Source organism: Lepisma saccharinum, chromosome 12, assembly GCF_977018435.1.
Source record: "Lepisma saccharinum chromosome 12, izLepSacc3.1, whole genome shotgun sequence".
NCBI classification, from domain to species: Eukaryota; Metazoa; Arthropoda; class Insecta; order Zygentoma; family Lepismatidae; genus Lepisma; species Lepisma saccharinum.
The window spans coordinates 9,547,996-9,692,174 of NC_139240.1; the positions used below are offsets into that span (position 1 = coordinate 9,547,996).

Below are 144,179 nucleotides of genomic sequence, written 5' to 3' on the forward strand. Positions count from 1 at the left end.
ACCCACCAATCAGAATCATCCACACAAATTCACCCCCACCCATTTTATGACGTCATCGCGAACAACAATAACCCTTGCTTGCCCACACAACTACATCATCAATTGATGTTTGATCGATCTTTTCCAATCAATTGATTTATCGGACTCAACGCGGTACCATAACTACTCCCTCTCTTTTCTCTATACAAAAAGAGAGAGAGAGGGTCATGTAACTTGCTTGGCTAAGGGGAATTTCCTGAGAATTCTTTCCATTCTAAACATTCCTGTGTGTGTGTGTGTGTAGAAATTGAAATTGATTTAAAATTTCTGGGTGCGTCGGCACTTAAGGCCATTTTGCACCCTTCTATGTATACGGGGAAATATCCATTATCTAAAATTCTAACTGAGAACTTAAAAAAAGGGGTGTAAAGAGCCCCTTGGGAAAAACTAAAAGTGCAAGGTTGTAAAAAGACCTGCACGAGACAAACACAACACATTAAAAAGTCAGAACAAACTAAAGACCTCCTTACAGACGGTGGAAGAGTCCAGCTCTTCGCAAAAAACTAAAAACACGTGATAAAATACTGCTGTCATCACCCAAGAGGGAACACAAACAGCCAGAAAGGTTAGAAGTCTGCCGGAGGTAAGCAAGATCGACACATTCAACGAGAATGTGTCGGATGCTTAAAATAACATTAGAAGCACGACACAACGGAGGGTCCAGCCCTTGCAGTAGGTGACCATGCGTTAGACGGCTGTGTCCTAGACGCATGCGGGTAAGAATAACTTCTTCTCGCCGAGAGGGACGGGACGAGGAACGCCAAGCACCTATGGTGGACTTGAACAGCGTGAAGCTTGTTCCCCGTTTCCGCATCCAACTCGGCCTGCCAAGTGTCAAGAAGGCAAAAACGGAACACATTTTGCAGGTCGCTAGCTGGCAAAAGATGGACGAGAGCGTCGCCATCAGCATCAGCAGACTTGGCGGCAGCATCAGCTGCTTCGTCCCTTCTGGATGCCCACGTGGCTATGGACCCAACAGAAGTGTACATCCGCGCTGGCAGATAAGGACACAAGCCGTCTGAATATGCTTTGCGCTACTGGATGTCGGGAAAACGGCGAATCCAGAGACTGCAACACGCTGGTCGAATCGCATCACACAAGGACTTTCTTCAGCTCATTCACGTATGCAAAGTCCAGTGCCTTTAGAATGGCGTACAACTCTGCCGTAAAGATGGAACAGGCAGGATGTAGCGAGTAACTGGAACTTTGAGAGTATAGGACGAAGGCGCAACCAACTGATTCGACTGTCTTGGACCCATCCGTGTAAAACACATTAAAATTGGGGTGCTTCGCACGAAGTTCTAAAAACCGTTGCTGGTATACAACCATTGGTGTTTCTGCCTTTGGAAGGGCAATCAGAGAGAAATCGATACAAGGTGCAGGAAACTCCCAGGTCGGGAGAGGCGGAATGAGTGGAGAGACGCCAGGAAGATCACTGTCAACACAAAGTGCTGACAGGATCTCGTCTGAATGAACACCAAATGGTCTAGTGACACTAGGGTGGAGCCGATACCCTGCCAGCCTACTCTCGTCTGAGATGGTGTGAAATGAAGGATGCTATGGCAAACAGAGTCACACTAAGTACGCTGCCCTGCGGGTCATCGTTCTCTTGTTCGTGAAGATCTGAAAAGGAGTTCCCAACACGTACTCGGAAAAAACGGTCAGATAAAAAGTTTTGAATGAAGTACGCCATATGGCCACGGACGTCCCAAGAATGGAGTTGCTTTATGATTCCAAAGCGCCACGTTGTGTCATATGATTTTTGGAGGTCAAAGAAAACTGCAAATAAATGTTCCTTGTTGAGGAATGCGTCCTGAATGTGTGTTTCCAGCTGAACCAGATGGTCCAGTGTGGAACGGTTGGAGCGAAAACCACATTGAAAATTACTTATCAAAGAGTTTTCCTCCAGAAACCAGGTGAGACGCTTGTTGATCATGCGTTCCATCAACTTGCACACACAGCTAGTTAAGTCAATAGGCCTATAACTCGAGGCTACGGTGCGTTGTTTACCTGGTTTCAGGATGGGAATGATAATTGCTTCTTTCAAGGAGGTAGGGAAAGAGTCCTCCAACCAAAGCCTGTTGAATACCGCCAAAAGCAAATTTGACTAGAATTTGAATTTAAAATTTTGGGAGCGTCAGCACTTAGGCTATTTTGCTCCCGTCACTGTATACGGGGGCCAGCCCCTTACCATTACAAATAACAACTCTATCGTTGCATAACTAAAAAATTTAAAATGTTCTGACTTCTGTTAAAAGCTGAGGCTGTAAAGGGGCACTCAGCACACATAAGGACAAAAGAACAGGACAATACAAACAAAATTATACTGGCCATGGGGCCAGTCGCCAGAGCCTCGTTAGTCTTAAGTCCAGGGTGCACTAACGTGGAAGTGAGGTTGACATTGCCAAAAGCAAATAATAATAGAAATCCGAAAGCAAGAATAGTTTATCTCACAGCCAGAGACCTGCACAAGACCCGGAAAAAAAACAATCTGCGAGGAGGCGCGCCTAAAATAATATGCAACACGCACGTCAAGCCCAGGTGTTCGCCATCGCGCAAGCGATCTTCACTTCACAGTTGTGCACAGGCATCGATGCCTGCCAGGTTTTTCTAATACCCGGGTCTAAAAAACACTCGATGTAGTTCTTGCAGGTAGACGCGAGCACTCTCGTCAGTGTTGCCAATGGCCATTATATTTCACTACGCATGAAAATATTTGAATTTCTGCTAGGCGCAGGTCAGGTTATATAACCATTGGCGTAGCAAGGGGTGGGTGAAGTGAGCAACCACCCTGGGCCTCGCGCATATAGGGGCCTCGCGTCCCATAAGGTTGATACGATAAACTTAATAAATGGAAGTGAGAAAGATAGAAAAGGCTAATTTTTGTGGGCAATAAAATTAAACCTTTTTTATCTGACTTTATCTAGTTTAACGTTATAATTTGAATGAATACGTCAAATCGGATGCGGGCGGGAGCTCTAAGCCTAAGAGGCCCCGAAAAAAGTCAAATAATTCTCATTTCTCATGTGAAACATTAACGCAAAAATTGCTTGGACATTTTTATCCATTTATTATTTTCTTGAATATAAAGCGCGTTGTCTTGGATTTCCTTCTGTCTCCTGACCTTCCATAGCCTACTCGATTTAAATATGTTAATGATAAAGCCCCTCAAAATGCCACGGAGCAAAGTATGGGGCATTTAAATGCTTGTGGTGTTTTAAACTGAAGAATGGTATGGATAATATTAGCAGTTCTTCCTTCCTTCCTACAACGTCAGATGCAGCGATTGCCCTTTGTAACGGCACGAAGATTATTTATCTTCCGAATTTCCTGATCAAGTTCTACGTTTCAAGAATGTGATTGCAAAAATTTTTAAAATTGACTCATGAGAGACAATTATTTTTTTACAGTTAAAAAAAAGTAATGGATTTCGCTTTAGTTATTTGAAAAAAGTGAAATTTTAAAAATTGGATGTCATAGGGGAAATTATCTAAATCTTAGAATTTTTATACAATAAAATTGAAATTTCAACTCTTGCGTAAAGCAAATTTTCAGTTTTTTACACTTGGAAAAACAGCTAAGATCATGATCTTCAGTTAAATTACACTAAGAGAGCTCACTATGAAATTGTTAGATTTTGGGGAGGTGATCGCTCGTGCCCCGTTTCTAACTACTATCATGCTCCGCTCCGGATCGAAGCATACATTTCAAAATATCTAACCACTCTGATCTGGAGCAGAGTGCTTAAGTATCACGCGTCGCTCCGGATTCTGGATTATCTATCTCCGAACTGAGATTAACAAAGAACTTATTTTTAATTGAAGGAAGACGGTACAAACTATTCATTATATATACCGCGTGATTCAGAATTCCTATTACACACTTTTAGGGGTTGTAGAGGGGACTTATTACATCAAGTTTTGATAAGGAACCCATGTCCGGAAACGTATCGCTTTGGTAGTACACGGATGAAAAATGTTGAGAATGGAAGAGTAAAGAAGTGGGATGGGGATTGGAATTGAACATTGAACAAACGTTTTAAAAGGTTGGGAATGAAATAGTATCCAAAAATGTTCCAGGGCGTATTAGATTTTTGGAAATATCTCAGATTATATTCTTCACTGTACTGTTGCTTTTTCTTTCCATTGGATTCACAGATCTGCAATAAAGCAATTAAACACAACACAAAACAAACATTTGGTTAGAAGAAAACTGAATAGTAAACTGATTCTTGACGACAAGTTTGAAAAGATTAAAGGGGTCCCTGGTTCGATACTCGATGATATTCGACTAAGGACATCTTATATTCCCCTCATATGCCTTTATCGTACCTTGACAAGAAAAACCGTTGGAACAACCTGGAGAATTTAGTGGTGATTAAGGAAAACAATTCGAAGTAAAAAATGGGCATGTGTTGGATTTGATCAGAGAACAAACTTTTTCACAAGATTGAACATGAATTATTATTTGAATTTGAATATAAAATTTTGGGTGCGTCAGCACTTAGGCTATTTGGCACCCGTCACTTTATACGGGGTCCAGCCCCTTACCATGAGTAAAAGAACATAACTGTCGTGTCGTAACTAAAATAATAAAATGTTCTGACTGGTTAAAAGCTGAGGCTGTTAAAAGGCACTCAGCACATATAAGAACAAAACACAGGACAACACAGAATTATACTGGCCAATGGGGCCAGTCGCCAGAGCCTCGTTAGTCTGAAGTCCAGGGTGTACTACGCGGAAGTGAGGTTGACTATTGGGTGCACTACGTGGAAGAAGCACCCCTTACACCCCATAAATTATTATCAAAAAATATTCCAGGGCAAATTATTTTTTGGAAATTGAACAGTTTCTACATGTCATGTGATATATTATTACAAATGGGATGATGGGTAATTTAAAAATGTGTCAAGTCGGATTTGTTATCACTTAAGTAAAAAGTGGTGCAAAATAGAGTATTGACATGCTATACTGGGAAAGAAATGGCAAAATGTGACGTGTAGAACCGTTTATATTACAAACTGAGCAAGCACGAAATATTTTTACAAAATTATTTCTATTCTGGTTATTTTACGTTCCTGGTCTATTGCGTGGATTAATCATAGAGACAATGACGTGGAATGATGGAGTAATTAAATGATGGAGGCAAAAAACACGATATCTATGACTCCATGTTATCGCATTTTTTTATAGATTTAGCTACTGTATACTTTACGTAACATTGTGAAAAAGTACTAACAGAAACTTTCAAAGCAGAATTTAAGAAATTGTTCCAGAACCTCAAGATTAGCCCATGTACGCAATTGGATCTCTCCTACTTTACTCCGACGCTGTACTTCTTGCTTATGGGCGAGGGGAGCCGTTCGTGGCTGTTCCCAGGGTTGCCGCTTGAAAGTACGGAAAGGAGGAGATTTACAGCTTGGTAAATAGGTGAGGACAGGGAAAGGAGAGTGGGTTCTATACCTTGATACCTATGTTATAAACCAAGGTGTATGTACTAATTAGTTATGACTCAGAAAGAGAATATATGAATGAAAAGAAAATAAGCAGTAAGTTAAGATGTTCAAAATGTAATAAGTATTTACTAAATTAGTCCTTAGACTAAGAGTTAAGTCTTCTAAATTTATTTGACTGTGTAATCTAATATATATTAGATACACTTTAATAAAGAAAATATTATAATATAATAATATGATAGATTATGTAAAATACAAGATATAAATATATACAAGAAAATAACAGTGTACAGATAAATAGATAATATATATGCATTACAGGTCCTTGGACCTAAAGCTTCCCGAAAACAAGGGAATTACCCAAGGAAGGACTTTCCCGAAGTATGGGAAGTTCCAGTCTTGTAGTCATCCTGGCTTCTGGTGGCTTCTTGGCTTCTGGTAACTTCCTTCTAACCTGGGTGGCACACAGGGAGCCCTAAGGCACCATTGGCATTGGAGCTCTTGATGGATCATTCGGCTGTGGATTCAATCTGGCTTCTTAGTGTAACCTTAACTCTTGAGGGTTTCATAATTTCTTCTTCATTTTCAATCTACTCCCTACTCTTCAAGGCAGTGGAAGATGTTTGGAAGTCGGACTTCTTGAATAGATGATATGATAAAATTCCTTATCCTTTCACCTTCGGCTTCCCTGAGGGAATTTCCAAGGGAAGAATAGTTCCCAACAAGGGAGTTCTAAGTTCTTAAGTTGTCTTTGTCCATGACATTCATTCAAACTTCTTCCGTTCTAATACAGCACTTGAATCCCTCGAAGTTTTATCCGGTTTAATCTTCAAAAGGGTCTAGAGCCAAGTTGGCAATTCCACACTCACACGAGCCTCAATCTAAGAGCACTTTGCATACAGTTCTTCCAATTCAGACTTATCACTTAAGATCACTTAGTTCCGTTATTGTCTCGGGGTCATATAGTCCGGCACCCACCGATTTCACTTTGATCTACTTGACGTAATATAAAATTTCCGTCTGTTTATGCAAGAGGGACCTTCATAAAATCTAGTCTAACACTGTTCAGGGGATTCTGTCCTGAGTGATCTCCTTGTCATTGATCTTGTATTGATTGTTCTCACATATGTAGGAACAGACGAAACTTCATTTTGTTCCGACGAGGATCTGACACTATAATAAAGTTCTTCCATATATGAAATTTCAGCAGATAGTTTATTTAGAATATTAAACTTAATTTGGCTGTCAAAAATTGTCTCCTTATTGAACTGGCTTAGGTTACGTCTAAGTTCACTCACATATCTTGAGGCGTGTTCCTTACAATTTAACACCTTATGTTCGGGTGTGTCCAATTCGCCACAGTTATCACAGGTGTCGCTATTTCTCAGGTTGAATCTCCTGAGATACATTTTAAAGGGCCCATGCCCTGTTATAAAGTGTGTGAGACCTTTGGATGGTTTAAAGTATACCCACTTGTTCCTCTTACCAATGGTCGTTATGAAATTCCTAGTACGTATTGAAGCATCTTGACTCCATTCGTGCTCCCACTTATTTGCGAAGAAGGCTTTAACCTCTTGTTTCCTCATAATATTAATATGATGGTTCGCAAGGAAGTTCTGTCCCGTTCCTTTGGTAATCCAATACTTGGTAGCCGCCTGCTGTACCTCAATGTCCAGGGGAAGGACCCCAGCAGTCGCAATAAGTGAGAGAGTAGGAGTGGTTTTAAAACCTCCCAAGATCCGAAGAAGGACGTTGCGCTGCGCTGATCTAAGTTTGGACTTCACCCGTTCTTCAAAAGCTATATTAGCCCAGGTGCTGGCAGCGTATGTTATAATTGAGAGAAAAATCGCTTTATAATAAATCAATGCGATATCAAAAGGAACCTTGAAGACTGTATTCCCCATGCTCAACGTTCGATGTAACTCCGTCTTTGCTTTTTCTATAACATAGTCAACGTGCGATCTAAATCTTAAACCGGAGTCAATATATACTCCTAGGTATTTAAGGGACTTAACATTCCGAATTGGTCTACCATTAAGTTTTACACTAGGAGATCTCATAAGCTTCCCCTTTAGTAATACTGAGAGAGTTTTATGAGTTGCAATGGTAAGTTTTGCCTTGCAACACCAAGCATCTAACTGTGTTAAAAGATTCATAGCCTTTAGTTCCAGTTCTCTTCTATTGTTGGCGCCTACCATGATCATCAGATCATCTGCGTAAGCAATTGCTCCAATGGACAAGGGATTCTCATTCAGTTCTTCCAGCAGCGGTTCTATGGTGATGTTCCATAACTTGGAGCCTAATACGGAGCCCTGGGGACATCCTTTATTGACTTCACGATGGACACTCTGATCCTGCCAAACGTAGTTGACCCCTCTGTTATTTAGATAATCACTGATCACGTTATAAAGAGCTGTTGGGAGATCAAGTTCCCTCAATGTAGCGAGTGTAAAGGGCCACCATACGTTGTCAAAAGCTCCTTTTATATCAGCAGCTATTCCAAGTACGTACTTGTACGTGGATTTATGGACTGTTCTCTTAACATGGTTAATAGCATCCTCCGTTGACAGTCCTCTGCTAAATCCATATTGCCTTTGTGGTGTGCCTCTGAGGAGCTCTCTTTCCTCTATCCTTTTAAGCAGTAGTTTTTCTAGGATCTTCCCAAAAGTGTCCAGCAGGCATATTGGTCTATAAGATTTGACGTCAGTTCGATCTTTATTTTTATTCTTCAGTATTAGGGTTAGATTGGCTTCTTTCCAGCATTCTGGAAAGACACCCTTTATTAAACATAGGTTGTAGATCTGTTGAAGATGATACGATATCTCATTCTTAGAAATCTTAACCAATTCATTCGGGACTGCATCCGGCCCAGACGCTTTCTTCGGCTTTAATTTATCTATAACAGAAGCCACCTCCTCAAACGTAAAGGGTAACAAAAGAGTCTTTGATGTATATATGTGATTTCTTCTTCTGCTTCTTATTTCAGCTTGTATATCATTATCATCTTGGGGATAATCCAATGGAAGAAGATGTTCCATGAGGTAACTCACCGTTTCCTCCCAATCTTTAGTATACTCACCATTTTCTTTCTTAATTGTTGTGAGTATTATTGATTGCTTTAACTTGCCAGTCACCATCCTATAAGGAAAACTCCACGGATCTCGAGCCAATTCTCTTTTAACAAAGTTCGCCCAGGATTTCTGCTTATGTTGTTTTAGCAAGTTATTATACCTCCACTTCGAGTACCTATATTTTCTAGGAAAAACTGCTTATCTCGGAATGTCTTCGCCTGTTGATATGATTTCCTTAGTTTTCTGGTTGTTTGTCTCCTTTTTAACAAGTAATCAGGCCACATGTTAGTGTTTTTGCGATTTCCAATCTTAATTTTTGCTACTTCCATTTTTAAGATGGAATCCATTACTTTATAGAGTTCTTTGATTCCTTCTTCCAAGTTCGTTAATTCCTTCCGGGGCAATTCTGAACTTATGTGTCTTCTTATATTTGCCCAGTCTGTCTTCATCCAGTTTACTCTATGGTATTGTGTGTACCGCTTTTTACGACCTTTATTTTGTATTGTTATTCTAATGAGATTATGATCGCTTACAGTCTCATTATCAAAAATCTTCCAGTCTATATTATTTACTGCTCCTTTTCGATTTGTTATACTCATATCAATATTAGATTCTGCACCCTGTCTATTCTTAAACGTAGGTATGTTTGATTCTCTGTTTAATATTATTAAGTCTTTTAATGCGATACTGTCCTCCATTAGTCGACCCTTATCATCAGTTGTCTTACTGTGCCATAATTTTGATTTGGCATTACTGTCAATTGCTATGAGTATCTGATTTGTTGAGTAGCAATCAATTATTTGTTCCATGACGTTAAGGAACGGGATAATTGGATCTTTGTATTGACAGTATATACTGAGGAAAATCCAAACCGAACTCCCAGTGTCTATTTCAGCCACTTGGCAATGTGTTGACGACAGGTTTTTATTCCAATGCACTCTGTAATTATTATTAAGTACAATTATCGCTGCTTGCGGTTCATTTCCATGAATTAAGATTTTAGCTGTCGTTGGGAATCCAACTATTGCACCTTTGACCTGATAAGGTTCTTGAATGAGTATAAGATCGGTATTTGTAGGTTCACTAATATGTCTAAGTTCTTCGGTAGCCATCCGAGACCTGCCAGCATTTAACTGTAAAATGTTTATGGCTTCACTGTTGTTCCTATAAGATACATTTTGATTGCTAGCCATAGTTAATTTTACTGATTGTCCTTTCCCACAAATCATGAAACGTTGGACAGGCCTCTTGATTACAGTTACGCCTTCTATACTTGCAAGGTATACATCTCTTGAAGTTCTTATGTTCCTTACATTCTTCGGTTCTGTGGCTTTCTCCACATCTTTCACATGCTGGTTCCCTCTCGCAGTGCTTATTAACATGACCAAGGTCATGGCAGTTATAGCACCGCGGGATTGAAATAAAATCCTTGGTATTGTGTATCGAGAATGGAAGATAGATCTGCTGTTTGTTCTTAAACATGTTTCTAAAAGTCGGAGTTGTCTCAAGCACAATATGGCTAGCAACGCCATCCCTCCTACCAGTCCTAAAAGCAAACTTGACATTTTGTTTGAATTCCTCCAGCGAAGTTGATGTTTCAAAGTTGAGAGTATGAATGTTTTCGATTACTTCTTCATCCTGGTAGGACCTTGGCACATCATAAATGATGACCCGAGGATTTATTTTCTTAATAGGTTCTGATGTGATGCCTCTTGACACCAGTTGATTATGTGTTTTCAGTTTTGTAGCTTCTTCCTCGGTTGCCACATCTAGTATTAGAGTATTCCTATTCGATCTTACATTTCCAATCCGTATCTTTTCTTTAGCTGGATCGATATACTTGGTAAAGATTTCTTGTCTCTCTTTTGGAGATTTATCTTCAGATCTTAGGAAAAGTGTTGCTCTTTGCGTCTTTTTGTTTGAGCTGGAATGTTCTTTGGAGTATGAGTACTCTGGACAATATCTGTATACAAGGGCTGGTTATTTATACCACTTGTGCTTTGTTTTGTTAGTGCTTCTCTAGTAGTTCTTATCTCTCCCTGTAAGAACTTTTTGTCCTCTTTTATTTCCTTGTTCACAGCATTCAAGGTTTCAATCTCCACACTGCTGTCCTCATAAATGGCCTCTAGTTTGGACAAAATAGTTGTAAACAAGGTCTTGCTAGATATTGTCAGCATTTCTCTTGCAATACATAGTTGGAGTTCATTTATCATAAATCTAAAGGTGTTAAGTTGATAAGCAGAATCATGAGTGATTGGAATCTCTCGCTCTCTCTCTATCTCGTCTCCTAACACACCGGTTCTAAACGTTTGGTTAAGTTCGGTTCCGATTTCCTCATTCACCTCTCCCTGGTTCCTCTTCTTAGATTCAGGCCCATCAAGGCTCATCCTTCTCTTATTGGAATCCTGTTGATTCATCTTGACGATTACACAAAGACAGGTTATACAATATCAAACATACATTTAAGACTCTAAAAATATTGATTGAGCACATTTTAGCGACACACTTTAAAACCTCTCGGGAGAACACAAAATTCAACGAGGACAACACTTTAAAACTCCCGAGGGCGGTTACCCACCCCCTGGGGCGCCAAGCCCAGGTCCGCCCGGCCTCTGCTGCTCACCGTTGCTCTACCACAAGCAGGTGGATCCACTGATTGGCGGCAAGGATGCTTTAAATACGTAGATATTGGTTCACACCAATCAGTGGGGGCCGGTCACGGGGGTCGGGATACAAGATCCTTTAGCTACTATATACTTTACGTAAAGTTGTGAAAAAGTACTAACAGAAACTTTCAAAGCAGATTTTAAGTAATTGTTCCAGAACCTCAAGATTAGCCCATGTACGGAAAGGAGAGAACTTATTCCATTATGTGTTCTCTGTGTTGGTAATATTCTGCAAGCGATTGAACAATATGGATAATCGAGATTGGATTCAAATGACTCTACCCTCCTTGAGAAAAAAATCCAGCGGGCGTCCTTGTGGTTAATATCCTATATATACACCAGACAGGAAAAAACAACAATATGGTTGTTTCTAGGATATTAAAGTCGTGTTTGCGCATTGTAGTTAACAAAATAAATGCCAAAGAAAGGAGAACTTACTTCATATTCTTGCAAAAAAGGCAACTGTGTCATGGATTAATTCACAATGGAACATAATGCGATGTGTTTGTAAACACTGAAGAGTTCCGAAACAACAGAATAACATTGGCTCTTATTTAAATTGAATACTTGATTTATTAGATCAATATTCTACGCGGCGACACTTGGATAGGTGATTCATGATACAAAATTTTCCCAGGCCGAACCATCCCATGGAGAGGAAGGTTCATGAGGCTTCCGTGTCATGACCGTGAGCGGAGGGATGGGTTGTTCATGATACGGTTGGAAACTTTGCGGTTCCAATTGCAGGAGCTCCGCGGTCCGAGTGGAAGGCCATAGATTCATGGCATTTCCGAAACCCAAGGCACACGTGTGTGTATTTGAGTTAGCTTTTTCTGTCTGGCTTGAGAGCGGTGAACATATCAATTTTGGTGAGGCAAAATTAGATATATTGAGGTTTTTAACTAACGTAGTCTTGGAATGACAGGTGAGGGTAGAGTGTGGTATCAGAGCTATCAGTATGTGGCGGAGCGTAATCTGTTACTGGGATAAGATTTGGATTCACGCGACTAGTTGACGGAGGGAGGGTGGGTTATTTTATTTGCATATTTTGCAGATGCAATTACAAAATTTTCCCAGGCCGAACCACCCCCTGGGGAGGGAGGTTCATAAGGCTTCCGTGTCATGACGGTGAGCGGAGGGGTGGGTTGATCATGATACGGTTGGAAACTTTGCGCTTGCAATTGCAGAACTTCCACGGTCCGAATGGAAAGCCATAGATTCATGGCATTTCCGAAACCCAAGGCACACGTGTGTGTATTTGGGTTAGCTTTTTCTGTCTGGCTTGAGAGCGGTGAACATGTCAATTTTACCGAGGCAAAATTAGATATATTGAGGTTTTTAACTAACGTTGTCTTGGAATGACAGGTGAGGGTAGAGGGTGGTATCCGAGGTTTTATTATGTGGAGGAGCGTTATCTGTTACTAGGGTGTAAGGGGTGCTCCTTACGCGTAGTGCACCCAATAGTCAACCTCACTTCCACGTAGTACACCCTGGACTGCAGACTAACGAGGCTCTGGCGACTGACCCCATGATCAGTACAATGTTGTTTGTCTCTTCCTGTGTTTTGTCTTTATTTGTGCTGAGTGCTCTTTTACAGCCTCAGCTTTTAACGAAAGTCAGAAAATTTAAATATTTTATGATTTTATTTATGCAACGTTAGAGTTGTTATGTGTAACGATAAGGGGCTGGACCTCGTATAATGTGACGCTTGCAAAATAGTCTTAGTGCTAACGCACCCAAAATTTTAAATTCAAATTGAAATTCAAAGTTATCTGTTACTGGGATAAGATTTGGATTCACGCGACCAGTTCACGGAGGGAGGGTGGGTTATTTTATTTGCATATTTTGCAGATGCAATCACAAAATTTTCCCAGGCCGAACCACCCCCTGGGGAGGGAGGTTCATAAGGCTTCCGTGTCATGACGGTGAGCGGAGGGGTGGGTTGATCATGATACGGTTGGAAACTTTGCGCTTGCAATTGCAGAACTTCCACGGTCCGAATGGAAAACTATAGATTCATGGCATTTCCGAAACCCAAGGCACACGTGTGTGTATTTGAGTTAGCTTTTTCTGTCTGGCTTGAGAGCGGTGAACATATCAATTTTGGTGAGGCAAAATTAGATATATTGAGGTTTTTAACTAACGTTGTCTTGGAATGACAGGTGAGGGTAGAGTGTGGTATCAGAGCTATCAGTATGTGGCGGAGCGTAATCTGTTACTGGGATAAGATTTAGATTCACGCGACTAGTTGACGGAGGGAGGGTGGGTTATTTTATTTGCATATTTTGCAAATGCAATCACAAAATTTTCCCAGGCCGAACCATCCCATGGAGAGGAAGGTTCATGAGGCTTCCGTGTCATGACCGTGAGCGGAGGGATGGGTTGTTCATGATACGGTTGGAAACTTTGCGGTTCCAATTGCAGGAGCTCCGCGGTCCGAGTGGAAGGCCATAGATTCATGGCATTTCCGAAACCCAAGGCACACGTGTGTGTATTTGAGTTAGCTTTTTCTGTCTGGCTTGAGAGCGGTGAACATATCAATTTTGGTGAGGCAAAATTAGATATATTGAGGTTTTTAACTAACGATGTCTTGGAACGACAGGTGAGGATAGAGTGTGGTATCAGAGCGATCAGTATGTGGCGGAGCTTTATCTGTTACAGGGATCAGATTTGTTGACGCGACATGTTCACGGAGCGAGGGCGGTACTACAGCTGAGGCTGTAAAGGAGCACTCAGCACAAATAAGGACAAAACACAGGACAACACAAACAAAATTATACTGGCCATGGGGCCAGTCGCCAGAGCCTCGTTAGTCTGCAGTCCAGGGTGTACCACGTGGAAGTGAGGTTGACTATTGGGTGCACTACTTGGAAGGAGCACCCCTTACACCCCATGAAAGAAGAAGAAACCCTTCCTAATAGAGAAGAAGCAGCTTAATTATTCGCATATGATAAGAACAAAACTCATGGATATTCAACCCTGTATTTCTCTGTACCGTGTTAAGTTTCAAAACATAGACTCGCCTTTAAACGTAACCTTTGGCTATAAACGCTTTCTTATTCGTATTCTCGAACCAAGAACCCATTAACCCTGAGATTAAGATTTATGTAGCCGTGGAATATTGAATTTGAGTTTAAAATTGTGGGTGCGTCAGCACTAAGGCTATTTTGCACCCGTCACATTATACGGGGTCCAGCACCTTATCGTTACACATAACAACTCTATCGTTGCAGAACTAAAATCATAAAATATTCTTCTGACTTTCGTTAAAAGCTGAGGCTGTAAAGGATCACTCAGCACACACAAAGACAAAAGAACAGGACAACACAAACAGAATTATACTGGCCATAGGGCCAGTAGCCAGAGCCTCGTTAGTCTTCAGTCCAGGGTGTACTAACTTAGAAGTGAATTTGAATTTGAATTTAAAATTTTGGGAGCGTCAGCACTTAGGCTAATTTGCTCCCGTCACATTATACGGGGTCCTGCCCCTTACCATTACAAATTACAACTTAAACGTTGCATAACTAAAAATTTTAAAACCTTAAAATGTTCTGACTTCTGTTAAAAGCTGAGGCTGTAAACGCGCACTCAGCACACACAAGGACATAAAACAGGACAACACACACAAAATTATACTGGCCATAGCGCCAGTCGCCAGAGCCTCCTTAGTCTCTTGTCCAGGGTGCACTACGTGGAAGTGAGGTTGACATTTGGGTGTACTACGTGGAAGCAGCACCCCTTACACCCCGTAGCCTTGGAATAAATTGTAAAGTAAAGTACGTACCCTAAGGGGGGCGTGATATTCTCAATGTGCAAGTTACTTTTGTAAGGGCCCACGAGACCAAGAAAAAAACATAATTACAGAACTTACTTCAAGCAGGATTCTCTCTGCCATTGAAGAAGTTCAGACACATTGTATTTTAAGAAATAGAAGGAGTTTATTGAAGAACGTGGATAGCAACAGGGTATAGCAGTTCAACAGTGTCGTCGCAAAATTTGTGGCCGGGAAAAAGAGTGAATTATTCTCTAAACGGAGGATACAGAGGTTGAAGTCATGCTGCGCTGTGGTGTCGTTCAATACCAAGACGCCTCTGTATGAACTCCACAAAACTATGTACAGGAAGAGTCCTGGAACTTACACCAAACTGGTGGAACTGAGAAGCACTTCAAAAAAATCTTGGAAGCCGAAGAGTGCATCGGTGTCGGATTCTGGCAAACATTACCGGACTCATGCTCAAAAGCCACCTATCCCTGCCAATGAATATGTTAGTCAAGTATGACTTTCTATCCAAACTTCCGTCATCAGACAAGGACCGAGAGAAACTGGTACATTGTTGAAAAGAAACTGTGGTCAGCGGAAAGAAGTGCGGAGAAAACTGCTGACAGCATCTAATTATGGTAAAGTTTGCAGACGTAAGCCATATATTTCAAGGCAATTATTGGTTGCTTCTCTGTTGTACGAAGATTTTGACACAGATTCCATTGTATGGGGAAGATAGCCCGAACAATCTGCTATTAGTTCTCTAGAAAGACTGATGAACGTTAAAGTGTGGACCCATGCGGTCTCTGTAGATGCGAAGTATTCTTTCCTAGGAGGTAGACCGGATGGGACTATAGGTAATGAAGGGATAGTAGAAGTAAAATGCCCTTCTTCTGGAGCTCAAATTACTCCAGATGAACTCATCCTACAAAGGAAATTCACATTTTGGAAATCAGTCGGCAGTAATCTCGTAATTAATACAAATCACGTATATAATTACCAAGTGCAAGGACAACTTCGCGTTTCACAAATACAATATTGTTTGTTTGGACTATGGACACCCCTGGGAAAAAAGTAAGGTAGAACGTGACGACACATTCTGGATAGAACATATGGAGCACGAGTTGATTACGTTCTACATTGACTGTATGCTACCAGAACTTGTGGACCCACGAAGGAAACGGTCCATGCCTATTAGAGATAAAATCACACACCGAAGCAAGAAACGGCAGTGACACTGGGTCGGAAAACAGAAAATCACAAGTAAGACGCAAGTTATTGTAAACGTTGATGAGATAGATACTTTATTTACTTTTTTGAAAGAAATAATTGTTAAACTGATCCATATTCTTTTGTAATTTGCTATGGTAAATGGTAATGACTGCATTGTAATAATCCATTACATGTAAAGCTTAGTGTTTGTTTGATAAAGTGGTAGTTCTTGTAGTGTGTTGCTAATTCTAATGTATTCACAATTCTATGTAGAAATTTGTTTTCTTGTGTGTTCATATTTACTATTCCCTCCCGATAATTGTTATATTTATAGGATTAAATTTTTAGGTGTTTGTATTAGTTGTCTCTGCACAGGGTAATTAGTCATCGTTTGCTAGCAAAGCAATGAACGTTTCCAGTTACTTTTTTTAGTTCAGGTAAAAAAGTTTGTCTAGTAATTAATAGTAATTCATTTAACTTACTACATATGATATTTATATGCATTCTCACACAAAATATGTAATTACTGTCTCTCTTATATATATATATATATATATATATATATATATATATATATATATATATATATATATATTATACATAAAAACTGTGTACATATTTTTTATAATTTGTAATTGTGTGTGTGCGTGCTTCAAACTAATTTCTTTAAGAACCATAATATTTCTTACACTGTCTAAGGATAATTGGCAAGTATATAGTAGAAACAAACTTAGATATGAACAAAATATCTATTAATTGTATTATGTTTTACACACTCAGTAATAAGAAAAAAGTTATGAACATCACAAAATAATAGTTTTTACAGAGCAAGATTCGACATAATGCTTTCTTCGACATGGTGCACTCTCCAAATACACTGTATAACTATGATTATATTCCTAATCTGGGGTGATCCTTCCACGTACTGCATCCAATAGTCAACCTCACTTCCTCGTAGTACACCCTGGACTGAGTAGGGTAAATGCTTCGTTTTGGGCCACCCCCGAAATTTTGGTTTACTTTTATTGTGTACACCTATACAGTAATATACTCAAAATCGAACTTTGACTGTTACAAAAGTGATACAATACAAGCGCAAAAAAAAAGTCAAAGCTCAAATTCCAATTTTCATAGTGCAAAATTGCTAATTTTCGAAAATCCCTCTATAACTTTTGCTAAAATTTTATTTTTCAATAATTAAAGCGAATGCTAAGTTACTTCCGGTCTACTTGACAGATACCTGTAGGTTACTGCGGTGTCTTCTGATTGGCTTACTGTTTCAGATGCGGTTTGAGCTTAGGCTACTTAAAGGGTTTTCGTATTACAAATCAGTTAATATTGTGAGAATAGTTGAAGAGTATACAGGTGTTGTTCCAGTGCTCCTTAGTAGTCAGAGAAGGGGGTACGAGTAAATACCCTCCTCTCCCCAAAATCTAACAATTTCATAGTGAGCTCTCTTAGTGTAATTTAACTGATTTTAGCGGTTTTTACAAGTAAATTTTGACGATTGTGCGTTTTGAATTTTTCCCCGAGAAAATTTATATATAAAACTTTTATTTAAATAACATCTTGCAAAAATGACAACTTGTATAACCGACTTGCCACTTGAACTGCTGTACAAGATTTTTGAGTATAGTACAGGTGAGGATGTTGCGAGGCTTGTTGAGTTAAGCAAAATAGTGCCTGAATTTTATCCACCGTGCAAGATGATTTTTATGGATAATATACGCAAAATAAGTGGTATGAAAAACTTACAGAATCCCGAGTCTCTTTTTCGGGCTGCAGGCAAAAAGTTAGCTGATAGGATAGACGAGCTTCATGAGGGGAGGGAAGGAAGGAGACGATATACGGATGATTGGTATAAGTCAAATGCTGAAACAGACAGAATTATCATACAACTTATTGCTTTGACTGAGACACGAACTTTTTTTCAAACCTGACATGATATATAAATAAAATACTGTTACTAACAAGGAGATAAATGGATTAGTTTTCGCAGGTGACCAAATCTTATGAAACATCGATAAAAGATATGCTTAATAATATAAACAAATTAAAATTATATTAAAGAGGAAATAAAATAAAAAGTAGACTTAATTCAGAAAATGCATGTTATTTCTCTCAAAGAAATTAAAAGTTAAAATATATAAAATAATAATTCTGCTTGTAGTATTATATGGATGTGAAATTTGGTCGAATATAAATTGAAAGTATTTGAAAATAAGTTTGTTAGGAAAATATTTGGATTTGAAAAGGATGAGAAGACAGGTTAGTGGAGAAGGTTACATAATTTAGAACTACATAATTTATATTTATATCCAGATATTATTAGAACAATTAAATAAAGAAGTCTTAGGTGGACAGGATATGTGCTACAAAGCCTGAATGGGAGAGAAAAGAGGAGTTTACAGAATTTTTGTTGGGAGACCTGATGGTAAGAGGCCTAGAAGAAGATAGATCTAAAGGAAATTGTTAGGGATGGTTAAGAATATATAAATGGATAGATGGAAGGCCTGTGTTGCTGGAGCTACGAATTTTTGGGTTTAAGAAGGCTAGAGAGTTAATTAGTTAGTTATGAAATCACATGTAACTATAAAAAAATACAATCCCTGGCATAGAATGAATTTTTTAAAAATGAAATTTATTTCTACATAATAAACCTTAACCTATAGCATTATACATTTTTTTATTCTGTAGTATTTAAATGAAATAGACTTAAATAAGAATTGGGAAGCATGTACATAGTAGAATAGAATCAACAGGTATAAACCAAGAAAAAAATAAGCAATGGTTCGCATAACCTAATAGAAATAGATTTACGTGGTTAAAAAACAGCACGTTTAGAAGTAACAAAAAAGAGATTACTTGAAAAGTAAAATTAATGCAATTGAAATAAAAGTATCAGAGGTGCAAATAAATTTATAAAGGGGTGGCAAACTAAAATAAACTTGATGAAAAATGGCTGACTATTTTAAATAGATGGAAGAATTGCTTTAATGATTTTTTAAATGTTCATGTAGGAGATAAATCAGAAATAAATGAAGCAGAACTTATAGTCCCAGAAACTAACTTGATTGAATTTAAACATGCTAAAAAGATAAATTATTGGAATTTGGAATACCTAAGAATCTTGTTAATATGTCTGACAAATGTACAATTTATGAAAGGTTATAAAACAAAGTTGCATCATATTTATTGCTTTTTAATTTTGCTTTAGAATATGATGTTAGGAAGGTAAAAAACTAACGAAGTAATGTGACTTAACTGTTTAGCATATGCAGATGATGTAAATATAATTAAGAATAATGCTAAAATATTTTTTAAAAGCAAGTAAGAAAGTTAGTAAAGAGAAAAGTACAGGTCGAAACTAACTTGTTTAATCTAGTTTTTAAATTTAAGTAATACTTTCAAATGAAAATGATATTAAAGAAGAAATGAAAAAAGAAAGCTTAATGCATGTTATTTTTCTCTGTTTTCTTGTTTAATATCTAAGAAACGAAAAGTTGAAGTATATAAAATAGTAATTTTGCCTGTGGATGCGAAAACTTGATTTCTTGAAGATAAATTTAGGTGTATTTGAAAATAAGATTCTTAGGAAAATATTTAGCCTAAAAGGGATGAAGAAACAAGTGAATGGTGAAGGTTACATTATTTAGAAGTACATAATTTATGTTAGTTTCCAAGTATTATTAGATTGATGATTAAATCACGAATACTTAGGTGGGCACGAATGAGAAAAGAATAAAGGAGAGTTTACAGGAAACTTGTTGGGGGAAACCTGATAGTAAGAGACCACAATGAAGATAGAGGCGGACCTAAAAAGAAATCGGTAAAGATGGAATGGAATATATAAATCTTGCTCAGGATAAGGACAAATGGAAAACTGCAGCTATGAACTTTCGGATTCAAGAAGGCTAGAGAGTTAGTTAATTGATATTCAATGTAATATAATTTAACATATTTCAGAAACCAAAAGGCAGCAACATGGTATTCATATTGACAAGGGAATTCCTACAAAACTTTTTTTTCCTCGTAAGTTTACCAATAGTACTTACTTACTAATTGTGAAGATGAGGATGACAATACGTTCCATTGTTCCTATATAAACGTTGATACGAGTTTGTTTAATGAATTCTTTTCTTTGGCACATGTTTATTAAGCATATCGTAAAAGGTTTGATAAAACTTATCAACTGCATTATTTGAGTGTTTACATCGAAGCAATTCTTCCCAACTACCATCAGCAAGATCCTGATACAACTTAAAAAAATTAGCTTGCTTAAAGTTAAAACCCATAGCTGAATACAATTTATTTCGAGAGCACTTAAAATTAAAAGGTAAATTAAATATAAGAGGAGGGTGGTGTCCGTCAACTGGTAGGAGCGGAAACGTACTTTTTAAAACATTAATACGGTCTTTAACATTGGTTAACACTAGATCCAAAGTTTTAATGTTTTTATTTTTTATGTCATTGATACTACTTAAATCCAATAAAATCATTAAGTGGATTTGCGATATTTCCACACCGCGTAAGATCAATACGTGAATCCAATATTGTTGGGATATTAAAATCTCCAATAATAAGTAAGTAGGTCACAAATATGCCTTTGACAGCAACCCTGATTGTTTGAACTCTAAGAAAACCGCACCAAAACCTCAAAAACTCACTTTCTCTCCAAGTTCCGCGCCTCATTTATTGCGCTGACGATGTTTCACGGCGCAGAAAAGCAGTGATGAGTAAATGCACTTTCTCATCCTTGAAGGATGAATGCGCCTTATCGTAATTTTTTCCAAGTCTCGGCCAATGTTTATATATCGTGACCTTTGTAAACCTCTCGGGAACAATGTGCCGCACACACACATATGCGCGCGTGCCTGTATTGTGACGCAAGCAAACAAACAAAATAATAATTGGTTTTTTTTAGGATTCCTGGCCCCTATAACCTCGCCAGGGTGCGTGGTGCCCAACCAAAAAAGTAAAGGTTCTAACGGCTGCGGTTATAGATAACCACACCTCTATAGAGTTTCACGTGTTTGTTTGTTTTTTTTCTATCAAATTTCCATGAAACTCTACAGAGGACCTCCGTAATGCATGCAACGTGTACTAACGACTCTAGTGTTATTTGATGTTGTAATTTTGGATATAGAGTTTTATTGTGAGATAGATAAAAAATTATGTTTATTAATAATATTTTCTTGATGAAGATGGAGAATATGTGTGTTACAAATAAAGTTGCATGCTTTTTTTTCTAGTGTGTGTATGTGTATGTGTTTTTGATGTTCGACAGCATCTGAAACGATAAAAAAAATAATTTTATTGTTACTTTTCTCATGTAAAAACAACAAAATTTTGTGCAAATTCTGATTGTCTCGTGCTATAGTGCAAAAACTGATGAAAAAAAGACATTGTAACTGATAACTGATGAAATGACATTGTAACTGATCTGAACTAGTGAAATTCGTATTGTGCCATTGTAACTGATTGTGCTAGTACAAATTCCTATTGTAACTGATTGTGCAAGAAAAGATGTTAAACCTGTTAAAACTGCTCTGTTACCCTCTCGTTCTTCACGTCGTGGACGAAGGACTTCTCTGCGACCAGGATGACGCTGCATAGAGTATCCTCGGGCAACGGACTGTTGAACTCGCAGACGACCTTGATGTTGGTGCGATCGTTGACCACCACCTGCTTCCTCTTCGTCGTGTTGATGACGGTCATGGGTCTGTGGGTTTTGAATTCGCTGGGCGTGTAGTACATGTCCACGTTTCCCTCGGTCACGCGCCTGTAAGCCGTGTAAGCTTCGTAAAGTTTGAGATACTCATCTTTGGTCATTTCGAGGTTGTAATTCTCGCGCGGGAACACTTCGTTCCTACCATTCTTCAGATAAACGTTCTTGATCTTGCAGTCGTCGAACTTGCTGGAATCTTTTTCCTGATTCTTGTCGCGCCCGATCTGAAAAAGTACAATGACGAAATCTGGCATGTCGAACTGTATGTTGTTGAACTGCGTCGTCACGTCGAATTCCATGTGACTTCCCGACGCTATCCTCAGCACGCACTGGTAACCGTGAAAGTCAATGGGCACCTGCGGACTTTTCAAGATCTCGGCTTTGAACTTGAGGGCGTAGTTCGTTTCGTATTCCACCACCGGCATTCTCAACTGCATGCTCCGGATGACGCACTTGGCTGCTTCGGGTAATGTGTTGGGCAGCGGCGTGGTGCCGTCCGGACCCAAAGTAGCGTATCGCATCAGTGTGTCGTTATCGTTGGCCGCTCTTCGAAATGTGATCCTCAGTCCTCCCTTCCACATGATCTCCTTGTAGTCCGAGAAGAATCCCGGAAGCAGACGCATGGGAAAGAGCACCGTGTGACTTCTCGTCGATATTTTGGTCCCCGCTTCGAATCCTCCCGCTTGATAGTATGCTGCGTCCGTTTTGGATAATTTCAATGTTCCCACTGCCGTCGACGTGATGCCTGGATAATCGATTCTGTCGATGACGGTGTTGTGTTTCCTCACTTCCACCTGCGAGAACAGATGAGGCACGAAGTTGTCCACGAGTATCAAATTTGCTGCTGCTGGGGGAAACGCGTCTCCGCTTTCTTTCTTCACCACGTCGAATTGAAGGTAGAGGTCCGCTCTGTGAGGATGAACGAACCCGTCGCCTACGTCCACGTCGTATTCGATTTCCCTGTTCGCTTCGTTCAAATTTGCGAACATAGGTTCTATTCATACTTTTTCTCACGTATAGGCGTACGTGATGAATCCGCAAACAAATTTTTCCCAAGACTTACCGTTTCCGAGATAACCCCACTTCCGGTCGCCATTTTCGATTTCCGAACATAGGTTCTATTCATACTTTTACTCACGTATAGGTGTACGTGTTGAATCCCCAAACAGATTTTTCCCAAGTCTTACCGTTTCCAAGATAACCCTACTTCCGGTCGCCATTTTCGATTTCCGAACATAGGTTCTATTCATACTTTTACTCACGTATAGGTGTACGTGATGAATCCCCAAACAGATTTTTCCTAAGTCTTACCGTTTCCGAGATAACCCCACTTCCGGTCGCCATTTTCGATTTCCGAACATAGGTTCTATTCATACTTTTTCTCACGTATAGGCGTACATGATGAATCACCAAACAGATTTTTCCTAAGTCATGAATTGGAGGGTTCTATGACAACCTATATTAATTTTCGTAAGAGAACAGAAAACACCAAAGAAAAAAAAACAATACTGTGGTCACTACAACAAATAGTCTTCTTCAACCCGTATCCAACAACCCAAAAATCATCATCCTAACTAGAACCATGTAACTATCTACCATCTTGTTAGATGTTTTGTGAACTAAGTGGTGCTTTGTTTGTGTAAAAAAAAATACAATGCTTTTTGCACTTGGTTATCATCACCTAACATGTTATTAATTGTTTTTTAAAATTAATTACAACTGAAAACTAATAATTAATATTACCTAAAGTTACTAATTAATATTATACAAGTAATTGATATAATTTTTTTGTTCTTGTTGCTAGTGTTGGGTAATTATAGTTGTTGCAAAATATTAGCTCTCGCGTATGACAGTTTCTGAGTTTTGTTGGGTGTATATATAGACGAATCGAAATTTTACTTATGTTAAATTGTATGTTAGGGTACATGGTAGAAGAAATCATTGTATATTAGAGCGCTCTTTTAATGATTTGCCTATAACTGCATACAGGCAGCCGTAAATTTAGCATAAAATATCCTGATCCTGTTTCTTCTAGCATGTGCGACGTTTGTTGTGGTGGGATCATTGGGGGAAATGTGATTCTCCCAGTATGTCATCTGACTTACTAGCATATGCGATACGAAGAACAGGTGTGTATGTGGCTTACTAGGATTAGACTCATGGTAATGAGGTCCTAGTAGCTGAAACGTTGTCGGGGTATTTTGCATTTTTTTTTTTTTTTGTTAAGCATAGCAGTGTGTTTTCGCCTATTTTAATATCAGGCAACAATGTTAGAAAATGGCCCCAAGAATACAATTTAAAATCACTAATGTGATATGAACCTTTTTTTTACTTGTGTGTATTTGAATATGAAAGTGAGGTACTTTAAATAATTGAGGGGAACAATCACAAATAAGCTTGCAACGGTATTGGGAGGTGTCACGAGTTCAAATTTTAGACGATTTCTGTTAATCTGCTAAGGCGATATCAGTACGAAAATTTGTAAAAAAGAAGAGGCAATTTTAGCTAATGGCAACGATGAGGATGAATAATGATAATTATGATGAAATTGATGTGTGGCACTTAGGAAACAAAACTTCAAAGTGTATTGCACCAACAGCTACCCCCTCCCCAAATACAAGGCAGTTAACAGAGGTGTATTTTTGTTGGTTTACGAGTCTTGTTTACTTGGAAACTAACATAAATTATATACTTCTAAATTATGTAACCTTCCCCATTCACTTGTTTCTTCATCCCCTTTTAAAATATTTTCCTAAGAATCTTATTTTCAAATACTCTCTGGGGTGTAAGGGGCGGCCTTCTTCTAAGGCGCCCAAAAGTCAACCTCACTTCCACGTAGTGCACCCTGGACTAAAGACTAACGAGGCTCTGGCGACTGGCATTATGACCAGTATAATTTTGTGTGTGTTGTCCTGTTTTTTGTCCTTGTGTGTGCTGAGTGTCCGTTTACAGCCTCAGCTTTTAACAGAAGTCAGAACATTTTAAGATTTTTAGTGATACAACGTTAGAGTTGTTATTTCTAATGATAAGGGGCTGGCCCCCATATAATGTGACGGGAGCAAAATAGCCTAAGTGCTGACGCTCCCAAAATTTTAAATTCAAATTCAAATTCAAATTTCAAATACTCTCAATGTCAATGCAAGGGATCAAGTTTTCGCATCCACAGGCAAAATTACTGTTTTGTATATTTTAACTTTTAGTTTCTTAGATATTAAACGAGAAGACAAAACTTTATGAAGAAAAAAGTAACATGCATTTCCTAAATTAAGCCTACTTAAGAGACCTGTAGGAAGACCAAGACGAAGATGGAAGGACAACGTTGAGATGGATCTAAAGAAAATCGGTAGGGATGGAAAAGATTATATAGAACTTGCTCAAGATAGGGACAAATAGAAGGCCTGTGTTGCTGAACCTTCGGGTTTAAGAAGGCTAGGGAGTTAGTTACTTAGTTAGTTAGTTAGTGTGTCTCACTGCTACACGGAAAATCCTACAGGAGTTTTATTTTTTATTTTTGGAAGCTTCTAACATTTTAAGATATATCCTACCATATTCTACATATTCAACGAATTCATTTGATTACAATGCAACAACGTTTTATTATTACATCATATGTTTCAATATTTTCATAGTCATCCAAACATTTGACAAAACAATTTTTTAGTTACGAAGATAGGAAGAGAAAAAAGTAGTTGAATAATTTCGAGAAGTATTTCTTAATAGGGGACAGTGTTTTAATTTTTTTTTATTTCTTTCTTTCGTGTAACCACTATGTTATCGATAGGAACAAGGCAACACCAACATTACCACTATGCTATTATATTGAAGGGGATTTTCCATTATCAATTGTGTTCACACACAAAACTTAGTACCTGTCTGCATCCATACCTAGATCAAAAGATTCGAACTTATTTAATTATTTACGCTTGTGCTTGTATTTTGCTCTCTTCGGGTTTAAAAAGCCTAGAGAGTTAGTTAGTTGATTGTTTCCCACTGCACTATTTCAATTTTTGAATAATCACATGTTAGTTATGAATGCATTGTTGACATCCTGTCTGATCATATATGTGTTCGGGTTGAGGCTCCGTATCTACCTGCAACATTTCTTTTCTTCTTTTTTCTTGTTATCTGCTTTCTATATTGAACATTAGAAACAACACATTCCCATTAACAATATTTCATATTATGCAAAACATTTAAGTCTATACACCATCAGGGTGTGGCATTGCAACAACGTTACCACTACGTCATCCGACAAAAAGCCAGAATCGGTATTGTTATATTTTATTGCTCAGGTCATTTCATTTTTTAATATGTATAGCTATAGTGAACATACTAACTTAAGCCCTCAGACTCGTAAACCAACAAAAATACACCTCTGTTAACTGCCTTGTATTTGGGGAGGGGGTAGCTGTTGGTGCAATACACTTTGAAGTTTTGTTTCCTAAGTGCCACACATCAATTTCATCATAATTATCATTATTCATCCTCATAGTTGCCATTAGCTAAAATTGCCTCTTCTTTTTTACAAATTTTCGTACTGATATCGCCTTAGCAGATTAACAGAAATCGTCTAAAATTTGAACTCGTGACACCTCCCAATACCGTTGCAAGCTTATTTGTGATTGTTCCCCTCAATTATTTAAAGTACCTCACTTTCATATTCAAATACACACAAGTAAAAAAAAGGTTCATATCACATTAGTGATTTTAAATTGTATTCTTGGGGCCATTTTCTAACATTGTTGCCTGATATTAAAATAGGCGAAAACACACTGCTATGCTTAACAAAAAAAAAATGCAAAATAGCCCGACAACGTTTCAGCTACTAGGACCTCATTACCATGAGTCTAATCCTAGTAAGCCACATACACACCTGTTCTTCGTATCGCATATGCTAGTAAGTCAGATGACATACTGGGAGAATCACATTTCCCCCAATGATCCCACCACAACAAACGTCGCACATGCTAGAAGAAACAGGATCAGGATATTTTATGCTAAATTTACGGCTGCCTGTATGCAGTTATAGGCAAATCATTAAAAGAGCGTTCTAATATACAATGATTTCTCCTACCATGTACCCTAACATACAATTTAACATAACAAGTAAAATTTCGATTCGTCTATATATACACCCAACAAAACTCAGAAACTGTCATACGCGAGAGCTAATATTTTGCAACAACTATAATTACCCAACACTAGCAACAAGACCAAAAACATTATATCAATTACTTGTATAATATTAATTAGTAACTTTAGGTAATATTAATTATTAGTTTTCAGTTGTAATTAATTTTAAGAAACAATTAATAACATGTTAGGTGATGATAACCAAGTGCAAAAAGCATTGTATTTTTTTTTACACGAACAAAGCACCACTTAGTTCACAAAACATCTAACAAGATGGTAGATAGTTACATGGTTCTAGTTAGGATGATGATTTTTGGGTTGTTGGATACGGGTTGAAGAAGACTATTTGTTGTAGTGACCACAGTATTGTTTTTTTTCTTTGGTGTTTTCTGTTCTCTTACGAGAATTAATATAGGTCGTCATAGAACCCTCCAATTCATGACTTAGAAAAAATCTGTTTGGTGATTCATCATGTAAGCCTATACGTGAGATAAAGTATGAATAGAACCTATGTTCGGAAATCGAAAATGGCGACCGGAAGTGGGGTTATCTTGGAAACGGTAAGACTTGGGAAAAATCTGTTTGCGGATTCATCATGTACGCCTATACGTGAGAAAAAGTATGAATAGAACCTATGCTCGGAAATCCAAAATGGCGACCGGAAGTGGGATTATCTTGTAAACGGTAAGACTTAGGAAAAATCTGTTTGCGGATTCATCATGTACACCTACACGTAAGTAAAATATGAATAAAACCTTTGTGCGGAAATCCAAAATGGCGACCGGAAGTGGGGTTATCTTGGAAACGGTAAGACTTAGGAAAAATCTGTTTGCTGATTCATCACGTACACCTATACGTAAGTAAAATATGAATAAAACCTATGTTCGGAAATCGAAAATGGTGACCGCAAGTGGGATTATCTTGGAAACGGTAAGACTTGGGAAAAATCTGTTTACGGATTCATCATGTACACCTATACGTGAGTAAAAGTATGAATAGAACCTATGCTCGGAAATTTGAACGAAGCGAACAGGGAGATCCAATACGACGTGGACGTAGGCGACGGGTTCGTTCATCCTCACAGAGCGGACCATTACCTTCAATTCGACGTGGTAAAGAAAGAAAGCGGAGACGCGTTCCCCGCAACAGCAAATTTGATACTCGTGGACAACTTCGTGCCTCACCTGTTCTCGCAGGTGGAGGTGAGGAAACACGGTACCGTCATCGACAGAATAGATTATCCAGGCATCACGTCGACGGCAGTAGGAACTTTGAAATTATCCAAAACGGACGCAGCATACTATCAGGCGAGAGGATTCGAAGCGGGGACCAAAATATCGACGAGAAGTCACACGGTGCTCTTTCCCATGCGTCTGCTGCCCGGTTTCTTCTCGGACTACAAGGAGATCATGTGGAAGGGAGGACTGAGGATCACATTTCGAAGAGCGGCCAACGACAACGACGCACTGATGCGATACGCTAGTTTGGGTCCGGACGGCACCATGCCACTGCCCAACACTTTACCCGAAGGATCCAAATGCGTCATCCGGATCATGGAGTTGAGAATGCCGGTGGTGGAATACGAGACGAATTACGCCCTCAAGTACAAAGCGGAGATCTTGAAAAGTCCACAGGTGCCCATTCACTTTCACGGTTACCAGTGCGTGCAGAAGATAGCGTCGGGAATTCACATGGAATTCGACGTGACGACTCAGTTCAACAACATACAGTTCGACATGCCAGATTTCGTCGTAGTGCTCTTTCAGACCGGACGCGATAACAATCAGGAAAAAGATTCCAGCAAATTCGGCGACTGCAAGATCAAGAACGCTTATCTCAAGAACGGTAGGAACGAAGTGTTCCCGCGCGAAAATTACAACCTCGACATGACCAAAGATGATTACCTCAAACTTTACGAAGCTTACACGGCTTACAAGCGCGTGACCGAGGGAAACGTGGACATGTACTACACGCCCAGCGAATTCAAAACCCACAGACCCATGTCCGTCATCAACACGACGAAGAGGAAGCAGGTGGTGGTCAACGATCGCACCAACATCAAGGTCGTCTGCGAGTTCAACAGTCCGTTGCCCGAGGATACTCTATGCAGCGTCATCCTGGTCGCAGAGAAGTCCTTCGTCCACGACGTGAAGAACGAGAGGGTCACAGAGCAGTTTTAACAGGTTTAACATCTTTTCTTGCACAATCAGTTACAATAAGAATTTGTACTAACACAATCAGTTACAATGACACAATACGAATTTCACTAGTTCAGATCAGTTACAATGTCAATTTCATCAGGTATCAGTTACAATGTCTTTTTTTCATCAGTTTTTGCACTATAGCACGAGACAATCAGAATTTGCACAAAATTTTTGTTGTTTTTACACGAGAAAATTAACAATAAAATTCTTTTTTTTATCGTTTCAGATGCTGTCAAACATAAAAAAAAACACATACACACACTAGAAAAAAAAGCATGCAACTTTATTTGTAACACACACATATTCTCCATCTTCATCAAGAAAATATTATTAATAAACATAATTTTTTATCTATCTCACAATAAAACTCTATATCCAAAATTACAACATCAAATAACACTAGAGTCGTTAGTACACGTTGCATGCATTACGGAGGTCCTCTGTAGAGTTTCATGGAAGTTTGAGAGAAAAAAAGAAAAAACACATGAAACTCTATAGAGGTGTGGTTATCTATAACCGCAGCCGTTATAACCTTTACTTTTATGGTTGGGCACCACGCACCCTGGCGAGGTTATAGGGGCCAGGAATCATAAAAAAAAAACAATTATTATTTTGTTTTTTGCTTGCGTCACAATACAGGCACGCGCGCATATGTGTGTGTGTGGCACATTGTTCCCGAGAGGTTTACAAAGGTCACGATATATAAACATTGGCCGAGACTTGGAAAAAAATTACGATAAGGCGCATTCATCCTTCAAGGATGAGAAAGTGCATTTACTCATCACTGCTTTTCTGCGCAGTGAAACATCGTCAGCGCAATAAATGAGGCGCGGAACTTGGAGAGAAAGTGACTTTTTGAGGTTTTGGTGCGGTTTTCTTAGAGGTCGAAAAATCAGGGTTGCTGTCAAAGGCATATTTGTTTGAGGTGGTGTTTTAAGTCCACTTTATGCACAGTAAGGCTAATCGGGACTGGACCTACAGTTTAAAGTGGGATCCGAACCACTTGTGCCTCCACCGGGTATCGAACCCGGGACCCCTTGATTACAAGGCAATGACGCTACCACTGCGCCATGGGGGAGGCCCTGAAAAGGCATATTTGTGACCTACTTAAGTATATTATTATTATTATAAGAGATATGCACCTCTTCTAACAAAGAAAATATAGGTTCAAATATTTATCCAATTTAGTGTCAGGAGGAATATACAATGATATAAATAGATAACTTTTGACGTAACCACTTATAAGCAAAAATACAATTTCTATAGAATCAACTGACACCTCAATACATTTTACGCAAATAGTTTCCCTGACGGCGACCAACACACCTCCCACTATACTTTTTGTTCGATCTTGTCTAAATATCTGATACCTATTGTCTAATAGTTCTGAATTTTGAACATCACTTGTCAGCCAAGATTCCGTAAGAACAATGATTGTTTGTTTGAGTTGCTGTTTTAAGTCCACTTTATGCACAGTAAGGCTAATCTGGACTGGACCTACAGTTTAAAGTAGGATCCGAACCACTTGTACCTCCACCGGGTATCGAACAAGGGACCCCTTGATTACAAGGCAATGAGGCTACCACTGCGCCATGGGGAAGGCTGTAAGAACAATAGCATCATAATCAGTGCAACTCAGTTAATTTGGTATTCATGCCCCTTACATTTTGATAATAGCATAATAAGTTATTGTTCTCCATTGGCGGCATTGCTAATTAGGGCATGCACATCATCCAAATTGTTTAAAATGTATACCTGGGGCTCATTAGGGGTCTTTCTAAGCTTATTTCAGGTCAATCCAAACATAAGCAAAGTTCTTATCTCTCTTTACTTTCCTGGCTTCATTAAATATTTGTTTACGACGTTTTGTTAAAATTTGGTTAATATAAATCAAACTACCAGTACTATAACCCAAAACACAATTTCGTAATGTATTTTTAGTTTTCTTTTTTCGCAGCAAATTATCCCTACTTACGCGTTTAACTTTGAATTTGAATTTAAAATTTTGGGAGCGTCAGCACTTAGGCTATTTTGCTCCCGTCACATTATATGGGGGCCAGCCCCTTATCATTACAAAGAACAACTCTAACGTTGCATAACTAAAATTGTTAAAATGTTCTGACTTCTGATAAAAGTTGACGCTGTAAATGGGCACTCAGCACACACAAGGACAAAAACAGGACAACACAAACCCCCTCCATGTAGGACTGCCTTGACGGGGCGAGGGGGCTTAGTAGAGAGGTCAATTTCATCTCATCATTTCACACATTCTTCATATCCATATCTCACGTTTTTTCACCATTCCATCACGTCATTCATCTCCATATCTTTGACCTCCCTCTAAGAAACTTATGTAGGGAGGTCATTTTCATCTCATCATTTCACTCATTCTTCACATCCATATGTCACGTTTTCACCATTCCATCACGTCATTCATCTCCATATCTTTGACCTCCCTATAACTAAGGGTCCTGCTAGAGGAGACAACCTCGATAAAAAAAACCTATCCCAAGGTGTGAGTTGCACGTGCCGATGGGACAGTGTTGGCTGCAGGGGTAGGTGCAGTCGCGAACGTGGCCTCGGGGATTTCGGTTTGGTCCTCGAGTAGCCTCCATTTTTGGGGGTAGGCCTTCCTCGGCATAGAGGGCATGTCGAGGCGACAATTTATGGACCCTCCACCATAAAATAATTTTGTATATGGGTACAAAAAACAACTCAAACGGGGGAAACCCCCAAAAAGAGCGCGGCCTTCGAGCCCGCTCCAAGTAGTGGAAAAGACAAGTAACGTGCCACGTTACCTTGTTGTCAGTATTGTTGAGATGACCGATAGTAACGATGTTTCTGCAACAACAAAGAAACACGGAGCTGCTACATTGAAGGACTTGTCACCATTTCTGATCAAGAAACAGCTAGACTACGCCGCTGGTTCCGATGTTCCAGAAATAAAGAAGCTGAGAAACGGGAGTCTACTTATCCAGACCAGCATAGATCGCCAGACAAACAACCTTTTAAAGTTACGATCTTTGGGCCATTTCACTGTTAATGTTGAACCCCATCGTCAACTTAACAGTAGTAAAGGTGTGATTCGCCACTGGGATCTGCTAAATGCTGAGGAGGAATAGATCCTTGAAGCACTCTCAGACCAACATGTCACCGCAGTGCAGCGAATAAAGACGCGAAAATCCGGAGAACTTGTGCCAACTGCTTCTATTATATTAACGTCCCAAACGACCACTCTCCCAGATATTGTACGGGCTGGATATTTGAGACTAAAAGTCCGACCATACATCCCTAACCCGATGCGATGTTTCAAATGCCAGCACTTTGGGCACACTCAGCCTTCCTGCAAGGCCACTACCGCCCTTTGTGGTAAGTGTAGTCTGCCTGATCATGGGACCGAACCTTGTTCTTCAGGTCCCAAATGCATTAATTGCCAAGGCGAGCACCCAGTCTGGCATCGTGACTGCCCCTCTTTCCAACAAGAGAAGAAAATCAGAGAGTTGGTCGTCACAGAGAAAATCTCTGCTGGCGAAGCAAAACAACGTCTCCGGGAAAGTATACGCACCACTTTACCTGTGCCATTCGCTACAGTTGCTGCAGCTGCTCTTACCCGCCGCAGTGTGGGTGTACAAACCAGCGACGTGTCAACTCAAACACCAACGATTCCCGTAATAGCCCGCCCTGCTTCGAGGAAACCAGCAACCACTCATCGCTCCACAGAGAGGAAGTTCAAGCAGGTGCATACAAGGGAATATTTTCTGAAGTCTACTAGCTCTCCAGTCAAGGTGGCAGCCACCACCCTGAAACTTAAGGCGCAGCTGAAGGCTGCCCGGCGGGCGCTCAAAGCACCCGCCCCCACTCCCCCTTCTTCATCCCCTTCGCCCTCAGTGTCCTTACCCGAGGACATGATACAGGACGAAGCCGCGGATGAAGAATTTATCAAGGTGACAGGGCCTAGAAATAAAGTACGCCTTAAAAGGTAACAAAAATACCTCCAGCTATGGATTATTGTCTCCAATGGAACCTTAACGGTTTCCGTACACATCTCGAGGAACTGCAAATTCTAATATCTGAATTTGACCCTGCCATCATATGTCTCCAAGAGACACATTTTCGTCCAAATGAATCAGTGATTCTAAACGGCTACACGCTTTACCGCACCGACAAGCTTCCTGAGGGTCGTCGTGCACACGGTGGTGTTGCAATGGGTGTTCGAGATAACATCCACTCAACACCAATCTTTCTCACCACCCCCCTCCAAGCTGTCGCCGTGCGGGTCCATCTACCACAGCCAATATCCGTTTGCAATGTCTACATCACAAGGGAGGAGCGATTCTCTCTTGCGGACCTCCTTTCTATATTCGAGCAACTTCCGTCTCCTGTAGTTCTTTTGGGCGATTTTAATTCCTACCATCGTTTGTGGGGCTCCGTTCGTACAGAGCCCCGGGGTCAAATTATAGATCAATTCCGTGAGGCGTCAGGTTTAACGTTGCTGAATGATGGGACTCCCACATATTTCAGTCCTTCCTCAGGCACACACTCTGCGTTGGACTTGTCCTTCTGCAGTCCCAGCCTTGCTCCTACCACATCTTGGAGCGTTCACCCTGATCTCTGTGGGAGTGATCACTTCCCACTGCTTCTAACTTTCGAACATCTTCAGCACTCACGTGAACAACACCCTCACTGGCATCTCAGTCGGGCCGACTGGGGTGCCTTCGAGCGTGCAGTGGACATTGAAGTCGATCTAGCGTCGACTTTGCCAGCCATCGACGCCTTAGATATATTTGTGTCAAGAGTGCATGATGCTGCACGCACCTCCATTCCACATCCCAGTGGAAATGCGAGGCGACGCCCAGTCCCCTGGGGGACTACGGAGATCAGTGTAGCCATAAGGACCGCAATCACGCCCTAGATCGATTCAATAGGAACCACACTGTCGCAAACCTCGAGCAGTTCCGCATTAAGCGTTCTGTGCCCGTCGGCGCATTCGATCCAGTAAGAAGGCGTGCAGGGTCCAATACGTGTCTTCTCTACCGAAGCAGGCTTCGTCGAAAACAGTTTGAACCTAAGTACGTCGCATGCAGGGAAGGTGCATCTACTCCTCTGAGTGCTCCGGAGCACGATGGGACGTTGTACACCGATTCCGGAGACATAGCTAATATCTTGGCCACGCAGTTTTCTGATGCGTCTAGCTCGGAAAATTATGAACCACGTTTCCGTCGTGAGAAGGACCGTCAGGAACGACGACCTCTAGTTTTTCGAAGTCATAACACCGAGCCATACAACTCTCCATTCACTGAATGGGGAGTTCGATCAGGCGCTTCGAGATTCTAAGAATACAGCTCCTGGAGTGGACAAGATCCACTATGAGATGCTTCGTCATCTACCCATTGGAGCAAAACATTTCCTTCTGGCGGTATTCAACAGGCTTTGGTTGGAGGACTCTTTCCCTACCTCCTGGAAAGAAGCTATTATCGTTCCCATCCTGAAACCAGGTAAACAACGCACCACAGCCTCGAGTTACAGGCCTATTGCCTTAACTAGCTGTGTGTGCAAGTTGATGGAACGCATGATCAATAAGCGTCTCACCTGGTTTTTGGAGGGAAACTCATTGATAAGTAATTTTCAATGTGGCTTTTGCTCCAACCGTTCCACACTGGACCATCTGGAAACACATATTCAGGACGCATTCCTCAACAAGTTGCAGTTTTCTTGGACCTCCAAAAGGCATATGACACAACGCGGCGGTTTGGTATGATAAGGCAGCTCCATTCTTGGGGCGTCCGATTAAGATTAACAAGCATTTAGTGAAAAGTGTGTTAATGTTATTCTTGAATGTTTTACATATTAGGTATCTCGCAACCTAAGATGAGAAAGAAAAGTACTGTGGTCTAAATTATCTCCCTAGACCAACAGTCTAGTAAAAAGAAAACACCCAAGTAACCTCCAAAAGGGTACGGTTGTTTAATGAGGTAACTACACATACAAAATAATTAGCAGATGAAGAAAATATCATCTTCTTGGAAGCTCTGGTCACGAAAGTTCTTCACCACATATGCATGTGTTCCACCTGTTTTGCAAACTTTTTAACAAAAAAAATTCTTGTTTTTAGAACATTTCCAAAAGCAACATTTTCAACAAGAATACCATCGGTACAACGTAAGACAGAAATGCGAGAGTCACCAAAGTTTTTTATACATAAGTAAGGACCTTCATATAAGAAACAATATTTTCGTATTGAAGTATCGTCAATATCTCTGTCTATTTCTAATAAAAACAAGTTTCCCAGGTAAAATCGATACCTTATCTTCTTATTTACTATTATATTTATACAATTTTTTTCATCTCAGCATGGCTTTTAATCTGAGCCATTAGCAGTTTGTCATTAAAAGACTGATGTGTACCATCATTATACATAACATTTCCTATTTGTAGATAAGGTTCTTTATTCAATCTTAATTCTATAGGAGCAAAACTTGTTTGTGAGCAAATTGTATTGTTTAACCAATGCAAAGCCAGGGTTATCAAATATCAATGCACAATACTCTCATTAAGCGGTTGAGTTCCGCGGATAGCGTTCCACCATATTGGATGAAGGATGATAAAGTGGAGTAAACAAAAGTTTGACACTATATTCTTTCATTTTAGTATTAAAAAGACATGAACGACACTGAGGTCCATTATCAGAAATTATCTTTTCTGGAATGCCTAGACATACAAAATATATGAGGGTAATTCGTAAAGTAACGGCCGTTGTGGCGTGGCGCTAGTAGTAGTGGGGAGAGCGCAACCGTTCTTACATCACACAATCTGTGATTCAGTAAGCTTCCAGCTGTGGCAGTGAGAGCATCGTAGTGCCGCGCCTGTGCTGGTTATAACGTCACAAAATGTATACTGCCATCGAAAATCACGCCAAATACGAGGTACGCGAAGTGATAAGATTTTTACGGCAACACGGAAGGGGAGGAGTTTTTGAACAGAATAATGACTGGCGACGAGACTTGGGTGGCGTATGTGAACGTTGAGACAAAACAGCAGTCAATCGCATGGGGTCATAGCGTTCTCCAAACAAGCCGAGGAAAGCCCCTCAAACTTCTCAGTGAGGAAGGTTATGGTCACCGTGTTTTGGGATGCTAAGGGAATCTTGCTTGTCGAATTCATGGAACGTGGTACGACAATCTTCTGAAGTTTACTGTAACACTTTGCAGAAACTGACAAGAGCCATCCAGAACAAACGTCGCGGTCAGCTTACATCTAGGGTTGTGTTCGTGCATGACAACGCTCGCCCTCACACTGCTCGGCGAACACAAGACCTCTTGCGCCAATTCAAATGGGACTTTTTGATCATCCCCCGTTCATCCTGGACTTGCCTTCTTCTGATTTTCATCTGTTCACTTCACATGAAGAAGTGGCTTGGGACACAGCACTTCGCTGACGATGAGGATCTTCAAAATGTTGTGACAGGTTGGTTGAATTTCCAGGCGCCGAGTCTTATGCAGAAGGTGGTAAGTTGGTGAAACTATGACAAATGCTTGAATTTACATGGCGACTATGTTGAAAAATAGACGACAGCTGTACCTTTCAGATGTAAAGTAGAAATTTGTTGTATCTATGCTGTTTTTTATATTTACAGCCAAACTGTGGTTACTTTCCGAATGACCCTCGTACATGGCACAATTTATTTGAATTTGAATTTAAAATTTTAGGTGCGTCAGCACTAAGGCTAATTGTCACCCGTCACATTATACGGGGTCCAGTCCCTTATCGTTACAAATAACAATTCTAACGTTGCAGAACTAAAATCATAAAATATTCTGACTTTCGTTAAAAGCTGAGGCTGTAAAGGGGCACTCAGCACCCATAAGGACAAAATAACATGACAATAAAAAACAAAATTATACTGGCCATGGGGCCAATCGCCAGAGCCTCGTTAGTCTTCAGTCCAGGGTGTACTAACGTGGAAGTAAGGTTGACATTTGGGTGTACTACGTGGAAGGTCACCCCTTACACCCCGGCACAATTTATTTACTACTGTAACAGCATTGCTGTTTGTCACAGGCTATGCTACCAAACACCTGGAAGCTGCAACCAAAATAGTAAATAAGAAGCATTCTCGTTTAGGACTCATAATAAATGGACCTTGTAAATCAATACACAATATTTTTTAAGGCTTGTCGGTCAGGAGTACTTTGGCTAAATGTTTAAACGGGTGTCTGTTTGGTTTAGTTTGAGCGCATATATATGACAGTCTGCTACATATTCTTGTACATCTTTCTTCATACCTTTCCATTGAAAGTATCGATAAATTTGAAAAAGTGTACGACTATCACCAAAGTGTCCCGATAAGTCATGGAATTTATTCAAAATAGAACCTATTAATTAAATTTGAACACAAATCATAATTTTTTGAATGTTGTGAAAGTCTCTAATACATAGAATATTGTCACTCAGTAGATAATGTTTGTTCCAAGTACTATTTATTTAATTTGATTTGAATTTAACATTTTGGGTGCGTCAGCACTTAGGCTATTTTGCACCCGTCACATTATACGGGGGCCAGCCCCTTATCATTACAAATAACAACTCTAACGTTGCATAACTAAAAAACTTAAAATTTTCTGACTTCTGTTAAAAGCTGAGGCTGTAAACGGGCACTCAGCACACACAAGAACAAAAAACACACACAAAATTATACTGGCCATAATGCCAGTCGCCAGAGCCTCCTTAGTCTTCAGTCCAGGGTGTACTACGTGGAAGTGAGGTTGACTTTTGGGCGCCTACGTGGAAGGTAGCTCTTACACCCCTCCTTAAATTTCCTTAAACTCCAATGAATTAACATGATACAAAGGGTCTTCTTGTAATGGAAATTATCTACAACACTCACACATTACAAGTTTTTAAAGTCATGTCTACATCATTACAAATATGAAGTTAATTTTAACTACTTACCATCATCATACCATTGCGCACATGGGTACGATACATGATCAAGCATGACTTAACAATAGTAACGAACCCGTCTCGTCACAATTTGTACGGGTCGCACCTCTATTTTTGTGACTTTTCTGATAAAAATATGTAATAAGAAATGTATCAATTTAAAAAACAGGTTACATTTCTAATCTGGTACACTTCCTTTCGCTAGGGTCACTAGCAGGGAGTTTGACTCCGTCTGCAGACGAGAGAAGTAGGGCTCTGCCTAAGGGCAAGAGAAGTTCACTCCTCCTAACAGGAGAGGGAAAAAGGTAGAGAGAAATTTACTCCACTTCAGTGTGAGAGGACCCACTCCGCTTTCGGGCGAGAGATATTTAGGTAACCAGATCTTTTTCTTTAATAAAACCCCGTCATCTCGACGTTGGGATGATAAAAGCGAAACCCCGTCTCCTCGATGTTCAGTAATTCTTTCCGTAGAATCTATTCCTTCGTTTTTGCCTGGTACTCCTACGTTTATAAACACTTTGTGATTGATTTATAACAAAAGTACTAGGTATCATATACGAAGTTGTATGTTTACCTGTTCCCTATTCTTTAAAAGTCTATATAGTTCAACTACAAAAGGTTGTCACTATATAGAAAGATCAAAGCAAAGTTTCTGAGCGCCTACACAGTGGTGCGCGATGCAAGTGTTTGGGGGTACAGAACGAGGGCCCGATACGGGTGGGGCCCGAGTGTTGCAAGTTTTTGGAGCCCATCGTGGAGCCCGAAGGTGAAACCGAGTTATTTGGCAACATGACCGAGCAAGTTTCAAGTTAATTAACGCTCTCCCCTATAGTGTAAAACCAGTATTAACACCAAGTTTTTAGCTCTAACAAAAAAAAAAAGAGAAAGAGGGAAGATATCCAAGGAGGAACTTAGAAGTTTGGTACAAATTCGGGAAATAAATATTAAGTTGACTATTTTTCAGAAGACGAACTATTGCTATATGTGTTACCAACTCCATTTAGAAAGAGTAACTTATAGAACATGAACAGAACTTCTAAAAGTAAATGTTATTGAACGAAGACAGCTGATGCTGCCGTCAAGTCTGCTGATGCGGACGGCGATGTTCTCGTCCACCTTTTGCCAGCTAGCGACCTGCAGAACATGTTCCGCTGTCGCCTTCTTGAGACTTGGCAGGCCGAGTGGGATACGGAAACGGGGAACAAGCTTCACGCTATTAAGCCCACCACAGATGCTTGGCGTTCCTCGTCCCGTCCCTCTCGGCGAGAAGAAGTCATTCTTTCCCTCATGCGTCTAGGACACAGCCGTCTCACGCATGGTCACCTACTGCAAGGGCTGGACACTCCGTTGTGTCGTGCTTGTAATGTTATTTTAAGCATCCGACACATTCTCGTTGAATGTGTCGATCTTGCTTACCTCCGGCAGACTTTTAACCTTTCCGGCTGTTTGTCATCCCTCTTGGGTGATGACAGCAGTATTTTATCACATGTTTTTAGTTTTTTTTGCGAAGAGCTGGACTCTTCCACCGTCTGTAAGGAGGTTTTTAGTTTGTTCAAACTTTTTAATGTGTTGTGTTTGTCTCGTGCAGGTCTTTTTACAACCTTGCACTTTACTTGCTCTTTACACCCCTTTTTTAAGCTCTCAGTCAGAATTTTAGATAAGGGATATTTTCCCGTAAACATAGAAGGGTGCGAAATGGCCTTAAGTGCCGACGCACCCAAAAATTTTAACTCAATCAATCAACTATTGAACGAAGATCCCGAAGAAAGGCTTGTGGGACAGCGAAGGTACCTGCAAACCTGTGCGAGTTAGTATGAACTAATCAGCTCCTAGCACATCTAGCCCTGTGATTGAAGGAAGGAAACCCAAAGCAATTGTGGTTCCGAGAAAGTTACATATATGCTCGTTGAGGCTGTAGCCTCCGTTGCAGTACTCTTGGAGCAAGATAACGAAATCGACGAACAGAAATCTGAAGTTTTGAGTGATCATCTAGTGCCCTGATTCGACCCTGGATCGAACGAGTTCGACGCTTAGAAGCGGAAAAGCGAAAGTTGGAATCTAAAATGCGGGACCTAACACATGCTGAGTATGTATGGACTACCCCAGAACCTGTTCCAAGGAAGGTCAGTATGGAGGACGATCTGCAGGTCAATCAACCCATGGTGTATACCCGGAGGGAAGTCGCTGCTCTTCCAGATCCACTGGAAGCTCACAACTCAGAACTCTTGGCTGAAGTAAATTGGAATGGTGATGAATTATTATTGGCTCAGCAGTTGAAAATGATTTTGGGAGACATCCCAATGCCATATATGAAGACAATCTCTGTCCTGCGAATGTGTCACATTCGAGAGCTCGCTCTCATTTGGATTACTTTTATCATCGAACGCTCATTTTGACTCTCATTCGACGCTCATTTTGGAACATGAGTCTCTGATTGCACTTTACTTTACAACACATTACAACTACAGAACTACGACGACGGAACACGAAGTTACGGCTCCCTAGCATGCAGCGAGTCGCGCGGGATCGATCGGATTTGTGAGCCAAGGGTCGCAGGATAGAACCTTGGCATCAGTCACCATTCGGTCTGCAAGAACCATCTGGACAAGAACATCACTCACCTACCAGGTATGAACAAGAGTGAATAACCTTTAAATTCAACTTTCCATATCTCTTCCCTCTTAATCGGAGCAGGTTCAGCTAACAGATACAATTAAGCTCTACCTAAAATGTATAATTGAAACATCCCTGTGACCTCAGATCCCAGGTAAGACGGGATTACAACAATATATATATATATATATATATATATATATATATATATATATATGTATGTGTGTGTGTGTGTGTGTGTGTGTGTGTGTGTGTGTGTGTGTAACTATAAGTTGGATGTATAAACCTACTGTAAAAGGGTCTAAGATCAGTTCTTGCTTAAGTTTGTGGTGAAATAAACCTTTATATGCTAAGTTAATTTTGAGTTGTCAATGTATAAGGGTAGTTCAAGGTTGACCGGGACTTTTATTTCTGCAGAGGAAATAGGTAGCAGAAGAAACACCCAACTATATCAGTTTTTCAAAGTATTCTCCGTGCGCACCGAGGCACCGTTGCCATTGTTCTGGCAGCTCCTGAATTCCTTTTGGCGTAGAAAGAACTTGGTTGTTCTCGTAGCCACTGGCCCCCCTCCATGTAGGACTGCCTTGACGGGGCGAGGGGGCTTAGTAGGGAGGCCAATTTCATCTCATCATTTCACACATTTTTCACATCCATATCTCACGTTTTCACCATTCCATCACGTCATTCATCTCCATATCTTTGACCTCCCTCTAAGAAACTAAGGTAGGGAGGTCATTTTCATCTCATCATTTCACTCATTCTTCACATCCATATCTCACGTTTTCACCATTCCATCACGTCATTCATCTCCATATCTTTGACCTCCCTATAACTAAGGGTCCTGCTAGAGGAGACCCCTATCCCAAGGTGTGAGTTGCACGTGCCGATGGGACAGTTGGCTGCAGGGGTAGGTGCAATTGGTGATGCAAACAAGTCGATAAGGGTCGAGCCCCTTGTTGGGCGCCAAATATGACAGATATTGTCATATGGCTGGTTTATCTTACTGTATATAGACACATGTAAGATGATTAAAGGTAATTTGAACATGTCCATGTACATGGCAAGCAAGTAATTGAGAGATTACACGAAAGATGGAGTATAATTGCTGTTAAAAATAATCACTGCTCACGTTATCACGTTAATATGAAAAAATTAATGTTGGAAGGCCCCAATCAAAATTTTAGGAATTAAACTATAAATTCTCGAGTTACGTAACGTGTAGATATCGATCTCATGATAAAATACATTTTGATTCATATTTAAGCTTCCTGGTAGCACTTTTTGACTTTAGGTTATAATATCCTTTATATTAATAATAATTACCGCGAAAAGTTTGATGTCGCCTTTTGCACAGAGACATTTCGGGCTGACAGCGATTTTACGGGGTCTTGCAATTTGTACACTTAACCTTAAAAATTAATTTATACAGCATGATATTCTCCATTATTTCGCATAAATAAAATAAATATGAGTATTTAAGTCTTTATTACAATAAGATCATTGATACATACATATATATATTAGTACTCAATATTGTGTTCAGAAAAATTCGTGTTGTTACGCGGAAAAGCGTGATGTAGAAAAAGAGTTGTTGGGACTTGGGGAGGAAAAGTGTAGAACAAAAGGAAGAAGAAAGGATGGTGGAATTTTGACAGGTTCGATGCAGGACCGAGAGGAAAATAATTCTCAAAGATTGACTTTCACAGGATACGTGGACGACGTTGGAGTAATGTATTACTATTTTGAACAATAGGAGATCATCTGATGGAATGGGCATTTAGTGAAAATGAAATCCAACGTTTATAACGATCCATGAAAAAATGTAGGGTGAGTGGATGCTTCACGTGATCCCACCGCTTCAGGAGGTAAGTCGTTGTAGTTATATATCTTTCATGAGCTCATGTTTTAGTACTTATTGGGTAGATCTGCCTAAAATACGTTTGTGGACAAAGCATGCTAGCGTGTGATTCGAAGTGGTGAAATATAGATCGCGAAACGATCATTCTGAATCTCGTGGCTTGCAGCAAATGGCGGGCGATGCCATTACTATAAATAATTGAGTTTTCTCAAATATCTAGAACAAAACCTGATTAAATCTATCAGAAAAGAAAGAAGTTTGAATAGGTGTTTACCCCTGTAATTTAGGTCTGGGTAGGAATAAATAACAGTGTACTTTAATACGTCAAAATATTTCAAGGTCATATATCCTTACATGGGCATGTAGTTTGCAGACCAAGACAGAATAGTGAATATTTTGCACGGCTTGTAATTGATGTGCAAATGTTTCGAATCTTCCGTTCAAGAGTGATTCCAGTGCTATTACCGTATGGTAATTTATGTGCAAATGAGGCGGTGTTGCCTAAATTATAACATTGTGGAAATAATTCCTTTTAAGAAATCTTAAAACAGTTGTTCATGCTGAGGTAAGCAACAGGGTGTTTGCGTTGAAAAGTACAGATATAATATGAATCTTTTGCTCGACTTGTAATTGATGTGCAATTGTTTTGAACCTTCTGTTCATGAGTGATCCTAGTTAATGCTATTACCTTAAGAAAAATTATGTCCAAATGAGGCGATGTTGCCTAACTTGTCACATGGTGGAAATATTTAAGACTTAAATCAGCTGTTCATGCTGCAATAAGCAACGAGGTGTGTGCTTTTGAATAAATAAACAGCTCCAGTTGTTGATATTTGTCAGAGGTGTAATATCTCAAATTAATAAATGAGTTATTTAATTTATGAGTTCTATTTCACCCTGAATATGTTCACTAGAATTGGTATGTGATAAGTGCATGTTTCGTGTATTAATATTTGTGTGTTTTCTTACAGAAGGGGAAACTTTGCGTGTCCTGCCCATGTATCTCATGTTATCTTATGCTTGTAATTGATATGGCATATATCCAGGGATAGGTTAGGAATTTGGGTAACTTCAAAATTTTGAAATACAATATACATGCTCGAGAGGCATGGAAGTGGGTGGGGACAAAACATGTAAATTACACCAGATACATCTGTGCTAATTTTGAATTTGAAGTGAAAGGTTGAATTATTTGCTGACTTAGTCAAGTATATCCTTTATTTGAATATTTTATTTTTATTGGGTAAATTTAGTTTTCAAACAGCAATATAATTTTTTGGGGGGTTAGATTTCCTCTTCAGTAATCAACAAATCTGCGCTTCCCGCGTTACGGGTATGACACATGAGAGCCATCTGAAAATACAAGTTTGAAGTAGTTGTAATTTTGGTGTCAAGGGAATTATTTTTTTTGGGTGCTCTCGTGACGTGATTGCGTGCAGGTAACCCTCACCTCTGACGTACCGTCATAAAGTGTTAACAAACTTTTCAAAAGTTTTCTGAAAACCTTTGCAATGCAGTAGTGTAACTCATTTCGTTTACAAAAATATGAATATTATGTACTGTATGTGCTGTATTATATTTTTTGGTATGTTCCCAAAATATATGCCATTGTATGAATACATATTTAAAATGCATGCTAAAGATTAACTCGTAAGTTGGTGCATATTATAAAAAATATAAAATAATACAAAAATACAAAAAATATTAAAAAAATAAAATGAAACATATTTCACATAATTGGTGAAAATAGCGTAAAGGCAACAAATGCAAATATTGTCCCCATTCTTATAGAGACAATAGAGTTACATAGGTGCAAATAGCCTCAGTGTTGATGCACCAAAACCACTGTCTAATTATATATACAAACACCACAAAAAAATTAAAAATAAATAAATATATTAAAATGCTGTATTTAAATAATGAGCGAAAGCAGGTTACTTACCCATAAGACGTTCTAAGGAATAAGCTATGCATGCTTGATATCAACAATAATAAATATACAAAAAATTGGCTTTGCTGCTTATAAGATGGCAAAAATGCACGAGTCGTTGGATTCTAGGGTTCCGTGCCAGGCCTTTCTAATATGAAATATGCTTGCGCGAAGGACAGTTGGCCTGCCAGAGTGATTCGAATTAGACGTTACAACGTCGGTCCCATGGGAGCCGCACGGCAGTTAACGTGTTAAGTGGGCGTGTGTCTTTCTCTCTCGCACGCTCTACGTTCTTATCCTTCTTATATGGAGAGAAGAGAGAGATGAGTTTTTATAATTGTAATTCGTATACAAATTACACCATTCAAAACTATGTAATCTTTTCAGATCTGCTTGTTTTAATCTGGTTTCGTCCCACATAAGTCCCTAATTATTTTATTTATAAAGCTCCAAGTCATGTTCCTCTGTGCTGAAGTGAAAACTGTTTCACATTCATAATATATGATACAACAGAAAAGAAATACTGTCTTGGATTTTTTAAATCAAATTTTTATATATTAGAGAGGATAAACGTTTATGAACAGAACTGAATGTTCTATTTGTTTCCTGTTTGTGCATATCCATTGCTAATATTGTTCGAAACTGGCTGAATTTTGAAATTGATTTGAACAGGTTATTTGATTTGATTTGATTTGATTTTAAAATTTTGGGTGCGTCAGCACTAAGGCTATTTTGCACCCGTCACAATATGCAGGGTCCAGCCCCTTATCTTTACACGTAACAACTCTAACGTTGCTTAATTAAAATCATAAAATATTAAAATGTTCTGACTTTTGTTAAAAGCTGAGGCTGCAAAGAACACTCATCACACATAAGGACAAAAGAACAGGACTATACAAACAAAATTATACTGGCCATGGGGCCAGTCGCCAGAGCCTCGTTAGTCTTCAGTCCAGGGTGTACTAACGTGGAAGTGAGGTTGACATTTGGGTTGAACAGGTTATCAATACGAAATATTTTGTTTAACCTGTGTGTTGTGTAAAGTATTATGTCACTTCGTTTTGGCCTAGAATCATATAATAAGCATATGACAGAATCTGTTTCCTTTACAGTACAAAATTATTATTGCTATTATATTTACACTACCTATAAGTAGTAATGTTTTACCAGTGTCAATTGAAATGTGATGTTTTGTAATAAAATTCAAGAAAAAAATATATTTCTGAGTACTTCATTCATTTATTTTCAGGAGTATCTCTATTTGCTAACAGAAGATTTTGAAAATGAAGCACCTTATCTGGCTGGCACTATTAGTGGGAGAAAATTTTGATTTTGAATTGGATTTTTTGGGTGCACCAGCACTGAGGCTATTTTGCACCCATCACACTATACGGATTTGATTTGATTTGAATTTAAAATTTTGGGAGCGTCAGCACTTAGGCTATTTTGCTCCCGTCACATTATACGGGGGGCAGCCCCTTATCATTACAAAGAACAACTCTAACGTTGCATAACTAAAAAAAATTTAAATGTTCTGACTTCTGTTAAAAGCTGAGGCTGTAAAGGGGCACTCATCACACATAAGGACAAAAGATCAGGACAAATCAAACAAAATTATATTGGCCATGGGGCCAGTCGCCAGAGCCTCGTTAGTCTTCCGTCCAGGGTGCACTAACGTGGAAGTGAGGTTGACATTTGGGTGTACTATGTGGAAGTTCACCCCCACACACCCCCACACTATACGGGGTCCAGCCCCTTATCATAACAAAAATAAAAGCGTGTCTGATAACTAAAATTTCCTTACCTTGGTTAAAAGCTGACGCTAAAAAGGGCACTCAGCAGAAATAAGGACAAAACACAGGACGACACAGAATCATACTGGCCATGGGACCAGTCGCCAGAGCCTCGTTAGTCTGCAGTCCAGGGTGTACTTAGTGGAATGGAAGTTGTCCTGGTAGCTGGATGGTACGAAGTGCAATGTGCCACTTTACAAATATTTATCTATGCACTTGTTGGCATGTACTATATTTTTTAATTAGACTACCCCGAAATCTGTGCTACATGTATGGCAGTTGACGAGTACATACTATCATACTATTAAGCCACAAATACACTGTTGCCTCAAGTCATCTATCTTATGTGAGAAGTTCAAGGATTTAAAAATGTGCATTAAGCAGCAGTGTATCTGTGTCAAACAATAAATGTTCTGTCTCGGAATCTTCTTTATCATTTGTTAGTATGAATTGTACCTAAGTTTCTCGACAATACTTTTTACTTCTGCATCACTTAATGTTTGTTCATAATTGAAATTTTTCGTTTTTCTGCATGTACACGGTAAGACATAAACATGTAGATTAAATGGTTGATTCATTGATTTGGTGTTTTAAGTCCACAAAAAAGAGCAAGATGGCGCCCGACAGTAACGTTTACATCGGCTCCGGGTTTCACGTTATTTCTTGCTGGATATTAGGTAGCTGGACTTTTGTTCACATAAAAGTTGTATAAGTGTGTATAAAACACCAAAATACGCTCATCCATTGGTAGAAGTGTATAATCGAAGAAGAGAAGTCACAAGTTAGGCTGTTTTCCATCACAAACAGATCCTCCCGTTTGCTTTCGAAATCAGGCGTACCAACTCAACATGCCCGCGCCACCGGAAAGGACCAGGGACTCAGCGATCACCTCAACAACTTTGAAAATGAAGTTCGGGACGAGTTAGCCTCCTTCAAGGTAGCAATGGAGAGTGAATTGCGAGCAAATACCACAGATACTTCACAGAACTCGGAAGCCATAAACAAACTCCAGGCAGCCCTTGCAAAGATGGAGGCCATAATCGAGGAGAAGTTTAGGCAACAAGGAGAAGAACTGCCCTCGTTGCGGGATAGAATTGTACAAATGAAGGGAAGATCGACGCCATGGAACAATATTCACGAAGAGAATGTCTGCTGATCCATGGAATTCAAGAGAAAATAAAGGAGAACGTAGAAAAGGTGCTTGACCTTCTGCAGAAGACGCTACAGCTGGATGTGAAAAGCGAGGACATTGCCCGATGCCATCACTTAGGGAAGCCGAATTGCAATGTGGCCGACGCCCTGCAGCAAGGGAGGCGATGTATCATCGTCAAGTTTGCATCATATAGGGCCCGCCACCTGGTATGGTCCTTCAAGAGGAAACTCAAGGAAGCAGGGAGTTCCATCATCACGGAGTCCCTCACAGCCATACGCCAAGAGATCTTACGTGCGGCCAAAGACAAGTTCGGCCGACGAAACTGCTACACCGAGGACGGAAGGATCGTCGTCCGTACGGAGAACGGCAGAAAGAACACCATCATGCGCATGAGAGAACTGGATCAACTGCGATGAATCACAAAGATGTCGCGCTTCCTTCAGTTTCCCACACTCAACCCTTGTGCTCATTACCTGCAATGAAGGGAAAGGCCATAATAAGCCTTTGTTTGTAATCTACCAACTTGACATCCTTCCATGGTAACTTTCCACTCATTTGCAAGAAACATCTGCTTCTTTTTACCCTACTCTGTTGATTTGTTGACAATTGATGACTGTCAGCTAGTTCGAGAAGTGGTTTCATAGCTTCTGTAAACGCGAGATTCTGGTAGGATCACGGAGTGCCTGTAATCTCATTTTCATGGATTGCGAGTGAAATTTCGATTGATTTGGGTCATTTTACTTCGCTTTTCTACCACATTTGGCTAATTGCGAGGATGGGGATGCGTGATGATATAATGAAATTTATCGATGGACACTCACAAACACCCGTGCACAGTCCGAGATTCGAACCTGGGATACCTGGCATCGTAGCACGATGTGCTAACCACCACCACGGGGGTCGGTGAAGTGAAATTTCGAGTGTGAAGCTACCAGCTTGTCTTTCTCTCCAAAAAATCGAAGTAGGATCGACTGATAGACCAAATGTCCAGCACCGTTCTAAATTGGTGTCCGACTACCACACACGAGCCCGGGTTTGACTCCCAGGGTGGTTGATCTCACATGTGATGAAGAATAGCTATGTCACGTTTCAGTTATGGAAGGAAACGAGGTATGTAGTAAACTTTCTATAGTAGTGTGCATGCTCTAGAAATATTAAGTTTCAAAATTCTGCATATTTTATGACTTTTTGTGATTTTTCTTCATTTAGCCTCCACCAGGGTTGTCAAAGGTCCATGAACCCATGAGTTTTAATGGGTTTGAATTGGGTTCTGTTGTAGGACCGGAGCCTTTTTTCTCGCACACTTTAAACTTGGTGCAAGTAGTGTGTTGTTCCACTAAAAACAAAAGGTTACTGGATTGTATTTAAATTGATCCGGAAGAAGATTCGTGCGTGGTATTTTAATTGATCCAGGAAAAAGGTTCCTGGACAGTTTTTAAATTCAGCCGCAAACAAGGTTCCTGGACCGCATTAAAATTCAACTGGAAAAAGGGTTATTGGACTGTATTAAAATTCAACCGGAAAAAGAGTTCATGCACCGTATTTAAATTCATAGACCATTAACAACCCTGGGATTGTTAAAAATCAAGGAACGCATAGATTCTAATTTGTTCTATAGGGTCCCGTAGCAGGATGGGAGTCTTCTTTTCGCACAATTTAAATTCGTACCAAGTTGGGAATTGTTTTATTTCAATACGGAACTTGGAGCCTATTTAAACTCATCCGAAAAAAAAATGTTTATTGACCGTATTTAAATTCATCGGGAAATAACGCCCCTTGACCGAATTTAAATTCATCTAGAAAAAGATTCCTGGACCGAATTGAAAACTTTACAAATGAAAACGTTTCTTATGGTCCACAACCCATTAACGCTTGCTGATTTTCTCTCCTGGATGGGAAATGGATTTATTTAAAATAAAATTCCCGGACCTTTAAAAACTCTGGCCACCAGCCGCAAATGCAGACGCTGTGGCTGCTGCTTACGCGGGAAAGTTGACTACATATACAGCGTGTCCCGCTTATACGTATAATAAAACAAAACAATCACAACTTTTTTATTTACCAATATTTTTTGTCCGAACTTTGTACAAACATGTAACAACTCAGATTTTTTTTTTTAGAAATCAAAAAACTAGCGCACTTCCACATGTGAACCGTTAGTGGCACGGCAAATGTCAAATCGGTTGTCAGCCTCAAGCCACACGTTTTGAAGCATGTGCGCAGTAATGTTGCTTACTGCAACCACAATTCTTTCACGCAAGTCTTGCAAATCTCTAACCGGTGTACAGTAAACTTTTTCCTTAACACACCCCCACAACAAAAAATCACACACAGTGAGGTCTGGTGACTGTGGGGGCCATTCAATCCAGTTTCTATTGAAATAATCGTCCAGGAAGTCTCTAACGAGATTTGAGAAATGAACCGGTTTTGCGTAACGGTTTTTCCCATTTCTTTATTGAAATGTATGATGGAACTACTTCTTTAGCACCCAAACCATAACGTACACAAAATCGTCTCTGCACAAGTGTCACAGACTTCACTTCACACAACGTTAAAACACAAAACACCTTTTCTTGTAGCGACCACATGACGAATGGCTACTGAGAAACTGATAATATCAGTTTTCAAGACATTCTGACTACTGCGCATGCACAACTACCATTGAATGTGTTGCTAAAAAAAAATTCTGAGTCATTCTTTAAAATGAAACAACAATCACGTCATTCTGACAGTTTGTTTAGAAGTTATGAATTTTTCTTTTATTATACGTATAAGCGGGTCACGCTGTACAAATAGAATTAATCCGAAGTTATATCTGGGTCATTCCACGCCACTTCAACGAGGTCATGTCACCCACCAACTCAGATTTCGATTAAATTTGGTATACACCCTTCCTTTATGGTTGAAAGAAACCCCCTAATTTTTTTTTCACTCTATCTCAAATGGTTTTCATTTTACAGCACTTTGAAATGTCATTAAATCAGTGTTGTCTGTCACTCTTGAGACCCTCGACACAAGATACCCCTTGCTTACATTTTATTTCCTTTCTCCTTAACCGATCATCAGATCTCTTTGAAATTTTACACAAAGTTCAATGAAATAATGAGGATTTCAGAAAAAGATACATCAGCAATCAAAATTTTTCACAAAAACCTATAAAAAGACTAATAATAGACTTGTAGCCTAATTTTTGTGCTGGGATTTGAATTTGAATTTAAAATTTTGGGTGCGTCAGCACTAAGGCTATTTTGCACCTGTCACATGATACGGGGTCCAGCCCCTTATCGTTACACATAACAACTCTAACGTTGCAGAACTAAAATCATAAAATATTAAAATGTTCTGACTTTCGTTAAAAGCTGAGGCTGTAAAGGAGCACTCAGCACAAATAAGGACAAAACACAGGACAACACAAACAAAATTATACTGGCCATAGGGCCAGTCGCCAGAGCCTTGTTAGTCTGCAGTCCATGGTGTACTACGTGGAAGTTAGGTTGACTATTGGGTGCACTATGTGGAAGGAGCATCCCTTACACCCCTTTTGAGCTGGGAAAACTACGTTACGAAAATCAGATATTTCTTCATGTGGGTATGATAGAATCAAAAGCTTTTGATATTGAAAATCATTGCAAAGACATTTTTTTCTTAGCTGAGTTGTCATAATTATCGCAACTGTCTGCATATGCCAAAAATAATGCCTGTTTTTAACTACCCTTGTACAGGGGTTACAACTACAAACAAATGAAACATTTTTAAAATGGTCGATTGAGTAGTGCTTGACCATTTGGTACGAATTGACCCTGAAATTTTAGGCAATGTCCAAAAAACGTAAAATTTTTGTTAGAAGGAATAAAAAATACAAAAAAGTTTATTTTTGTAGACAAAGAGAATGTCTTTGCAATGACTTTCAATATCAAAAGCTTTTGATTCCATCATACCCACATGAAGAAAATTCAGATTTTCGTAACGTAGTTTTCAAACCACAAAAATTAGGCTACAAGTTATTATAGTCTTTAGATAGGCTTATGTAAATTTTTTTGATTGTTGATGTATCTTTTTCTGAAATCACCATTATTTCATTGAACTTTGTGTAAAATTTCAAGGAGATCTGATGTTTGGTTAAGGAGAAAAGAAATAAAATGTAAGCAAGGGTATCTTGTGTCGAGGGTCTCAAGAGTGATTGACAACACTGATTTAATGACATTTCAAAGTGCTGTAAAATGAAAACCGGTTTAGATAGAGTTCAAAAAAAATTAGGGGGTTTCTTTCAACCATAAAGGATGGGTGTATACCAAATTTGATCGAAATAGGAGATAGTGGGTGACAAAATCTTAGTTCTTTGCGTTGATTTGATGTGGAATGATCCATCTGCGAATAATAGTTACTTACATAATAATATCATGAACTATGGGGAGCCAAATTATTTATCAAGCCTTTCTGTTATATTCCCATCCTAGTGGGATCGAAAATATTTTGCCCTTGGTGGCAAATCTGTTCTTGCAGATTCAAGACGGCATTTTCTAATTTTCATTTCTATTTGTGCCGACAACTCCGTGGTGGAGTGGTTAGTAGGTTACGCTACGAAGCAGAATGTCCCGGCTTCGAATCCCAGCCTGCACATGTGTCTTCTTTGTGATGGTCCTTTCATCAATTTAATCTTAACTCATTCTCATCTTCATGATTGGGGTGTAAGGGGTGACTTTCCACGTAGTAGACCCAACTGTCAACCTCACTTCCACATAGTACACCCTGGACTGCATTTTGCAGACGAACGAGGCTCTGGCGACTGGCACTCTGGCCAGTATAATTTTGTGTGTGTTGTCCTGTTTTGTCCTTGTGAGTGCTGAGTTACCCTTTACGGCCTCAGCTTTTAACGGAAGTCCGAACATTTTAAGCTTTTATGATTTTACTTATGCAACGTTAGAGTTGTTCTTAGTAACGTTAAGGGGCTGGACCCCGTATAATGTGACGGGTGCAAAATAGCCTAAGTGCTGACGCACCCAAAATCAAATCAAATCATCTTCATGATTAGCCAAAAGTGTCAGAAAAGTGAAGTAAAATGAAGTCAATCAATCATTTCCATTGTTAGTTATTTTACGGCGCTTTCTACCTCTTGGGTTAAATGCGACGATGAGATTGAATGATTATCCGATGGAATAGCGATGCGAGAGACATGATGAACCCACACCTGTCCAAAGTCCGAAACTGGGACCTCTGATCGTAGCGCGATATGCTCATGCTTCGGGAGTGGAATCCTTGAATGAAAAACTATAAAAGTAGGGTGAAAGAAAACAACATTGTACTGTGCAAAAAAGCCATGTTGAGGTCCTCTAAAGAAAACTACAATTATTCAGTAAAATTAATTTTGAAGGACAATGTCTGTGAAGTGTTTTTTTTTTCATTCGGTGACGTGTGGTCATCAGATCGGGTCCCGTGTAGTTTTGTGAGTGGAATTCGCTTACATATTGATTTCAACTAGCTTCCCAAATGTCCTCACGATGTTGGGCCATCACAGAAATGTTCGACTTCCTACCAGGGATCGAACCTTGAACCTGTCGTACGAGCGTGCAATAATTTTAGGGCACGGGAATTTTGTTATTTCTATTGCCATCATATATTCAGTTTTGCACAAACAAAGAACATTACTTTTAAGAAATTAGATGTATGCATAAAATTTCTTATATATCGTCATCATTCTCCAATGTGTACAGTACAACGCTACAAAAGACTCGGGCATGTCCCATAGAATAGTGGTTAACGGTGTCGCCTTGCACTAAAGGGCGCTGGATTCTATTCTGGTATAAACAATATACATGGGATGCCAATCTTGAACTCACTACACAAGCATTTCATTTTCACACCGTTGTCATACTTGTACACCTGATTCCAGCCTACTTCTCAATTTTCTTCGAGCAAATTTGCAAATCTAAGGAGTAAGGACTAATGACATTGTTCTTGTGTCTCAAATCTGACATAAGAGACATGATACTCAAATAATGGCCGTGGATTTCGCGAGTCTATATCATAATTTGTTGAGGGCAACAGGAGAAAATAATGTTCTCTTCCAACAAGATATATACATATAAAGCACACATACATACTGTACATATACAGGGTGGGCCAAAAGTCACGAAGGGTTATGACTGCGAATAACTTTTTTATTAATCATTAGTTTCCAATGAGATTTCGCCCGACCCTGTGGCCGAGTGGTTAGCACATCGCGCTGCGACGCCAAGGGTCCCGGGTTCGAATCCCGGTCGGGCTTGGTTGTTTGTGAATGTCCATTCATCAATTTCATCATTTCATCACTCATCCCCATCTTCGCACATTAGCCACGAGGCACAAAACGCGAAGTAAAATAAACTAAATCAATCAATCAATCAATCCAATGAGATTTCACAGACTTTAAGACCAAGGATGGGAGATGGTTTACACTTATGTGTGGAATATAATCTCAGGTAGTTGTCCGCCATTATGGGCCTCACAGATACGGGCCCTGTGTAGCACATGATGCATGACAGGGGTCAATACTTCTGGTCCGAGTGCCCGTATTTCTCCACGAATATTGTCCTTGAGCTGTTGTAATGTTTGTGGTTTGTTCACATACACTTTGTCCTTCAGAAAACCCAAAAGAAAAGAATCAAGCGGAGTGAGGTCAGGCGAACGGAAGGGCCAGTTGATGTCAGTGTTTCTCGAGATGATGCGATGGCCGAATATGGTCCTCAGAATTATTGGGAAATATCAGTCGTTTTTTCTCGTTTTGACATGGTTAGAATGGGATATTGTAATCCACTTTTGTCAACATGAGGCAGTTAGAATAATAAAATTTCTGCATTATGAAAGAACCTCCAGCACTTATAGCCATAGGGTTGGTATCTTTGTAAGTGCCTTTGTTGTCAACCCAGCTCTGCTATTTCTGATGGAGGAGTACAGAGCAACAGAGGTCCTTGGATACGTCAATGGCTGACAATGTATGTAAGTATTTGCTGGTGATAACTAGAGAGAAATCATAAAATAGGCAGCAAGTTAACAGTGAACTGGACGTTCCAAGGGTTGAATGGAAAATCTTGCCTCCACTACATTATGCGAATGTGAAGGATACGATTTTGAGACCTGATCAAAGAAGGGAAACAAACTTATAAAAAATTCCTAGCAAAATATTCTCTACATAATTTTCATTATTTTCGTATCATCAGTTACAATGAAAATGTATTTTTTTTCATTCATTTTTTCAGAAATCAAACTGGGTTGTATATAAACTGTATTCTCTTTAAAATGTTATTTAAGGTAAATTTATAAATACAAAAAAAAATAGTATTTTAAGGGCTTAGTTCGTCTAAAGTCTTCTAACAAACATTTCGTAACGTTACCAAATATACAATACTATTGTATAGTTCGAGAATTATTAAAACTTTTAACTCACAGTTATTCGCATAAAGTATTATAGTGAGTTTTCCAACAAAACCACTATTTATATTTTTCAAAAATAGATTTATTGATATATTATGAAAGTTTAACTATTTGGAGTATTTCTGAAATATCCTGAAGTTGACAGGTGCCACCGTTCACGAGATATATCAAATAAAAAATATCCAATATGGCGGCCATCAGCACGCAGATGGCGATTGGCTAGTTGACTGAACACCATCTTTTCAATTTTGAATTTGAATTTAAAATTTTGGGTGCGTCACTACTTAGGCTATTTTGCACCCGTTACTTATACGGGGTCCAGCCCCTTGCCATAACTAAAAAAAAACAACTGTAATGTGTCGTAACTAAAATATTAACATTCTGACTGGTTAACATAAGGACAAAACAAAGGACAACACAGAATTGAAATGGCCATAGTGCCAATAGCCAGAGGCTGGTTCGTCTGCAAAATGCAGTCCAGGGTGTATGTACTACATGGAAGTGAGGTTGACTTTTGGGTGCCTTAGCAGAAGGTCGCCCGTTACACGTCTTAAGTGACATTACAATTTATTCTACCACGTCTCTTGCTTTCATCGAAAAGTCAATGATTCCAGATTTAACCGTTTGTGATACACAGTTTTGTGGTGCTGTCCTCCATTTGGAGACATATTTTATGGCACATCTTTCATTAAAATATATTAAATCTTATAACATTTTAAAGCTTATAAATTAGGCTACAACTTTAATTCAAAACAATTTCTTGTCATTTAAAATGTACAAAGTTACAACACAAAAACTTTAGAAATTACTAGAAAAAAATTCACTTTTTAAAGACTATTTTTTAAATTATGGCAAAACCACCAACATTATCAAAAAATTAGACCATCTTTTTTTGTAGCCCATCTAATGAGGATTCAGACTAAAAAAAGATTACCTGTCGTCTACGACCATTGGTTATGCAGATATAGGTCAATAACTGAGTAGGCAAAATTGCTGTTTGAGGGGGAGTGCTGGTGGGGAAGCACCACAAGGAGGGCTGTGCTACTGGTAGTATCTTGTTCATGATGATCCAAAAAGAAGTTCCCAACACGTACGCGGAAAGAACGATCTGATAAAAAGTTCTGAATAAAGTACGCCCATAGAATGGAGCTGCTTGATGATACCAAAGTGCTACATTGCGTCATAGACCTTTTGGAGGTCGAAGATAACTGCTAGTAAATTTTCCTTGTTGAGAAATGAATTCTGAATATGTGATTCCAGATGGTCCAGTGTGGAACAGTTGGGGAGAAAACCATATTGAAAATTGCTTATCAATGAGTTTTCCTCCAAAAACGAGGTGAGACGCTTGTTGACCATGCGCTCCATCAACTTGCACACACAGCTAGTTAACGCAATAGGCCTGTAACTTGAGGCTGTGGTGCGTTCTTTACCTGGTTTCAGGATGGGAACAATAATAGCTTCTTTGCAGGAAAGAGTCCTCCAACCAGTCTGTTGAACACCGTAAGAAAAACATTTTTACCTCCACTGGGCAGATGACGTAGCATCTCGTAGTGGATCCTGTCCACTACAGGAGTTGAGTTCTTCGAATCCCGAAGATCCTGATCGAAATCCCATTCAGTGAATGAAGAGTTGTATGGCTCGGTGACGGTCCTTCTTAAAATTTTAGGTGCGTCAACACTTAGGCAATTTTGCACCCATCACTTTACACGGGGTCAAACCTCTTACCTGAAGTAAAATAAATGTAACTAATAACTGAACTGTAAAGCTGGAAGACTAAAATATTCTCACTTAGGTTAACAGAACTAAAATAAACATAAATCTAATGTCGAGTTGTAACTAAAATATTAAAATATTCTGACTTCGGCTAACAGCTGAGGCTGTAAAGAAGCACGCAGCACACAACGACAAGACACAGGACAACACACAAAATTATACTGGCCAGTCGCCAGGGCCTCGTTCATCTGCAAAATTCTGTCCAGGGTGTACAACATGGAAGCGATGTTGACAATTGGGTGTACTAAGTGGAAGGTCACCCCTTACTCCCCTGTTACAACATGGAATACAACGTTCCAGTTCTTTATAGTCGATTTCTCCGGGTCTCCAGCACAACGGTAAAAGTTGCTCATTTGTTTGCATCAGACGAATATCGGTCGTGGATGCGATCACTGAACTGAAGTGTTCGAAGAACTTCCATTTTCCCGGTGATTGCTCGTACGTAAGCCGCTCCGCATCTGCTCTGTCCTCGCCGCTCTGTCCGACAACATGAAGTACATTTCCACCCCTATAAGTTACAGATTGTGCAGCAATTACAACCTCACGACCATATGTTTTGTGAACTGGTTTTTGATTTGATTTTGATTTTAAAATTTTGGGTGCGTCAGCACTAAGGCTATTTTGCACCCGTCACACTATACGGGGTCCAGCCCCTTACCGTTTCACATAACAACTCTAACGTTGCGTAATTAAAATCTTAAAATATTAAAATGTTCTGACTTTCGTTAAAAGCCGAGGCTGCTTAGAACACTCAGCACAAATAAGGACAAAACACAGGACGACACAAACAAAATTATACTGGCCATAGGGCCAGTCGCCAGAGCCTCGTTAGTCTTCAGTCCAGGGTGTACTGACGTGGAAGTGAGGTTGACATTTGGGTGTACTACGTGGAAGGTCACCCCTTTTGTGAACTGGTGTTGTCTAAGGTTAACGAGGACGTGAATTTCCTTACCAATTTCTGGATGTCGGACGAAGCACATTTCTACCTAGTGGATAAGTTAACATGCAGAATTTCTGTTACTGGGCAAAGGAAAATCCTTGTCAGCTTCACGAGTGTCCATTACATAGCGTCAAGGTGTCATTAGCCCTTATTTTTTAAAAGTGAGGAGGGCATTGTAACGACAGTGACATCGGCTCAGTATGTTGCTATGCTTGAAACATTCTTTGCACCAAAGTTCCACGATGCATTGAATTGAATTGAATTTAAAATTTTGGGAGCGTCAGCACTTAGGCTATTTTGCTCCCGTCACATTATACGGGGGCCAGCCCCTTACCATTACAAATAACAACTCTAACGTTGCATAACTAAAAATGTTAAAACGTTCTGACTTCTGTTAAAAGGTGAGGCTGTAAACGGGCACTCAGCACACACAAGGACAAAATACAGGACAACACATACAAAATTATACTGGCCATAGTGCCAGTCACCAGAGCCTCGTTAGTCTTTAGTCCAGGGTGCACTACGTGGAAGTGAGGTTGACTTTTGGGCGCCTACGTGGAAGGTACCCCTTACACCCCATGTTCCACGATGCACATCTTGACATAGAATATACTATGTGGTTTCAGTAGGACAGAGCCACGTGACATACTGTTCGACAGTCCATGGAGGCCATTCGCAAATTGTTTGCAATGCGGGTCGTATCACGTAACGGTGATATTCCATGGCCTCCAAGATCCCCTGATCTCAGGGTTTGTGATTTCTTTCTGTGGGGATATCTCAAAAGCAAAGTGTACAGCACACATCCTGCAACCACCACTGAACTGAAACAGAAGATGGATGAAGAAATCACTGCCATTTCTCAAGACATGACACACCTAGAATTCCAGAGTTTTCACAGCACACTATCAGAAGGTTTACGCCGAGATGGAACACATCTTTCCGATGTCATCTTCAAAAAATAAAGCACTTACGTAGTTCATGTCATTGTTAACTCTTTGAAGGGTGGTGGTTACCTGTGCTAACCACATATTCAAACTGTAACGATTCTTTTCCTGATCGGTGGTTAGTAACTCTGACGACAAATGTAGTTCCTAAATTCTTGAAATTTGAATTTAAAATTTTGGGTACGTCAGCACTAAGGCTATTTTGCACCTGTCACATTCTACGGGGTCCAGCCCCTTATCGTTACAAATAACAACTCTAACGATGCAGAACTTGAATCATAAAATATTAAAATCTTCTGACTTTCATTAAAAGCTGAGGCTGTAAAGGGGCACTCAGCACACATAAGGACAAAAAACAGGACAATACAAACAAAATTATACCGGCCATGGGACCAGTCGCCAGAGCCTCGTTAGCCTTCAGTCCAAGGTGTACTAACGTGGAAGTGAGGTTGACATTTGGGTGTACTATGTGGAAGGTCACCCCTTACACCCCGTAGTTCCTAAATACACCACTAGATGGTAGGTGCTTACACTTGGCTGTTACATTTGAGCTTTGGGAAGAACGAATCATTTCTTAACGGTTCAGTGCTTGCAATCAAGGTGTGTGGTCACGTGTTAATTCTCCCTCCCTTTTTTGTGAACATAACTGTATCCTTGAAGTGATTGTGGGTACTTTTTTAACATAATGGAGCTGTACTTCTCACATGTAAATGTTTGTGATGTAACTAAATATGTGTTGCGACAGTAATTTCTTGTAATATTTGTTGTTAGCGGCACTAACCACCACGCGCAGGCGACCGTGTTATCTGGCCAACATGTCGTTGAGAAATCTGTGTAAGGAACTCATAGAAACCCTTGTTTTTGACGAACTGCCGTCTGGCTCAGACAGTGAATTGAGTTATTCTGATGATTCCGATGATGATCCTACATTTGAACCAAGTGATGGCATCTTACAGGAACTTAGTGAAAGCAGTAGTGAGTCAGGAAATGAGTGTGGTGCTAAAAATCATTGTCAGCAGGCTGGTGATATTTCAACAATTGCAGGACCATCTACTAGTACTTCGCTGGCATTGCAGTTACAAACCAGGTTAGTAAACATAGTTGACAATTCCCACCCTGCAGTTCTACAAAAAAAAAAAAAAAAAAAAAAAAAAAAAAACTTGTGCAATTACAAAGCTTCTTCCGACATGGAGCCGGTCAGCCCGTGTTGGAAATGTGCCTGCATTCACAGAACTCCCAGGAGTTTCCACACACGTCTGTTCAATGGCAGATCCTACACCATACAAAATATTTAGTGAATTCTTTAGTGATGATGATGTGGAACATATTGCATTTCAAACTAATTTGTATGCAACTCAAAAGGGAAAACCATTTACGCCTACAGATAAAGAAGAAGTGAGAGTTTTCATTGGAATAAACTTATTTATGGGTATGAAGAAACTACCCAGCTACAGAGACTATTGGTCTTCATCGCCAGATTTCCATGATACTAATATATCAGGACTAATAACTGTGAAGAGGTTCAGTTTCCTGCTCAGTCATTTTCATCTAAATGACAATTCACTTATGCCTAGAAAAAGTGAAACTAGCTATGACAAGTTATATAAAATCAGACCTTTTCTCAACACAATTTCACAAAATATTGCCCATTGTTATCATCCTCATCAAAAAATGGTAATCGATGAATCAATGGTAAAGTTCAAGGGAAGAAGCTCCATGAAGCAGTATATGAGAGACAAACCTATCAAAAGAGGATATAAAGTGTAGATGCTATGTGATCAGTCATCCTACACTGTCAAATTTCAAGTATACACTGGCAGATCTGGAGACAAGACTGAAATGCGACTGGACGCTCGAGTTGTAAGCGATTTATGCCAGGAAAACCACATAGTATTCATGGACAATTTATTTACTTCTCATGACCTCTTTGTGCTTTTGAAGTCTCACAATACTTATGCAATAGGTACTATTAATCCAAATAGAAAACATTTGCCTAAATTGAAGGAGGAAAAGAAGATGCAGCAAGGTGATTTTGATTACCAAGTTAGTAATCAGGGGGTGGCAGTGTATAAATGGAAGGACAAGAGCAGTGAACTTGATTTCAACAGCTCATGATCCAAGGGAAGTCATAAGTGTTTTCAGGCGACAAAAAGATGGTTCAGTGTCCCAGAAGTTCTTCAAGATTACAACAAATATATGAATTTTGTTGACAATTTTGATCGTCTAAAAGGGGACTATGGGTGTGACCGGAAGAGCACAAAGTGGTGGGATAGGTTGATCTGTTCGTGGTGAATGCCTTTATCATTCACAAGGAAATTGACATGGAACAACTGACCAAAAAGGACTTCCGTAGATCTGTGTACGAGGGACTGTTGTCAAAGGTTATTGTAAAGAATGCAAATGGAGACAGTTTGAGAGGTTTGAAGAGGAAGGGTGTTGCATCAGTAATCACAAACCTAAAGTAGATAAACAAATTAGACTGGAGGGAAATGCACACCAACCAGTGCAGGGTACATCAAGACGATATGCAATATGCAGCACATGTGCAACACCAGTCAGAACAATTTGGACATGCAGAGCCTGCAATGTAGCTCTTTGCCTAAGGAAGGGTAAAAATTGCTTTCACGTGTTTCACTCTAATGTGCCATAGCAATGTAAATATAAACGTGTGTAGTAAGTGGGCAGTGGTTAGCACAGGTAACCACACTGTAATTGTTAACAAAAAAATTGCTTTCATATGTTTCACGCAAAGTAATGTATCACAAAACATGTAATACTGCAGTTGAGTACGTAAAAGAGTGTATTTCAAGATAAAATACATTTTATAAACATTACACAGCATTGTGCACTACAAATGTAAATGTGTGTATTAAGTGGGTTGTGGTTAGCACAGGTAACCACATTGTAATTGTTAATAACTATGAAAATAATATAAAAAATTAAAAAGTCCAAAGGGAACCTTTCATTGTCTCCCCAGTGTCTTTCATGTATTCAGTGTCCCAAATGAATGTCTTTTAAAAAAAAAAAATTCCTGCCCCTCAAAGAGTTAATGCCTTTCAATCATGCATACATGCATTTCCATACATTCAATGTATTATTTCCTGTGTTTATTCGTGCATTTACGTCAATTGAAAATTTCCCGTTTCCCCGCATCAACCTGTATGTATGTATATATATATATATATATATATATATATATATATATATATATATATATATATATATATATATATATATATATATAATGCCCTGCTGTCCATTATTCTCTGCCATCTTATATATATATATATATATATATATATATATATATATATATATATATAAATTGATGTGTGCGTGTTTGTTCCAGCATAACTCTCGAACGGCTGGAGCGATTTCAACCAAACTTTGTACACATATCACTTGCAATCTCGAAAGAAATACTGTGGGGGTAAGACCCCTCGGCACCCCTAGGGGTGGGGGTGACGTGAAAATAATCGAAAACGACCGATATTAGTGTGGAATAAATAGTTTTCGGGGTTGCTAAGATAAATAGTGACACTTCCAATGCCATTCAACTTCAAGTTCCATCACCTATCGGGATGGAGGGTGAAAAATAAAATGTCAAAAATGACCTACATTAGTGTCGAAACCACAGTTTTCTAAGTCTCTAAGCTAATTGGTGACATTCACAATGACCAAACTTCATACACATATGACTTACAATCTGAAAAGAAACACTTTCGGGGTAAGACACCTGGGTGGGGTGTGTAAAACTACTGACATTAGTGTGGAATCCATAGTTTTGGGGGCCACGGAGATGAATAGGAACACTCCCAGTGTCGTTCAACTCTAAGTTCATTTTACACTATAGTTAGAATTCATTATATTCCTGTTTAATAGAAGATTGGGATAAATAAATTCCCGGGCAATCAGCTAGTTTACAATAAAAACAAGTCACTGCAGTGGTGGTACAGGTCAGCAGTTACAAAGAAGAAAATCCACAACCCTCCCTCCCACAGCTACATTCATCCTTTTCCCAAGAACTCCGGAATGAACCTAGTATGATGATAATGCTGGTTTTGAGAACATCCACTTTCTTCCACCAGAAGAGTTTGGGAGCAACAATGGGAAATGTATGGTATATTTTGTTTCCACATAGAGTTGACTGTCAGGTAGTTGCAGGTCTTCAATGCCATGTTTGAGTGAACCACTTTCACTTTAGTTCTACCTTTGATCTTGTCTCTGCTTCCCAGTAAGGTATATCATTTCTCGAAAATGTCTATGGAATTCCTGTGAGGGACCCCGACCTATCACAAGGATGGGTGAATGAACCTTCGAAAAGGACACGAGCTGTTCCTGTTGGCCTCTCTAACCACTCAAAATCTTTACTATCTGCGAAGAAAATTCAACCGATACTTACTGATAACACTGGTATCAGACAATTCCAATAAATTGGCATCAGTAACGGCAGAGCGTAACAAAAGAACGTGAATGAGAAACAAGGATGCCGTCGTGTTTTGTGCCGGGTTGTAAATCGGGTTACAGTGGAAAGGTGAAAGGTAGGCGTTTTTGTTTCGGTACCGAAAGACGAGATGCAGTTAATGAAATGGACTAAAGCTATTCCGCGAAAGGATAGAGATCTGAGTTCCACTAGCAAGGTTTGTGATCTGCATTTTGCCCAAGAGTGGATAATAAAATAAGATTTGTTCCAAGTGAACGGTGAACAAGTGAAAATACCTAGAGTATAATGGAAGCCATTCCTCATATTTTCCCAAATGTGCCCAAATATTTGTCCACTCCCAGGAAAGCACGTAAAGAATCTGCCAACAGACAAACTGACTCAACTAAGAGAGAAAAAGATACAGATCATGAGAAGTCAGCAGGAGTGAGTGGTAAGCAAAATGCATGTAATGTTATCAGTACACCTTGCCCTTCAACTTCTGAGAAAAAATCTGACTCAGTAAATTCCATTAAACGAATAGAATCTTTAAAACATCAATTGAAAAACATGAATCGCAAATTAAAGCGATATGAAATAAATCTTTCCTCAGCCAAATCTAGGATTTATTTATTAGAAAGGCAAGTGAAATCAATGGCATGCCAATGCAAAGGATATAATAATAAATTCCTCAACAAAATGCAGAAGATGGTTATAGATTGTATGCTAAAAAAGTGCCAGGTGAAGTCCTCGAAAGGTATGAGGTATAGTGAGGAGTTTATTTTAGAGAGCTTGTTATTAAAAATAAAATCCCCTAAGGGTTACAAGCATTGTTTAAAGCATGATTTATTGCCTCTTCCATCGCAGCAGCATTTAAGAAAACTTATTAAAGGGTTGAAGTGTACATACGGCCTAAATCCACATGCCATAAATGCAATAAGTGACTATTACAAAAATGAAACGGACGATAACAAGAGGTATGGAATTGTGGTTTTTGATGAAGTCAAACTTAGCTCTTCTCTTAAAGTGGACGGATTTGTTGATTATGGAAACGAAACTCCAGATTCGCAAAAAAATGTTTTAGCAAATCATGCCCTGGTTTTTATGTTTATACCTTTTATATACGATTGGGTACAGCCTGTTGCTATTTATGCAAGCCGAAATTCCACTCCTGCAGATATCCTTCTTAAAATATTTATCCAAGTAGTTCTTCAATTGGAAAAAGCAGGTGCTAATATTGTCGGCTTTACGTGTGACGGGAGCTCAACAAATAAAAAGGCTTGGAAATCATTAGGAATAAACAAAAAAAAAAAACATTTATCTTAAATCCTGCCGATGACAATAGGAAAATATGGGCTTTTTCAGATTTCGTTCACATACTGAAATGCATAAGGAATCACTTTCACAACAAAATTCAATTGCTTTATGGAGGTAGTCTCATCAATTTTGACTGCTATCGGAAAGTTTATGATGCAGACACAGACCAGTCCACCGGTCTTAGAGTATGTCCTAAATAACATCCACACATTTAGACCCGTCACCATTCCAGAGGATGAATGCCAGATTGGCATTTCAGCTTTTCAGCAGAAGCGTAGCGGATGGAATTAGATTTTTTCGACAGACCAATAGTTCGGCTGATTTGAGAGGCAGTGAGCAAACAGAAAAGATTTAAACGACGTTAGTGACGCTTTGAATTCTCGAATCCCTTCCAACCCCTTATACAATGGTTCAAGGTCTTACATACTCTTGTGCAATTTTCTAAACACATTAAAAACAACTGATAATACCTTTGCATCCGATAGGACCATGGAATCTCTAGTAATTTCTTTGCAGAGTACTTTGCAACTGAGTGAATGGCTGTGGGATAAAGGCTACAAATATGTGTTAAAGGGGAAATTAAGCCAAGACCCCCTTGAGCGACATTTTGGAATTTTACGTTCCTTAAGCCTTTGACGACCATCCCTCGACCACAGACTTCTTACATTTGCATTTGTTGCAATTTATTTATGTCCCAGTTAAACAGGCGCTATCTTAGTCTGCAAACTGCGAGGTCAGAAGTGATGTGCCACTCACTTCATTCGTCAGTCAGATGCGCCTATTAGCAAAAAAAAAAACCAAGAGAAAAGCAATAAGGAACTGAAATCTTCAACTGAAAATTGCATTAAAGATAAAATTGTAACTCCTGCTGAATACTCCTATCAATGTTGGGAAAGTGACGTACGCATTGCAGATGAAGCCTCGATTGATTATGTTGCAACGGAAAGATCCTTAGTATATTACGAGGGAGGATCAAATGAAAACCTTAAAAGTTCATTATAAATTTCAAATGTTGTGGTATTGCTATGAAAGTTGGCAATATTATTTCTAACATATTATTCTCTTTCTTCAGTAGGTGGCAGAAGAGTCTAGTCAAACAAGGGCCAGCACAGGAGCAGTTTCAAGATGGCCGCCCCACTGTCCACATGCACCGCATTAGAACAGCGTTCAGTGATCCGGTTTTTGAGTAGTGAAGGTGTGAAACCAATTGAAATTCACCGCAGGATGGCAGCAAAGTATGGTGATTCGTGTTTGTCCCTGCAGCAAGTATACGAGTGGTGTAGGAAGTTTAAAAGTGGCGTAACATCTGTGGAGGATGCTCCTCGACCGGGACAGGCTCACCGCGTAGTGACCGACGACAACATTGCGCTAGTGGAACAGCTTGTAAAGGACAACAGGCGTATTACCCTGAAAGAAATCGCAACAATATTGAATATGAGCTTTGGTTCAGCTCAACACATTGTGCATAATGTTCTGAATTTCAATAAGGTATCGGCAAGATGGGTCCCACGTCAGTTGACCGCTGAATTGATAGATCGTCGCGTCGACGCCTGTGAGGGACTTTTGCGTCGTTTCAACGCCGAGGGTGATGCATTTCTGGACAGGATTGTTACAGGCGATGAGACCTGGGTTCACTATCATCAACCAGAAACCAAGAAAACGAGCAAGGAATGGCGGCATAGATCTTCGCCGAAACCAAAAAAATTCCGCACTCAACCATCAGCAGGAAAGGTCATGCTCACTCTCTTCTGGGATTCTAAGGGAATAATTTTGGAACAGTACATGGACAAAGGAGTGACAGTAACCAGTGCCTCGTATTCAAACATGCTGAAAAATGAACTTCGCCCTGCAATCAGGCGTAAACGGCGAGGACTTTTGTCCTCAGGAGTACTCCTACAGCATGACAACGCCCGACAGCATACTGCCGGTTTGACAGTTGACACTATCGATGACATCAAATTTGAGTGTCTCATTCATCCACCCTATTCACCAGACCTTGCCCCCAGTGACTTTCATTTGTTTGGACCACTCAAAGAAGCGATGGGCGGCAAACATTTCAATAGTGATGAAGAGGTGAAAAATGCGGTGCACGAGTGTCTACAATCTCGATCAAAAGAATTCTTCCACCGTGGTATCCATGCACTTCCGAAACGGTGGAATACTTGCATTGAACGTCAAGGGGACTACGTTGAAAAATAAGTGGTACGATTTCCTTTTCATTGTTACATTCTAGCATTTATTGCACTTTTAAGGTTTTCATTTGAGCCTCCCTCGTATTTAGCAGGTTACATAATAAATCACTCACATAAATTTATTTTGTGCCAACAATGCAACAGTTCTCTTCGCAGTCATAACACACAAACATCAGGAGATGCGGTCTTCGTGTAAATACGAGATTACGGATCGAAGAATAACACGTCATTTCTCACTCATCCGTCGAACAGCATTCTCAAGTAAACTGTGTTTGGCAAATACAATGTGGAGAGACTTATTTTTTGACTGTCTCAATCCCATAGAAAATATCCCTGTTCCATCTTCAGAAATAGGTTTCTGTAATGAACACTCCAGAGACATTATTCCCAAAGTAGTGCTACATTATATAAAATGCAGATTTTTCTTCCGGACAAAATAAATTGGTAAGGAGCTACAGTCATCCAAGTCGGCAAAATCATCCCGGAAACTTTCCAAGGTGTCGAACAACTAGCTTTGGTGAGTACCTACATATCATTATTCATGTTATTAATTATTGTTTCCGTTAAATAAATCCTGTAATTTCACTTCAGAAATTATTAAATATGTATTTCAAATGTTAAGAGTGTTTTGAATTAAAATTGTGTGGCGTACTGTCATAACTTACAACAAGTGTTACTTGGTTACATTGCTAGGCTAGTCGAGCGGGCCAGCAGAGTTCAACATTAGAGCCACCTCGCGGCGGAATCACGGAACTACGTGAAGTGCGCACACTTCTCCTTCTATACGCTCTGGTAACGGTATCAGCTCAGCCCTACTTGAGACACTCAAATCTTTTGAATACCAGGTTTAGTCAGTTCATCGTATTCAAAAGCTTACTTTCTTCAGTGCAGAAAACACGAAAGTTTGAAAAAAAAAACTAAGCAAGCAAGAATTGCCGAATAAACATTTTCAGGCATGATTTAGCAAAATAGGTTTTAACCCTCAAAACAGGCATTTACATGCACTATAAAAATGTGTTTTCAGACTAAACACACCACGAATCAAACTTAAAATATTAAAGCCTGTTTTACTACCAAGGAATAAAGAAGGAAAAGTGGCAAAAATCCTCACTCTAGTTCTAATTTTGAATTTAAAATTTTGGGTGCGTCAGCACTAAGGCTATTTTGCACCCATCACACTATACGGGGTCCGGCCCCTTATCGTTACATAGAACAACTCTAACGTTGCATAACTAAAATCATAAAATATTAAAATCTTCTGACTTTCGTTAAAAGCTGAGGCTGTAAAGGAGCACTCACCACAATTAGGACAAAACAAAGGACAACACAAACAAAATTATACTGGCCATGGGGCCAGTCGCCAGAGCCTCGTTAGTCTCCAGTCCAGGGTGTACTATGTGGAAGTGAGGTTGACTATTGGGTGCACTACGTGGAAGGAGCACCCCTTACACCCCTAATTTTGAAATTGATTCCACAATGAATGTAACCCATGGCCACAGGCCACAGATGCACATTTTATACTGCGTATGGTGAAAAAAAAAACACCTATTCTGACAAAGAGCTGGCTGATAAATATGTAACAAAACTTTTTCTCATATCCTAATGAAGTCAACAGTTTTGAAATGGATTCTTTCTATCTGAAGCATAACACCTATTAAATGTAATATACATGGGTCGGATATTTTCAATCAATCAACGAATGATTTTGTTTTTATTTAACGTAGTACTTGTGCAACTTTTGATGGGGATGAATGGTGATGAGACAAAGTGGAGGAAAGCACATCAGAAACACAATCATAATGCTAAATACGAGCTATAAAGAGGATTATACGCTGAGTCTAGATACAAGAGCCTCGTTAGCAAAAAGAGTACACGGAAGAGAACTCGAACTCCGCCTACCAAATGGAAATTTGGCTGCGTATGCTCACTTCAACTTTTGTGTTCTGCGACACTAGCGATGTCACACCCCTGGTTACGTTCAGGTCGTTCGCCGGCTTAAACTGCTTGACTGTGAGAGGATGAATGTATGGGGGATGGGATAAATTACGCTCATTGCCCTTTACCAATATTTAATAGAATTCGCACAAGCGAGAGAGGATGATCATGCACGAGCCAGCAAGATATCTAGACACTGATAATGAGAAACCCAAAGTGTCACCACTGTACCTGTTTCATGGTTCCTCGGCTGAGTCACGATATGGCACTGTGTCGGTCCATCAAATGTGTCCTCAGTGGGTTCGTCCAAACCTTTTAGATGAACCAACGTAACACAGTCAGTCCCAACACATTTTGCACTGCGCTTTCTCTATCAAGACTCCCCAAGCGACCTCTCGTCACCCGGGGACTGCTGGCATTTTCAATTACACAGCATTTATTTACACACTACTGTTGACATACGAGTGCGACATTGCACTGAATTTTGAATTTGAAGTTAAGTGCTATGTGGAACAGGCACGTTGTTCTTGGCATTGGGTTTTCTGTTTGGCATGTTGTCTTAGTTCCTCTCTTGGCTTCAAAGGAAGGATTAAATATGCCTCGCAAGAGTAACAGCGAATGTCGACTGTGCCTGTATCTTATCTTGATTACCGGTAATATACTAAGAAATAGAACAGCTTAAGTAATGAATTTGAATTTAAAATTTTGGGTGCACCCTAATAGCACTTAGGCTATTTTGCACCCGTCACACTATGCGGGGTTCAGGCCCTTATCATAACAAAAATTAACACAGCCTTTGACCTGACCATCTCCGATTTTCATGAAATTTGGGGAGTTGAAACTATGTATGGAACTTAGTAAATATGAAATTTTTTAGACTCATGCGTCTTGTAATTGTTAAATTATTCAAGGTCAAAGTTCGAATAAACTGCCCTTTTTGAGCCCGCTTCGCTATACATGTGCTGCAACTCCACCACTATTTCGCCTAAAAAGCTCAAATAAAGTTTATTGTACAGGGAATTGAACAAGCTTTCCAGTGATATATAACAAGTCTACATTTGGGTAAAAATATAATTTTGTCACGTGACCTTGACTTTTGACCTTGAATATCTCAAAACATGTCATCTCCAAAAATCGTGAAAAAAATATATTTGGTCCCTCATGCCATACTCTAAAACATATCAAAAAATCATTCTGGGACTGCAATGGGATCAGAAGATACAAAATAATATGTGTAGCTATGTGACTGATAAAGCCACATTTTGTTAATTTTTGTCAATCTGAGCAATGAATTGGTGTAATTTTGTTGTTAATTATATTGAAAGAGACAAAAATAATATCATTCCAAAATATACTAAACAATGATGGTCGTAATTAAGGTCACTCAATATGATCTTTAATAATATCCCATTGCTCTTATGGTCAATTCCAATAACTTATAAATTTTGACTATTCAAATAGCACACATTCCTATTTCGACTAATTACAGTAAGCTTGCCATGCCAACAAGCCAATCACAGGCATTCTTATTTTGACCAATCGCAGCGAGCTAACAATGTCACTAAGCCAATCGCAGATATTCATATTTTCACCAATTACAAGAAAGCCAATTGCAGGAATTCCTAACTTATCACATACCTGTCAGTGAATAAGTAGTCAGGGTTCCAGAAATAGTATTTTTAAGTTACACAGGACACAGCAGTTAAGCTGTTAGTGAGAAAACAAACCCAGAAGATGGATTTTGAGAAGCTGCTATACTGTTGTAATCCTTTCTGGGAAGATGGCCACAAAAGATACAAGAAATATCTACGTAATGTGCAAGTGTGGATGGTTCGTATAGCCAATGGTATAAGTATGGAGCAAAAGATATGCGACAAATGTCGAAAGAAACTCTCACAGATGAAAGGGCCATTGTCATCTTCAAGTACATCCAAGGATGCAGGAAGCACAGAATTGCAGGACCCTTCTAGTCCACTGTCATCAGAGACGTATGAGACTTAGGTAGCCTCAAGTGTTGCTTTAGATTCATTAAATGCAAGTCTTACATTTCTCGGTGAGTCGCCAATAAAAAGGAAGAAATTGCAAGGAAAACAATATCCAAAGGAAAAGTTTAAGAGAGTTACTCAGGTACTGACAAATACGTACGTATCCAATGTGGAAAGAAATGAAAGTTGTGAAAGAAATGTGGAAACCGAAATCGTGAATCAATTGAAAGATAAATTCAATAGTAGTGTTACAAACAGTGAAAAGATTGAGATATTGACAGTTCTACCAAAAAGCTGGAGCATTCGACAGGTTGAAAACGAATTTAAAGCTTCAAGCTATTTAGTAAGGAAGGCGAAACAGTTAGTAAAAGAATGTGGTATACTAGCAACCCCTAATCCTAGACCTGGACGAGTCCTAAGTGAAAATATTGTACTCGAGGTGACAGCATTCTATAACAGTGATGACATAAGCCGATGTTTGCCTGGAAAGAAAGATTTTGTGTCCATGAAGGAAAATGGAACCGGGGTTCACAAGTAGAAGCGTTTGGTTTTCGGAAATCTGAAAGAAGTATATCGAGCATTTAAAGATGAGAATCTGGAACTGAAAATAGGACTGTCTAAATTTTGTCAATTACGACCCAAGAACTGTGTTCTGGCTGGTAAAAGCGGTACCCATAGTGTATGTATTTGCACTATACACCAAAACGTGAAGCTAATTTTGCAGGATTCGAGAATAAGAGAGTTGACACGGGATGCACACTGCCCACTAAACACGTATAAACACTGTGTTGCGCAAATAATATGTAATCCTGCACAGCCAAAATGCTACCTTTCATCGTGTGAGAGCTGCCCTGGTACATCTCATTTAATAGAATATATAGCTCAATTGTTTGAAGTAAACGGAATTGATGAAACAACATACCACATGTGGACATCTACAGACAGGACAACTCTCCAATCAGTTATCTCTCCTGTACAAGACTTTTGGAAATTCTTGAAGAAAAATTGCAACAGCTCCTGCCTCATTCTTTCATTGCAACCCAGCAGTCTCGCTTCCTACGGGATTTGAAGGAGAAGGTTTGCGACATTGATTACATTATTTTGTGTGATTTTGCAGAGAATTATGCATTTGTTCTTCAGGATGAAGTACAGGGGTTTCATTGGAACAATGCACAAGCAACTATTCATCCTTTTGTTGCTTATTACAAAAATTGTGAAACCTGTGCATTAGATCACATTTCTTTTGTTACAATATCAGAATGCCTTCAGCATGATACTGTCAGTGTGCATCTTTTCCAGCACCATTTAATAAAGTTTCTTATATCCCACTTCAATAGAACACCTTCGCATATTTATTACTTTAAGAACCGGAAGAATTTTGTTAACATATGTTACCATTATACTGATTTCAGTGTCTCGGCAGAGTGGCATTTCTTTGCCACATCACACGGCAAAGGACCATGTGACGGTTTCGCTGGTACTGTCAAGAGACTTGCTGCCGTGCAAGTTTGCAGTCTTCATACAACTCTCAGATCATGACACCAAGACAGCTATTTGAATGGTGTTCACAAAATATTACATTGTGTTATTTTCATTTCACCACTAATATGGAATACGGTGAACAGGCTTCCTTCCTTCAACAGCGATTTGAAAAGATTCGTACAATTGCAGGTACACAAAAGATACACTGTGTTGTGCCAGATAGCCACACTACTATTCATGTAAAAGTATTCTCACATTCTGTTGACATGAAACAGGAATCACTGACGAGAAAGCGACATGAATCAGAGCCCACTGATATTACTGGGTTTGTTACGTGCATGCACGATGGTCACTGGTGGCTAGGATGTGTGTTAAATGTACACGAAGATACACATCGGGTTACACTCAGCTTTCTCCATCCTCATGGGCCACCCACTTCGTTTACATATCCTGAGAAACTTGACATATTCGCTGTGGACAAGATAGCCATCCTTACAAAGGTTGGTGTCAGAGCGCCAACAAGAAGAACTTACGTTATGTCGCCACAAGAAATACAAAGGGTCGAATATCTTGTACGTCAGTATTGATGTTGGTGTAAGTTCTGTGTGCATTCTCTTATTTTTTTCAGTTAGTTTGAACTTGAAGTTATTGTTCATACCTTCTGCAGTTTGAAGGTTCATTTTAAATTAAATATGTTTCTTGAACTTTGATATTCTGGGGATTCATACCAACTGTATTTTTGGCATGCTTTGTAATGTATTTTTATATTATTTATGGTCAAACGTCCAGTTATGTTACTGAAATAGTTATAGTCACAAGTGTGTTGTTTAATTTACTTCTCATTCTAGTTGGTTGTCCATTGTAATCTCTAATCACTTTCAACTCATTTAGTTAATTTAATGCTTTAGTAAATACCTCAATAAATAAGCTGCTGCCTTATGCACCAAACATCTTAATTTTTCTATTTGTTACCTTCGAATTCTTGCATAATAGTGTAATCGGCCCTGAATACCACAGTGCTCCTGGCAAATGGTGTCTTACTTCTTACCTTCCTTGATTTGCAGGATATGTGGGTCTTTCCAAACATTCCAGCCACATTCTACAATGTAATTAACCATTTATTAGACACATAGCTACACATATTATTTTGTATCTACTGATCCCATTGCAGTCCCAGAATGATTTTTTGGTATGTTTTAGAGTATGGCATGAGGGACCAAATATATTTTTTTCACGAATTTTGGTGATGATATGGTTTGAGATATTCAAGGTCAAAGGTCAAGGTCACGTGGCAAAATTACATTTTGATCGATAGGTGGGCTTGTTATATATCACTGGAAAGCGTGTTCAATTCCCTGTACAATAAGCTTTATTTGAGCTTCCTAGGTGAAATAGCGGCGGAGGTACAGCACATTTAGTACAGCTAAGCGGGCTCAAAAAGGGCAATTTACGCAAACTTTGACCTTGAATAATTTAACAATTACAAGATGCACGAGACTAAAAATTTTCATAGTTACTAAGTTCCATTCATAGTTTGAACTCCCCAAATTTCATGAAAATCGGAGATGGTCAGGTTGGAAATTGCACATATCTGTGTTGATTTGGCATGGAATGACTCCTAAATGACACACGAGAATGCTGTTAGAAGGCAGTGGATAACCTGCTGCTCCAGAAAAAAAATCGTTACATTTGAACAGAATCTGTAATCTCAAAACCTCAATTCCAGGTTATAAGCATATAGTGCAGAGGAACTCATTTATGACGCCATGTAGACTTGAGACATACACGTGACTAATGCATGGTCCTGCCACACCATACTCTTTGCTTATCCAGCTCAGAAATCTAGCCAATGGCAGACCTTGCATTAGTCACGTGCATATCTCAAGCCTACTTGACATCATAAACGAGTTCCTCTACACTATATACTTATAAACTACCTCCCCCAAAACCAAGGCCAGGTTTGCAGTGCACTCGATATAGCCTCCATACGAAACGACTATGGACTTACTGACTGTTAAAATTGGACTGATTTAGTTATGTGTTATCCCTGTTGAATGAATGGATATGGTATTTAATGTCATGAATGAATGAGGAGATTTCTCCTTGCTATTATATTTGAGTCACTGAAAATTGAGGTTCATTGTTATTTAAATATTGTAATGGGTCTTGGATATTCAAGTTTTTGGAAATTATAGTTAAAATGGAGAGTTTATATTATGTTTTATATTGACCAGCATAACTATCGAAAGTATTACAATACCTTCCACTGCGTTGATAAGCTAATCCCTGTCTCACTCCATAGTTTAATATTTTAAGGGCAAATAAGTTGTAAGGGATTACAAGTTAAATTGCACCCTTGTGTTACTTATCTATGCTCAAAAAGATCAAATAACATTACAAAATAGAGAAATTAAAGCTAGACCAAAAATTCCTTTAATTTTCAAGGGATAGTAGAAAGTCAAATTGGCCAGCCTGTTTAGTACCACCCACAGGTAAGAAGCCTGTTATTTTCAATCCGTGCATTTCTAAGGTTCCATGGGAATGCAATGGAGGGAGGGGCAGTGTCACAGTGCATCCATCACATTATGAAAAGTTATTTCTTTTCTATAAGATATGTAGATTCAATTACGTCAGAGTAATCAATTCACCTTGTTTCCATTTTCTCAGCACAAACTATTGTAGAAATAAAATTCACTTTCAATAAAATATATTCAGTTTTCCCTTTGATTTTATTCATGCAAAAATGTTTCATTGATTCATGGATTGATTTGGTTTACTTTACTTCGCTTTCTGCTACTTTTGCTTAATCGCGAGGATGAGCGAGACAATGGAATTGATGAAGGAGCACTCCCAATCAGCCATGACCAGGCTGGGATTTGAACCTGTTACCCCTGGCATTGTAGCATGCTGTCCTGACCACTCTGCCACGGAGGACAGCTCACGCAGTCTTAAGGTGTTATGCTCTAGGCTCCAGCTATGGGGCATGCGCAGGTCAACTCCTGGGGCAAGTGTAACAACTTTTTTTCCACCTATTTCAGCCTATATATGTAACGAGTGATCATCCACCATTGTGAGGAAATTCGGAAGCCATGAATGAGTAATGTATACCAGTTATGGGAACTTACAAAACCATTGGGGGATCCTCTAGCTGACCACATGTCACACCACAACTCCTTCCGTGATATCTCACCTCTGGTGGGAGTGAGGCCGGCAGTCGGTACGTAGGTCCTGGTCCTTTTGCACCATGCGCTATTATTATTACATTAATATCAATTATCACAGGTGAGATTATGATATGAAGCTACGGATTCCTACAAAAGGAAGGGACTGACAAAATTATTTACCATACTATTTATGGCCTCCTCGATGGGACAGTAGTAATGATGTCGCCTTGTAATCAAAGGGTCCCAGATTCAATGTGTGGTGGAAGCAGACAGTGGTTCAATTTAAACTGTAGGTCCTGTCCCGATTACCTTTTCCGTGCATCAAATGTGCTTAAAACCAAGTTCAAAGTAATTATTTCAAAATATAAACTCATAAACCTTCTTCTGGGCAAATGATACGGTTATTTCCATCAAAAGTCAATTTCTGATACAATTTAAGAAAATAGCCTGATGGAACAAACTGTGGCTTGCTTGTACCATCAATTATTTGGAGTATTACTTATAAGCTTTGCCAAGTCGTTCTTTTAAAACAAAGTTTTCTCAAAACTGTTGACAATAGCTGAACCTCGCAAGTATTTAATGCAAAAATCTGCAAAACTTTTAAAGGTTCATTTTTGAGAAGTGTTCTGACAAAAAACATGAGGCGAAAACTGTGAAGGGCCAACTTGGATAAACCCTGTAGTGTACCCATGATTTGTACACAACTATTTCTCGCATATTTATATCTCTTTTTTATTATTTCACTAAAAACACAGTAATTATTCATTTTGAATATGTCAATTTTCTACACACCCTTTTTCTTGGAAACTACAAATGCACAAACACAATGGTTCCGCAGGTTCTCTTTCTTTATCCTGAAAAATGCAACTATATGCACAGAATGAAACTACCTTACCTTCAAGTAAGCTAGAACAAAATTATAAGTTATTTTTACACTAGTTTCTCCAGATTATTGAATTTGACAAAAAGAGAGATTTTTGCAACATCATGCAATACTCTCCTCAAAGAAGTCCCAAGTCTGATACCCACTGAAGAGAGAAAGATTGGATCCCTGCAGGTCGAGTCCCAATTAGCCTGTATGTGTTAAAAGTGGATTAAAAAACTCAAAACCTAAGACATGAGAGCATATAATCCCAGGGCATGGGCAATGGTTCCGATTGTTTTATGATCTTTTTTTTCAAATTCTCCAAGCAGAACGACTAATTATCGTAGAATTTTAGAAATCATTCCTGCACGAAATTTGAACTTACAAGTAATGAGCACTGTTCGGATATAAAATAATGAAATTACCTTATGCAAGCATGTGCACTTCCCATGGACAAGGTATTCTCCATTGACAAGTGACAGTGAGTAATTATAGTAGACTTGTGGGAATGGATATAGAAGTAAATTGGAACCTGGGGTCTCGGGTTCGATACCCGGTGGAGGTACATAGTGGTTTGGATTCCACTTTAAACTGAAGGTCCAGTCCCGATTAGCCTTACTGTGCATAAAGTGGACTTAAAACACCAAATCAGTCCAGTCCAAATCAGAACCTATGTAGAATGCACTTACAGATTTTATTTTAATGCCAACAGAACCGAACCAAACCTGACCTGTCTAAACTAACCACGAAAGCATATATTGAACAACATATTAAGTAATCGTTAAAACTCCGCAGTATGTGTTAACAGACATGAATCGAAATCGAACCACCTAAAAATTGCATTCATAGCATGATGAAATCGCAATACAACAAATGTAACTTGAGCATTCCCTGCCAATGCTACAGGTTCTTCATTCTACAGTACTTAATAAAATTATGGTTTCATGTATTCACACACAAATATTCACAAGTGGCAGTCAAAACAGGACCTGGCACTGTAATACAATACAGTGGAGCGAATTTACAATATAGAGAAAGTCTCTAATTTTGTTAATTTTCGGTATACTAACTAATTTTGACCTCCTAATCACAAATCTGTTGAAAAAACTGGGGGTCACGTCTGAAAATTTGAAAAAAAGCCGATTGAATTTATATATATATATATATATAGGTGTATATGCGTAGTTTTACGAACAAAAAATGTAATCTCCTGTCATTGTGTCCAACCACGCCGTTGTTTTACAAGAAAATGATTTATGATGTTCAATTCTTGTATGATCCCTATTTTTTCGATGAATTTAGGGGTGAAATGACTGCTAATGGAACCTAACCTAACCTCGTGTGAATGGTTCATGGGGCTACCCATGGATGTTTTTTGGGGTTAACGTCAATGGTTTGTGGGGCTACCCGTGGATGGTTTTTGGCGCTAACGAACAATTTTTCATCAAAATGTACAATTTCCAGACGTGACCCCCGGTTCTCTACAACAGATTCATGATTAGGAGGCCAAAATTAGTTAGTATACCGAAAATTAACGAAATTGAAGACTTTATATTGTAAATTCTTACCCATTAATGATCCCTGGCAGAGATTCCAGGGTGCAATCTTACATGGAGTTGATTTTGCTTAGGTTAAACGTGACTGGAGCGACTATGCGTCTGCACCGGGCATCGAACCCGAGCCCCCTTGAATACAAAGCAACGACGTTAACACTACGGAATTGGAGATGTAGTACATCTTACATTGATACTTGCGTGTCTTGTGAAAATATTTCTCATTACACAACTGTTATAAATTAAAATGTAAGTAACTGTTCCTACAAATTTCAAGTGAGATTTTATACATTATGATTAAAACATGAAAGAATGAAGCTTAATTAGATGTAAAATAAATAAATAGCAAAAGAAACTCCTATTTTCTATATAAAACGGGTGTGTTTGTTTGTCGGGCTGCGACGGGGGCCGGGGAGAGCAGGTTACAATATGAATTGCCGTTACCTCACAGACTATGTTTACTGGTTCAGAAACAGAAGAAAACCAACTTCGCACTTCGCGTTATGCAAAAACATCATTAATGAGCAATTGTGCATTCCACATTCTTCCTTCATGAGATTTCATTTTTCTTTGCATTGGATATGTTTGTGAATTAATTTCCCTCAAATGAATCATGATTTAATATGAAAGTAAGAAGAACTTGAATTTTTATTTTAAGTCCATCCAAACCCATGGAAAAATGAGTCAACGGATGAATAAAGATTATGATTATGATGATTATTATGTCCCAAACCACTGTCATCTCTTAATTACAAGGCGACATCGTTACCCCTAGATCATACAATGCGCCTGGTCAAAGCAAACTATTGTAGGTGGCAGCTTCCCTGTTGTGTCCCCACGCTTTTGATCCGCAATTGTTCTCCCATTTAAATACATGGGGAATTTAATGTCGAACGTTCTGCTATTACATTAAATTGCAAGTTTAATGTCATCTTATCCTCAGAAATGATGTCTGAACACGATAGTTGAATAATCAGTGCTGTAAGAGTAAGACTTTTGAAAAGACGATCGTCAACAACAGAAAAGATATCGGACCTCAAAAAAGCCTTAACATGGACATTTCCACTATGACATGCAAAACGTTTTAAATATATTCATTTTACTGATAATGACACCAAACTGAAATGTGCAAAATATCTCGGCGATATGTGTTTTGGTTCTCGAGATACATGCCCTCAAACACTGCTGAAATTCACGTCCTACGTCACAGATTTGAAAACGTCCTCTGCACAGACTAGACTGACCTGACGTCATCCTTTAGAAATGAGTGCGGGCAGGGCTTCTCCTCGTCCAGTAAACTAGCATGGGCCGTGCAAGCGATAGTCATCTCTTACTGCGTAAAACAAGTATTATGTTAGAACTTGCAGTGCAAAAATAATGTGTGCTCCATTTTGTTGGATATGAATTATACCCTAACAATTTTCGCGATTAAAATTACCACCTGAGCTCTAGTGTCGCTTCCAATATGGCGGCTCTATGTAGGATAAATCTTTGTACTTGTAGTACGTAGTACGTAATAGCAGCGTGTTGTCATTGCTGGTATGGAAGAGACGTTTATAATACGTGATATTTTTAAATATTGCGAATGCGATGTGAATTCCAGGAACAATAACAAAGGTGAAGCTGTGCTGAGAGCGATGCATTTAATTATGATAGACAAAAATAACACGGACTCATTTCTACTCTGTGCACAAAACGCTGACAAAACTAATGTGTACGCACTGGTTCTTCAAAGCACCGCTGTTTCATCTGCACCTCAGTTGTAAACAGGGTTGGCATGTTTAAAACACTTTGTTTTAAACGTTTAAAACACACGGCTTTGTTTCTTTTACAAATGTTTTAAACATGTTGTTTTTTTCAGAAGTGTTTAAAATACATTTTGGTATTTGATATTTTATAGTCTGTGATATTTTTTTTTGTTTGACAACCCTCTCTTTTAATTGAATCTGTGTCAATTAATCCGTGCTTTACGGGTCTCACTTATCGCCAAACACTTGAGCAACCTTGTGTTCTGACGTCACGGGAGAAAGCTTTATAATTTTAGGCTAAATGCCGGCGTTGTTAGGTTAGGTTAGGCAGGCTAAAATAGCTATGTATGCACAAGGTAGCAAAACTGTTGTGTGACAAGATGGACCCGTGCTTTACTATAGAAATCGAAACTTCTCAGTTCTTTGTTTCGTACCGTCCTGTAAGTAAGCTGGTAACTAATATCTGAATACACAATGCGTGATTTTGATCATGACGTGATTTTTTTTCTCTTGCGATACGATTCATTGGTTTGTATAACTGAATGAAGCGCAGACGCTTACGGTATAGGAAGCAGGAAATATATTGATTTTTCCAGGACGAGGATAGTATTTCTATAATATTTAGTTTCTTGAAATTTAGATGAAAATGAATCCTAACCTACATCAATAGTGGCGGAAAAACTGGTGCTATTACCCCCACTTTTGTCTCTGCAGTAGAGGTGTGCGGGATCCCGAAAAGTCGGGACCGGGATTGGGAAAAATATCCCGTCCGAATCCCGACTTCGGGAAATAATTTCCCGACTTTTCGGGATCCCAAGCAGTAGGGGAATATCGAATGGTCATTTTAAAAAGTGTACAATTCGAGATTTCAAGAGCTTCGGGAAATTTCGAACATATCCCGTCCCGAAAATTTTCCAACTTTGTCGGGAAATTGAGAATTTTCCCCGTCCCGAATGTCTGGATTTAAAGAATTCCACGTCCCGACCAAAAAAATTCTGTCCCGCACACCCCTTCCTGCAGTATGGTAAACCTTATCTACAAAGGGAAATAAACTCTCCTTGCCGACACTGTACTTCAGTAATATAGTTTCATAAAAATGAGTATATTTTCTTTAACGACTTTAACTATAATTTACTGGGAAAAGGCTGACTTTCCTTAGTTTAAAACATGTTTTTTTAACTCATGTTTAAAACTATGTTTAAAACGAAAAAAACAGTTTGTTTTGTTCTTTTTTAAAAAACACAAATTTTGCCAACCCTGGTTCTAACTGGGGCTCTCAGAAATGATTTGAAAATAAAGCAATTCACCTGTATCTGTGGTATTTGAGAAATTTCCAGTGGGGGAAAATTCTACTGACTGTCTAGGGACAGCATGAGATAATGACTTTATGCCATATAACATTCCCCAATTGAAATTTATCAAGCAGAGGGGGGACACAAGTACCCAGAGTATCCCCCTGATTGAGCAGGAGAATGTTTTGGTTTGAGTTGGTGTTTTAAATCCACTTTGTGCACTGTAAGGCTAATCGGGACTGGACCTACAGTTTTAAAGTGGAATCCAAACCACTATGTGCCTCCACCGGGTATCGAATCCGGGACCCCTTGATTACAAGGTTACTACGCTACCACTGCGCCATCGGAGAGGCCTTTGAGCAGGAGAATGTAAACATGCTGCAGTTCTTTCCCCAAAGAGGCAGGCTGGTTTAATAAAAACACAGGATAATAATAATAATAAAAACAACAATAATTTCATTGAGGCTATCTTCAGTCTTCACTGAAAATTGACTTACTGAATGAAACAGCAACATTAACATGTTAATTTCCTTTTTCTGACTTACCATTATGATTACAGACATTAATTAATTCTCAAACTACCGGTATTTTCATCTTCGCATAAATCGACTTGCACCTGTTCCAAATTACATACATACTACATTGTTTTCGAAGAAAAACTGTTATTTTCATAAAGAACAATTTAAAACTTACTTTCATGGTAATAATATCATCTTCCGGAAAGTAAAGTGAACAGACTCGTGAGTTCTTCGTAATTTCTTTGGCGCATTTTAGTTATGCCAATCAGTTCTGTTCTCCCTGATTTATTTACAAATTTCATTTTGTTGATTTCACGGGGTAGAAATACATGTAAGCTTTTCACTTGTCCTGACCCACAAAACGATTTAGAGGAAAAACTGAACAGTAGACGTTACTTTTTCGCATATTCCCCATGCTTTGAACGGCTTCAACACAGCGAAGTGTCCTACTTGGAGTGGTTCCTGAAAATCTCACCAGATGGCATATCGGATAATTTTAATCGCGAATAGCAGAATTTACTATAATTCAGCCACTCGGTAGAGGGTTTTCATTAGGCTGACAAAGCAATACTGGTAAGGCAACAGTCAATGGCTGAACACGACACGTGAACAGCCTTGTTCATTGCCAATACATAGGTTCTGACTGGCAAGAAATTATTGTTACAAAAATGTCTTTTCTGGAATTACAATTATTTTCGTCATATTTTCTTCGCAATTTTTAAAATAACAATATGTTTAGACAGGGTGCGAAATCACTGCAGATTGGTGGGGGAAGCAGCAGGCAGGCATGCACACACTATATACCTATAGGTGTGTGTGTGTGTATATATATATATACACACAAACACACACGTATATATAATGTCATTAAAAAAGTATCAATTTTTAAATAATGATAATTAAATTATACAATATATTATATCGGCAGTCCTTCATTCAAAATGTAATTGCAAATTGAAGATTTTAAAGTAGCTATGAACAATGATTTGCCTAAGGAGGGTGGGACAAAAATTAAGATACATTAAGAGAAGATAATAGTTTCCTGTATAAAATCCACATATAAATGTTAATACGTGTTTTATTAATATATTTATATACTTCGAGGTTGCTAACGAAGGCGGATGAGAAATGGAGAAGAAATAAAAAGTCGGTCTTATTTCTGTATTCTGGGAATAGCTGTGTTCAGTGTCCTTAGAGATGAGGCTCTTTGATGCCCGTTCCTTATGTACGTTTTCGATATTATTCCAGTCAAATATATTCGAATCCCAAATTAATTGTTTATGTTTCTTGTTAAAACAAAAACTCCCCTCATCGGAAGAGATTGGTGGGGGGAATTCAGGACAAGATCATTGGTGGGGGATTCCTCCCTGGATTTCACACCCTGCGTTTAGAACACTGATTTACACGCCAATTTCTTCAATATAAGAGGTGATATGGTAAGAAAAGTAAAGAAGAAAAAAAAGGTAAGCGGAGTTTTTAAATTTCCTGCAGTAAACGATAGTTTTCTTCAGTTAATATATATGGCAAATTTATGTATTTATTCTACTCTTACGTCGCTTTTCCGTCATACTGTTTAATGGTTAGTATGTATCTTCTCTAATGTCACATTTCTTCCCCCTTTTGGGTAATCGCGACAATGACTACGAGCAGTGTTCGAAGTCGGGGTGCAGCAGAAACTCACCGACCCCCAATGCCACCAACACCAACCAGCACAATCTAAGTATCACCCAACCTGCCCACAAGACGAGACGAAACTTTGGTCTGTCCCGTCTCATTTCGAAACATTCTGTTTTCCAGTCTCCTTTTATGAGATGAGACGGGAAATGTCTCGTCTCGTGAGCAACGCTAACGTTAACAATAGAAGTATCCCCTTAGGCTTACTGTCACCAAAGGCTCGAGCAAACCGTCCCTCCTCCACCAATGAACTTCCACTTCAATGAAAGGACATTCACAAAGGAACAGTCATGCCCAGCTCGAGAGTCAAACCTGGAACATGTGAGTTCCTCATCTAAATTATGAATTTTGTGGATAATAATTACAACGCCAGTTCATTCGTGCTAATTCTGAATCGGCAGTTTGGTTTGCATATACACGTATAAGAAGGATAATATCCAGCTTTAGAAGGCTCGTAGCGTTGAAACGAGGAGTCAAACAAACAAAAAAGATAATTAAGAAAAGTTGTCTTGTCTTTATGAACACTATGCACTGTGAAAGTTTGTACGATAACCCTTTCCATAAGATGTCAATTCTATATTTTTTCGAGACTTGAGGCAAGATCGAGAATTGCCCTCCGAAACCGAGACGAGACTGTCAACGAGGCATTTACAAATAAACATGAAACAAACTCTCAACGAGAACGAAACCAAGACTGCCATGCCTCGTCTTGATAGGATCCCTAGTGATGAAGTTGTGAACCAATTAATTAATGCGTACGGGGAAAGAGATGAGGCAGTAGCCTACACAATTCAAAATATATTTCAGTATGTGATATAATGATATATACATTATTTCCTTGTAATAATTACACATAAACTTAGCTTTGAAATGTACTGTGCAACTGATGCAATCTTCTCAGCGTATTTTCTCTTATCTGCACAAAAATATTTTATCATAATTTGCGTAACAAATGAAACACAGACTGAAATTGCTTTATGGAAAAGAAAGTAAAAATAGGCGTTATAAGTAAAATGAAGAATGTGAAGATTCTTATTTTGCGCTACATGGTTTATGGTCAATTTCGATAAATATAAGTTTAAAATGTATTTTTGAAAATTTGGTCACTAACCAATGTTACAAGCAATAGTTTTCTCGTGACTTGATGAAAACACGCATGCAGCAGAATTCTTTGGTTTATCTTTCACGTGAGCAGCAAGGATATTTAATAGAAGAATTACCATTATAATGCATAGCTTTCCCTTCCATTATCGTTCCATGTTCCATTATTTAACTCTACACAGATTTGCAAACCTGCTGTACACGTTGGCTCTCCGTGGGCTACCTCCAGTAAACTGGACGCTCGAAGCAGACGACAACCGACTCTCTGAGTAGTGACGTATTAACATGGCGGGGCGTGTTTTCCAGCGGAACGCTAGCCTCGCAACTTTGAAGTCTGGTTTTCCCCCTTAACGCAGAGAAACGCGAGAAATTGCAGGGGGCATTCTCTCAGGGTGTAGTTTTTAGAATTGCTTTAAAAAAATTGAGTGGAAATGTCCATTTGCACAGCACTTTTTTACGTCATTTGCAGTTTTCACAAGTTAATTAAGTGATCTATTGTTAATCCGGTCAAGAATAATGTATAATAATTCCGCGCGACTGTACTTTTATTTTTATAGTTGTTTTTAAATAACTGAGACTTTCTTTTCACGTGATAGCTATAATACTTTTCCACGTAGCTACTTAGTAAATGTGGTCCTTTGTTTTATACACACACATTTATCGTCAAGAATAGTTATTGCAATTTGTTTTTCTTCTGTTTCATGTCTCGCAAGTTGCGAGTCGCAACCTCTAGGGCTATCTTATTTACAGGAATTATAATTTGAAATTGTTGTTACCAAGAAAAAGAAGGACGAAAATTCGAGGGGAGAATATCTGCTTAATGACATACGTTAATATTAAATTATCGGATAGGGTATAATGTCAGTCATAGTGTATAATAATATATATCATGCATTTACACACTTAATACATTTTTTCTTTATAATTTTGGGAGTTTCTTTCGATTCCTACCCGCCGTTGAATTACACATGCTCGCAACCAGAAAAAGAGCAAAGCATAGTGTGAAAATCTAAAATTTGTATTATCGACCCATGGCAGCTAGAGATGACCCAAATGACGTCAGGTTTAGTGTTCTTTGTGCATAAACGTAATTACTATATTTAGCTCGTTTTCGCAACCTTCCGTTGCGCTTTAATATAGGTAGGTTCAGGAGAATGTAATTTTCGGAAATATATGACTGGCTACATTATCTTAAAGCTTTGCTAAACCCATTTTTGTTATCGATTTACACGAGAAATTCTTACCTTCATTCAAAATAACGTTTGAATAGCCATCCCATCGAGCTGCAATGTAAAGCTTAGGGCAACCAAATGACGAACGGAATTATTTAGGGACGCGACGGGGGTTGCGCCGCCACCGGAAAAGTTTGGCATTGAACATCCCCATATGTGTATCAACTCATGTAGAATGGCTCGTTAGTATAACTAGGTAGCGGCTGTACATTTCCTGCAGATCTGATCTGTTAACACTGGTCGTTGGGAAAATGGCTGCTGTCGTTAGGTAAGATCGTCGTAACGGACAAGAGAAAAAACGGCTTTAAAAGCTCAGGTCCAATATGTAGGAATGAATGTGAGGAAAGATAAACAGGAATGTTTGCAAAGCGAAATCTCATTATGAATTTTGATACTAACTAATGGCTCATTTCAGTCACATGTGACGAACCTATCTCTGCATACGGACACAAATAATGGTAATTTGGGTCACAAATTGCGGATATAGTTGAAACTTATTCTATTTGCATAAATTTTTAAAAAATCTCGTATTAGAAAGACTAATTATCGTATAATTTTGTTTCTGTGAACCGGTACCAGTTATTATCGTATAAGTTTGTTTCTGTGAACCGGTACCAGTTATTATCGTATAATTTTGTTTCTGTGAACCGGTACCAGTTAGATAAGCCGGAGACACATTTAAATCGTTTATTTTAAAATCAAATTCATTTCTACTTACCTCATATGCATGGCGGAATATTTTTCAACTTTGGATCACTTTTTTTTTCCATGACAATAGCGTTATTTTTAACATTATAATTATTTATTGGTCGGTGCTAATTCGGCGGGCAAATCTTGATTCACATTGTCTATCGTCAGCTGATGTGCAGTGTTTCCAAACTTATGAACCGATAAATGCCGCACAAACTAGTCTCAAAAGGTTTTTAAGCGAAAATTGATTCACAAACCATTCATGGAATGTTAGGTTAGGCAAACATAGAAAATTGAATTGAAATAAAAACCGCTCACACATCATCTTGTAAAACTACCGCGTGGTTGTTACACTAACACTTATTAACCGAAAAATGATTGTTATTAATCCACAAACCATTCACGGAAGGTTCAGTTAGGTTAGGCAAACAGAAAATTAAATTTGAAAAAAAAAAAAAAAATCCCGCTCACACGTCATCTTGTAAAACTACCGCGTGGTTGCTGCATTGACAGGAGGTTACGTAATCGAACGCACGGAACATTTGATTCACGTATTTGACGGTAATGGTGGCACGAGCTATTGTGCAACGGATATGCATGAATGACGAAAAATACCTTATTTACATGCCAAATAAGTTGCATGGTTCGAAAAAACAATTTCCGCGGCTCCAGAAAGTCATCAAGAACTCAATTCCGTAAGTACTTTCTCGTCTTTTCTCCTGTAAATTTCAAGAAATGTGTCTCCACTGTTTAGATTTAAATATATATATATATATATATTTATTTGTTGGAAAAAGGAACTTTAAAATTACTTTTCGCAAGCATGCGCTCTCTAAATGGACAAGGCATTTTTCGTTTATAGAAACGACAGTAATGGTAGAGTAGTAGAAACTAATGTGTTAGTAATTTGGAATGGTAACAGTTTCAGGAACGAGTTTGCAATACCAGACCACTCTCCAATTTCTATGAAATTTCGCCTACTGGCTGCCCAGTTTCATACATCAGAGACACATTTCTTCAATTTTACACAACAAACTACGTATGGAAATGAGTTTCTCCAAGGTTTACAACGTTCGTCAAGGTATTTTCTTTCATCGTGGAATATATTTGACCGGGAAATCATGTATTTTTTAAGAGAAATATCTCACCGACGCACAATTGCCATTGCTTTCATTTGCTTGCCCTACGACAACCGGATGCTGCGTACGTTTGATGACGTAAGCCCCTGTAAGTGTTTCAAACCCCCCTTTTTTTACTATGCTTGCCTAACGTAACCAAACCTAACCTAACCTTATCGGAAATGGTTTGTGGAGCTATCCGTCAGCTACCCGTGCATAATGTATAATTTTCACCGGTGACGAACACGAGAGTAGGAATTTTTTTTTGAAGAAGAAGGTTGAAATACTGCATACCCACAACGTGTCAAGATGTGCCCATCATATTGTGTGTTCGGAAGCAAAGAAAGGAAAAAAAAAAGCACCCAGAATATGAAAAATTGCATTTGTTTTCATGTAAAAAGCATAATGGCACCTTGAACTATGTTCCGCAATACACAATTGGTAAGTATGAACCATGCGAAAAACAAAATTTCCGATTTTATTGTGTCTCCGATCTATGAAACTGGTACATTTGGAACCTTTCTGAAAGTAATTGGCTCACTATTCATTTCAAGAAAGTCCAAATTATGGGTAAACTAAGATGTTAGAAGTACTTTTCACAATACTTCGCATCTCCCAAGCTTCATGCGTTACTCAGACTACTACTGATATTCCCCTCTCCCTAAATGTTCGAAGGAGTTTCGTGTTTGAGGACAGGAGTAGTGAGATCTGTAGTAATAATCATTAGGGATGTTATTTTGGTGCCCTTAACCCTCTGTATGTACCCCCTAGAGAAAGTGAAATATCTTCCATGGTTCATGAAGATTTTGTTGTTTATGAATGTTTTCAGTTTATTTTAGCTTGCAAAAATGTTTTATTGTGAAGTAAGGTACGTCTGTTACTTTAGCACGTTACTTTACTGTGAAGCAGAACAGCTTGAAGGCTTCATGCATAATTCCTCTTCATGTTCCTGAAGAGAACTGTGGAATCCCTGTCGTATCCCCTCTTTCTGAATAGATGTTTCTAGGAGGGCATCTTTCCTCATGCTTGGAAGCAAGCTAACATCATTCCCATTCACAAAAATGGCAACATAAACCTTTCTTCTTCCTATAGGCCAATCTCGTTACTCACTTCTCTGTCCATCATTTGTGAAAAAATCTTCAAAGACAGGCTATATAAATTTGTTTCTTCGTACCTTACCTCAAATCAACATGGTTTTCTTTCTGGTAGTTCCTGTCTTACGAACCTGTCTGTATTTTTCTCTCACATGCTATGAAATGTATTTCAAACAATTCACAACTGGGGGTGTAAGTGGCGACCTTCTGATCAGGTGCCCAAAAGTCAACCTCACTTCCATTTAGTATGCCCTGGACTGCATTTGACGAACGAGGCTCTGGCGACTGCACTATGGCCAGTATAATTCTGCGTGTTGTGCTTTGTTTTGTAGCTATTTGTGCTGAATGCCTCTTTACAGCTTCAGCTTTTAACCAAAGTAAGGATATTTTAGTTTTCAGACGCAAATTTACTTTTGTTACGATAAGGGGCTGGACCCCACATAGTGTGATGGGTGCAAAATAGCCTTAGGGGCTGGACCCCACATAGTGTGATGGGTGCAAAATAGCCTTAGTGCTGGTGCACCCAAAATTTTAATTTCAAATTCAAATTCAAATTAAAAAATAATAATTCACAACTGGACGTTATATATTTTGATGTAGCCAAAGCTTTTGATGCTGTCAGTCATCGTCTTTTGATTCACAACTTTCTTAACATGCTCACAGATTACCTTAGCGATCGCCAACAATATGTAGTCCTTCCAGGAACTTTATTTAACTTTCTTCCCGTCCTTTCTGGAGTACCACAGGGCAGTGTTCTAGGACCCCTTTTGTTCATATTATTCGTTGATAACCTTACCGACCATCTCACAGCCGCCTCTAGAAATTAACTTCTTTTCACAGATGACTGTAAGATTTCCAGAGAAATCTCCACTTCCAGCGATACTCATCTTCTCCAGAATGAGATGACAATGGTTATTTCATGGTGCCTGACATGGAAACTTACATTAAATCTTGAAAAATGTACTACTCTCACAATCTCTCTCAAAAAGAACCTGTTAAAGTCATCTTACTCCATCTTTGGCAATAACATCAAAGCAGTATCCTCTCATAGGCATTGTTTTCGACCAGAAACTCGCATTTGAAGAACATATAACAGGCACAACAAAAAAGGCCATGCATCTCTTAGGTTTACTGTATCATTTCACCGAAAATAGTGACATCTCAGCCCTCACCTTATACTTCAATCATTCATTTCCCCATTAAGAGAATACTTCTCCCCCATCTGGTCCATGGCATGTCCTGCTAAGCTCTCTAGAACCAATTCTGTTCTTAATTTTTCCTGGCTTAGTTCGTTACAAGGTTCCGTCTTTACGAAATGTTTCATCACCACATCTCCTGTCCTTTCTAAACTTACAGACTCCTTATCAGCGCCGTTTAGTAAATGATTTTATGTATCTTTACAAAATTGTCAATGGCAAAATCCATTGCAACGCGCTCCTCCAGGAATTCCACCTTCGAGTGCCTATGCGCTCAACATGCAATACAAATCTATTTTACACAAAAATTTTCGACTGGAAATTCAAAAAAAGATCGCTCTTCCACAGACTTCCCACCCAATATAATGACGTCCCATCAAGTGCTGATGTATTTTCCACAGAGTATGCCTTTCGGCCAACCATCAGAACATATGTTGCTAAATAATATTTAATTGTGCTATCTTGGCTTATTTATATTACTCTTTTATCTTTTGTTATTTTTATTTTTCTTTTATTTTTACTGATTTCAATGTAAAATGGCTATGTGCTGTATCTGAAATTTATTCAATAAATAATATAGCACCCAAAACGACATTCCACAACAGCAGCTATAATTTTATGTGGCTAGGTTCAGAATGCTATGTTTGGTACTGATAGTTACTTTCGACGTGTTTTTTCTCTATTTTAGTGTGCATACAAACAATTTTACTAACAAAAAACGTTGAATGTACTCTGAGATTGCAAGCTTTTACTTACGTGGGCCATAGTTTAGGCTCAAATATCTCCCATATTTGTGTTTTTAATGTGCTGGAGACTGATTTCACGTCATCACCCAGGCCATGCAACCCACAGATTCAGATTTTAATGAAACTTGTGTATTTGTTAATACTAACAAGGTATGAACACATCCAAATTTTTCTTCTCTAGACCTCAAAGTTACTGAGAAACAAGAGGTTAAATTTTCAGAATTTTGCTCAGATCGGTATAGCCTATTGATATATCACTTTTAATTTTTTTCTAAATTTCATACATACATGTGTTTTCCATTTAAAAAATTGTCACCAAGATTCCTTTGTACTGAGAGTAGGCAATATTGTATTGTAAATAATGTTGATTTTTTTGTGTCAACTTCTGCCGTTAGTAAAATTGCATAATCACTAAACGGCAGTGCAGTTATGCCATTTTTTTAAATTGAAGCTTAAAGTATGTTCTAAAATGCTATAAAATAAATTTAGGGCTTTCATTGAATGATGCATGCTACTGTCAGATAATTTTTTTAATCCTGTTTGCAAAGTCATCTCAAAATTAAACTTAACGCCAAACAGAGACTGCATTTAACCTTTACTGGCCTGATGGTATCATCAAAAGTAAGGTCGTACTGGCCCGATGATACCATATGGTATCATCGGTGGAGTAAAGGTTAAGCCTCTAAATATTATGTGGAAAATGCATTGAATTATCATTTTTTCTTGTCCGTATGGGAGTAGTAAGGGGACTTGTCAACAGATGGAGGGGATAAGAGCAGGTGGCGCCGTCCGATAGTTGTCGGACGTCGTAGTAAGGCATTTTGTTGGGCAAACTGAAGGAACATGGAAACAAATAGGTTCCATTGATACATACGATTTTTGTCGAATATTGCCACCCGACAAAGTATCTCACTACAACATGCGACAGAAATTGCATGGACTGCAACATCCAACAAAACTTGTATGCATAAACAAGAGCTTTAGACTGCAAATATGCTGCTGGAATGTTATTATATCTTCTGGCTTACTTCACCTTATTTAATGTAGCAGTGCTTACGAAGGTTTTCTTTCATCATCCTTACGTATTAGTGGTTTCGCACAGTTAACATTCTTTTACAATGACATTGCACTATTCTTAGATATCAAGAAGAATCCAGCCAAACGGGATATATATTGAATACTATAACTAAAAAGTGAAACATAAATCTGTATTGGTGAACGTTATAAAAATTGGCAAGTTCATGCTCCCAACCTCAAATTTACTGCAACACTAGTATTGCAATGAAATTAACGCCACTCTCTGTTCTGTCTGTTTAAACTCGTGAGAGATGGTCATTAATCTCTCACTGAGTAAGGTTAATGTCCAATATTATGAAATAAAATACTAATAATAAATACGTAAATATTTTAATATCATATTTATCGAATCATTCAATCATAAAAGCAAATCACTTTTTTCAAGAATTGACTTTTTTCTCTTCCAGCCCTGCTAAATTTTCACTTTCCATCTACTGAATTATATGAGGGGTATCCAGAAAGTAATTTCCAATTAGTAGGGACATTGATTTTTTGCAAATGCCAAAACTGTGAAAAATGTAATTGCTGCAAAGTTATGTTTAGGAATGTGCAGTGATGTCTGGACACATTTTTCGCCCATTCGAAATATCGAAATAATGCAAATTTTGCATAAAATGCGAATTGTTGGCATTTTTAGTGATTTTTTTTTTTAAAGAAATGCCCTAAAACAACGAAAAATTCCATGAAATCCAACATTCTTGTCTTTTCTAGGCCATGTTTGTGTACATAGAACATGCAAGTTTTCCAACATTTTACTCAAGAATAAACTATAGAGTTATACGTACATGGAATAATTCCGACAGCCACGTTAAATCATGTATTTCCCACGATTTTTTCAACTTTGCATTTGCATCACAGAGGTAAGTGGCAGGGTTCTAACGGGAGATCGAATGCGTATCTACTGTCACACGGGAGCCACATCTTCATATTTGTCGCACGATATATGTTTTAAATTACCAAGCTAAGTGCGCCCCATTGGCAATTGTCGAGCAAGTAATAATGGAGCTCAATCGTTAGGGCATCTGACTACTATGCAAGAGACCCGGGGTCGATCCCCTGTGGGGGAGAACCGGGATGTTTTCCACCTATTCAAACTGCTCCGGCACCCACCCAGCATCATATGAAGCTGGTATCTTGAGGAAAATTTGAGGGATAAAGGTAGCCAGGAGCATGGTGCTGATTACATTACCCCCACCTTAAGCCGTGATCAAGAAAGTGTGGGGCCCTAACTCCGCACTTTCTTGATCACGGCTGAAGGTGGGGGTAATGTAATCAGCACCATGCTCCTGGCTACCTTTATCCCTCAAATTTTCCTCAAAGACTTTACTTTTACTTCCTCAAAAATCTGTTCCAACATATCAAACTGTCACAAAAATACGTAGGCCATGTGACCTACAATTTAAAATAATAGTTTAAAACCACAATGGAAGTATTGAGTTTCGGTATATTTTGGCAGATAAATGTTCTAAAACAAAAATGCGAATTTTGGAAAACGTAACACTAACAAGTCAAAAAAAGATAATGCCAATTTTCGGTGGCATAATCCATATATCGGTATCTGTCACGTGAGATTGATTGATTATAATTTTTTGGGTGCATCGCCACTTATGGTCATTATTCACCCTTCAGTATATACGGGGAAAATTCCATTATCTAAAATCTTTCTCTTAAAATTAAAAAAAGGGGTATGGAAAATAACTTTCCCAAAAAAACTTTAAAGATATCAAACTCTCACGAAGAGGCGTAAGCCATGTGACTTACAATTTGAAACAGTAGTTTAAAAGGACCATGAAGGTATAATTTCAGATATTACCCAGAAATGCGCTAAAATGAAAATGTGAATTTTGGGAAAAATAACACCGTATATTAAAAAATAAAAAATAAGAAAATACAGTTTGAAAAAAAATAACAAATTATCAAGGTCCCTACAGATTAGGCATAAATAAAACATGAATATCAGTTGTAATTTATTTCAGTAGTAATAGTGAGTTCTAACCTAATTTTCGGCATAATCACCACCGTTTTTCTCGCATTTGTCGTAGCATGTCACTAAATTTTGTATGCCAATGGTATATGTGTCTGACAGCAAAGACTGGGACTATATCTACTGCAGTGTAGCTGTCACATCCTTGTCCTGCCAGAAACCTCTTACGTTGAACAAAGAGATGAAAGTCGGTACATGCAAGGCCAGGGCTGTACAGGGAGTGGTCCAAGATCTCTCGCCTGAAGTGATCGAGATACCCAAAAGTAACCCTCACGGGACCAAGCATCTCGATCGAGACGCTGTGTCAAGGTCGTAGTTTTTACGTTATAACTTTTCTATTTTTGACTAGAATTTCGATTTTATTTTTTTATATTGTTCCTAACACATGTAACACAGGTGTCGTTTTGTGCCCAAGTGCAAGGACATTTTTTGGGTGAAGTGACAATTTTTTAAATAATTTTTGGGGGCTTTCTCCCTTCCCCCTCCATATATACACCAAATTTGCATAAACTTTGCATTTTGTGCATTTTGACATTCTTTTTCGGGGCAGGGGCGTCCCGACCATTCCTTTTGGGGGTACAACTCAAGTTACATTGGTCATACGACAATGATGCAAATATTTTTCTGTTTCTTACATGCCAGCGATAATTTCTATGTCCATTTTGAACTTTTCATATCCTTTTATCAGGGGGCGGGGGAGCGAAACCTTTTTTTTTTTTTAAAAAAAAGTATTTTCAGGGGATTTCCCCCTTTCCCCCTCCATATATACGCCGACTGTGTATAAATTATATATCGTCTAAATCTGTGATTCATTCTGCGTACAACGGTATATCTTTCATATCTCCAGGGTATTTAGTTTCTGAGCTATAGTCATTTCAAGGTACCGCTGCATTTTGAAGCTTGAATCAGTGGCATGCCGACAATTCCTTTTGGTGGTATAACTCAAGTTACATTGGTCATATGATAATAAATGCAAATATTTTTGTGTTCCTTACATGTTAGCGATCATTTCCATGGGCATGTCGACACTGTCATGTACTTTTTGCTTGAGGGGAGGGGAGGGGGGAACAAAATTTTTTCCCCCGAAATTTTGGAATTTTGAGAGTTAGCCCCCTCCCCCCGCCACATATACGCCGAATTTGCAAACATTTCATATAGTCTGAATCTCTGGTTCATTCCGCGTACAACAGCATATCACTCATCTCTCTAGGGCAATTAGCTTCCGATCTACACTCATTTAATTGAAACTCTGCATTTTGCTCAAACTCGGCTCGGTACCCAGAGGCTTACTTGTCAGAAAGGCCTTGCGCGGCAAAAGGTTAACCTAGAACCGTCCTAAAATGGCTGCATTGCAACTGTACCAGATAACAGCTACATGCCACTTCTTCCTGCTTGCATATGTGTGTGTCGCTCTCTGACCACTAGTGCTGCGTATAGGCACCATTGGAGCTTTTTTCAAGATGCCCCTCGTATATGAACTTTCAGAAGCTTTTATTATTAGTGTTCCTGTATTAATGTGTGGTTAGCTAAATCAGGTACCTATACAATGCAATTCTGTAAATTCCTTGTGTTAAATTTCTAATACCTACATACCCTTACCATCAGCATTAATGGTATAACTGCATGTTGTCAGTTTCACAGTACTTCACGTGGATATACTGTACTGAAGCAGAAATCCCATTGAAAATGTAAGGAAATATGACACTTTCTTTTGTTCGATTCAATTGTTTCACTTATATGCAAGAGTTAAGTTGTTTGCTTTACAGAGAAGAGAGAAGTAGCTTTATGCATTTAAAAAGGAGTCCGCACTCATGGTTCTTGCAAGCAAAGGGTTCCAAACCTCAGTTTAAATATCAACATATAATACCAAGAATGTATAAGGAGACTGATAAATTACAAATTGTATTTCTTAATCACTTTTCACTCTTATCTCATTTAGTCGTAACTTTAAAAATAATCAAGTATTTTATTTTAAACTTACTGCGTATGACAAAATTCCATAATCCTTACTAGCTTGTGAATTGTAATACGAGGGTCACTATTTATATTTTGAGCCTAACAATGAAAAAACAGGAATTTGGCATTGAAAACTGCTTTATTGTTTTTCGAAGTATTCTCTTTTATGGTCAATACACTTTTGCATTCGTTCGAACCATTTGTCAAAGCAGTTTTTCCAATCTTCTTCAGACACCTCCATAATATGGTTTTTGAACGCATTAACGGCATCTTCCGCCGACAAAAATCGTTGTCCACGCAATTTATTCTTGACATTCGGGAACAAGAAGAAGTCATTGGGTGCCAAATCAGGACTGCACGGCGGATGACCCATCAATTCAATTTTTTGACTGTTCATAAAGTCGGTTGTTAGACGAGATGTGTGACAGCTGGCATTGTCTTGATGAAGAATGATCCGACGGCGTTAGTTTGTTTTCTGTATTTGACCGAAGACCTCTGGCAAACAAATTGTTGTGTACCATTCAGAGTTGACCGTTCTACGTCGTTCCTCTAAAGGCACAGTTGCCACATGACCAGTTTTCCAGAAAAAACAGGCGACCATTTGTTTCGATGTGCTTCGAGCACGAACAAATTTTGTTGGATTGGGTTCATCTTGAAACACCCATACAGTCGACTGCTGTTTACGTTCCGGCTCATATGCATATATCCATGATTCGTCATCTGTTACAATCTTATATATGTCTTTTGAAGCACCATGATTGTATTTATTGAGCATTTTTTTGCACCAATTGACGCGAGCGTCTTTTTGAGTTTTTGTCAAATTGTGTGGGATCCAACGAGAACATACCTTTCTCACAGCTAAATAATCATGTAATACTTTATATATGCTGGTGGAACTAATGCCTATGGTTGCCTCAATCTCACCTCACAGTATGTCACATGACGATCTTGCAGTATTAGGTTTTGCACAGCATCAATGTTTTCTTGAACAACAACTGATTTTGGACGACCTTTGCGAATCTCGTCGGTGAGCGAATGGCGGCCACGATTATATTCGTTATACCAGCATTTCACAGTGGCAAAGGATGGGGCTTCATTGCCAAATGTGGAAGTAAGTTGATCGATGCACTCTTGTCTTGATAATCCACGTCGAAAATCGTAAAAAAATCATCGCACGAAAATGTTCACGAGTTAATTCCATTTCATTGTTGTCGCGCAATCTCCAAGGCAACATAAACAACACAAATCAAGCTATTGACAAAACATTTGAAGTACGTTATGGTTAATAATGCCAGACGATTCCGTGCAAACGTCAAATCGCGCCTAACTTCAATCAGTGTTGCTAAGGCTCAAAATATAAATACTGGCCCTCGTAATTTTCCAAATTCACTATTTTGCAATTTGAATTCAAGTCATAGAGAATAGAGAAATTAAGTCAATTTCATAGAAAATAATATATCTACTTAACAAAACCATACGTGAATCTGTATGAGTTTATTATTTCCATTTGCAAAAAAACATCGATTTAGTTAAGTTTCTAATTGTTAGGGAAAAATGTAAATTTTGTGGAAAACGTGGAAATGTCAGGGAATTTCATTTCTGCTTGTTTGTAGCCACTCTGTTAATAGAAGCAGTGAGAAAGCCACTAATTTTATTTTATAGCATTTTAGAACATACTTTAAGATTCAATTTGAAAAAAAATTGACATGATAACTGCAGTGCCTTTTAGTGATATGATTAGCGTATTTAGTCCTGATTAGTGTATTTGTGCATAAAGTGGAATTATAACAGCAAATTGACTTTGAATGTACACTAGCCATTGTTACATGCTTGTGGGGTGTAAGGACTGACCTTCCACGTAGTACACCCAAATGTCAACCTCACTTCCACATTATTACACCCTGGACTGAAGACTAACAAGGCTCTGGCGACTGGCCCCATGGCCGGTATAATTTTGTTTGTGTTGTCCTGTGTTTCGTCCTTATTTTTGCTGAGTGTTCTTTGCAGCCTCACCTTTTAATGAAAGTCAGAACATTTTAATATTTTATGATTTTATTTAAGCAACGTTAGAGTTGTTATGTGAAATGGTCAGGGGCTGGACCCCGTATAGTGTGACGGGTGCAAAATAGCCTTAGTGCTGACGCACCCAAAATTAAAAAAAAAAGAAATCAAATTCAAATACCTTGCGGGGTGCACTCAATAGTCAACCTCACTTCCACATAGTACACCCTGGACTGCAGACTAACGAGGCTCTGGCAACTGGCCCCATGTCCTGTGTTTTGTCCTTATTTGTGCTGAGTGCTCCTTTACAGGCTCAGCTTTTAACGAAAGTCAGAAGATTTTAATATTTTATGATTTTAGTTCTGCAACGTTAGAGTTGTTCTGTGTAACGATAAGGGGCTGGACCCCGTATAATGTGACGGGTGCAAAATATCGTTAGTGCTGACGCACCCAAAATTTTAAAATCAAAATCAAATACCTTGCATACATAGCACTGATGCCACAACTGACTACAGGACTTTCTTTGGATAATTATTTTAATATTTTTAATGCATGAAATATTTCACAATTGTAGGCACATCTTAGAATTTTTCTATTCACATTTGTTCATTATGACATGACTCACTGAAGGTGAATTTTTACTTATATTCCCATGTTCAATCTTCTGTACTATGTGCAAGGACAGAGTGTTACCACCCACAGGAGACTTGTTATGCCCCTAAAACCACTCCTGTGTGACAAATAGTTATATTGACATGATTCCTTTCCAAGAGGTGTAAGGGAAGACCTCTGATGAGGATACTCGACTGCCAACCTCTCTCCCATGTAGTACACCCTGGGCTGCTGACAGAAGCTTTGGCACTTGAACACAGCCAGGATAATTCACTGTGGGGCGGGGTGTAAGGGGTGATTTTCCACGTAGTACACCCAACTGTCAACCTCACTTCCACGTTAGTACACCCTGGACTGCGTTTTGCAGACGAACGAGGCTCTGGCACTCTGGCCAGTATAATTTTGTGTGTGTTGTCCTGTTTTTTGTCCTTGTGTGTGCTGAGTGCCCGTTTACAGCCTCAGCTTTTAACGAAAGTCGGAACATTTTAAGCTTTTAAGATTTTACTTGTGCAACGTTAGAGTTGTTCTTTGTAAAGATAAGGGGCTGGACCCCGTATAATGTAACGGGTGCAAGATAGCCTAAGTGCTGACGCACCCAAATTTTAAAATCAAATCAAATCACTTTGGGGCTTTTTGCCTTATTCACATGTGTTTGTTCCTTCGTCCATATATTTACTGTCCATACCTATTTTGATTAGCCACACTTGGCAGAAGAGTAAAGTATAAAATAAATAATCAAAGATTTTTCCTCAGATGTCTGCAACCTTGAAAACTGGTCATCCAGAGGCTGCCTGTTAAGGCTAAATATTTATTTTTGATAAAATACAATTGCACAGATATAGATGAAAGATAGAGACAAAGGGAAGGACATCTCTCTCTCTCTCTCTCTCTCTCTCTCTCTCTCTCTCTCTCTCTCTCTCTCTCTCTCTCTCTCTCACACACACACACATAAACATACAGAAATATTTCTCACCTGCACCACATAAAATCAATTCTTCATAAGCATGTAACACATACGATCCATTCTCAGCAGTCCTCACTTCCACGTTAGTACACCCTGGACTGAAGACTAACGAGGCTCTAGCGACTGGCCCCATGGCCAGTATAATTTTGTTTGTATAGTCCTGTTCTTGTGTCCTTATGTGTGCTGAGTGGCCCTTTACGGCCTCAGCTTTTAACGAAAGTCAGAAGATTTTAATATTTTATGATTTTAGTTATGCAACGTTAGAGTTGTTCTGTTTAACAATAAGGGGCTGGACCCCATATAACGTGATGGGTTAAAAATAGCCTTAGTGCTGACTCACCCACAATTTTAAATTCAAATTCAAATTTAACAGAAGTCAGAACATTTTACGATTTTTAATTATGCAACGTTAGAGTTGTTCTTTGTAATGATAAGGGGCTGCCCCCCGTATAACGTGACGGGAGCAAAATAGCCTAAGTGCTGATGCTCCCACAATTTTAAAATCAAATTCAAATTCAAATTCCATTCTCAGCAGAATACTGTGGAATTTTAGTAAAGGGTTTTCCAAGGACATGTTCAAATGTCCGCCGTGGCTTCTCATGGTTGCACGTATCAGAGTGGTCCAATTTTCAATGACTCTGCTGCATAGATCCGGCTGAATTTGAGCAATGCCCTGGGTGATGTTGACTTTAAGGACATCGGTCGATTGTGGCTTATTGGCATAGACTTCAGGAATCCCCACAAGAAAAAGTCTAGCAGGGTCAAATCACACGATCTTAGTGGCCAATTCACGTCACCTCTGCGAGAGATAAACCATACCCTCAAATCGTTTATGTAGAATGTCCTCATGGCGTCCGCTCTGTGGCACGTAGCGCCGTCCTGCTGGAACCACATGTCGTCTACATCCATATAATTCAATTTGGGCCAAAATAAATCGGTTATCATCGTTGTGTAGCGCTCACCGTTGACGGTGATGGCCTCACCATTGTCATTTTCAAAAAAGTATGGACCAATGATGCCACTGGCCTAAAATCTGTACCAAACAGTTACTTTTTGTGGATTCAATGCCACCTGGTGGAACTCGTGTTGGTTGGCGTCGTCCCATATACGGCAATTTTGCTTATTAACATAGCCATGCACCTCGTCATTAAAGATGATTTTTCGGCCAAAATTGGGGTCCTCTTCCAAACGCTCCGAAGCCCAGTCAGCGAACAAACGACGTTGTCTAGGGCCATTAACTTTGAGCTCCTGGGTCAGTTGGATCTTGTACGGGTGTAGGCCCAAGTCCCGATGCAAAATTCGCAAAGTTGAAGTGTGCGAAAGGCCGAGTTCTTGTGCACGGCGAGGAATTGACTGCCTCGGGTTCTCCTGCACACTTTCGTAGACTGCGGCGTTATTCTCAGCCGATCTGACATTCCTTTGACGTACGGGTGTTGGCTGATTGTTTACCGAACCGGTTGTCTCGAATTTGGCCACCAAACGTTGGCGAGTCGACTTTGAAGGGCCACCGCGTCTGCCGTAAAATGGGTGCAACGTTTGCACTAACGGACACTCATTTTGATTTTATCATTTGGACGCGCTGCTCAATCGTGTAACTTGCCATGGTGATTTGGCATCAGTGCCTCAAAAAGAAACAACAGATTAGACAGATGCCACCAAAACAACATGGCCGCCACAGGCTGCCAACATCGACCCGTCCTTATTGGAAGACCCTTTACAATTTAAAATAGTAGTTTTAAAAGCAGAATGGAAGTATAAGTTTTGGTATATTTGGCATTTTGTCGGACATTCTGAAGGAACATTGAAACAAATAAGGGTGCTATGCAAGCCTGTAATTTGTAGAATGTTGTGGTGCAGCATGAATATTTTAGGCTCCATTGATGCATTCGATTTTTGTCAGATATCGTAGTCCGATTAATGTTGAACTTGGACAAAGCGTCTCACTACAACATTCATAAAAAATTACATGCATGGCAGTCTTGTGGAATTGATTTTTGTTGGTCTTGTTTGTGCAAAATTTGCATGCATAAACTGAGCCTCCTTATTAGTCTGCTCCATCACTGCAAATATGCTGCTGGAATTGTATTACTCTTCTGGCTCATTTAACCTTATTGAATGCACCAATGCATACGAAGTTAACGTGCGTATACAAAGACATTGCACTTAGATATCAAGAAGAAACCAGCAAATCAGGACATATATGTTGAAGAATAATATCAAAAAAGAAGAAACAGAAACCTGTATTGGTAAATGTTATACAAATTTGACAAGTGCATACTCCCAACCTCAACACTCCCATTGCAATTCACGACCCCCTCTGTCCTGTCTGTTTAAATTTGAGAGATGGTTATTAATCTGTCACTGAGTGAAGTGAATGTCCAATGTTATGAAATAAAATACAAATAATAAATATTTTAATATAATTACTCAAATCATTTCTCTGCCAGCCCTGCTAAATTTTCACTTTTCATCTACTGATTTATACGAGGGGCATCCAGAAAGTAAGTTCCAATTAGTAGGGACCTTGATTTTTCTCAAACGCGATAACAGTGAAAAATGTCAATTGCTGCGAAGTAGTGTTTATGAATGTGCAGCGATGTCTGGACACATTTGGCACCCGATCAAAATAGCGAAATATACACCCTGGACTGCGTTTTGCAGACGAACGAGGCTCTGGCGACTGGCACTCTGGCCAGTATAATTTTGTGTGTGTTGTCCTGTTTTTTGTTCTTGTGTGTGCTGAGTGCCCCTTTACAGCCTCAGCTTTTAACGAAAGTCAGAACATTTTAAGCTTTTAAGATTTTACTTGTGCAACGTTAGAGTTGTTCTTTGTAAAGATAAGGGGGCTGGACCCCGTATAATGTGACGGGTGCAAAATAGCCTAAGTGCTGACGCACCCAAAATTTTGAAATCAAATCAAATCAGAATAGCGAAATAACGCAAATTTGGCACAAAATGTGAATTATTGGCATTTCTCACAAATTAAAAAAAATGTGCTTTATCAACGAAAAATACCACAAAATAAAACATTCTTTGTCTTATTTTAGGCGTAAAAAATAAAATATGCCATATTTGTGCATGTGGAAAATGCAATTTTTTCAAGAGAAAAGTATAATGCATGTTATACATGGAATAATTCCAAACAGTCACATTAAATCGGGGTGTAAGGGGTGATTTTCCACGTAGTACACCCAACTGTCAACCTCACTTCCACGTTAGTACACCCTGGACTGTGTTTTGCAGACGAACGAGGCTCTGGCGACTGGCCACTATAATTTTGTGTGTTGTCCTTTTTTTTGTCCTTGTGTGTGCTGAGTACTCCTTTACAGCCTCAGCTTTTAACGAAAGTCAGAACATTTTAAGATTTTACTTATGCAACGTTCGAGTTGTTCTTTGTAAAGATAAGGGGCTGTACCCCGTATAATGTGACGTGTGCAAAATAGCCTAAGTGCTGACGCACCCAGAATTTTAAAATCAAATCAATCAAAGTCACATTAAATCACATATTTTCCATGATTTTTTCAATTTGCATCACAGAGCAAAGTGGCGGGGTCCAATAGATCAACTGTGTATCGAGTAACACGGAGCTGCATCATCAGTATTTGTCGTGAGAAGTGGTGCATTTTTAGCGGAGATAGATTGCTCACCTACCGCCACAGGGAATTCGTAACATCAGCATTTATTGAGCTAGAAAGAATGGAAAATACATTCCTCAAAAAAAAAGGGGTCCCGGGTTTGATACTCGGTGGAGGTACAAGTGGTTCGGATCCCACTTTAAACTGTAGGTCCAGTCCCGATTAGCCTTACTGTGCATAAAGTGGACTTAAAACACCAAATCAACCAACCAACCAACATTCCTCAAAAATTGGTTCAAACATATTAAACTATCACGAAAATACGTAGACAATGTGACCTACAATTTAAAATAATAGTTTTAAAAGCACAATGGAAGTATAAGTTTTGGTATATTTGGCAGAAAAATGTTCTAAAATAAAACGCGAATTTTGAGAGACTTATGAATGAAAAAGAAAAAAAAATATAATGCCAATTTTTGGTGCCAAAATACAGGGTGTCCGAGATGAAACACCCTAATTTGAACTGTCGTATTCGATGCATAAAGATGATTGATACAACAATGGATACACATAGTTATGAAGTTTTGTTTGTGCAATCACACCATTACTACATGAGCCCCATGAGTGGCACGGAGGATGTCTTATCGATACTCGGGGTGTAAGGGGTGACCTTCCACGTAGGCGCCCAAAAGTCAACCTCACTTCCACGTAGTGCACCCTGGACTAAAGACTAACGAGGCTCTGGCGACTGGCACAATGGCCAGTATAATTTTGTGTGTTTTGTCCTGTTTTTTTTTGTCCTTGTGTGTGCTGAGTGCCCGTTTACAGCCTCAGTTTTTAACTAAAGTCAGAACATTTTAAGATTTTTAGTTATTTTTAGTTATGCAACGTTAGAGTTGTCATTTGTAATGATAAGGGGCTGGCCCCCGAATAATGTGACGGGAGCAAAATAGCCTAAGTGCTGACGCTCCCAAAAATTTTAAATTCAAATTCAAATTCAAATTCTTATCGATACTCGATTTCACACCAGGCAGCCTGTAGCATCTGTGGCGTAACTGTCTCAATAGCATCTCTAATCCTCTCATGAAGCTGTTCCACAGTTGTCACTTTGATAGAGTACACCTTATCCCTTAACATATACCCCCACAAGAAGAAATCCAGGGGAGTAATGTCAGGCGACCGGGATAGCCAGCTAATTGGACCACCTCTCCCAATCCATCTTTGTGGGAATTCTTCAGTCAATGTGTTCCGAACTTCCAAATGCCAGTGTGGAGATGCTCCATCCTGCTGGAAGAGCAGGTGTGGGTGTCGATGTCTTACCTGAGGGAGCAGAAAATTAACTAACATATCAAGATATGTGTAACCGGTGATAGTTGCCTCTGCAAAGAAAAAAGGTCCAGTGACTTCATCCTTGAGTAAGCCACACCAAACGTTGACCTTCGGTCTGTCTCGTTGATACTCTATGGCCTCTCGATGATGTTCACTACCCCAAATTCACACGTGTCTGTTGACCTTATCACTGAGGTGCAATGTTGACAGAAAACATAACCTTGGCCAAAAAGTTGTTGTCTTCCTCGATGCGCTGAAGTATTTGGGTTTATCGTCGGGTTTCACCTCATGTAACAATTGCAATTTATATGCATAAAGCTTTAGGCACTTGAGTAGCACATCGTGGACAGTTGATTTCGGGACATCAAGCTCACGTGACGCCAGACGAACAGATTTTTGGGGACTCCTTGCAAATGTATCTGAAATGTGCCAAACATTCTCCTCTGATGTTCTTGAAGGGCCACCACTATGCCTGTTAGCAACAGATCCTGTCTCTAGAAATGCTGCTTTCCACGCCTTGATTCTCTTGTCATCTGGAGGGTATCTGTGATACTCTGCACGGAAACGTCGTTGAACTGCGATAATGGACCGTAATTCTGCACACCACCACACGGTTTGTGCTTTTTTAGCATTCGTTGTCATTTTCCTTTTTTTTTTTTTGTTTTGTTTTAAACACCTGCAATGAAAATGATCTTGCTATTACATTACATGATTAAAATTTCCACAGCTAATCTAGGGGTGTAAGGGGTGACCTTCCACGTAGTACACCCAAATGTCAACCTCACTTCCACATTAGTACACCCTGGACTGAAGACTAACGAGGCTCTGGCGACTGGCTCCATGGCCAGTATAATTTTGTTTGTATTGTCCTGTTCTTTTGTCCTTATGTGTGCTGAGTGCCGCTTTACAGCCTCAGCTTTTAACGATAGTCAGAAGATTTTAATATTTTATGATTTTAGTTCTGCAATGTTAGAGTTGTTATTTGTAACGATAAGGGGCTGGCCCCCGTATAATGTGACGGGTGCAAAATAGCCTTAGTGCTGACGCACCCAAAATTTTAAATTCAAATTCAAATTCACAGCTTATCTACCATATACCACCTAACAAAATTATCTTGGTTGTTAATTATGTTCAGTATAAGTGTTTCAAATTAGGGCGTTTCGTCTTGGACACGCTGTATATCGGTATCTATTACATGAGATTGAAGTAAAATTTTTGGGTGCGCTGCTATATTGCACCCTTCAATATATACAGGGAAAAATCCCCTTACCTTAAAATTAAAAAGGTGATATGGAAAATAACTTCCAAGGTATCAAACTCTCACAAACATACGTAGGCCATGTGACCTACAATTGAAGACAGTAGTTTAAAAATACCATGAAGGTATAATTTTAGGTATTTTCCAAAAAATGTGCTAAAATGAAAATGTGAATTTTGGGAAAAATAACATCAATAGTAAAAAAATATAAAAGAATAACACCAAAGATAACGAAAAATCAAAGTCCCTACCGGTTAGGCATAAATAAAGAAGAATATGAGTCATTTATTGCATTAGTTAGTGACTCCTAACCTAATTTTCGGCTATCACCACTGTTGTTCTGAGAGTTGTCGTAGCATGGCATTAAATTTTGTATGCCATGGCTTGTGTGTCTCACAGCAAAGACTGGAACTATTTGCACTACAGTGTAACTGTCAAAACCTTGTCCTTCAAGAAACCTCTTCAGCTGAACAAAAAGATGTAAGTTGGTACATGTAAAGCCAGGACTGTGGTCCAAGATCTCTCATGATGTGATGCAAAGGAGCCCACATGTTCTCAGCTGTATGGGGTCGTGCACATTGGATTGGCCTTCCATGAATTGTCTGCACCATCGCCTAACCATACTATCGCTCACGACGTCCGGCCTGTACATCTCACACAATTACTGGTGGCTATATGCCGGATTCTGAGCGTGCAACAATCTCATTACCACATGTACCTCACAGTTGGCAGGAGACTGTATGGGAGTTGTCATCTTTAGCCTAAAATGGTTGCGCTGCGACTCCACCAGATTGCAGCCACTTTTTCCTGCCTACATATGCACGTCGCATACAGATGCCATTTGAACTTTTTCTGGATGCCCCTCATGTATAAACTTTTGGAAGCTGTTTTGAATAGAGTGTTCCTGTTTTAGTATTTGATTAGCTAAATCAGGCACCTGTACAATGAAGTAGATTCTCCTTCTATAAATTGCTTGCATTAAATTTTTAATACCTCCCTATATAACCTTTTCGCCAGCAATAATTGTATAACTGTGTGTAGTCAGTTTCACAGTATTTCACTTGGATATACTGTGAATGTTTGTACTGAAGGAGACATCCTATTGATAATGAAGGAAATATGACACTTTGTTTTGTACGAATCAATTGTTTCACTTATGTGCAAGAGTTAAGTTTTTGCTTCATAGATAAAAGAGAAGTGCGTACGTTGATGCATCATGGTTCTTGCAAGCAGAGGGTTCCAAACCTCAGTGGAAATATCAACATATAATAACGAGAAAGGATAAGGCATATGCAGGAATCCAGCCTAACAAATTCACTGTTGGGCCTCCCCAATGGAGCAGTGGTAGCGTTGTCGCCTTGTAATCAAGGGGTCCCGGGTTCGATACCCGGTGGAGACACAAGTGGTTCGGATCCCACTTTGAACTGTAGGTCCAGTCCCGATTAGCCTTACTGTGCATAAAGTTGACTTAAAACAACATATCAATCAAATTCACTGTTGGCTCCTTGTCAATGGCTGAGGGGTGTAAGGGGTACCTTCCACGTAGACGCCCAAAAGTCAACCTCACTTCCACATAGTGCACCCTGGACTAGAGACTAACGAGGCTCTAGCGACTGGCACTATGGCCAGTATAATTTTGTGTGTGTGGTCCTGTTTTTTGTCCTTGTGTGTGCTGAGTGCCCGTTTACAGGCTCAGCTTTTAACAGAAGTCAGAACATTTTAAGATATTTAATTATGCAACGTTAGAGTTGTTCTTTGTAATTATAAGGGGCTGGCCCCAGTATAATGTGACGGGAGCAAAGTAGCCTAAGTGCTGACGCTCCCACACTTTTAAAATCAAATTCAAAATTCAAATTGTCAATGGCTGAGATGAATGTCTCAGCATCCTCACTTGCATTAGCCTGTGCTAACTGCTCAGGTGATAAGTATCTATTACCCGACGGGGTAATTCCCATGTAGTGTCCTGGTCTGGGTTTCTTGCTCTGGAACAGCACTCCATGATTGCTAACGCTGTTATCCGTGGTGCTATACATTGTTCGTATGGACTGTGCGTCGTAGCTGATACGCGACCGAAGTCAGCTGTAGGTGTTGGGTAATCTGGTAGTACTAGTATGGATCTAGCACCCGTGTGGTCCTTAACATCTCCAATTGATCGGAGGAAGTTAGAAATGACGGCTGGCACTGGGTGTTTTTTATTCCCAAGGTCTTTCACTAGTTGTTGCGCGTCATCAATTTTAAAGCTGCGGTGCTTATCAATAGTGGCAATTCTGCCCCATAAGTGCACCATGATGTAGTGCAAGAAAAGTTCTGCTCTAACAGACTTGATCTGCGAACTGCAGTCCGCAATTCTGTAGTACTCCTCATGGGCTATGTCAACTAGTGCGCTGTAATTAATTCTATGCTCCTTTGTTTCGGGCCGCGGGATTAAATCCCAGGTCGGAAAATGCCCAACTGCGGTCATGAAGGCAGGGTCGGTCCTCAACTCTGCTGGCTCTCCATTAAGTCGAGGAATCTCATCAGACAACAATTTTATGCGCGATGAAACCCCAACAACTGGCGATCTCTTGTTTGTACTTCTACTGTTTGTCCTAGGGTGTGGTCTACCTCTACATAGTCCCGTCTCTCTCTTTTGAAATGCTCGGAATTGAGCTCTCAACGGCTGGTACACGTGCTTCACTCGGTGGTGAATTAGCTGGTGTAGCCATTTCGATACTAGCGACTTACGTCTATTTCTCTCATGGGGTGTAAAGGGTGCTCCTTGCACGTAGTGCACCCAATAGTCAACCTCACTTCTACATAGTACACCCTGGACTGCAGGTTAACGAGGCTCTGGCGACTGGCCCCATGGCCAGTATAATTTTGTTTGTGTTCTGTGTTTTGTCCTTATTTGTGCTGAGTGCTCCTTTACAGCCTCAGCTTTTAACGAAAGTCAGAAGATTTTAATATTTTATGATTTTAGTTCTGCAGTGTTAGAGTTGTTCTGTGTAACGATAAGGGGCTGGACCCCGTATAATGTGACGGGTGTAAAATATCCTTAGCGCTGACGCACCCAAAATTTTAAATTCAAATTCAAACAAAACTTATTTTTTCATCAATCACACTTCACTCTAATCTCATTTAATCGTAATTTGAAAAATAATCAATTATTTTATTTAAAACTTGCAGCATATCAAAAAATCCTGTAATCCCTTCCTAGCTCGTGAATTGTAATAATTTTCAAAATTCACAATTTGCAATTTGAATGCAAATCATAGGAAATGAAGTACATTTCTTGGAAGCTAATATGGGTACTTAATATACCGAGTCATATCATAAATACTGACACAACATTGAAAGTGAATTATGACGAAAGTGTTAAAGATACTTTAATGTCCTGATTGTATAGGTTACTTACAGGTCTAACGAACACATAACACCAATCATTTTTCAAAATGGCCACCTTTGCCCTTCACACAGGCGTGAAGTCACTGCGGCCACTCATCTACAGCATTACACACTGTCTCCGTAGGGAAAGTCTCCACTGCCTTCACCAGGGACCATTTCAGACTGTCAATATTGGCATGCCTCCTCGTACAGACAATGCCCTCAAGCACTGACCACAATTTGTAGTCTAGCGGGTTGAGGTCAGGGCTGCTAGCAGGCCAATCAGCTGGAGCAATGAAGTCCGGGACATTGCTCTTGAGCCACTCCTGGGTAGAGTGTGCTTTATAGGCTGGTGCGGAATCCTGTTGGAAGGTCCAATGTTGGTTCCTGAACAAAGTGTCACTCAAAGGCTTCACAACAGAGTTCAGGGGTGTAAGGGGTACCTTCCACGTAGGCGCCCAAAAGTCAACCTCACTTCCACGTAGTGTACCCTGGACTAAAGACTAACGAGGCTCTGGCGACTGCCACTATGGCCAGTATAATTTTGTGTGTGTTGTCCTGTTTTTTGTCCTTGTGTGTGCTGAGTGCCTGTTTACAGCCTCAGCTTTTAACATAAGTCCGAACATTTTAAGGTTTTTAGTTATGCAACGCTAGAGTTGTTATTTGTAATGATAAGGGGCTGGCCCCCGTATAATGTGACGGGAGCAAAATAGCCTAATTTCTGACGCTCCCAAAATTTTAAATTTAAATTCAAATTCAACAACAGAGTTCAGCACAGTATTTTCGTACACTCTGGCTGACGTTTTCACCCCTTTTTCACAAAATGCAGTTTGGTGGTGCCATCATACGCCACGCCCCACCAAACCATGACTGAGGCCGGATGATGACCCCTCTGGATCTTCGGGGCTTTCTCCCGAGCTTCGTGGGATGTTGACGCATACACCCGGTCATTTTGGCGATTGAAAGTTTCCTCAATGTTGAATATCTTTTCATCTGTGAAAATAATTTTCCTGTGGCCATTGTTGGCGTAACGCTGCAGGAGGCGTTTTGCTTTTATCACCCTCTGCTCTTTGAGACGTGCATTGAGGAAGTGACCTGTATTTCGCCGGTAAGCCTTCAACCCCAAGGCACTTCTTAACACACGAGACACTGACATTTTGGGAATGTTCAGCTCACGAGCAAGCACTGCCTGCTTTCGTACAGGATTTCTCCGAATACGGGCTGCCACTGCTTGCACTAACTTTTTGGTTCGTACGCTGCGTGGGCGGCCTTGCCTTGGGCGATCATCAACTGTCCCAGTCTCTGTGAATCGCTTGATGGTCCCATACACGAAAGATTTGCTGATATTCAACTTTTTAAGTGTTCTGAATATCATGGGGGCTGTTTGACCCACTTTATGAAGCGCTATTACTGCCACACGATTTTCGTAATCGCCCCACTCCATAGCTACACTTTTACGAACACACTTCCTCTATGTCAGCTCAACTCACAATGGCCCACTCCAGCCTCTTGCACAGGAAGGTTGGCCGCGACGTTGAAAACCGGTTGTACACACTGCCTCAAACTTTGTTAGTATTTATGATACGACTAGTACATACCTGGATCAGTATGACTTTCTTATTTCCATCTGCAAGAACATGGATTTGGGTTATAATTGTCAGGGAAAAATGTAAATTTTGTCCTGGAAAAGTCTGGGAATTTTAGTTCTACTTGTTTGTAGCCACCCTGTATTTAGTTTTCTGACTGAATCGTCCTTTGTTATTCGTTCAGAACATTGCTTTCACCTGAAGAACATTTCAAATGTTATGTGACAGGAGAAACATAGGCGTAGGGATGTGACGACCCCTATCACCACAGTTAATCGGGGTGTAAGGGGTGACCTTCCACGTAGGCGCCCAAATGTCAACCTCACTTCCACGTAGTGCACCCTGGACTAAAGACTAACGAGGCTCTGGCGACTGGCACTATGGCCAGTATAATTTTGTGTGTGTTGTCCTGTTTGTTGTCCTTGTGTGTGCTGAGTGCCCGTTACCGGCCTCAGCTTTTAACATAAGTCAGAACATTTTAACATTTTTATTTATGCAACGCTAGAGTTGTTATTTCTAATGATAAGGGGCTGGCCCCCGTATAATGTGACGGGAGCAAAATAGTCTAAGTGCTGACGCTCCCAAAATTTTAAATTCAAATCAAATCAAAACCACAGTTAATCAACCAAATCGAATTTTGCAATGTTGACGCAACATTGTCATCAAGATCCACTGCACACTCAAATACATCCCAGTCGGCATGACTAAGATGCCAGTGAGGGAGTTGCTCAGGTGAGCACTGAAGATGTTCGAAGTCTAGTAAAAGAGGGAAGATCAGAGTGAACGCAAATTTGCTGATGCAGATAGATGGTGACGTTCTCGGACACCTTCTGCCCACTAATGATTTGCAGAATATTTTTGTTTGTTGTCTTCTTGACACTTGGCAGGAAGAGTGGGATGCAGTAATGGGGAACAAGCTTGAAGCTATTAAGCTCATCATAGGTGCATGACATTCCTTGTTCCCTTCCTCTCGTTGAGAAGAGATTCTTCTCACTCGACTGTGTTGCGCCCGACCTTGTGGCCGAGTGGTTAGCACATCGCGCTGCGACGCCAAGGGTCCCGGGTTCGAATCCCGGTCGGGCTTGGTTGTTTGTGAATGTCCATTCATCAATTTCATCACTCATCCCCATCTTCGCAAATTAGCCAAGAGGCACAAAATGCGAAGTAAAATAAACTAAATCAAATCAAAATCAAATCGACTGTGTTGGATATAACTGTATAATGTATGGTCATTTGCTTCAAGGACTGGACCCTGAAATGTGTCGTGCTTGTGACGTTATTTCAAGTATTCGTTATATTCTTGTTGAATGTACCAAATATGCTTTCCTTCAGCAGACTATTAATCTATAGAACTGTTTGTCACCCATGTTGAGGGATGACGGCTGATTTCTTTCAAATGTTTTTAGCTTTTTGTGAAGACCTGTACTCTTGCACTGTCTGTGAGAAAGCTTTCTGTTGATTCTTACTTTTAATGTGTTGTGTTTGTCTTGTGCAGGTCCATTACAACCTTGCACTTTTAATTTTTCCCAATGGGCTTTTTACACACTTTGTTTCAACATATTCAGTAAGGATTTTAGATAAGGGGATATTTCCCTGTGTATATTGAATGGTGCATAATGGCCTAACTTTCCGACACCCACAAATTTTAATTCAGTCAGTCAATTAAAAAGTTGCTTGTCCACCATCACTTCATCCTTATTGGCTTCTAACTTTTCGATCAATTTTGATTCTTCAAAAATAAACTTAGGAGATACAGAGGGAGAAAGGAGGATAGAAATAGATATTCTACCCCCCACATGGCTTACTTACAAATGTAATTAATCCATCTGGTGATACACCAGTCATGGATTTGATTGTGAAATTAGACTTATACAGTGAGTATAATTTTATTCGACACTGGAGACACTTTCATCTCCACTCCACAAGTTCTGCACAGTCAAGCACAAACTTTACTTTTGGAAATTCGTTGAAGCACAATGTCCTTAACATCTACTGAAGGCCACGGTATTGCTGTTTCGAGGCACTCTGAGAAAGCAATAATGTATCAACAAATATTCTTTTAGGGGTGTAAGGGGTGACCTTCCATGTAGTACACCCAATTGTCAACCTCACTTCCACATGGGAGAGGCAACGCGTTTTCGGAAAATCTCTTGAGGTGTTCTTATGCGCAATTTGAAAGCGAGTCGCACAGAAACCAAATCAGCTGGTGAGGGAGTTGCAAAACGTGACTGTTGGCGCTAGTTTACAATTCTCGAGCAGCATTGCAAGTGAACAAAAATGCAGTGGGTAACAATGACTCAATGCACAATTGTACAACAATAAAAGCTCACTAGGAAAAACAATACAATAAGCTTACCTTATGTGTTGTAAATACTGCAAATACGATCAAATGAAGAAACCAATGATTTATTCCAGGTCTTCGATGCCGTCCAGTTCGGAATCTGTATCGGACATTTCGCAACAAGAATCTTCTGCACTCGAGAATGAATCATCCGCACTGCTGCTATTGTCGCCAACACTGAAAGTAAGATGCTCTATTTCTGGTTCCAGCAAACCCTCCGTCCGAATGTATTGTTCCTTAGTTTTTCTAACATTGCTGCAACATGGACTTCCATTCTTCCTCACCAATCACCGAAAACGCTTCCTTACACAGTTCCCACACATCATTTAATTTGCAAGTCACATTGCGATTTGCAACCCATTGTTTAGAAATGTCCCAAATTTTCTCTATAGCATTTAAATCGGGATGATATGCAGGTAAGCGAAGGACAGTGTGGCCATGTTCATTCATCAGTTCATCTAAAATGTAGGATTTCATCTTCGGTTTGTGCAGTTTTATAAGGCTGTAAAGTTCAGGCTTGAACATATTGTCCGTAAATGGTATATTGTTTTTTAATAGCCACTCTTGCATTTCCTTTTTCTTGGTGTTAGACGAAGGAGATCTTTCTTTCTGAATATTGTGGTAGGATGCGTTGTCGATTACGAAAGACTGAATTTGAGGGTAAATGAATGGAATGACTATTTCTCTTATCCACCGCATGTAATTGCTGGAATTCATCTCAGGGTGCTAGTCTCCAGTTTTCTGATTTGATTTAAATATCATGGCTCAGAGGATAAAAAAAAACTTTTCTTCTTTTATGGAACGGTTAAGTAAAGAGCTACTAACTTATATATAATATTTTCTTTTTATCAAAGCAAACAATGTCCGCCGCTGGGGATGGTGCGTCAGAGGCCAAACATCGCTGGATGTGTTGCATTCAGTATTCCATGGTCCATTCAACAGAAAAGTTATGGTTATGACAGGAACCAACGATTTTCTTCAGGTTGGTGGTTTTCATATTAAGGCTCGGCTGGACCTTTGGCATGCAAATGGGCGAATTTTTTCAAATTTTCCTTTCCATTCGAAAAACTTCTTGGATATTTCAAAATATGAAACATTACATCAGCTTAGAATTCCTTCTAGAGCATTGACGTGAATTTTCATGTAGTTTTCTTTCATTGTTTAGATATTATCAATAGTTTAATAGACTTATGTAATCACAAAACTATTGATAATATCTAGACAACAATGAAAGAAAACTACATGAAAATTCACGTCAATGCTCTAGAAGGAATTCTAAGCTGATGTAATGTTTCATATTTTGAAATATCCAAGAAGTTTTTCGAATGGAAAGGAAAATTTGAAAAGATTAGCCCATTTGTATGCCAAAGGTCCAGCCGAGCGTTAATGAGACTGTAAACCGGTCACATATATGAAGTGTGCTAGGCTAGTGTTTTTTCTTTTTATGAAACATTAGATTGTTAATGACTTTATTGTGGAAAGGAAGCATAACCATGCACACACCTTCCATCGTATGTTACACATTTTAATTATAAGTGAAACATAATATGAATTTCTCAGTTTCACTCAGTAGTCTGTGGATTTTAACACTATTGTCATTTAAGCGTAGTTGGCAATCTTATTTTCCAGTTATTTACATTTTATACACGCAAGTCGTTATTTTGGTGGTTTAGAAATTACTTTTTCATCTAGTGCATTGAATTTGAATTTAAAATTTTGAGTGCATCAGCACTAAGGCTATTTTGAACCCGTCACATTATACGGGGTCCAGCCCCTTATCGTTACACATAACAACTCTAACGTTGCATAACTAAAATCATAAAACATTAAAATCTTCTGACTTTCGTTAAAAGCTGAGGCTGTAAAGGAGCACTCAGCACAAATAAGGACAAAACACAAGACAACACAAACAAAATTATACTGGCTATGGGGCAAGTCGGCAGAGCCTCGTTAGTCTGCAGTCCAGGGTGTACTATGTGGAAGTGAGATTAACTATTGTTTGTGAACACGAGCGTGCCACCTCAAGAAAATAAGGCCTTTATCTGTGTTGTCATTCGTTTGTTCAATAGAAAGTGAAAAAATCGAAAACACAAAACAATTGGACGTGCTTCGTGGGGAAAATGAAAAGCTAAAGACAGATATAAAAAATTGTCATGAGGAAATCAAAAACCTTAAAATCAATTTGGAAAAATGGCAAGCAAGGTATAAGAAGGTATTGCAGTCAAAAGTGGCTTTAAAAACAAGGGAGCGGAAGAAAGTGAAAACTATCGTGAACAAAAAAGTGAGACAAATTTTTGAGCAAAACCTTTACTCCAGGGCAAATCAACATGTTAATTAAGGGGAAAAGAAAGCAGAGGTGGAAACAGAAAGATATAATTCCTGCATTAACACAAAGGGCGATCAGTGAACGATTGTATACACACATGAGACCAGAGGTCGGAATTCCATTCCCCAGCATTGCAACACTTCGTCGCTGGGTGCAGAAATTGAGACTCCTACCGTGAATTCTTGCACCAGTTTTGAATATTATGAAACAGCAGGGACAGTGTTTGACTGAAGTGGAAAAACTGAGTGTCCTGTTGTTTGATGAAATGAATGTTAAAGGACGAGTGTGCTACGACAGTGAAAATGACAAGCGTTTTGGGGCCCCATAGAAATTTTCAGATTGCAATGCTTCGAGGATTGACAGGTGAATGGAAACAGCCAGTATAGTATAACTTTGATACGGCTATGACCAAGGCTTTGTTGTTTGATATTATATCAATGGTTGGGGTAGCTGGGTATAAAATAGTCACTATAGTTTCGGATCTAGGTGGAAGTAATAGAAAACAGACACTGAAGAGGAAAGTATGGACCAACGTAATACACGAACATTTCTGGAAGCATACAAATGCACCCTGTTCTATAGTGTACACTGGAGGAAATGTTACTGAATCTCAGCCTGATTCAAATTATCTTTCCTTTAAAGGCGTGTGTTCGTTTTGTAGGTCCATCCTCACTGGATATACCGTATATATAGATATATATGTATTAAAGAAGAACCCTATGATGGCCGTAGAGTACTCATCGATTGCACTTTTGAAGAAAGGTTCAGTGAAGAGTACCCCGGTAATCAAAAGAGGAAATTAACCAGCAGTGCATCCCTAAAGTTGGTAAATCAGATGATATGTCAGCGAGTTGCATACAAAAATTAGAGGCGGACCGCTTAATGGATGTGGGTGACCCTCAACCAAGTCATTTACATTCCTTAAACGTTCTGCGTACCGCAAAACACAGACATCTCAAAAACTTAAAGACTCCACGATGATCCAATTTTGTCAGTTGCAAAGGGAATGCTACTTATTCGTTACAGATAGACAAGACGAAATTATCATATAACTCCTTGAACATTCGATATTACTCACAAACGCAGGTGACAGTGTATCACAACTATGTCCTCAATAATAACGACATATCTGAAGTGAGCATTGATGCCAGTGGCAAAATGTTAAAACCAGTTATTCGGATTGGTGAGAGGGGTGGCAATCCTTTTCTATATAACGTGACTGTGCTCAATGTGGAGTCCGACAAAATATACACTGTAAGCAGCATGGTAACAGATGCTCAAAATACAGGCAAAATAAGAAATTGGCTGGCAAACTGGATTCGTGACGGCACACTGGTTCCGCAACAGTGTCTCATAAATATGAGCCCTGCGCTCATGACAGCTTGTATTCTGTCATTTACAGGATTTTCATCTTTTCGTAGTTATGCAGATGAGTGTGCAGAAATACTTATAAATGGTGCTGAACCACGCAATCTGCTACGGTGCTTCGTGAGAAATGATGTTGCACATTTTATTAAGCTGATAGTTGTTTGGAAGAGCCTAAGAGATGTGTTACGTCGGACAAAGATCTTTTATGTGAGAAGCCTGGCCCAATGTGTACAGACTACCGCAATATACAATCTTGAATGTATTCTAACAGACATTATTACTGTTTCACTTTCGGAAACGTAGGGTAAGCATGTGCACACAAGTGATACCACTTCTTGTGAGAAGAGTAAAGTGCACCCTCAAACCCGAATTGCAACAGGTTTCCCTCAAGGAATGACAGAGGAAACAGATTCACAATATAGCTTTCTGGAAATTGTTGAGGATGCAGTCCAAACAGACGAGAATCCTTTTACAGCATGGGTTAAGGGAATTGTCCAGAAAGTAAAATAAAACATTGCTGAAGAAGAGGGTTCCCGCGAAAACCAACGATATCCTGAAGGAATTGTGGATGATATATTTGATTTTGAATTTAAAATTTTGGGAGCGTCAGCACTTAGGCTATTTTGCTCCCGTCACATTATACGGGGGCCAGCCCCTTATAATTACAACTAACAACTCTAGCGTTGCATAACTAAAAATGTTAAAATGTTCTGACTTCTGTTAAAAGCTGAGGCCGTAAACGGGCACTCAGCACACACAAGGACAACAAACAGGACAACACACACAAAATTATACTGGCCATAGTGCCAGTCGCCAGAGCCTCGTTAGTCATTAGTCCAGGGTGCACTACGTGGAAGTGAGGTTGACTTTTGGGCGCCTACGTGGAAGGTCACCCCTTACACCCCGTGGATGATATAGTACGTTCTGCTTCATATCCCTTTCTGGACTGCTCTAATGGTGCCGTACTTTGGATTCGGAGGCAAAACGGCCAGCAGCACAAGTGCAGAGAACACATTCAACGATATAAAAAAACAGGATGTTTCAACATATTACGCCTCCCACACGCCTGGATGAGTTTCTTTTCCACCACAAACCCACTTTTCAGGTTCTATGACATTAGCAGCGGCAAACCAGGCAACAACTAGCAATGAAAGATCAGAGGATGAGAAGGCATGTGTTTCTAGTGGAACGGGATAGGCGATTGACGAAAGTGCACTGACATTAGATTTTTGTCAGAACCGTCCACTGCAACAGTGACTACTAGACCTGAAGTTCGCGGTGATCAAAAACAAGAGAAGCTAAAAACTCCCACAGAAAGAAACGAAAGCCGAAATAATAATAAGTGTCCACTTTGCATTGCAGGTATTCCACCAAGCAGGAATATTATATGCTCCTACTTTAAAATCTCACTTCATGATCACAGTTCTTGTCTTTCCTGTGATGAAACTGGGAGAACTGCATGCATCGGAAAATCAATTAAAGAAAGATAGGAAATTGAAGAAATCCATGCAGAGGAACAGTGGAGAGGCTTGAATCCGCTGCCTCCAAAGAGAAAGCGAAGTTCCTATCTTAAACCAAATTTGGAACTAAAGGGTTGAGCCCTAAGGAGGATCCTCGCGCTAATCCCGAGGAAGATGGGTTGGACAGTATGTTGGCTGTTGGCCGGCACCAAGATGTACTTCACCGCCTGCACAACATTTTCAACATCCAGGAACTTTTGGAGTGACTCCCATGACTCACCACCCTCCAAGTGCTACCCAGAAGCTCCAGCGACGCACTCCACCGGGCATGTGGGAAACCATCAAGAATATGGAACGTGCAGGTATCCTCCATTCCGTCTCTGCTGTAACGAATAGTTTTCCAGTATTCGCGGTGCCCAAATTGAACTCCACAGATGTGCACATTGTCTATGACTGTGCACCGTGGACTAAATTTTACCCCTCTTTACCCTTTCGTCTGCCTCAATCAACTGACTTGCATCACTTAGTGCACACGGACAGTTATTTGGCGAAAATAGACCTTACAGATGGATTTTACCATGAGACTCTCTCTCCTTCCACTCAAAACTTTTTTGGCGTTTGATGTAAAGGCCAATTTTGGGTGTTTACTCGTCTCCCCATGGGATGGACGTGGGCACTATATCATATGCAAGGACTGTCTAAAACCTTTTTCCATCCCTTAGTGTCTGATATTGTTCAGTGTCGAGTGTATTATGGCGACACTTTACTCATTGGCTACAACGCATAATGTCGTCTTCTAGGAAAGTGTTCTCGATACAGTGAAAGTGCTTTCATACCTCGGACTTGAGGTGTCTATTCTGCACATGCAGGTGTCAATGCCCTCACGCTATCTCACATGGGGTGTAAGGGGTGACCTTCCACTTAGTACACCCAAATGTCAACCTCACTTCCACGTTAGTACACCCTGGACTGAAGACTAACGAGGCTCTGGCAACTGGCCCCATGGCCAGTATAATTTTGTTTGTGTCCTGTTTTTTTCTTTGAGTGTGCTAAGTGCCTGTTTACAGCCTCAGCTTTTAACAGAAGTCAGAACATTTTAAGATTTTTAATTACGCAACGTTAGAGTTGTTCTTTGTAATGATAAGGGGCTGGCCCCCGTATAATGTGACGGGAGCAAAATAGCCAAAGTGCTGATGCTCCCACAATTTTAAAATCAAATTCAAATTCACGCTAGCTCACCATGCTCGCGTCTATCCCCTGGCAGGCGTTGGGTTTTCGACGGGTTAGACGCATTCTGCGATGCTACATCACTTTGGCCCAGGCCACGACGTCACTCTCTCACGGCATCGCTTTTCAACTTCATCCAGAATTTGAACAACGGTGCTCATAGATTTGGCACTCCCTTCGCCATATTCTCTCACGACCATTGAGCCTTCTAACCCCAGAAGACGAACGAAACTTCGCAGTGATACGAGGTATGGCTAGAAAAAAATCAGACTGTGGCTACAAAATCTTTTATTGGTTATTTTGTACAATACGAAAATTATCTCCTTCAAAGCACTCCCCTGCACTATTGATACATTGCTTCATACGAATCTTCCATTTCTGAAAGCACTGCTGGAAATCATTTTCTGAAACCATGTTCATGACCTCCGTCACTTTTGTTTTGACAGATTCTACGTTCGTAAATCTAGTTTATTTCAGTGGTGATTTGACCTTTGGGATTAAAAAAAAAAGTTGCACGGAGTGATATCCGGCTAATATCGTGGATGTTCTAACACTGGGATAACACGCTTGGCCAAAAAACCAAAAAAGCCTTGACTGGGATGTAGTCGGTATATATATATATTAAATATATGTTATTGTTCTTTGTATTAATTATTTATACACATACATGGTATGCATATCAATTAGGTGTTTCAAGAACAAAGAAGGTAGTAGTCTAAATCTGGTTTTAAGAATACATAGTATTCATATCTTATCTATATATAATACATTCTCTTCGCAATGTATATAATACGTTGCTCTTCACTGCATAAACCTTTATCTCACACTGGAGATAGATCTAGTGCTGCCAGTTGTTTTATTGCATATGGCATGCAACCGCTGCGCACTCCTGTCATCAGTGAACATTGAATGCAAAATTCTTGCTACTGTGCAAGCATGTGGCTTGACTGTTACAAGTGGTTCCACTGTATCTTCTCTGCCACATATGCATTGGGTAATAGTTCCCCTTCCTGTAGCAATGTCATGTTCTTTAATTATGAGCCAGATGAAGTACTCATATACATCAAGGCCTGCTCGATGCATTATTTCGGACGACACATCGTGTCTGTCTAACTGAGATAAATTCTCAATGTCACATCCGGTGAATCCTAGTAATGCTTTGCTCTGGATTCTAACGTACTCTTTTTGTGAAAAATGGATCAGCGCAAGCGCCGCAGACGTTCTCTCGTCTTCGCTCCATTTATACCTTGCAGAGGGGACGAACTTGCCTCGTTCGTTCCGTGTCACAGAGTCCTTCCACTTGTCAATGGCGTCTCTACTCCAATAATCATTGATTATTGAAGATGACTGGGATGTTCTATCCTCTACATTACTTATGTACGTTTCAACTTCTTGTCGCGTGTTTGATAGATCACGCTCTTGTTGTTCAGCATCTAACAATAGCTGAACGCCCCTTTTGATTGCAACCAAGATATCGTGTCGTGAGCCAGTTTTCTTTTGACGTTCAAGTAGGGTACATACATCAGAGATGGTCTTGGGTCCGTGTGCGAACACAACTTCTTTTCTGCTGAAAGCAGAGATAACTTGTCTTGTTAGAGACGTGATTTTTTGGTCTCTGACTGCTATCGACCAGGTTATTTTATCCTCTATTAGAGGTGAAGTTCTTCCAAACCTGTCTAAGAAAGTCCAGACGTCATCTGACGTTTCTCCTCCTTCATAGTCGACGAGATGAATACGACGTTCTCCTGTCTCATCAATCTCCATTTTGATTCCCTCTGGAACCAAATGACTCTTCTTGGGTGTATTCTCTGACACCTCTTCTTCTCTATCTCTTTTCGGCGTTGCTGACCGCTCGGATTTGGCTGACTTCCTAGAAAACCAACGGCTATCCTTGCTTGTCTTTGACGTGCTCGAATGAGACATCTTGGTAGGCCCGACTTACAGTCTAAATCCTCTTTTAAAAGGCAATGCCATGTGGACAGAAGAATTGCCCTGATGAAGAATCCATGCCATGCTTTTCCACAAATCAGGTCGTCGTCTTCTTACTCGCTCACGAAGGGTCGTCAGCACCGTAATTTAATAATGTTGGTTATTTTGCAATAGCTCGAATACTCAAGGGCGATCTTTTCGAATCAATTCACCGACATTTGCAATGTTTGATTCAGTTTTTGATGTGCAAGGCCGTCCAGGGTGCGAGTCGTCCGCGGGCACTTCTCGTCCCTCTTTAAACCACTCAAACACTTACGTGCGTGATAAACACTCATCTCCGCCATAAGTTTCTGTGGCGGATTTTCCGAGTTTCATAAGAAACTTCAAAATGATATGCTGTTCGACTTTCACACTTAACATTTTTCCGACGGAGCAAAGATGTACGGTTCACTTCGTCCACAAGCTACAGCGGAACTGAGCACCGTGCTCTCTGGAAAATCACACAGTCGATAGGCAGGATATCACATTATACACTCATGCACTGCTTGACCTTGACGCGCTTGTCATTTGCCAACAGCAACATGAATCCGGTTTTTTTTCTAGCCACACCCCGTATATTCCGATGCCACAGTGTCTTCTATGGCGGCCACGTACGAAGATGGATCTGTACTGTTTCAATATTTGAACTTGCCAGACATATACAGTGTGTACGAAAAAGAATGTCCTAGTTTTAAATTGTTATAACTTCTTGTAGAATACGTGAACAATGTTCATTCATGGCTTGAATGTTTGAAATTTTGTTGGTGTTCTTTCATTCTCCGTTTTCCATGTTGGCGGCATTCGCGTAGCAAATAAATAAAATAGGCGAGATGGTGAGCCCCGAGCAGAAGTCCTTCTGTGTTCTGAACTTTGCGAAATGTGAATCAGTGATATCTGTGCAGCGTGCTTTCCGTGCGAGTTCCATGTTGAAGCTCCACTTGCGAAGAACATAAGACGTTGGTATAAGCAATTTGAAACCACAGGCTGTTTGTGCAAGGGGAAGAGTACCGGTTGGCCAAGAGTTTCTGCAGAAAATGTTGAACGTGTCAGGGAAGCATTCGTTCGTAGTTCACAAGGCCAGCAAAGAACAACGAATGCCAGTGATGACAGTGTGGTCTATTTTATGAAGAAGTCTACAAATGCGTCCATACCGCTTACAGCCAAGCTTTGCTTCCTATCGACCTTGGTAAATGTTTCGAATTCCCAAATGAAGTGTTGCAGCATGAGGATAAGAATGAATTTTTACATCGAATTGTTTTCAGTGATGAATGCACATTTCATGCTCCGGGACATGTTAACACACACAATGTTCGTATTTGGGAGACCGAAAAGCCTCACCAGTTCGTGCAATGTGAACGAGACTCACCTAAACTCAACGTGTTCTGTGCAGTGTCTCGAAGTCAAGTGTATGGGCCGGGGTGTAAGGGGTGCTGCTTCCACGTAGTGCACCCAAAAGTCAACCTCACTTCCACGTAGTGCACCCTGGACAAGAGACTAACGAGGCTCTGGCGACTGGCGCTATTGCCAGTATAATTTTGTGTGTATTGTCCTGTTTTATGTCCTTGTGTGTGCTGAGTGCGCGATTACAGCCTCAGCTTTTAACAAGTCAGAACATTTTAAGGTTTTAAAGTTTTTAGTTATGCAACGTTTGAGTTGTAATTTGTAATGGTAAGGGGCTGGACCCTGTATAATGTGACGGGAGCAAATTAGCCTAAGTGCTGACGCTCCCAAAATTTTAAATTCAAATTCAAATTCAAAAGTGTATGGGCCATACTTCTTCACGGAAGAAACTGACAGGATATGTTTTAAGAATGGCTGTTCCCACAACTTATAGCAACTGAACCAGAGAACTTTATCTGGCAACAAGATGGTGTTCCCCCCTCACTGGCATCCTTGAATGCGGGAATGGTTAAATGGTGTGGTCCCCGACTGTTGGCTTGGTCGTACTGGAAAGAATGACAGGGCTTGCTTTGAATTTGAATTTCAAATTTTGGGTGCGTCAGCACTAAGACTATCTTGCACCCGTCACATTATACGGGGTCCAGCCCCTTATCGTTACACATAACTCTAACGTTGCATAACTAAAATCATAAAACATTAAAATATTCTGACTTACGTTAAAAGCTAAGGCTGTAAAGGAGCACTCAGCACACATAAGGACAAAAGAACAGGACAATACAAACAAAATTATACTGGCCCGATGGCCAGTCGCCAGAGCCTCGTCAGTCTTCAGTCCAGGGTGCACTAACGTGGAAGTGAGGTTGACATTTGGGTGCACTACGTGGAAGGTCACCCCTTACACCCCGTACGTTCATTTAAAAAGATGCTAAACAACAATGGATTAAACTTCAGCGCAAGACATGGGAGAAAGATCATTTGGAAAATTATGTGCAAGGACAAAATTTGCTCATTTAGTAAGCATACGGAACAAAAAAAGGAAGATCGGATTCAAAATATATTTCATATAAAGGATGTTATTGAGCTTCTACTTTATTAAGTAGCAACTCTTCCCATTGTTGTCATTCTTTCTCAGAAAGTTGGACATGATTTTCTTAAAGCTTACTGAGTGCCTGTCTAAATGCCATGGATCCAGGCAGTTCACGTGTCTATCATGCATCACAATTATACAACACCGATCCTTTGAATTTAAAGTCTGCTATCATGGATCAAAGGTGTAACGACTGGCTTCAGCAATTTGAACAGGCTGAAAAGGAATTATATCAGGAAATCCGAGTGGAAACGGAAGAAAGATTAAAGGGTCATGTCAACCATGAGATTGCACATGCCACTGAGAGATTGTCTCGACAATTGAGATTTCAGTTTGATGATTTTAAATCCTGGATTCAAGACCAGCTGAGTTCAGCCAAGGATATTCGACAACCCAGTGAGTGCATGGAGAAGTCCCTAGTCAGAGCTTCTGAAATATGTGAATGTAAATATTTTCACTTCCTCTGGAAACAAAATAATTTATTTCTATCGTGAACGGGAAATCCCTGGCTTGCTTGCTGTCCGCGAAAACCTGCCCTGCACATGATGCTACATACTTTCCGTCTACCGGAGCCAATTAACGTCTTTAGAAATATTTCTTGAACGTCTTGAAAATGCATTAAATAACATTCCAAATATTCATAAGAAAAAAGTATTAGTTTGTGGAGATTTCAATGTTGATTTTCTAAAAGACTGCCCTGAGCGAAACAGTTTGTTATAATATTAACTATTTAATTACAAAACCTACCAGAATAACAGCTAATTCCGAAACTGCCATTGACAATGTTCTCACAAATCTCGATCACGGTTACATCTCATATGACATAAGAAGGGTCTCTCTGATCACACATGTCAAATCATGCACGTAAAAACTACACATGTTAACAAACAACCTATTATGCATGAAAATAGAATACATAGTCAAAGAAATATGTACAAATTTAAATCTTTGATAGAAATCTTTGAGCCAAATATATGTAAGTCAAATAGACAGCGATGAAAAGTTCACAATTTTTACAAATACACTCTACAATATTTTTGACAAAGCTTTCCCTAAAAGAAAAATACAAGCAAAAACTGGAAGGAGAAAGCAATTGATAACACAAGAGGTAAAACAATATATCAAAATAAAAAGATCCCTATAAGTCAAAGTCAACGCATTCCCATAAATAAATCAGTAAATAAATTTTACATCAATTACTATAAAAAAACAAATTTGAGATGCCAAAAAAATATTATGCGAACAAAATTGTCTTCAAACAACAAAAGCAAAGCAATGTGGGACGTTGTAAATGTAAATACTGTAATGTAATGAAAGAAAAAATAACAAAACAATATACAATTATGCACAAATGATATTTAAATAGACGATCCATTTGTAGTGTGTGAATTTGAATTTAAAATTTTGGGTGCATCAGCACTAAGGCTATTTTGCACTCGTCACATTATACGGGGTCCAGCCCTTATCGTTACAAATCACAACTCTAACGTTGCAGAACTAAAATCATAAAATATTAAAATGTTCTGACTTTCGTTAAAAGCTGAGGCTGTAAAGGGGCACTCGGCACACATAAGGACAAAAGAACAGGAGAACACAAACAAAATTATACTGACCACGGGGCCAGTCGCCAGAGTCTCGTTAGTCTTCAGTCCAGGGTGCACTAACGTGGAAGTGAGGTTGACATTTGGGTGTACTATGTGGAAGGTAGTAGTATTGATCCGTGCCAAGGCCTGCCCTCGGGCGATTAATATTCGCAATTCATTTGCACGGGTGTTAATTAATTTGCACTGGTTTTAATTAATTCGTATGTACTTAGAATTCATTTGCAAGTATTTAGAGTACTTTACATTTATGTATTTGCATGTTTATAACTTTTTATGAATATATAATTATTTATTTTATGAAAAATATGTATATAGAAGGTAATTAGAGGTACTAAACGCTATGCATATGTTTTTATATTCATTACTGCAAAGTATGTAATGTATAAATCGATAATAATTAATGTTTATAGTATTGAAAATAAGTTTTCTATGGTTTATGAACCGCTATGAACGGTGGTAATGGGTGTAGGTACAGGTCCAATTACGATTGGGGACGGTCCCGGTATTCGAACCCGCGATATGTAATATTATTAATTAGTACTATGTAATAATTGCATTATATTATGAAACACGGTGGTGCAACACGCTAGACAGAGAGAATGAATTAATATTCCGCGCAGGTATCAAGAATGAAGCCTCTGTTAATGTAGGTCAAGGCGAAAGGGTTTGCTGACGAGACGGGTTGTTGTTGTGATGGGAGAAATACACAACAAGTCATTTTGGAGAAAATAAATTGGTTAGAGAAACGAACCGCTTCGATTTCAGGTGGAAAAAGAAAATGTATCACGGGGTGATTGTGTCCCTTGAAAAAGACAAAATATTGTAAAATGCTAATTTTAAAAGTCTCCCGCTAAGCGGAAACTCCCTCTCTGTGTGGCTGTGGAGGGGCGATACGGACTTTAAAATAGTAATCGCCAAACCAGGTAGAGAATTTGGACGAAAAAGGATTTTAAGTTAAAAGGACATGAGGTGAAGGTGATATAATTCAAGGCGGGTGGACGTAAGGAATTTATCTAATGGAAAGAGAGGCTGTGGGTTTTAAATTTGGACTCGTAGAGTTAACGAGGCAGCGAGAATTTAAAGGGAATGTTAGTTTCCAGTATGGAAAATAGGGGCGGCCCGAATTTTGGGGTATTTAAACTTGGGAATCCGAATTTGACCGCACATTTCTACTTTTTCTATTGAGTTTGTTGGTGTGTTTGTTTTCTGAGTTTTTCTTCACCATGATGATCCATATTGTAAGTATTGCATTTTTTATCTAAGTACAAGTGTTATACGAGAATGGAATTTGACTAGTGTTTTATTGTAAATACAAACTAACTTGTCAAGTTCTATCTCGGTTGTGTTTTTTTTTTGTTTAGCGGCAAAGTGTTTAGCGTGGCGAGACGGAATAAAAGTGAATTGTAGTAACACTCGCGATTAATGTATTTGAGATTTGTGCAAGATCCCTAACAAGGATCGAACCTAGGACCGTTTGCACCAACAATATTAGCTTTTTTTACTCTACATATAACTATAAACCTTTTATTTTTTAAAAGAAATAAAACGCACAAGTCTACTACATACAAGTTTATTGTTCTAAAACTAATCTACTACAAAATAAATACAGAGTCAAATTAATTTTACAAATTATTTATACATAGCGTTTACACAACGCTTTACAGTTTTTTATAAGTCAGGTTATACATATACAGAATACATAGCGTTAACACAACGCTTTACAGTTTTTTTATAAGTCATTTTGTACACATGTTGTAATACATAGCGTTCACACAACGCTTTTATTTTCTCATTCATTTTGTTATGTACCCGCACATGTAAACCATATTCAAATGACAGTGTTACTTTTATAGAAAGTTTTTTCTATGGCGTGTCAACCTTGACACGCCAGAAGTTTTTCATTTTTCTCACACCAAGTTCACATTCAGAACATGTAGGCTTGGGATAATTTTCTACTATTGCTTGTGCAATAGAGAAAATAAGACACTGGTCTTCGATGCACTATTCACTGCAGGCAGACTGTAAATTAATTAAAGGCACTTGAGAATTTTGTCCATACAATTCTGTCATTTCTTTTTAAGTTTGTTCCAAACAATGACAGAAAATAGGTTAGGGGTAACTCACGGCACATATAATGTAAAAACATAATACAATAAATTCCACACATTGATGAGTTTGGGTTTTGAACCACCGTTTCACTGATGCACCATGATATACAGTTCTTTTTTTATAAATTTTAGTACATTTGCACTAGGAGGCTGACCAAAACTATCAAAGTACATGGCCTCCTTATCACTGTTTATAAACAAACTTGTCCAATGTATCCCTGGTCCAGATTCATTGTCGGTGTTAATAATCAATGCAGCAGGATATTGCACATTTTTTGGCAATGTGTTATTAGCAAAAACACCTCGAAAAATAAAAGACAGACATTTGTTTGATTGAACAGTTTTTTCAATTTCAATGTTATTCATTGTTCACTATCCGAAAATGCACTATTTTCGGAAGAGCAACCTTGCTCGGATAAGTAATACACACTTGAAACGTCGTTGTAAAACGAAGCTAAGGAAGAATATCCACTGTCTGATGTTGAGGTGTTCTGTTTAGGTGCAGTCCTTGTGGCTTCTCCTATAATATGTTGTTGAAGCATGAAGCTACGGAGATAAGATGCGTATAAATGTGCGTCTCTAAGAGCACATTTGATTGTTCTTAATCTGTGATAATTGCGACAGCAATTTTGTGCAGGGAAGGCTAACAGTGACGCTTTAGGGCATCCTAGGTCCTCGAGGTTAACCACAGTGCGGTGAAGTATTGTAATCAGAAACTTGCATTTATCAGCTCCAAAAGAATAAATAACTGATGCGTTTTCGGTGTACTGGGAAAGTACGGAAACCAATTTTGAATAGCAAAGTTCACCGATAGGCCATTCGAGAGAATGCTTGTTTTGTGTTTGCCACATATTTTCGTTTTTTGCTCCAATATCTAAAGTATCCCATTCGTAAGGTGGTAGAAATATCCATGATTGCATACTATCTGAGTCTGCATCGACTATAGCTAGTTCTTTAGGAATAAAATTGCCAGAATTGTCTCGGAATCCTTGAAAATCAACGACAGCCCTCATATTGTGATCCGTACTCCTTCCTGGCTGGTACTCAACTGATTATTATTTTGTATTATCTGGGAAAATACCTCTATGCTTGTCTATTTGGAGCAGAGAATCGAACTCTCCATAAATAATGCACGTGACCGCCGTAGGCAATGGCGCAGAGAATGACAGTTTAGCACTTACACTCCCATCGCGTAATATGTCCCAAGTAGAGTCAATTTCCATTGTGGGTGAAAGAATAAAGGGATACAAAGCAAATCCATTATCAAAATCTTCTCGGGAGAGACTATTTCCTGTATCCTGGTAATGTATTCCCGTTCCAGAGAATAAATTGTAATATGCTTGGATAATATTTTTGTCTGTGAAGCTGGGGCAGAGAGGTTGGTTTGGAATGGTTCTAGTTCCAACTTGGAGTTGAATTTTATTCAATCCGAAATGGGGGTGTAAGGGGCGGCGTTCTTCTGAGTCGCCCAAAAGTCAACCTCACTTCCACGTAGTGCACCCTGGACTAAAGACCAACGAGGCTCTGGCGACTGGCACTCTGGCCAGTATAATTTTGTTTGTGTTGTCCTGTTTTTGTCCTTGTGTGTGCTGAGGGCCCTTTACAGCCTCAGCTTTTAATGAAAGTCAGAACATTTTAAGCTTTTAAGATTTTACTTATGCAACGATAGAGTTGTTCTTTGTAACGATAAGGGGCTGGACCCCGTATAATGTGACGGGTGCAAAATAGCCTTAGTGCTGACGCACCCAAAATTTTAAATTCAAATTCAAATTCAAATTCAATCCGAAATGATGGAAATTAAAGGGGTTTTTATGTATTTGACCATTGAAAGCTGAATTTTCAACAAAACCTAATATTACACGTTTAGGAACAGTACCTAAAAATATATTATCTAGATTATAAGAAGTAATATTTTGAGGGATAGTTATTGATTTTACTTCCACGCGTGTAATTGGGTATTTAGCTGTAGTAGTTTCAAGAGCATTTGCATGAGCAAGACCTATATCTGGAGATACAGTAACTCTTTTTACATAAAGAGAAATGTCCTGTATTTCTACACGATAAGAAGAATTCTCGGCGGCCATCAATGAAAATGCATCGTTTGATCTATGTAATTTAATTCTCATGGACACATTGTTCAAGAGAAGACGAGGTTGGCACATAAAATCAGAATACAGTCGCCCATACATGTCGAATGACCGACTTTGCGCAGCAAGACTCATTCGTTTTTCAATTCCTTTATTTTCAGTTAGATTTTCTAATTTCCCAGGCGTATCGCGATACCAGAGAGCAACAGTGAGATGAGATTTTTTAGCCTCATTAGAATAGTTGAGTAATGTTTCAATGTATGCCCTGTAAGCGTAACACCCTGCAGAGGACGAAATCAATTTGTCATTTAACGAAACGTCGACCTGACTGAATGCTGTATGTAGAAAATTGTTTCCGGGGGCAACCAGGTTATCGGCAGCTAAGGCCGTACCATCTGGTTTAGTTATTTTACATTTTAGGTACAGATAAATGTGTGCTGGATCAATGTATTCCCCACTGTCTCCAGTAATGGCAAACTCGACTGGACTTTTACTAGTTAAAGATGAAATGGGACGATACTCCACTAAACAAGAATTTTCAATGCTAGTTTGAGTTAATGGCAGAGAAAACAAATCCAATTCTGTATTTGTGCATTCCGATGAGTTACAGTTTACTAACGACATGGTAGTTAATTAGCGAATATATCTCTGTGTACCCTTCGCCTCTTTTTGCGTGACTGGCAGGTAATAAAGGGTGGTTCGAATTTTATAGTTTTACCCTTTCTTTTTTGTCTCCCCTTTCCTGAAAGAATCTGAGAAATTTTTCTCTCGCCTTTTTCACGAAGAGCTTCTCCCGCCTGATTTACACGATCTCTGAAAGATTGTTTGAGAGGCCTGTTTTGTAGAACATCCCCAACAAATTCCATTCCCGATTGTAATGCTTGATGGCCAATTGCTTTAGCACCCTGTTTTAATAAAGGGGCCGCAAAACGAAACAAGCTTTTAAATATTGAACCGAGGGCTCCGTGGCCTTTTTGATAGGGAGGACCAGAAAAATAAGGTAAACCTGTTCCCGCCTGGTTGAGATAATAATCTCGATACAACTGACGTCTATCGTATCTCATTGTCGCTTGAAATGTAGTTTAACACTCAGATCTCCGAAGGCAAATGAGAATTTACGACCTGTGTTGTCTCTTAAAACTATTTCTATTGTATCAAATAAATATTTCGATACAGGCATATAATGAACGGGGTTAAATATTATAGATTGTGACCGACTATAAGGGACCGAAGAAAATGTAAACATTCTTAAAAGAGGTGCCTTTGTATCTCCTACAAATTGGTAACTGAGTACATTAGTGTATACTAAAACCTGCTGGGGATAACCAATATTTAGGTTGGTCTGTTTCGAACTATGCTGTTGTTTAACAAGATTTCTATTTGGTTCGAATCCTAACTGCAGAGCCAAAATATCAGAGAGGTTCAGTGTAGATAATTGTGCATTGTATTTTCCCTCAACAATATTGCTGGACGGGTTATAACCGAATCGAAATAGCCCTTCTCCAATATGATCTTGATTTAAAACTTGTAAAACAGACTCCACACTTGAATAATATCCAGGGGGAACGATTGTTTTACCGCTCTGTTTATTTGACTGATCCGAGTCTTGGTTATAATAAGTCCACATAATTTCATTTTGTCCTTTTTGAATATTAAACAGACTGTTTGTGAAATGAATTTCAGACAGACCCACTAACCAGCCTCCAGACTCGAGCTTAACAGCATTAGAAAGTTTAGTTAAAAAATGAGAAGGTGTATTAGTCGGAAAAATATTTTTGGATGCATTTGAAACCAAAGTTACATAGTAATCATTATCACTGCCTTCAGAAATCATTATTCCACTTTTTTAAAATGTAATGTAACGCTTGACTCAAATGGAAGCAAAGTTCCATGCTCTGTTTTTAATATAATTTCAATTGTTTCAAAGTAACGCTTCTCTACTTTTAGATACTGCCTGGGCTCAAATATATAACTTTTTATTGCTCCATATTCATAATCAACCACACTAACCGTTCGTATTACGGGACCTATATTTGCTTGATATTTGACAATATCTGTGCATATGTTGATTTCACGGGGGATATGATAATCTAAATTACAAGGATAAATAGAACTTGATCTTGCCGTACCTGGACCAATAACCGAATGTATAGATATTTCTGACTTGGGAGTATCCAACGAAAAACCAAACACTGGAGCTAATTGTGGAGATATATACAATTTCATAATTTCATCTTCCTCTAGCGTTGTTTGTGTATACATACTATGCGTGGACAAAGTATAACCAAATCGGACATGTTGAGCAAGCAGTTTTCTTTTTGAAGGGGGAATATTGTTTAATAATAATTGAATATTGGAGTAGTAACCTTTAGGAACTATACTTTCACTATAAAAAATCTGGTCCTTCTTTTTCGGTTTAAATTGATATGAAATGCTATTTGTATCGGAAACAATATTATAAAAACTCCAAGTTAAATGAAGCTCTGTGGCCGCCACCACCCATTGTTCATTTAATTCTATTGGTTCGCTCAGCTTAGTACGGTAATGTGCTATTTTATTATCAGGAAACAAGTTCAAGTTTACATTGGAAGGTAATGTAACATAGAATTCGTCCAGCGGCATAATGGCAACTAACCTAAACACGCGTAATATCTGATTTATGTACATAACTTGCACATGCGAGGGGGTAGTTTTTCCATTTTACTAGGACAAAGTCTCCCTTTCGTTTTAGAATTTTCTCGATAGTAAATGGCTTGTCTGGATCAAGTGTAATTTTTTGTAATTCTGGTTCATAGAAAATGCCTTTGACAGGATTGTTACTCCAGTGTTTTATACGATATGTAGGGGGATCAGTACTCATACGATCACTAATTATAAAAATTTCCTCTGTCCAACTAGGTAGATATCCTTTCTCGAATTTCATTTTGGCTTTACTTATCCTTACGTAGTTACCGATATTAAATTTAAATTTGATATTATTGGTTTTTTGACTTGTATTGTTTCTAGACTGAGACCAGACCTGCAGCGCATTATTTTCGCTCACCTCAACAGGAGCCATTTTTATAGAATGGTGATACGAGTGATTATATGATTTTACTACAAGGGGGAGAATATCTACATAACGATACGTATTATTGGCTGAGAAGTGTTTATACAATTTTGATTTTAAAGTACGAATAAATCGTTCCACTACTGCTGCCTTTAGTTCTGAATAAACGCTATAATGAATAATATTGTACTTGTCAAACACTTTTTTCACTTGAGCGTTATAAAACTCTTTTCCTTGATCTGTCTGGGAGTAAACAGGAGGATATTCTAACATGTTTATAATTTTAGTGATTGCTTTTGCCATAATTTCACCCGTTTTGCTTTTCACTGGTATACAGAACGCTTGCTTTGAAAACACGTCAATTGCACAAAGTATATAGCGCATACCGTCATTGTACTTGGCGATATTCTGCATATCTGCCAAATCCATTTGCATAAGTTCCAGGGGAAAAGTGGTTTCGTAACGTTTACGTGGGAATTTTTTTCTAACTGGAACATGTAAAGTATATGCATCTTGTTTTGATAGCCACTCAGAAATATTCTTTCGTGATTGCGTAGAATGTTTGGATAATTTTTCAGTATTGGAAAATGAAGTCGGTAGTTCATGTGTATAATACAATGTTTTAAGATCCATACTTTATATATCTTCCCATATAAACTCAGCTTTCCTATTTCTTGAAGGGGGTGGGGGCGTGCGTGTAACTATATATTCTTTGGGTATGTTTAGAGAATGAAGGATAGATTGGAACTGATCTCTCCCGACAGGATCTCTACTTTTCTTACGGGGGCGAACAGAATCATTAATCAGATCTATGATATTTGAACCCTGAATTCTTTTTCCATTTATGTACACTGTTCCATATGCATCCCAATTTATATATTGAGAAGAGAATAGTCTTTTAAGTAAAAGTTCTGTTTTCTTCTGAACAGTTTTCGGTACTGAAGCAAGAATTTCTTCCCTGAGAGTAACACTAGGAGGGGGGTCGTCTTGTTGCACTGGTTCACTTATTTGTGGTAGCTTATTTTCTTCTTCGATCAATGGTAGGTGTGTGGGAATAGGCTTAGTAAAATTAACAAATTGTCGAAGTGCCTGTTGGTAAAGTTTCCATTTTTCACTTTCCCCTATATCTTCACGTGCTAATATTGTACGAATATTAGAATCTAATCTTGATTCGTGTCTCTGAGCTTTCTCAACGGAGGCATGCATATTAGTGGCAAAGTCCTCGGGAACAAGAATCATTTTTCTCACGCTCATTGTGAAAACAATGCACTACCTAATGCTGATATAATAGGACCGATTAAAAATGGCAAAAACCCGGCGCCTTTTTGAATTAATATTTTCTTTTTATTTTTGAGCGAAGTGCCCTTCGCCGCTAGTTTACGCAAACTGACCTTATACTTTTGAAGCTTAGTTTTTTGTACCCCTGAAAGTGGAATATTACCACGTACTGTGTTGGCTGCACATTGTCCTAGTACACGAACTAGTCCTGGTGTTGCTCGTTGCAAAAGGCGTTTCCGTTGAATAGGTTTTAATTTACACAATAATTTAAGTGCCGGAGCATGTTCTTTTAGTTGTGATGTCATTCTGACGTTCGCACAAGAAATGGTTTGTTGACATGCTTTCCAGTGGCATAAATAGCCATTTGTTCATCGGGGAAAATATGTGCCCTCATACGTAAAATTTCAGGTGTATTTTGTGTTAAATCGAACATTAAATAACTGTGTGGTGTTTCAGTTGCATCTTGAAAAGCTTCCAAAACACTTTTACTATTGTCGGGTTTGAATTGTCGTGCTAAATGGTATATTTGGTGTTTGTCACGTGGATTTTTGAATATCACAAGATAGTGTGAGTTGAGGCTTATGTCTCTCATTTTAGCACCTTTGTGAAATAAATTTTGTACTATAAAAATAACACTTATATTTTTGTGATGAGAATATTTCGTAAATATATCTGCGACTGCGGAATCTTTGCTGCTTTCATTCATTAGATCATCAATGACTATTAATCCAGGAGTTTCAATATCCATATTTGCTACATCAGGGATTCCTTCAATAAAGTGAATATTTGTATTTTGGCTTAATTTTAATCTGGGAGGAACCGCACCATACGCCCATATTACTGTTTTTGGAACTTGTGTAAACATTTTATGTTTATAAAATAGAAGCTTATCCACAAAAGTGGTTTTTCCACTTTGTGAGGGCCCGCAAACCATCATTGCAAAAGGGTGTGTAAAACGCAATTCCATGTTGAACAACACACGTTCTCTGTTTGAAGCGCAGACACACAATGGCCCAAATATATACCACAAATTAATTTTATCTTTTCTTTTCAGGATGAAATCAAAAGAGAATGCGATATCTGCTGGGAGGTGGGATTTAGGGGCAAAAAGGCCCTTATGGACCATATAAGGGCAGAACACCGCCTGCGCCTGGTGTCCCCTCCCTCGTCGCGTCAGAGGCGGCGAAGAACATCTGACAGATGTAGTGTCTGTGGAAGACAAAGAATTGAGGGGGAGTGCCCATGGATAAAGACCCAAATTGAGATTTTGCAGATGGCCCTTGGACTGTAAAAAAAAAAAAAACAATAAAAAATAAAAAAACACTCGTTTTTTATTTAGATTCCATATGGAACCGTTTCAAAATTTTCAATTTTTCTTCGTTTTGTGTGCACTGCTTGGTGTGTTTTCTGCTCAGATTCAGAAACAATTTCAAAATTGGCTTTTCGTTTAATTTTACGGGGGTTCTCAACAACTCGCTTTTCAATTTCCCCTTTGACCAGTTGCTTAAAATAATCAAAATTAATCTGAAGTCGTGTTCTGTAATTCATGGTAATGCCCCTTACTTTAATAACATGTTTCTCATCCTGAGGATCATGTTTGTTCACCATTTTATATGCATAGTTTTTGGGACCACCACCCAAAAAGCATGTAATTTGGTAGGGCTCTTTAATCTCATCCGTCATTTCACCAAGAAATGAGCCTGTTGGAATATGTTTTTCATGTTCTCTTTCTACATAGAACACAGAGTCCGTATCCACGTAGTGAATACTTTCTTTGACTTTGTCCATAAAAGAATATAAGTGCATTCTTCCATAAGCAGTAATAAACGCAGAGACAAGTACATTTGAGAGTACTAACGGTTCATTTTTGCTTTCCAGATCAATATAATTCACTAATAAACAAGATTCGGAAATAGGGACAACATTACTGATTTCATACTGCGGATTAAACACTATATCATGGAATTTCTGTTCAGTATTTACAAAAATAGACTTAGTTTTTAAAGGATTTTGGGCAAATTTCCCGTACAAAGAATTCAGCAGAATTTTGGAAATAAAACGAAGTCCCGGGTTAAATGCAATTTCATCTTTTACAAGTTGAATTCCCTCACGATCGAAATAATCTTGAATATACTTGTCTTTGTCATTTTCTGAACTGCAGCCGGAAGGATATCCTGAAGACTGTTGTTTCAGTCTAAGAAATGTGTCTACATAGTCTTTGAACACATTATCATTCTGGTGAGCCGAAGGAAAATCCCAAATTTCATATATTTTGAGTATTTTGTACCCTTTTTTTACAGCCAGTTTCAGTTCTTCCGATACCCAGGTGCCATGTAAGTATCTTTCTTTATCTGCGTGTGAACATTGTTCTTGATTCTCGCTTTGTGCACAAGTTCTGCATAAAGCAAACATTAATTTGTTGTTGCATGACATGCCCAGTACTGGTAAATATAAATCTTTAGGGGGGAGAATATCACATTTTACAACCCCAAACACATTATCCAAGGTAGGAAACTCTGACGTGTAAATCACTGGTTTCCCGGTAGGCATTTTTCTTTGCTTCATCATTGCAGGGTAAAGGGAAACTACATCTAGCAGTTTCATGCTCGTATTTTCATTCTCTTGTTTTTCATAAACTGCCCTGAAAAGTTCAGTGCGTCCCCCATTAAAAGCTTCTTTTGGGATAAGTGGGTTATTCAGTGAATAACAATTCTCAGCAATAAATTTGCGTAATTCTGGATCTTTTTTAATTTCCTCATTGAATTCACATTCCCATTTTTCTACAACTTTGTACCCCATTTGCTCTAACATTTCTTTACGGGTAACAGTACGTTCGTACCTATGGTCTAGGGTCTCGCCAGTCTCGTTAAGAGGCTTATCTCTGTTGTCAGGAAGACAAATCCGGCAAGCATGGTAGTAGCACCCTTGGAAACTATAAACAGTTTTGCTTTCTTCATGGAGCCCGTCCAACTTATAACGTCCTATTTTAGCCTCCCCCAGATTCCCTGCTTGTCTTAGAGTGATCTTTTCAGTATTTTCTACCCACTTTAACCACTTTAAGGCAATTAGAGACTGTTGGTCTTGTTCCCGAAATCCAAATGGCGGAACTTTAATAAGCGTGTTTTCTTTAAGATATTTACTTCTAAATATCAAAGACGCTAACGACGCAAGAGTCGGGCAGCGAACAAAGCACTGTATTCCAGTCAGATCTTCGATCAGATTAGAGAATTTAATACATGCAGCAGCAAGAATTTCCACATCTTTAATACAGTATTCGCGCAACTCTTTTTGAAAATCAAAAATTTTGCCTGCTTGCACCGTTTCCTCGTGCCATTTTAGCATCTCTTCTCTTTCTTTGGGGGACTTGGAATCTATATCATAATATTGAATATCAGGGAATGGACCTACATAATTCTGATTTGCAGGGGTTGAAAACAAATACGGAAAATCGCCTTTCTGCAAATCTTCCGCTAGTCCCAGACTTGCAGGCAAATCCTTCAATTTCATGAGCATGAAATTCAAGGAGTCCCTGAACACTATTTTCTTGGTAATAGACATCTCTATTATTTTCCTACCCTGCATAATTACGGAGGGGGTAATATTCTCTTTAGTAATCAGATAATTTAAAACAAAATGTGAATCGTATCGCCCTGCATTATGTGCAATACACACGATTTTATCAAACCCTTCCCTCGGAGTTTGTATATATTGCATAAATTCTTGAATATTAGGGAAAATATAAACACTAGGACCGCACGTCTCTCAGAAATCAGCATCAGTGTCTTTACAGACATGACAGGCTTGCTTAGCAACAGCCAGATTGACTTCGTGTTTCTGCTCATTCTCGCCCTCTACCAGCATACACTCAAAATCATAAAAAATATAAAGAAACTTTGCAGTTGGTTCGGGTTTTACAGGGTGAATATAGCATTTGTGTGCTGGGTCAACAAAAGCATTACAGCTTTTACAAAAGAATTCATCGCATTTGTGTGGTGTTTTGCGATTTCTCTTGTTCACTATTTTGTAACATACTTTACATTGGTGAATAGTTTGGCAAACACTGGATTTCCGCCCTTCTGTGCGCAAATGATTTTCATAACATTCCGGGGACAGAAATTTCCCATTACATGCAGTGCATTTTCTGGGGATAGTGTTAGTGGCTTCATTGCCATCATGAGTGTATTCACATAATGAACAATATCTCGTGCATTCAGTATGTTGATACTTGTGAGCGAACCCGACTTGACATTTGGGACAGTAATAATTTTTAACAAGAAGTTTGGGGACAGAATTGACTATATCAAAATGTTGATCGTGATACAATAAATTAATCTGTTTAGGGGCGAACGGCGTTGACCGAATAACTTCATACTCCCTTTCCCCCTCTTTCATTGAAAACACAACAATTTGGTACTCTGGTCCCAAATTGTTCTGAAATTTAACAATGTCCTCTACAGTGCATCCATTGGTTGGATCGACGCGTGCTTCATGGCATAACCGTAGAGCCGCTTCTTTGAGTTTATTATCGTATCTATGAAAGGATTTGATTTTGTTTGTGTTCTTGTCGACTTTGGCTTGGGCAAATGCAATTGCTCGTGGCAAGCACAAATTGTCATTGTTAGTCATAATAGTAAAAGCAGTCTGTCTCTGGTTAGGATTGTTTATTGATAGTAAAGGGGCATATTTTCTGTAAAGGGGGTATTTGTTCCTCCCTCTACCGCGCTTGGGTTCGACAATATGCGCCATGCATTTCAGAGAGTTATCTACAAAGAAGGATTCATTGCTGTTCAGCACTTTGGTCACATAGTGTTGAATAATCTTAGGATTTAATGCCGAAAGGCGGCGCCAAGGGATATAAATATCCTTATTGGTTTCATTGCCGAAAATAATCAAACCAACCTGACTGTCCGGTGCCACATCAAAGAAAATCTTTTTCATTAGAAATTGAAACATGGACCCCACCAAATATTCAGGGTCCCCCACAACCTGATTAGGTATTTCAATGGATACCTCCCGCCCTAGCATTCCGAATCGTCTAAAATATCTTTCTCTTTCATCCACAATTGAAAACTGACTTGCCCCCACCCCTAATTGACACATTGCTGTTTGCACTGTCTCGCAGAAAAAAGTCGGATCACATGAAGGGATATCGTCGTGGAAAATAACTCTGTCACACATATCATAGTATGCATTAACGAGTTCTAGTGGGGAAGTATACTTTCCAGAATGAAAATTACATATAATTTCGTTCGAAGTACTCACTGCAGTGTGGTTAGCCTCGTTTGTGGAGCTTGTAGACGTCATTTTCAGTAACAGATCCTTCCAGTCGCACGTGCACAGAAAATAGAATCACCTGTAAAAAATAGAAAAAATAGTTGTAGTACTTGTTCACATTACGCATATTTGTTTCGGTTTTACGCATTATTTAAAAGCACCATACATATATGTAACAATTCACTTACCTTAATTATAGCTTCTTTTGAGTTCTTTGTCTTCAAATCTCAGACAATAATCACAAGTTGATGTCTTTTCTGACACAATGGTTCAGAAATACTTCTCAAACTAACATCTTCTCGCTTTTACGCGCTTTTTTATACTTCATAAACAAAACTGACGCGTTCTCTGATTGGTTGAAATAAAACCGACGTTTCCTTTGAGGTAATGGAGCGTATTTTGTACGACCACCTCAGTCTCAAGCGAGAACCAATTAAATTAGTACAATGAGGCACGTTAAACAAACGACTTCTTCATACTGACGACAAAAACTTGTCCCCCTTCCTCTTTCTCTCTTATGATCACCTGAACCTTAAATTAGAACGTAAATTTAGCCACGACTCCATGTTCGAACAACCACGAGTTCATTTTTGTGCAATTTATAATCTAAGGTACAGTTCTTTTAGTATGGGAAACAAGACGTACTACAAAATTAGTTTGCGACGCGTGGTCAGTTTTTTATTATATTAACCTCGCAACGGAGTATGGTTAATATTTCTTTTCTTTCAAATAACAAATACATCCATGTAACTATAACAATTCTTTCTTTGATGAATTGGACAAATATTCAAAAGTTTGATATTCACTCGTAACAATATAATAAATTAGTTGAACGAATAACACATGTATATAAACGTACGACCGGTACAAAAATACCGTTAAAAGTTACAACATCAATTCTTGGCTTGTAAGACCACAACTTTTCTTGGGAAAAGTAACCCCCGATTCCTTTGATGCCCTTAATTCTTTTTCGTCAAAATACATAAGGTGCTTACTCGTTTACTCGAATGCCAACAAAAATTACTTAATTGCATTCCCCTTCCTTTTTTTTAAATTTAATTACAGTCAGTGCTTGCCTTGCAAGAAAAAATGGATGGGACAAGGTCACGCCACTACCAATCAGTACAACCGCGACGACGCGATGCAAATAAGGGAGGAAACGACGATGAACTTCTCATTTGAGTTTTATCCTTTTCTGTCATTTTGGCGAGATATCGCAACTCGTGGTTAGTTGCTGAGTGACACGTTCAATTGTCGGAGAAAAACACTTCACTGTTCACTGAGTTAATGTTTGCAAAAGTACATACCTCAAAACAGGACCCATTGGACTGCGTGGCTCATCAGAGACGGTTACTAGAGAACCGAACGGGACCTTCCAATAGTACTATCCGCAATCATCCACAGTATCTTGTCCTGTCGTCTCTATGCTTCCTTCTCGTAATTGCCAAATTACGTCTTCTAAATTCGGGGTTCCATTTCCAACACGGGATAAACGACGATCAAAACGGCCAATTGTCAAAACTGATCCACATGGTCGTATCCACTGCTTACTGTAATTTCTCCCAAAAAACCAACTGTAACTTCCACGTATCGTTCGTAACTCAAGTGCGAAAACAAGGGACAACTCCACGACGTGTTTGGATGAAAAAAAATGTGGTCCCCTTTCTGCCGCAGATCACCGAATGCCCGACTGAGGCATGTCTAGCGATACGAGTTGCTCAACGCTCCCACAACTCGAGGTCGTGGCTTCCTGTCTTCCGTGCAACTGACGAACACACTTTTTACTCTTTCGATCGTGGTCGCAGAAAAAGTAATTTGCACTGAGGGCCTCTAGCGGTCAATCGACCAACTAGTCGTCAAAAACAGACTGACGCACTGGCGTACCGAAGAATGAGGGGGAATGTGGGGCTTTTCCACGCAATAAATTAACGTAATACTTTTTTTATTACAGTTTGCGGGGAAAAACGTCACAAACTCCCCCCTCTAGCACAAAAGGAATCTCCCCTGCAAGGCACTGAATCAATCAATATAGTACAAGCACCCGTAGCACCATAATTATAATGAACCCGTAACAAATAAATAGATATAAATATATGAGAGCATTTCATGACCCCTTATTTTTGTGTTAGAGAACTCGATAAACATTGAAATAGATAAGCCAAATACCACACAAAGTCATGTTGCAAATTAAACATGAAAAATATTTCTCCCAAGAAACCTATTACCTTGTATAAGTCAATAGCCAATATCATAATAAATATACGTAAAACATCCCATAAAATGGAAAGATAGCAAATAGGAATAATTAATAATTACAATTAATGTGATTTTAAAAAAATGGACATGAATGAAGCGATTGCAATCTAAAATGAAATGAACAAGAAAATATGAAAACACTTAACGATTATAAGATATGAAAATACATAACATTACTTTCCAAAATTACCCGTATACGCCTATAAAGAGTCTATAATAATCCTTGGTTGGTGCGTATAAATTATATTGCACTAAATAAGATGATAACATACTTGGTTGCGTTGCACTTAGTTTTTTTGTGGGGGGGGACTAACAATTGAGAAAGGCACTCGGGATGTACACTAATATGTAGAAAGATTCCAGAGAACACGTAAGACCACTATTTTTATACTTAGAGGATAGGGTGGCCATTCCAGTAGATGCCTCATTCCAGAATTCCGAGATGGTACGTAAATTTTGTAGGTTTCCTCGTAAACCATGAAAAATAAAGAAAACGACAAATTAGAAGGAAAAATAGAAGAAAAATAGGAAAGAAAGGAGGAAACATAAAAGGAAGGGAATAGAAAAGGAAATAAGAGCATCAATTACAATTTTGTTTTGTTTAAACAGCCAAATATAAACATATCCTCAAGAATATACTACAAGTGAGATCAAAGTTACCAAATGAATTGAATATGAGTTATGCAAAATATAATCCATGTTGAAATAAGCCTGTTTTAATAAGTTAAACAGTGTTCCAACAATAAACATAAGGGAACACATTTACATAATGAAAGACACACATTATCAAAAATCCATAATAAAACCCTTAATATACTAAGATACACATAACAATATTAATACGGTCCAACATTCTTATTGCTAAATGAACCTGTCACTGCTCATAACTCAAGGGACCCGAGGATTGTAGTTGTTCGAAGAGGGACGACGTCGGCAGTGCTGTGAGGAGTGTCCAGTTCGCCGGCAAAAATTGCAGTATAGCGCTGGAAAATGACGCTGTGGACGATCATAAGTCTGTCCCCGTGACGATTGCAATAGTGAAGCAACGTAGGTATCGGACAAATCTACATCAGGTGAAGGTTCATCCCTAATAAAATAAGGCTTGATATGTGCGATATGCACTTTACGAAGAAAGACCACAGTTTCAGGATCCACCAGAAGAACTGTTACCGGACCCAAAAGCTTGAAAATTTTGGCTGGACCTGCCCAACGTTCTTAAAGTTTAGCGGTGACTTTCTGAAAGGCATTGCTCTGTGGGAATGTTTTATAAAGAACCATATACCCTACCTTAAAGGAAGAGGGTTGCCTTTTGGGGTCATATCTGGCTCTCCGCGTAGCCCAAGCCTTTTGTAAATGATGAAAAGCCTGAGCCCAACATTTAGCACGGTCAGCAGAAGGAGGACCGGCCAATTCTGAGTCGGATTGGAATTCCCAGAAAAAATTCATGGGCCCATCAATGTCCCGTCCAAACAATATTTGTGATGGAGAAGTTTGAATGCTATCATGTACTGCTGTATTAAAGGCAAAGGAAATGGCATTTAAGTGTACATCCCATTTGGTGTGGTCATCGGAATGATACGCTATTAAGGAGGCCTTTAAATTACGAATAAATCGTTCAGCCAATGAGGGATTTGGGTAGTAGGAGCTAGTATAAATATGTTTCACCCGAGATTCAAACAAAAAGGAATTAAAATGACGGGATCGAAAATAAGAAGCATTATCCGACACCAGTTCGCAAGGAGCCCCAAAGACAAGAAACAAGGAGCGAAGCTTTTCCACTATCTGATTTGATGTAGGTCCCCGAAGAGGATAAAGAGAAACCCATTTTGAAAAGGCATCCACCACTACTAGAATGTAAGAATGACCCTTTGACGAACGCACAAGAGGACCAACAAGATCAATATATAAGCGTCGCCAAGGATGTTTTATGATCTCGGATGACAAGAACCCCGGAGGCTTCCATATGGCCAATTTGGCCTTTTGACAAGTATCACAAGACTTGACATAGGCTTTAATATCTTGAACACAGGATGGCCACCAGAAGACTGACATTATTTTCTTAGTACATTTTTGAATACCCAAATGTGAACCTCCCATAGGCGTATCGTGATAATAGCGACAAATCAGATGTTGAAGAGTGTGAGGTACAACAACTAAGGAAGCTGTAGAGCGTGGAGGTTGCCAAACAAGTAACTCATGATACAGAGCATAATGTTTAAAATTTTGGCCTGCACGTAATTGTTCTACTATTGGTTGTAAATTTGAATCTTTTTGTTGAAGATCAAAAATATCGGATTTACTAAAGGGGATAATTTGGAATTTAGGTGCCGCACAAGCAAGAGAGGTAACGGGTAAGGAAGAAACCTGGAATTCCTCAGGTGAGTACATCCGAGACAAACAATCGGCAACAGGATTTAGTCGAGAGGCGATATGTTCGACTGAATACGAAAATCGCGACAGGTACAGCAACCATCGCCCAAATTTGCCATATTGCTCAGGGTGTCGTAGAAGCCAGGAAAGAGCCTGATTATCTGTCTGAAGAGTAAAATGCTTCTCTGTTAAGTAAGTCTCGAACTTTTTGAATCCATAAACGATCGCGCAACATTCGGCCTCGTATATGGATTGTCGACGTTCCATATCGGTCCGCTTACGGGAAGCAAACGCAATAGGGCGTAAAGACCCATCAGGCATACGTTGATTAAGAGTAGCCCCCAATGCCAAACCCGAAGCGTCACATTGGAGGACAAATTCCTTAGAAAAGTCGGGTAAAGCTAAAACCGTATGTTTAAGAAAAACCTGCTTGAGGTGATCAAATTGTTGTTGGTCACTCTCTGACCATGTGAAGGCTATGCCCTTTTTCTTTTTATCTGTAAGAAAAGAAGTCAACTCTGAATATGATGGAATGAAGCGGGAATAATACCCCAATAATCCAAGAAGATGCTGGACAGCTTTAAGGTTCCTAGGGGGGGGTATGTCCTGAATCGTGGAGATACGATCGGGGTCTAAGACAAGCTGTCCCTCACGTAAAATGTATCCTAAGTATTTGACTTCCTTTTGCATCCATTTGGACTTAATGGGATTAACAGTTAATCCAGCTTCTCGAAATGCTTGAAGAACCAATTGTAGATGTTGCAGGTGAGTTTCCTCATCCGGACTAAAGATCAAGACGTCATCGGCATATGTGACCAGGAATTTAAATTTATATGGACCCAAAATTTTATCTAAAGCACGCGTCAAAAGTTGAGTACCCAGATTGATACCAAAGGGAACCCTGGTATACCGATATTGACCGAAAGAGGTAACAAACGCCGTTAAGTCTTTACTGGGCTCATCCAGCCGTATCTGATGGAAACTTTGACAGAGATCCAAGCAAGAAAATACCCGAGCCGATTGTAAATGCTGAAATATCAAATCAATACGGCTTTGTGGAAAGTTGTCATAGGCGATCAATCTATTTAGATGCTTGTAACTACAAACCAGGCGATGTCCACCATCCTTCTTATCAACAAGGAAACAAGGGGATGCGTAAGGAGAGGCGCACGCTTCTATGATATTCTGATCCATCAACTCCTGAATTTGTTGACGTAGAATGGCCGTTTGTGTAGGGTTTAATTGAAAGGGCTTAGAACGAAAGGGAACGTTAGTAATTAAAGGAATAGACACTGGTTCCAGTGTACAACTGCCAACACGTTCTGT

General features: G+C 39.1%; 1 protein-coding gene across 1 annotated transcript; it reads right to left on the minus strand.

The window, feature by feature from the left end:
* Positions 1-108,868: 108,868 nt before the first annotated feature.
* Positions 108,869-109,507, minus strand: LOC145996222 (uncharacterized). Its single transcript, XM_083132641.1, has one exon. It carries the CDS (start codon positions 109,505-109,507, stop codon positions 108,869-108,871), a length of 639 nt encoding a protein of 212 aa, XP_082988767.1.
* Positions 109,508-144,179: the final 34,672 nt, after the last annotated feature.

Excerpts from the sequence above, each read along its gene's own strand:
- LOC145996222 (XM_083132641.1), bottom strand. The coding sequence starts at position 109,507 with ATGGAGTGGGGCGATTACGAAAATCGTGTGGCAGTAATAGCGCTTCAT.